The sequence below is a fragment of the Opisthorchis viverrini genome, assembly GCF_000715545.1.
Source record: "Opisthorchis viverrini unplaced genomic scaffold opera_v5_40, whole genome shotgun sequence".
Classification (NCBI taxonomy): Eukaryota; Metazoa; Platyhelminthes; class Trematoda; order Opisthorchiida; family Opisthorchiidae; genus Opisthorchis; species Opisthorchis viverrini.
This window is the reverse complement of record NW_008751694.1, coordinates 1,535,709-1,652,094: the sequence shown is the minus strand read 5'-3', so window position 1 is coordinate 1,652,094 and position 116,386 is coordinate 1,535,709. Positions and strand designations below refer to the sequence as shown.

The following is a 116,386-nucleotide window of genomic DNA, read 5'->3' as shown; positions in this document are numbered from 1 at the left end:
ATATATATATATATAGATATATATATATATATATATGCGTATATATCACGCTGTGAATTCATTGTGATATGAAATGGTGGTTGGCACGACGGATGTTTCGGCCTGCCTGGCGTATCAACAAATATCCGCAAGGTTCTAACCAGCCCTTATTCATGCTAATCGAATTTGAACACGGTTGATTTTTTCAGCTCATTTCTGTTTGGTTAAGTTGTTATTCGGAGGGTCACGTCGCTTTGAATCCCTGCAATTTTCACTGATGATTTCAACTGGATTCTCGTTTTTCTCGTCATTGCCTCGAACGACGACTAATGTGTTTAGTTCGGAACCACCGGTGTGCGTGTACTGCAGTGTTCACACCTTTTTACTCCTTCACTACTACCAGGTTGTTCCTTACCTTTTCTAATCCTTTTTCTTCTAGAACCTTCCCGGACACTTTTGAACCGGAAGCACTTATTCTGCGTTGTCGTCAGTTGTCAGCCAAGTTATCAGAGGATCTGAAAGAAGAACATGTCAAGGTAATTCCATGCTTCCACTCGCGATATGTGAGGTTCCCCATGCTTTTGAGGCAAACTAAAATTGATGAATGATTGTCCGCATTTTGTTCCCTCGTGGTCTTTGTAGATCTCATTTGTGGGCTGTGCATTTCATCACGACTTATGAATGTCAGAGTTCAAGTATCAATAGCGTTTTCTTACAGCGTGTGACTGAAGCTCCCAGTTATTTCCAGATCCAGCCATCATTGCGCTGATTTCGGATGTTTTAACTTGTTCAATAACCAGTTCTCCGTAGTACGTGTCTCAGGTAGTTCAGTTCATGCGCCCGCTACACCTTCCGGACCTTAAGGTGACATGCGTCCTCTCAACTCTTCCAAAACATGCCTTGACTCTGCTACTGGTCGTCAACTGACTCTATATAAACGTCTTTGTCATCTTAGTAGGCCAACATAACCTTGAACACATTCAAATCTGGATCCATGGTTTCTTTAGGAATACTAGGAAGCAGATGCCTGTCGAACAGCAAGAAGTTATATTCGCCGTTGTCAATGTTTTTGATTCCTTCCCGAGTGGAACTTATGCATGAGCACTTAGAAAGTCGTTCAAAGTCCCCATGGAATCTTCTGATTCCATCACTGTGGCTATTTTCTGCTTGGGACCCCAGGTAGTCCACAAAGATATGCGGAAACTTTCACGCAAATTCACCGTGGTTGTTATTAGTGATGATGCGACCTATATTAATCCCCTCTGTCGCTTTTGAGTTACTTTCTATTGACCGTTTTAGGAATACTGAACCTCCTATTATCTCTATCCGATCATATTCACATTCAAATGCACGAGTGAGGTCGTGCAGCTCAACCTGAATTCATTTAGTTATGGCATCAGTAGAGCTGATTGACAATGTGACTCATGCCATCCACTCGCTAGATACCTGTATTTCTTGCGAGAGAGCTCCCCTCTGTTTCAGCTGTCTGTCATTGGGTTGGACCCTCGAGATCCGCACTAGCTGGCCTGCTCTAAACTACCTCGCACTTATTTCACCTTCTCAACACACAGGGTCGTTCGCTCACTTTGAAGTTAAAACTTGATACGTTCGAAAATCGTTCACGTTCTCAAATGCTCCCAGACTATACAAACGATGCGGAAATTATTGCAACATTCGCGACGGAAATTTTGCGTGAGGAGATGGCCAACGAGAGAATGGCGGTACCCGCAAACAAGCAGGTAGCATCCACAAGCAAGCGGCAACAACCTACTGCTCGAGCAGAACCAAAAGCTCTCACCTTGCGACTCATGGGTAAGTTATCTATTTAACTTGTACGTCATTCCCATGTCAAACTGACCACTAAAACGTTTAGGCTTTTTGCCCTAGACCGCACCTACTTGTCTGATGTACTGGACTCACTACAGTCACCCTGTGAGGGGAGACCGCTGAGAAGAACAGTAAAACACTGTTCCTTTCTGGATGGATTTTTATTTGATGAAATGGATTTGTTTGATCGTAACAGGTCGCGCAGAACCACACAAGGAATTGGTAGGCTTCCTACAGTGATTTGATGGGTAATACATGGTCGGTGATCCCCCCAGCTCTAAATTTCGTGCTGATTTCTCCAATCTTCACCTTAGAATTTCGGTATTCTCGAAAACAAACTCAACGAATTTCTCAGTTGTTTGCATAGCACATTTCAATGTCTTCCTGGTTCCACTTCGTAATCCGCCTCCATTCTCTTAGTATTCAATCAACTCCATACTCAGGTACACAATGTCGTCCAACAAAGTATTGTGGCTGGCCACGAAAAACAGTCTTGCGATATCCGTTGGTTATTTTAACGTTCCGTTTGCAGTTTTTAGTAGATAACACTGCAACATGTTTGGCACAACAAGCTTTCGTAAAATCTTAACAATATTGTAGCCGTTTTTAGGTGCCCAGCACAACCCGCATTGCAATATCTTCAGTTCGTTTACTTGCTGGTTTTGTTGCCTTCCCTTTTCATTGTTCATCTACATTCATACCTAGAATAATTCGTGAGGATAATTGATTTCTTAAATGAAGGGCTGAGGAAGATCCGTGTAGCGTTCTGTGATGCAATGTGAGCATGAGCATCGAGTTTATCCAGGGCTTTGAGTTAGGGGCCGGTGTTCACTTTGAACTCCTGCTGCTCCCAATAACATGTTGGTAATATTCTCTCCAAACTCAATTGGTTGGAATTCGTCAGTAATGATTGTTTTCCCTGATTCGCGCCAGCCCGGCAGTCCGAAGTTGTCCAAATTAAAGCAAAAGAACATCTGAGCACAACATGGTCATCATACCTGAAACCAGTGTGATCGCTGGCTACGGGAAGGCATTTGACTGTGTGCTACTTTCGAAGCAGTTGTGAGCAGGATTTAGGTAGCATCAACAATGAATTGAGGACAAACTGAGTCCATTATGTCGATATTATCGGTAGTATCTTTCGCGTTCCACCCATATTGTTGTCCGTGCTAACTGATGGGAATGGACACTTGGTCCGCACATTCCTTCAAAAGTGGTAGGAGCCGTGTAGAGCTCAATAGTCTCATATAGCTCGCGTTTTCAATCAACTGTGCCATATGAATTCGGGTACCTTGAACCACCTATCCAAGGATGTACGTCTGGTATTTTTCATGGATTGTGGCCATTTTCACTGTTTTAAGTGTTTTGAACACTTTTATCCTTTGGTAAAATGGTTAAAACATTGTTAGCTTCATTCTTCCGTACGATGTTTGTATTTTTTTCACGTCAAGATATCGTGAATGGATAGTGACTTTGTTGCGTCGTTTCGAAAAACGCACACACACACTAAATGTTCTTCACCTTCGTAAATGTTATTTATCTAGCTCGGATACTGGGTAGAGGTGGCCCGGACTGAGGTGTTCACCACGCGCCCATGTTTGTCTCCACTGTCTTTCCAAACTATGCTATCAGTCTTCACCTTTCTCTTTTGATCTCTTAGGATGGAACTGAAACAGTATATGATCTGGTGAAAGATCCCTTCCTGGAATTTTCTAACCAGTGAGATGATCTTCTAACTAAGTGAATTCTTGAAGTTTTGTTTTTTCAGGAAGAAGTAACTTAGTCTTGCGAAAACAGGCATTTTTAACCAACGGAGCTACAATTAAACAGTATACTTCTGCGTTGCGTTTCTTGAGGACTGGTGTGCTGTTTAATGAGCTCTCCGCACCGTACCACTTTTTCATTCCCAATTAGGTCTTCGAATGTCCAGCTTGCTTCCAGCCGAAATGTGTCCACAGATCCGACAGCGTAGCCTGGAAGAGGCGCTCGCACATGTTGTGGCTACGAAAAAGTTGAATTTCGAACCAGTTGATAATCAGCCTGATGAGTTTGATCGCACGGCTTGTCCTCAAACGACGGCGAAGCAAAGTGGGAACACTGGATCGGCTGGGTTGACAACAAGGAAGATGAAACCCACAACTTCGCGCACACGGAAATCTGACAAGTCAGTAGGCGCTTCGGTTAGTCATTTAAGCCGTTTTTATGTACATATCAAACAGATTTCATTTTCTTTCTCGGCAACAGAATTTGTGGGCATTTTATAACGTGCCATAACGTGCTATTCATAAATTTGCTGAAAACTATTCAACAGCCCCAAGCGGGCTTCGACCTTCCTGGAGCTCACCAGATATGCGCTGTCCTCGAGTTTCCGTCAACCTTGTCTTCCACCTGAACACAACTTGCACGAAATTAGTCATATACACTCATTTACATGCCGACTTGGTTTTCAAGGGAATCGCAGATGAATTTATCGTTTACGATGTTCCTCAACTGAATGTGCCGCCGAATGGACGAAGCTGATCGTTGGCTGTCAAAGGGTTTTCAGCAACCTTTTGAGTAGTGCGTTACGCCTATACGATGTTTTGTATATACAATGCATTATCCCAAATGACCTACCAAGTGGAACATGAGGCAGCCTTGCGAAGCACACTCAGTTGAGGAGGGACATCACAAACCAGAGATTTAGCTGCGATTCAGACTCGTCCACTGTGAAAGCCGCATTGGCATGCTAATGAGTGCATTTATGAACGTTTTTTTAGAGGGGCATACTGAAATTGGTCTATGCGAATGTCTCAAAAACCGAACGATTGTAGTAGCAGCCTTTCAGTTTGGCCGGCGGTTGGAGTAGATGAGTCTTTTGATCGGCGATGTTCACACAAATCATCACAAGGCGCGTCAAGATTTAACCTCCCACATCATGGCACTGGTGAGCCTATCTCAGTGCTAACACCTACTTTTGAGGGAATGCAGCCCAATAACAACTGTAAAAAAGTATTTTCCAAACTAAGTGGTCATGTGTGAAAATGTCCGATATGATTAGAGAATTTTCCCGGTGCACGTGATCTATTGTCGGACTATAGAGGAAAATGTCGGTAGCTCAGATAGCTTACATGGTGGTCGTTGGCTTGTTCGCTGAGCTGGGCAATTTGATTGCAGACGTTTCATCACCAATCGAGATGACATCATCAGTGCGTTATTGGGAAGCGTAGGGGTGCGTAGCGGTGGGTTGTGGTGGTGGCACAACCACACAAACACATGATCACTTAGTTTGGAAAATACTTTTTTACAGTTTTTATTGGGCTGCATTCCCTCAAAAGTAGGTGTTAGCACTGGGATAGGCTCTCCAGTGCCATGACTTGGGACGTTAAATCTTGACGCGTCTTGTGGTGATTTGTGTGAATGTCATCGATCAGCGAACAAGCCAACGGCCACCATCTATTGTCGGACTCCACAGAATATTCACTGAATGCCTTCAGCTTTTCAGGTCGAAAGCTAATATCGTATTCGTTGTTTCGGCATTTGACACTTGGAACTGATCCCGCGTTCGATTTATACTGAGCACGATACTGACGGAGCTCAAAGTGCATGTACAGAAAGTCACCTAAAATGGAGTGCAGGCGGTCAAAATTTCTGGACCTTACTTTATTTTGTCAGATTGTGGGGCACTGTCAATTTTAACTGATATACTATACCAGTAAGAATGATCTTAAAACATCAGTCACATATAACAGTTAGGAATTTCACCGCAGTTCATATTTTGGGCGGTCCAAACTATCCCCGTCAAGTTGCTCGAAATGGTGACGTTACACATGGAAAAAAGTTGAAAAACTGGCTCTCAGCTTACTGGTTTCAGCTTCACATCATCTACAGAATGCAGCAACGGCGGAGTGAAAACAGAATCTCATTGTGGAGATTTCGTCCTGCAAGTGAAGCCAATCTATGCTGAAAAGCCGAGAAGCACTGTACAGCTGTTTCATCCTTATTGGGAATCATCAGCAGTGCGCATCTCACGAAACTCAGAAGAGTCTCGAACCCGCGACCTCCCTGCTAGTAGTTTGAACACTTAACACTTACTGACAATCGCTTTTGATGGTCCGAATAGCCTTGAGACGTTCTTGATTTTGACTGGCAGTTGCTACATTGTGAAAAGTGGAGTGACATAAAGTACGGTGTTGACAGCTTATCGTGGGGAGTTAAATTTTCTCAAGGAGTTTCCGAGCACTTTTTATCTTAAATCTGGAACACGCCAACTGCGAACTGTGGTTTCCTTAAAAAGGGGTTTTATGCCCCTGAATGACGTCGGAATTGTTGTTTTTAACATCCACATAGACGCTTTTGGAATTACTCATCGACTCTATCTCTGCGTTATATACGGGTTTTTCACTAATTCAGACTAATTTGGTCTTTTTACAAAGCCTCAGTTGATTGTACTGCGGCAGGATCACCGAACTTCGTCCACAACATCGCAGCTCATTGTGTTCGGTTTTATTTTGCTTCAGGTCTAAGTCACCGACCCGTGTGAAATGGTCTGTTTGTTCTGGCATGCTAAGTTCTTTGTTTTCTTGCTCCCGCGTTGTGCGGTGGATTGGAGAGCTGAGCCACTCTGTTTGAAACTACGGTTTTATGGAATAATTTCTAAATACCATCATTGTTCCTATGCCACGGCACACTTCAAAACCTGGAGTCACTTGATTGGTCAATGTCACAAACGGATTGCGTTTTCATCTGCAGGTTTTCTTGCAAGAAACTACCATTCGACTCACAAACTGACGCATCTTCCACGATCGCTAGCCAGTAATCTTAATCTCCATCGCACGCACAATTTACCAATGAGAGCGCCTTGCATCATTGTCCAGACGCTGTATCCAAATAGACGATTTCGTTCGTATCATCTCCTGATCACCAGTCAACCTATATCTGGTCGTATCTGGCGCGGATTAGTATCAGCTAGGTCCACTCGCCTCCCTTCTTGAAAAGGGCAGTTAGACGCCTGTAACTGAAAACACCACTTGCAGTTATTTAGTTGCCGCAAGACAGTTCGCCACATTCGGATGCCCCTGAATCCCAACACTGATCGTCAATAGTCCTGTTTCATGGTTGAACAAATGCACTTATTTGTGATCGGTCCATTTTCGGACATGCGTACGTCGCTGCTTCAACACTTGAATGCTGAGCACTTCTGACAGCGGTTCCTCTGTGAGGTCAGATACGTGCCACAAAAACGGTTTCCGCAACCTGTCTCCAAAGGGCTCTGACCTTAACTCGTAGCATCGACACTTGGTACGTGCTTTTATGATGGTTTACGAACGATAGTTCAGTGGTATTTTATTTAGGTTGGCCTGGTTTCGCACTCCAGAGTCTTCATTCACATAGTCCGTCAGTTCACGGAAGACGTTCGCAAGTTTCGAATGTAACACGTTCATGTGTACACTAGTTTGGTGTGTGCGATCCGCATTCCATGCAACGTCACCTCGTCATCTCTTACTAAAAAAAGCTTTCTTCTTAAAGTCTTGCTCACCCGAAACGGCTAAGTGGTGCAACCTCTTATGGCCTAGCTCAACCAGCGGACCAGCTAAACAAATAGAAAATCAAAGAGAAATGTGTTCCATTTAGACAAATGAAAGGGCTAAAAACGTTAAAATGTACTTGTAGGATCTCACCGATGTTGACTCACTCACCACTTACTTGCTCATCACAAGAATTAGTTGTCTGGTGATGCGAACAGTTGCATGTGAACATTTTCACTGCGACGTGTGGCCTAGAACAGTTACAATTTATTCAGCAACACACAAATGATCTAATCAGATGAGATAATGTCTCCGACACACATTATACAGATGGTAGATAGAGTATATTTTCGTGTGCGGAAGAAAAATTCACTGCAAACGGATGCGTCGTGGAAGAAGGATCGGAAAAAACTGCTCGTAGTCAGGGTAGTTCGTAGTCCAACTAGGGCAAAATACATGCTACGGTATACTTAGATACAGAATGAGTAAATTAGTCATGTGGTAATGGTCAATTTGTTTTGGGTTCGATAGAGGTGGACGACGAAGTTGTCATCTGTGTTGGGGCTGATAGATCTCAGTGGCTTTTGCTTCTCCGGATTTGGACAAAATTCGGAGCGCAGTTACAGGACCTACCACGTAGTCGGTTTGTTTGAGGGGCTGGTTACTGTAATCTGTGCTTTTCTCACCGAATGGTTGAATGCCCAGAAAGGAACACATCCAAACAAATATCTGTCCAGTGCCTCATTATCCAACTCACGAAGGTTGCACCTACAGATTTAATGGAACTGCTATAGTATGTCGGAGTTGGTGAGGCGATGCACCGGACCGTTTTCTGTCGTCGTCGAACTCGCATTGTTACAAGACGATGTTTACTAGAGCAGAAGTAGTATCACCGATTATCTTCGCTGTCGAGCATCTTTCGGTACCCCGGGTGTTCAGCACCTGTCAGTGAACCGTGCCGGGTAACTGATGATCTCTAGTACATCGCGCATAGCATTCAGATTTACCTCTGAGGACTGTCGAACTTACTGTGCCGTGCTTCATAAGTGCGAAATTACCTCAAAAAAAGTTTTATGCTCCATTTACTACTGGACATCGTGTATCTCGCTAGTGTACTCTTACAATGCCTTTAGAACACTAAGCCCAGGAATTGATACAGCTTTCCTGGTCAGACTCAGAGGGGAATTTTATATTTGGATGAGCCTGAATAATGTACCATCTAGCTGCTTTCGTCACGCCACATACAGATGTACCTTCTGTAAACAGACAGCCGGCGATCATGTCGTGTAGTCTTGGATCCAGGTGCACTGAAGATCCTTCGTCAACTGGAGCTACAAAGTTTCGTGTTGCTGAGTGAACTATAGCGATTTGGCCACATCGCCATCGAAATCATTGGGCGCAGTTTTTTGCGTTGATTTCCCCTAATCTGCCAAACGTATCTGTCCCACGTCCTAAAGGTGACTGATGAGTTACGAATTGAGGGTCACCGACGTTAAAATCTCACATGGTTACTGTAGTCTTTTCACATCCGTTCAGTAAGGTTTTCGGGTCATTGCATTTACGACTGCGCCCTCAATGGCGCTCGTGCATCCAAGCTATTGCCTTCAATGCATAGCTCCTTTTCCAACCCCTCCCCCACTTGACAGCCCACTGACAGTGCTGGATTTATGCACCAATTTATCAGCTCCCGCCTGCAATGCGCAGCTACCTCCCCCTCCCTCCAAATCATCGGTGAACGAAACTGCGGCAGCTACAACCACTGTACGACGAGTAAGCGGTTATTACAGCTGACGATGATGATGATAATGCATTTACGACTGACAACCTCGGTGTAAAAAATGCCCGATGAAAGGTGAATACGATATTTCTTAGACAGTGCGTCAAGAATGACGGAGTTCCGAGACATCATTTCACTGATGACGACTGCGACTGTGTCCATAAAACTCGGAACACGTGACAGAGTCAAATCGCAGAGGTGAATTAAGACGTGTTTACTCTGTTTCTTCCATATCATTTTTATATGGCCCGAAACAATCTGTCCTCTATCACTTCAAATTATGTTTCTGTGTGAATTTTACGTCCAAAGCATGAGTGAAACGGATGAAGTTGGATGAGTCATAACTATCCAGTGAAGCTAAGTTTTTCACTGGTGAGGCCCATCGACATATCCTCTACCTACCAGAGCTTAGTCCTACCCGAAAGCAGAACGAATTCATTTCCATTGGTCAGATATTCGACATCGATCCTACCATCGATCCTATCTTCAGTCAACCCAAATCGCTAAAGCCTAATTGGAATGGTGCAGTCGGTCAGTTGAAAATCAGACTAAATGTGAATCTGGAAAACTGGTTGGACAAGATAGTTCATTTACAAAACAACGTATCAATCTTCTCGAAGCCTTGCGAAACAACCATGATCTCTTCCCAACCAATCCTGCACTGATGGCATGGAACGAAACGTTTACAGTCCAGCTGCTAAGCTCGGAAAAAAGTTGAATTCATTCGGCTGCGAACAGTTTCCCCACATCTCTGTCACAACGCATCCGTCCGTTGTTTTTTCTGCGCTTCAAAATGTACTATATTCGTCATTCTCCTGCTGTGTATCGTGGGCGTGATCTTATCTGACTAGACCACATCAGTATGCGTTTCTGAATAAATTGCAACCAATCTTTACCATGCACCGCTGTGGAAGTGTTTACAGACAATTGTTCGCGTTACTACGCAACCATCCAGTATGATGTTTATGGAGACTACTTTGTAAAGTTCAAGTGTGTTTCAAGTGCATCCTATTGCAATATCAGTTTCGACTTACCGATCTCGATCACTGTCGCCAACAAACTCACTATTTTGCCCTGTTGCCTCGGACCTCATTTCATATTTATAAAATTTTTCTCGCTTTTTTTCGGACATCAGTGGATTTTGAGAAAGGACCTTTTCGTTTGTTTATGTCACTATACGTGGGGGCGATCCTCTTCAAGTAACGCACACCCTGAGGAAAACTATCGTGCTAAAAGCCTTTTCTATCAGATTGATACAGATTTTTCTGTTCTTGGAGGCGCAGTCACCAAAGTGGTCGCGATTTTTTGCAGTGGGGTTATCGGACTCCACCTCGCAAGTTCGAGCTAGGGGAGATTTATTGTTAGGTCGTTCTTTGCCGTACAGAACAAGTTGCCCTTAGCTGGACGGCATGATTGAGCTTGGGTCTACCAACAATCATGAGCAGTGATGTATGACTTTAAAGTGCTTCGAACAAATCAGTCGTTCCAAGCCGTTCTCGTCCTTCGATGGCAATTTTCTGGCTGAAATCAAACAACACTCGTCTGACTTACCCATTTTTACACACTGCATGACCGATTGTTACGCGATTCGGGTCTGTCTCACAACTGTGTTGTTTTGTTCCACTGTTCAGCGATTGTTACGCGATTCGGGTCTGTCTCACTGTTCAATGCCAAAGGCTGTTGGGTTGGCTAAATATCCGGTCATTCGGTATTCCAACACAACTTCGCCACATATTAACTCTACTCTTCTCAGCCGCGAAACACAAAGCATGCAGGTTACAAAGGATATGAGAATAGCTCGACATACCTCTAACATGACTGGTCCTTCTTGGCTAGTTTAGATGCAGTGTAGCCTCTGTATTTAGGTTGAGGGGAACTGCTACCCGGATCTGGGTTTTAAAATCTGTGCGAAATCACGCTCGCATTCGATGACATTATTCCGGTACAATGACCAAACGTGCATGCAACTATTTTGGTGACTGTGAAATAAAATAAGCGTATGAATTCGTGAGAGAGAACTCCGTAAACCTTTTTGTTACGGGTTTGCTGTCCAGTACGACTTTCGTCTTCCTAAGATATATCCTACAGTGTCGACTGTGACGAAAATACACCCCGTCTTCTTTTGGCAAGACGCTGTTGGTTTTCTGTGTTTTGTCTACCGACTTGTTATTAGTGTCTATGAAAAGCTACACAAGTCTGGTGCTTTTTGCCGTTCTGACAACAGAGTTACTATCTGTCCGCTCTACGAAGCTTCTCCACGCGATGCGTCTTTTTGGAAACAGCTTTTTGTGGACGTATGGTTTCCCTTAGGCACTAACAATACAATAGACTGAAGATACTCTCGCCTTCTGTTTAGGTCGGTTAACTACGATGGATTTTTCTCGTTTTTGTGTGTTTCAGATCCTGTCTTGGACACAAGTGTCAAATGTGAAGGACCTTGCTACATCCTCCACGCAAGATGACAACATTTTGGATTCACGAGCCATTATCCTCACTTGTCCAGTGTGCAACGTAGTACTGAAGCTTCCGTCTGAAGAAGAGGTTAGTGTTTAATAAATTCCAATGAATTAGATTGGAAATCCAGCACGGAATTCAGCAGTAGTAGACATTGATTTGACACACTTGTTCACTTCATTATATCATTTGTGTCACGCTTTGACCACGATACTTTCTGGCCGAGACGTCAGCTGACCGATACAACAATGTGGCTACCTTAAATCGGAAAGCAGACTTGCGATTCCACAATTTCGAGTGGTTGGGATGAACGTAAGTTGTTAGCCTTTTTCCAAGGTATTGATAAGGTTTCAATGTTCCTATTTTCAAACCCAGCGTAAAGCTACCTTCCTTTGTCGTCTAATCTTCTGCGTATCCATGTTTTGTGTACATCCACCAGTGTGGTAATTCTCTCAGCAAAAACCAACCTGTTGGATGGGACAGTCGGATCCCCCCTGCGGTGTGTGTTGTAGCTTGCTGGACGGTAGTGCAACTCTGTGTCGGTCCCTTGGCTTCCTGCTCCGCCCACTACGGTATATCAAAAGGTACGGTAGCTCTACACAGCCCTGTATGGAGTCAAAGGAAAATTATTACAGCTGTATTTATAGGGTAGTCACAGAATGTTCCACAAGGTCGTGCCAGAATCTCCGTGAGGGGGCGAGAAGCGTCGAGTCACGGGTGCTTGACTCGGATTGGCTAGCAATCTGACCAATCAGGGCATGCCTTCGTTTGGCCCGTGTCCTGCACGTGACACATCCGTCCAAATGATGTGATGTTCGGTTATTACGGACGGCTGGCCCCCGAACAGTATGGATGGTCCTGACATGTGTTGTGTTGGAGACTCTGATTGGTGCTACTGTTGCACACCCATGGCAGTAGTCTTTAGTCAAAGAGCTTCATCATAAGAGGATTCTTCCATTGTTTGGGTGTTCTTTGTGTACACTCACTCATAAATACGCGATAAGTATGTGCATTAGCACATATGGCTCTTTGGCCGACGCGGTGTGTGGTGGGATCGTTGCACTCCCCACCTAAGGGCGAAAAAATAATCGGCCTTCTGCTGTCGCGTTTTATCTTTACTGCTCAGATGCAGTGAAGAGTATTCTTATATAGTTAGGGAAGTAATTTAGGTTTTTTCTTTGAATTTCATTCTTCAAATGAAAGTGAACTCCTCCGAAATACCGAGGGACTTCGCAAAACCAATTCATTTTTCCCCAGGGGTTACTAGGGCTTTGTATCTCCCAATTCTTCTGGTTAGGCGCTCCATCGTCATTCGGTTCTGCCTTGTATACTGCCCGACCGGATAATTTGTCCTCAGATAGGCTGTTGCGCCACTTGTCATTCTTCCATACATTGTCCCACCTAATCTTTACAACTCTTTGTCGAACGTCCACGCATTTCTCATTTTCACGTACAGTTGAGACAAAATGCTGAGTACGAGCCCAACTTGGTGCGTTCCGTGACATGTTTGCCAGCGAACCAGATATCGAAGGTCCTATAATTTTCGCAACACAGTGGTGTACTTTCTAACCTATGAATATCTTCAGTGACAGAAAGGAAGCCTTTAATAAAGGACCTGATGGTCTGACGCTCTATTGGGATGATTTGAGTACAGTCTAATGTACGCTTGGTATTAGGGGTGTTCCGAGGAAATGGAGTAACATGCACTTTCGCATTTTAACTTTGCACGCTGACAGTTTACTGGAGTTTCTGCAAACTATATTTTCAGCACATTCCGCTAGCGCTGCAAAATTTGTTGTATAAGTAGATTGATTAGATAAGTTTATCTGCGTAGCCTGCAGCTCTGGACCACCTTAATTAAGAGAGAAGCCGTTGCTCAGGCGAGCATACGAGTACGGTTACGCCTGCGTTTCAAATTTACGAAAAGTTAGGGGTAGCAGAGGAACGCTACATTGTCATAATCCGACGTTGACCTGTAGTATTTTTACAGTGTTGAAATCATAATACTATAAGCTATGCGGGCCGTTGAAATAGGCCCATTTCCGAATGAATTTGGTGGACTCAGCCGAATCCGAACTGAATCTCTTGTTTCATGATATTCTCCAAGTGGCTCTACTGCACGTAGACCGCCTTAGGTATTCGAGATATCGGAATATGTTTTCTTGACTGAATTCACTACTCCTAGGTTTGCTGAAAAGCCTTTGAGATCCCACGATCGCTTTTGCTGTCCTTGGAGTTCATCAGGCAATTGGACTGCAACTGCCGTCAACCTTGTGTACCACGTAAACATCCATTTGGATGGACTTGGTCTCGATAGGGCAGAAAACGGCCCTGGGCTGTCGAAGAATCTTCAGTAACCTGATGAGTAATCTGTTTAGGCTAGGAAATATATTTGTTGTTCTTAGTTCTTACTGAATGGTAGTGTGTAGCCTTGCCTGAAAACGTCTGCGTCCACCTGTATCAGTGTGGCCCGAATGGAGCGTTCTTATCCTTATGCACCGCCGTGTTGATCATGGGTTAGCTTTCGTTTGGGAAACTTGGTCGTTCGGAATTCCTTGTTTTCATTCAAAGAACGCATTGTGGTTTGGAGAACTGTCAGCATCATCGCTAGTCCGTCTTCAACTTGATGACTCCATGTCGCCAATCAGGTCATCCTAACTTTGGAGAACTGTCAGCATCATCGCTAGTCCATCCTCAACTTGATGACTCAATGTCGCCAATCAGGTCATCCTAACCGATTTTGTCCGGCAGTGGATTGATGGCTACTTCATACAACGTAGTCATAAACATAAAATCCGGTGTGATTTTCCAGGTGTATGAACTTACTCTGGCATTAGAGTGACGTGTGAAAATGTTTTTGTTCTTGTCCTGATTATGGGATAAACTCGTTTAGGTAGAACAGTGCACTATTGCCACAAAATGGTCCATGTAGGTCCCTCAGTAGGAATTGCATGCGCTCAATGGCTTGTACATTCTGGGGAACAGTTCGTGGGTGTGCAGTAGGGGTGCATTTTTCATGTTGAAGAAAGGATTTTGCTTGTAGCTCATGCACGGTTGTTTGACGAATTCAGCGGATTGTCGCAACTACTTGTTTGGCGGATCACTTTTTGAGTGCAATCGGCGAATCATGATGACACGTTTCGATTGGATTGTTTAAGCACGAATTCGTAGGTGAGGTCTTTCATACAACAGATCTATAACTATACATCTGAACTTCTGGATGGTAGAACGCATGAATGGACAAGTGAATAAATAAATGAATGTATAATCACATGACTCGTTTAAACAGTCTTCTCTCTGTCCTGGAGCGGTCATTCTGATGAGTCCATACCAGAAGGAGGGTAAAGCACTGAACTCGAGTTTCGCTCCTATTAGAACTCATCAGCAGTGCATATCCATTGGCCATGTCAGGGTTTGAATTCCGCATACATGACTTGCGAGGCGAGTGTGTGCGCACCAGCGTACCGGATGTGAGTGGAACTCCCGACGCCTGGAACAACGACCCGCAGATGCTTTAAACCTGCTGGAGCGAATAGATAACTAGATAAATAAACATGTGAATAACTACAAAAGTGAACGAACGGGCAACTTGAACGAATGGATCGTTACTCACATGGATTCAGAAGTGGAGCACAGTTGCTCCGACTTCAAACAAGCAGTCATCGGCATATTAAAAAATTCTGACGAATTGGACAGCTGGAAACTCATCGGTGCGACGTGATAATAGAATCACAGAATCACAAATTACGCACCGGTTTTGCCGGAGTGGGACAAAGTACACTCGTCCAGTCTTGTTTGCTGTGAGCTGGGGGGAAACAAGCGGCCGGTAAACAAAGTGAAGGTAGAGGATTCAGACAGTATAACGGCTGTGGGAAACACCGAGCAACATAAAACTTTCCATTATCCCAAATTGACTTTGTACAAACTAACTGAAGGTGACTTTGCTTGAAGGCTACTCTTAAAATCAGAGCATTTTTTGTTCAAACGATGCTCGTCTGTCTGAGATGGCTTGACGCGTTGCATTGAAAATTTTGCTTTAGTCGATTCATGCTCAGTAATGTTTTGGCGTCCGCTAAGCTGTCTGATTTGTTACTTTGGAGTAAGTCGTCCCGAGGATTATCTACTTGTACCACTCAGCAACGTTTTCCTGGTGGTCCTGCTCATCATGTTTTCAAGCGAACTAATGTCCGCTGTTTCGGCAACTTGTACGGTCGTATGTAACCTTTGGAGACGCAAGTTAAAAAAAGTGACGGACCACTTTCCATTGTGTCTAATCGAGTGTCCATAACGACAGAATCATTGAGTATGTGGAAGCAACATTTCTTAATGCATTTAGAAGGCAGCTTTTGTCCACAGACTGCGTCCGGGTGTCAATATCTGATGTGGACATCACTCTGCGTAGTGGAAAGTCCCGATGAAAATATTTGAGAAGCTACCAATGAAATTCGATAGCAGTTCACTCCTAACTGCCTCACAAGTGTAGATTTTGCAACATCTTTACTTCAAATGACATGCTGTGCTCTTACGAACTGACAGTCTCAAATAACCGAGTCTTATGCATCCCGCAGTGTTAACTCTACTATAACCAAATATGAACACAGTACACAGAATAAAACTCATCGCAGCACTTGAAGTGATGTTTCCGGTTTTTCCAGTGTTACGCTTTTTCTGATGCTGTCTATTACTTTGACCACAATACTACAGCTGTGCCTTACACTCACTGCTAATCCTGAATAATGGTGTTCTGTTCACGGATAAATACCTGTGGATATCAAGAGTTGGTCCTTCCCTGAGGGACTGACTAACATGGACCATCTCCGACCTGCTATGCAGTTTTCAGGTTTGAAATTTCGGTTAATTGCAAATATTTCCAACATCTGAAATTTCTCACGCTTGAGTGAATGTCTAAGATTCTCATCGTCTCTGAACAAATTGATTTGTAGCGTGTGGTAATGCGCGAACTTGATTAGCCTCGACAGTTTTTATAAATTGATAATTAAAAACGAGCACTGCATGTGCTGTCTCGTTTACTTGAATGGAAACGTGAAAACGTCTACTTCGAGAGACCATCCGGAGAGGACATCGCAGAAGAAAAATTCCTCGGCAGTTTCCGATTATTTTGCAATGCGGATGCATTATTCTATATTACTGTCAGTAGTAATATTATACTATAAGCGCAGGACTTGCATTTGCATACGTTTTATTTGTAACATCTCATTTCGCTATGCGCCTTTCATATTTTCCGGTTTGCGAATATTGTACTCACTCCACCTTAATTAACACCTAGTGTACTGAGGATCAGCATTCGGGTGGAGAAGGCTTTTCCGTACTTGCCTTGAGGTACTTTTCATGCCGGATTCACTAATGTGCCTAATAGCTTGAAAACAATCATAGTAAACAAACCGCAGTAATCTATCATTGGCATAGTTGAAATGATTACGAAACCTTTTTATCTAACCGTACCATTTATTAGCCTAATGCATGGTCAAATGGATGAGCATCTGAATATCACGCCCTTATGCGTGTCACTTTTCCGCTGTTAAGTGAATGGTACATTTGACAGAGTCCATATATATATATATATATATATATATATATATATATAATATTCATATTGTCTATTGAACGNAATTGTGGACGTGTAGAAAAAGATATATGTAAGACACATGAAGGTGGAGATAAGGCTCGTTTGATACAAACGGCATAAATATGGAAACTATCGTTTTTCTCGCTTTTCAGTACAATATCGACTCAAGCGCTTGTAAAAAGGGATAACGATTCAGCTGGCATCACACTACGATTCTCGAGCCACCTCCACACAAATATTGCGTGGAAACGTTCCTTGCAAATCGAACTGTAAATCGCCACTTCTGGTTAACATTGATCTGTTATTGGTGGAACCAGTAAACAGTAGAAATCTTCGATGCATATTCGCTCAGTGACCTATAATGGCAACCACTTCAAGTATTTCTACGACTCACAACTCATGGGGTCAGCCAGGAAATGAGATTTGAGGGAAGGGACTGTTCAGGCGAAACGTTGTTCCTTTCGTTACCGTCAGTCCAAATAGGAACTGGAGACAAAACAATCCAGAAAAGATACCAAAATTTCACTTTTGGGGGCGATAATTCAGCGCCGATACTGCGCTGTCTGCACCTCTGTGGCGGAAAAACAATAGAATACCAACGGTGAAAACAACCAACATGCATCTCCACCTTTTGCTTTATGACAAAACGCGAAAGCGTGACTAGTAAATTAATTGGAAAAGCAGATTACCCACGAATATGGCAACGTCGTCAAGATTCTTTACTCGTGATACCTCTGAACTGAGTAGTATAATGTAGTAGGAGTGTAGTAAGTAGTGAACGGGTTGATTCAAAGTGATGCACTTAATGTTTTGCGATTTACGAGTAAGTTAAAGCCTTTGTTTCTCATTCTTGACCCGTCTTTCTGTTGGCACTTATTTCTCTGTACTCTGGTCGAATTCCATCCATTCCTTTCAACAGTTTAACACTCATCTGGACGATTGCCTCAACCGAAACACAATTGCCGAAGCAATCCGGGAAACCCTTCCATCCCAAGACAGAAGTAGTGCGTCTCCCATGACTCAGCAAACATCCCGTAAGACAAAGCGATCGCTTCCGTTAGCTTCTTCGCCAGCCTGGTGAGTCCATACAATTTATAGGAATGTGCTCAAAAAACACCACGCTCGCTACTCCCTGATAGGTCTCTAGATGCGAGTTTGCTTCCAAAAAGGGCGTGAAGTGGATCGCCTTTTGGTTCATTTGTATCGCAAGGTATATACTGTGTGTAGATACAGGTGCTTCCGAGAAGCGAACGTACCGATCACTCATGTGGAACATTGTTCTTTGTGCACATACTAAACTATGGAACCAGTGCTCATTGCTGTGAATCTATTGCAAAGGTGAAATCGATGTGAGTATTTTTAGCCCACGGAATCCGTGCACCAAAGACATCGTGGGACACTGTTACATACCAGGGTACAGCCTAGTTCATTGTCAAAGCCGGTAAATGTGCTGCGCTAGATGTAATTTCTAGCTCAATCCCTAGGTCGCCTTCCCAGTTGGTACTCTGTGGGACCGGTTCGAAGCACACGACTTCCTTCAAAGGAAGGTGACAATTAGATAAAGCCCTTCCAGGTTCACTGCTGGACGTCCGTACCAACTGTGTAAAAAGTACAGTAAAGTTGTGAGAAAAGACTTGCGATATGGAAAGCACAAAAAAAGTAATAACATATGCTAAAGGCCTTCCATATTTTTCATTTGCGAAATCAAAGGCGGATATTGTAGGAAAAAGTTTGTTGGTCTGCTTAACCTCCCACATAGTGGAATTATCTGTTTGTTCTCATTTTCGATAGATCCGCATTACTACTGATGAATGATTCTTCCACCATGCCACCTAAGTTTTGCGGAACAATTTTGAGAATATTATGATTCTGATCACTTCTGTTTGCCGCGGTGTTCGGAATCTGCATTCTGTTGTTTCAGAGGGCAGTCGGAACTAGGGCTAGACAATGTAACCCAAGGTACAAATAAACCGGACACGCTGTACGGTTTTGCACGCAGTTTTCAATCAGTCGCTAGATATCATGTGACCAGCTGACAACTTAATCTGTCATAGAGCTAACAGTACATCTCCTTCATTCGTACTGTCTTAGGTCGTCTCGCCTACTCGTTTATGTTAGCCTTTGGAACCACTGTCTTCATAGGTCCGCAAAAACCAACTTCGTTGACGTGATCGATCAATCAGAATTGTATATAACTTATCACTAGCAGTTATTATGTAGAAGCTGATCCTAATCTCTATTCTACCATCTGTACGTTCCCTCCAGCTCTAAACGAACCAAGGTTGTCCAGATGAACAGAGAAAAACGGCACCGAGGGGGTCCGCTCGATCGATTCGTGCTCCCGTGATCAGCCACGTTTTTTTAGATGGAACCCTATTCTTATATTACCATATTATGCATCAAAATGCATTTACTTTCTACACCGGCTTTTTACCTCCTCCCATCAGATAAGGGTTTTGTACTGTGCCATTCATCATAAAGAGGGTGTTTTCTCGTTGCCAGTGTTTTTGAAGGCCATATGGATAAGGATGCTGATGAAACAGGGGAACCGGATTCATTTCTCACATAGCTCATTTTCACTGGTAGCGCCATCACGCGGTACATAGAAAACCTGCTCTGTCACGATAGGTCATGTGGCCCCCGTAAGTTCGATTTTTAGGTGGTTCCTGATGAGTCCGAAAATAACGACAGATTTACACGATTAGCAGATGAGGCGCCCTATTTTCAATGCTGTGTACAGATGAACTAACTAAATGCATACAAACCAATCAGTCAAACTCTGAAAATACACTGTGAAGCAACACCCAGCCATAAATCCTTCGATTGTCTACTAAACCTCTCTGAAACACCATGAGGCATTTGCTTCTTTCCTCTAACACTCGATTCATTATTCCATTTCGAATCGTGAGAATCGTCTTTCCTTCTCATCGGATTTTGAATGGTTCCACATATCACGACTCAGTCGTTTGTGAACTTCCACTTAGGTAGTTGTTTGTAAAAAATCTCGCGAATATCCACTGTGATTCTTTCACGTATTTATTACCACTAATTCACCCATTGTATACGCGTAACATGACACCAGTGTATCGATCGCAGTACATTTTATCGAGCGCCCATCGCATTCCATCTTTTAAGGAGACATACTACACAGTATACAGGTTTTTTCTAGGATTTTTTCTCAAAGATGTCAAACCAAAATGCTTGTGGAACCTGTTGAAAAGGGTTAGTCGTCTAACGTCCCAAATTCATAGTCCCTCGCAATTCATGGCAGATATTGGAACAAGCAGTCCAGGACGCAGCTTCACACTGTGGTTAAGGAATGTCTGCATTTTCGGATAAACATAGTCGGCCGTTGTCCAGTTGTAGTATGTTAAGTATTATGCTTAAACTAACTTCGGACCATCAGAGTTTGAGGAGATTTGGAAAGTTTATTAAATATTCCATCATGTGAGTGATGTCAATCTATGCTGTTTCAATCAAAATGGTGAACTGCCCCTAAATTGGTTTCCGATACCCAGTTTTTTCGTTCTTACAGTCTCATTTCATAGCGTTAGATGGCATCGGAGGTGGGCGAAATTCTAAAATTCCATTGAGAAATCGCATCCTAATAAAATTGCTCTCAATATGCACTTTCATTTTATTGACTCTTTGAAGTCCCCCCCTTCAACGGTATACCTGTAGGACACAATATGAAGATTTCGCGGACCAAATATAATCGTATAAGTCCTGCCCTGATTCGTCTTTTATGCTGAGAAATATCGAATGCACCTCGGAACATTTCTTCTGAAAGCGAAGGCACCTTGAACAGTTTTTCGTTTCAGCTGAAACCATCCAGTCTACGGAGGATATTCTGGGTGTTATTCCGTCGGTCCTATCTTGTTTTCATATGATATCACTTGTAGCGGAATGACGGCTAATAGTTCCTCCAAAATACACAGTTACGGTGACCTCGATGATGGCATTTGTGTGACCTATAGTTTGGGTATTCACCGATACGAGAAGATGGAATGCTAAAGAATCGAATAAGCGACTCAATATTAGGAATTCCATAAGTTGTCTGCTGCGACGAAATTTCAGCTTGCGTCCGGCATCCGTACCTGCTGATGTTTGATAAGCTAGGACTAAACAATAGGCTAAATTTGCGTAATGCTTGGCCGTTGAAGTCGCGATAAACCCAGACAAAGTTTTAAAGTAATGAACACATGTCTTATGACTGACCTGTTTAGGTCCTTCCGCTGCATTACGCGGTTACGTATTGACTAGCACTATCCTGTCTAAGTGCCAGTCAATCACACTGCTGCTAAGCCGCTCATAGTCTACGGTTAAGTCTTCAAACTACCAAGTGGGAGGTCGCGGATTTAAAACTCCCTGAAAATGCATGAAGTGCGCATGTTGATGATACTCAACAGGTACGAAACAGCTGTACAGTGCTTCTTGGTTTTTCAGCGTAGATTGCCTTCACTTACACTACCATTAAATTATTTGTGCATGGTTGTATAAGGGTTTCTCATTTCTTGGCATTGTATGCAGCTACCTAGATGGTCTATTTCGGATATCCTCATGGAAGAAACCGGTATTTATAACCACTGCGTATGCAATTAGTGTTAATAGGAGTGTCGACTGGTTTTCTTGAATAAACATTACTCATTAGGTTGCTGGCAGACCACGACCAGTTTCACCCTTGTTTGGTCCATTAGGTAGTTGCAGTTCGAAAGGTTCCGTTCAGTTTACGTTCTATTTAAACCCAAATTGTACGCACTTCGCGAACTACAATTATTTCCTGGGATTTGTTCCCCCAGTACAACCAAATAACTTCGCGGAGTATCGAGCGATCTTTGAATGCATCTCTCATCTACCGTGTCTTTTCACCAAATGTACAAGAATGAAACTTTCAGTGGGCTTTCGATGAGTTTTATTGTGCCTTATGAAATGTGGTTCGTTACCTCTTTTGGAGAATTAGCTCACATTCGTGTTAGGCGGTCGGCATCTTCAGTTACATCCTTAGTGCGCATGATATCATAGCTGAAGCTGGAAAAGTCTCACCCATTACTCATGTCCAACAGGTACATCTGATAACATCGATCAAAGTCGTATACATCCAGGATGCACACTTCCCCCGAAAGTGCGGTCATACCACTGTCATATACTGCCATTCCTTTACTAAATTTTTCGACCTCCATAGTTAATTAGGTTTTACTGGGTGTTCTCAAAGTTTTTCGCAGTTCATTTTCCATATAATTAATCCAAATTTGTTTCCCTTTAGAGGGTGATGTATGTGAAGTAGGGAAAACAGTATGGAATAAAGGCTTTCTCGCAGCTGCAGTGTAAGGTCCCACTGTTTGCTTGGCTGACACCACGCTAGGATCTAACTCTTGAACGACAGCCGTCCACGGCATCGTGAATTTTACTCGGGAGAATTGTATGGATCCATACTGTCTAGGGAAATTTGATAGTACTTTTCGTGTAGAGAAAGCAAGGGTAGATTTCGGGGACTTTTAGTTCCTATGACGTGACATCACATTATCTGTCGGCATCATACATCCACTTGCCTACTATGAATATGAGCAGAAGATAGTGGAATGCTTGTATGTTATTGTTGTTGAATAACTAATGCGTAGGTGTGTCAGATGTTTTGTAGAAACAACTTGCCTTGGAAAGACGAGCAAGTCACCCCTCGTAAGCACGCTATGCGGATTGCATCTACATTACCGGATCGTCATGTACCTCGTCCAATCTTTTGTGTCTACCTACGTTCTGGTTGGAAACGTTCCAAAGGTGCTAAGCCATCGACATTATAATGAAGTGTGAAACAACGAACGAATTTTTGCTCCCCGGGATGGGAAACAAATAACAGGCACAAAAAAAGATGTGTTTATGAGATAAACCCTTTTTGCCCACCTATCTACTCAACCTAATAAATCTATCGCCTTCTTGTAAACTGTTGCAGGCGTTTATCCTCAGAGTGCACCGATGTCTTCTTACTGTAATATCTGTGAATGAAAAACTAGAGGCATAAGCCACCTCACCTTAGTGCATGGAGTAAATATAATAATATGCTATTTACCCTTGGGATAATTTTGCACAAAGCGTAGCCTGACCACAATCATTATAGCAGCATCCACAACACACCAAACGCTTTCCTGGCAGCGTGCCAAAACTCTTCTTGTCAACAAGCACACGATTTAGCCCATGAACTTAGGCAGTTGTTTCGAACAAAGTCTCCTATAAATAACTCTTCAGTTCTGATTTTCCATTCTAGCGACTACACAGTTTAACTTTTGAAATCCAGAAATTCGATCAAAGTTTATCTTAAATTGAAAATGTGGTCGAATGAACTTGGAAACACAAGCATCACTGTCGACTTTGTTCAAAATATTCTCGTACCAGATAAAACACTGTACAGCTGTTTCGTTTTTGTTGGGAATCATCAAGGATGCGCATCTCACAGACCCCCAGGGAGATGTGAACTCGCAAACTTCCGGCTATTATTTAACTAAGCAACCGTTCGGCCACTAGCGCCAGCTCACTAATGCCATTAAGTCGCGTTTAGGCAAAATATGACATCATCAACGCTTTGGTCACGAGATTCCATCATGTGGTTGCATTTTGTTCACTTCCTTGGAAGCGATCTTTTGGAAGAAAGATTAATGCGTCTTGTTACTTATGCTCTCCAGTTAGTGACTTATAAATTCTTCTTTTTGATAAATGATGGTCATCCGAAAGAAGCGTTCCTGAAGAGAAAACCACTCTTCTGAAAACTCTAGAAAATACTTCACTGGCGGTGTCCCTCAATCAGTCGAATTACAGCATCAAGATTTCACGCCGAATGCATTCGAATTAAATCAAAATTATTGCGAGTTATCATTTGGTTTGATCTATGAAGGGGACATCTTACAGTTTGAAAAAAACCCCTTCTATTTTTTCAACAGACTGATGAGCTTTGAATCTTTTTACCATTTGACAGCATGTGTGAAGTACATCTGCGTGGTTGCAAAACGGACCCAGTTAGGTACAGTGATAATTTATGCCTCCGATTCCAAGTAGAGCTAAAACGCTATAAAAGGTAACCTGTTTTGTGAATCATCAAAGAGCCAATGCAGCGGATCAACACTTGTGTCAGGAAACCCACTATTGAATAGAATGTACTATCTGTGACCCTTATTTCGATACGAGTTTTGAACATCGACTAACTTTGTATCCAACCTACGCAACGCCGATGCGGTCCGGCAGTGGGAGTTGAGTCAAGACGCAGCAAACAATGTCCGAAATTCAGTAGTTCTTTGGCTATTGTGCTGGTCCTAGTCACATCGGACACCAACGTTGCCTCATCTCACCAAATTCCAACAGGTGCATTTACATGGCGAATGCTATGAATTCAAACAACTAGGCCTGGAACCGATATGATCACTGTACGGCACCACAGTAAACAATAACGGACGAAATAGTGATTTTCAAAGGAATTCCGCTGACCAGGCGGAGAAAGTCCTCCTTTGGACCACAAAGATGTATTGATACTTCACGGCTTTGGACGTTTTCGTAGCCTGTCATGAATGATTGTCAGCAGGACTTACTCTGTTCTCCTCAGATCCTATGTATCACTTCGTCGCCTCCACCTCGAATTTCAGGGCCTTAGAAATCCCTTTTAGCAATTTCATGTCTTTCTAAATGTTAATTTAATTCTGAGTGGCTTTTTCTTGACTGTCTATTCGGGGCAAAATATTCATAGGTATCAAAATCCATCATTCACTCAAAGGACGGCATGATTCATATCAAACTGGTTTTCATCGGTATTCACAGAATAGTTATGAATGTGGTTACAGTACTGTGTAGAAAAGATAGTCATAAATAACTTAAATTAAAATCGAGTAGGGTAGCGTTGTCCCACATGTGCTGTATTTTTCCTTAGACGAACAAGAAACACTCTCGACTGTTGTTTTAACCGTTTGCACGCAACTTAGTTATGTGTTCCCAGAACGGTAAGGACGCATCTTTGAAAAAATGGGAGTAGTTAAATTTGGTCACCATTATGCCTTTTAGAAAGTTAGATCTTCGAAAAAATTTTCGGTTTTATGTATATGGGTTAGTTCAGAAATCGGTGTTCCCCATAATTTCATGACTTTAACGTGCAACTTATTCGGCTTGCTTACCTTCAACCCATACTGCTTTTTAATCAGCAACGTCAGAATTGCCTCTTCTTTAGCTGCCCAATTCGCTTAGAAGCGAGGCGAATTCATCCATTCTGTAGCTGACATAGAAATCCCGTGTAATATGTGCTCAGAGAAGTTAGAACATGTACCGGTGGATTATATTTTGCCGGGTAATACTATACGTTCTGAGGGTCAGGGGAACAAACGGATATCCAAGACGGGTAATTCCAACAGTCGGTCGAGTGGATTTCACTCGGACTCACCCAATCATCTGACTTCTATACGTTCTGAGGGTCAGGGGAACAAACAGATATCCAAGACGGGTAATTCCAACAGCCGATCGAGTGGATTTCACCCGGACTCACCCAATCACCTGACTGTATGCTGGTACGTAATAGGTAGTGGGCTAATCCGATCGCTGTCTTACTGCCTTTGACAATGAATCTAGTTGTGTATGTCAAGCCAAAACAAGTTGTCAGAATAGGTTTTTCGATCGTTTCATACTTGGGTCAATTTTGAGTGAACGTATTGATCGTTCGGTTCACCCAGAAGCCTCAAAGAATTGAAGTACGGATGCACTGCAAACTTCGAGTTCATGAGAACTGCGGATTGTGGTTTTGTTTTAACCAAATTTTTTATGACCATTCAGGCAAACCGGACATGCTCGAATAAATAAATAAATAAAACACGGATCCTAGCATATCGACCAGTAAGACACAATGAATTTAAGTCGGCTAATCTCATAATCCGAATTCACGCAACGAACCATGTAAGATTCTTCAGGTAAGGCGAGTGATTCAGCAAGACGTTGGTTCAGACCATACCTAAGTGACCAACCTCACTCAGATGCCACAAAATACACCATTTATGGATTCGAGGAAATTTCGCGATTTAAAGTCGGCGCTGTTTGGGAGAAACACAGATTACTCGTCTGAATCAGCGTAATTCGACACACTATAGTGATATTGTTACGGCGGCGAATTCTACATAAAAAGAATGCTATACCTTTGAAGCTGATTGATTCACTTTACCGATTAAAGCATTACCTCCATATGAGATACTCAAGAAGAGAAAAGGGCATTGTAAGGATTCCCCGTACTGCTTTGCAGTGTTTTACGGTAAGCATTTCACTAAGTGACCGTGTCTTGAAACAGTACGTGCTCTAATATACAGTCCACTCATCTACCATACCGCAGTTTGCAGTGGGCAAAAGAATTTATCACTGAACGTCTTACTGACTAGTTTCAGTGATGTGTACTCTCTTGAAGCACCGTATAATTAACGCGATTACTCGATGTATCTGTGTTGTTGATTGTATTTTTTAAAATTCTAACCGAATGCTAATGACTGAATTACTTGCGCGTTATGCCCTATCGCGAGGAACGAACCGCCAACAAACGCTGGCAGTTTCAAAGGGAAATTTTTGAACTGTTATTCTCTTGCATTCCAGATTATTAAAACCAACAAATGGTGGGAGAACCAATTAAATCTTCGCAGCTTTCAAGGAGGTTCACATTTAAGTTCACTTGTTTGACTCTTATATAAATTTTGGGGTAAAGTTACTCTAGATTGGGTGAACGATCAGTGAACCATCATATTGTTACACTGCGCACATATGTTAAGCAGCGGCGACCATCTGGAAAATTAGGCTCCAATGTTTGAGACACACATGGTCGCTTTGTAACGCCTCCACTTCATCAGAACTCTTGCCGTCCTGATTGCTCAACAGGTGTCGTTGATTTCTGTTGTTTTTCTGGTCCACAATTTTGAGATGAACAATGACCTTCCTAGATTTTTTATTTCTGGTATTTTTGGTTCCCCTCCAAGGTTGCACATCCTAGTTTTGTCAAAACCGCTCGTGAGACCGTTGATACCTGTGATGTGTTATTTAATGCGATGACGAAGAATATTCCGGGAGAGGATAGAATGATCCCGATTTAAATTAGTCGTTGTAGTCACACGGTCTGGATCGGAAGCAAGGCTGACTCAGTACTACTTTCAATCACTCCAGTATGTGTCCGTGTGCGCAGTTGCAACTGGTATTATCCTGCTTCCCACAGTTAAATTCCATGAAAGACTAACAAGTTAAGAATTCAATAAAGTGCATGCACTGGCCAATGTTTTAACCACTAACTGACCCTTAAAATGTCCCCGCCTATGTAAGCTGAGCAGTTATTGTGAATGGTGCACGCAACATGGTACTATCTTTCCCATTTGCATCAGAGTAGATAGATGGTTGGCAGTCTATGACGACGGTTCCATCCAAGAGAAGCCCTCCAAAAATGCCTCTCTTGTGAAAGTATCATCTCCCATAATGACGAATTGTGCCAACTTCTAAGCGAGGTTTGTCCAAAACTCAACCAGCTATGTCGCTGTTATTATGTCAAACTTCTTCCCATTTTGTTGTGGGTCTTCTCACTCCGATTATTCAAAACCTCCAAATAGCAAATTACCTGATATGTCGCTTACCTCATAACACAAATGACATCATAACAAATATTGTAAAAACTACGAGCGAAAATTCCAATTAGGTTGTCACGTAAAATTTATTTATCCGAATGCATCTGTACAAGGATAACGCCGTGCAGAATCTCACTTGAGACCTCCTTCCTCTGAATGGGTGTGGCTTCTTGCAGCTTGGATATGTCAATCAAAGTTATATCGATTGGATTCGGTCACTTCCAGTAGCAACAATTGAATCACATGTAGGGGTTTCATGAAAGTTGTGAGGACTGCAAAAGACAGCTCATGCCGTTTTTTTATTGCGTGACACACTTTCGATTCCGGGAAGTGTTCACATTAACCACCCATTCACTGTGATTAGTAACATCCTGTTTGCTGTCAGCGTGTCTCCTTGAAGAAGAATAGATGCCCACTTTTTCTCATTGGAACTATGCAATCTCCGAAGACGTGGTATGCTCTTGACGTGTGAACTACGTGGCCAAGTTCACCCAGCGAACATAAACTATGCGGTTTCCCATTGCTTACACTTTAAATTAATAAAATCGGTAGGAATTTATGTTAGCCTCATGGACGAAGTAAGTCGTTCTGTTCAAGTATTACTCACTTGTGACATGTGGTGCAATTTTTATGGAAGCAAGGGCATGTTTTGCATACTCGATAATTACTGAAAGCGTCGTGCGTATTCATCAAAACGTTTACCATGGACTTTTTCAGCCAGGGTAGTTTTTCAAGTTTGCCTCCAATTATTAGGAGTAAATGCAGGAGAGAGAACGTAAGCTAACCTATATTGTCACTTGCTCCGCCACAGCTATTCCCGTATTTTGTCGTCCCTCAATTTTGAACTGGCCAGTTTTTTTGCTTTATTTTGTGCATCTTACCGTTAGTTTCCTTGTTCAGCGCAAGATTGTCTCATCGATATTTTTGATCTCAAATATATGAATTTATATCAAGCTAAATGCAGGATTCGTCACTTGGTTATACAAAGGGTCAAACAACTTATAACGGTTTGTCGGCTTCGACGTGATTCTATATCCTATCGCAGACAAAAATAGAGCACTTGTGCGGCGGTTATCTCAACCACATATTTCTAGTGATATATACGTATATCAATGCCACCTGAAGTGATTACAAATTGCTTCTACGAAATAGGCTCTTAAGAAGCTGGACGTTTTCCTTCCTGGGCAATTTGATTGCAAACAAACCAACGACCATCTACGCTACCTGACCTACCAACACTTTGCTCTACAGAAAATCAAGGTGTGTTCCTGCTACTGGCTATAAGAGGAGTTAAAGATTTTATAGCATGCATTTTCACAGAGCGGATATCTTGAATTGTTCAATTCAAAAATATGTAATCCATAGTGTAGAAAATTAAGAAACGTTCTGTTGCGAAAAAGCATTTTCTGTACATCTTACATCCATAAGTAACTCTGCTCTGAGACTAATTACCAGAAAGATTAGAAATTTCATGATTGATTCAACGTATATTACTGCCAATCTGTGCTTGAGTTTAATTTCAGTCCAAATTTCACACAAAATGATAGCCAATACGCCGACTTCCTTGTGCACTTATTCGTGTGCTTGCACCATGCCTTATATTTTTGTTCCACGATATGATTGAAAATCACACTCTCGTATACCTAAGTGTTGCTTTTTTACAGCAGGGGAGCTCGAGCGACGCTGTATCACATTCGACCCATCCAAAAATGTTATGGAAAAACAACAATTCATTGAAGTCATATATCGGTTTACGACCACTCCGATCCTGACTATTATGGTCCTTGGAAGCGATCGGTATCTAAGTGAATGGCGTAAACTCTGCATCCAAAATCTTGTGCGAATTCTGAGCTTGATTTGGCCCATGGAAAATTCAGTTCCACAGACTTGTTTGACAGTGATGTAGCCTACCTAAATGCACAGCCGACTGCTTTATGGACCCTCTTTTCTAAATGCTATGTATCTGCAAATTCACACAGAATTTCCAAGTGACCGATGGTTAACACACCCAGGAGCTTTGTCCACCACATTCGTTCACCTCATGAGTTTCATGGGTATTTTCAACCGCGTTAGAAGATGTCATACTCACAATCAGGACCTCCCGGAAGGATTTCTGAGTGAAAAGGAGAGGGATACAACCACACATTTATCACTGGTTACTCCAGATAAGCCACGTATCCGCGGGCTTTCAAACGCGCACGAGATTAATAGGTATTTCTGCCCACTATAACGAACGAGTTAGCCTCCGTTTCATGAGCTTTTTTTAGTGGCGTGTGGTAAAACTTGAAACTATGGGATCCCAGTTGGTCATTCTTAGCCTCAGAGACAAAATTGAACTCATGGAAATGACACTAAGTTTTAACACGAAACACAGGTAATGATGACGTTTGACGTCGAACCGTTGTTCACTTACATTTCGGTCGAATAACTAGTTGACACTACTTACGTTTCCATTATGGAAAATACTTTATATTTGGGAATCCAATCTGCCAAATCATCTAAGCTACTCTAAAATTGTCGGGACATTCTACAGATGCCCTTATGGAGTTGCGCTGGGGATTCCTCTCCAACCGTCTTGAACGACTAAATTACGGGCTACGAAAGCAGAAGTTATCCTAAATACCCAGGATTCCGCGATCTATACGCGCGATGTCGATGATATATTTGCTCCATACACAGAAAATGGTTGACTACATGAATTCTACTGACTCCCGAAGTGCTCACCGTCATTTAAAGGTCACAGCGAGGTGGTGCAAAGTGATGGGATTTGGATTCTTGAACGTGATGCCCCACAGAGAAAGCCGTGGGCCCTTATTCAGAATCAGCTTAAGTTGGCCCATATAAACTGCGTAGTATCTATATCCTAAAAGGTTTTCACAGTCTAGACAAAACCGCGCTCTATTCGAGACCCACCTTGCTAGACTATGCAGTACTGTTACTCCAGACCGTGAGGTTTTTGCATACCTAGTTTACACTGGATGGTGTTATTGTTTTGTAGGAAGTCCATCATCTAAGACCGTGGAGCCCAGACTTTCCTAGTCCCAGTTTATACATTTGCTTACGTTAATTTTCAGTATGTCTCTCCACACAAGGGTGAAACTTGTTTAGGTTGGTTTGATTTGACTAAATGGTATGAGGGATCCATGAGGAAGAATTTCCTTGAGAAGACATTCAGGCCCAGACCTTGTTATTTTTATTCTGCTTTCTTTAAAAGCAACAGTTCCCGGTTTTGGCTGGTTGGGTAGCAGCTCGGTATGCTCGACAGTCATGTGACTAATAATTCTGAACAGCTGAATAATATCCATAGAAAACCGTTTCGGGCTCTTAAAGATATACAGTTATCATTTAAAACTTATTCCTGCAACTATCCCACGCTTTTTCTAGTTTTCAGTATGGGGATGGTTTGATTTTTTTTCACTGCTTTCAGACGGCATTGTGGGGCCCATAGATTTATGGAACTTTTGGCAAAAGTTGGAAATCCCCCAAATTCTAGCGTAAAGGCATATTTTAATCATTCGTATTTAATCGCGTCCATTTCTATTCGATGAAGAGTTCAGCGTGTTCAGTAAAGCCTTCATCACATTTCAGAAACAGTCCGTCTGAATCGTCAGCTAAATACACATATATAATTCGCACAGGCGAATAAAATTTGTACATGTTTTCCAACACCTCTCCTTGCTCACGTCTTAAGCCTTGTGCTCCGCAATTCTTCAGTTCCACCTACTCTGATAAAAATCTTAAAAAAACATCACTGTTATATGCAATACTCGTTATGCGCTCGTAATTACGGATACCAATGGTCTAGGAAGTGATAAAAGTCCTAGATATAGTTGTCTAGACGGAACTTCATGAACTTCTTGACGTCGTGCATCGAGTACACGGAATAAAAATTGGGCTGTTAATAGAACATGTTTATCGTTCAAGAATGTGTTCAAACATCCTTTCAGTGTGGTTATACTTGCAACTATGGGATCCCAGTTGGTCATTCTTAGCCTCAGAGACGAATGTGAACTCGTGGAAACGGCACTAAGTTTTGAAACGGAACACACGTAATGATGGCGTTTACGTAGAACCGTTGTTCACTCACATTTCGGACATTACTTGTGTTTCTATTATGAAAATTCCTTTATAGTTGGGAATCCCATCTGACAAATCATCTAACCTCCTCCCTCTGCGATGGGGATTCCTCTCCAACCGTCTTGAATGATTAACTTACGGGCTACGGAAACCATAATTCATCATAAATACCCAAGATCCCGTGATCTATAGACGTTACGTGGATGATATATTTGCACCACACTCGGAATATCGTTGACCAGGTGAAATCCACTAACTAGTGAGGCGCCCACCGTCATTTAAAGGCCACAGTAAGATAGTGCAAAGTGATTGGATTAGCATTCCTGAATGTGATGCTCTGCAGAAATCAGAATCAGCTTACGTTGACCCAAATTAACTGCGTAGTACCTATATCCTAAAAGGTTCGCACCATCTAGAGAAAACCGCGCTCTATTTGAGTCCCGCTTTGCTGGACTATACTGCACTGTTACTCCAGACCGTGAGGTCTTTGCGTAACTGGTTGACACTGGATAGAATTATCGTTTGGTAGGACGCCAATCAGCTAAAACCGTGGAAGCCTAGACTTTTCCAGTCCCAGTTTATACATTTGTTCACGTTAATTTTCAGCACTCAGGAGTGAAACTGGTTCAGATTGGTTTGAGTTAACCAAATGGTATGAGGTGCCTATGAAGGAGGATTTTCCTGAGAGGTCATTCGGGCCCAGATCTTGTTACTTTCAAAAGCAAGAGTTCCTGGTTTTGGCTGGTTAGGTAGCGACTCGGTATGCTCGATGCTCCTGCGACTAATAATTCTGAACATCCGAATAACATCCATAGGAAGGCTCTTTAGGCTCTTGAAGATCTACAGTTATAATTTAAAAATTATTCCTTCAACTATTCCACGCTTTTTCTAGTTTTCAGTATGGGGATGGTTTGATTTTTTTTCACTGCCTTCAGATAGCATTTTGAGGCTCATAGGTTTATGAAACTTTTGGTAAAGGTTAGAAATCCCCTAAATGCCAGCGTAACCGCATATTTTAGCTACTCACATTTAATCGCAATCCATTTCCATTTGTTGAAACGTTCAACATGTTCGGTAAAGCCAGTCATCGCATTTCAGAAACAGTCCGTCTGAATCGTCAGCTAAATACAGATATACAACTCACACAGGCAAATACATAGTTTCCAACACTTCTCCTTGCTCACGCCCCAAGCCTTATACTCCGTAATCCTCCATTCCCACCGACTTTGATAAAAATCTTAAAATAGCATCATTGTTATATGCAGTACTCATCGTGTGCTCGTAAGCACATATACCAATGACCTGGGCAGTGACAAAAGTCCTACGTCTAGTTGTCTTGATGGAACTTCGTGAACTTCATGGCGTCCCGTATCGAGCATACAGAGTAAAAAGTGGACTGTTGATGGCACATTTTTATCGTTCAAGAATCTGTTCAAACATTTTTCGAATAGTTGCCTAATTGTTCGCTAAATTGATGAACAAGCTTAGAGATGGTCTGAAAAGGAGGCTTGTCCTCCATGTGTTGCCCGACGAATACACGGGCATTGAACTTAGTTAAAAACCTTCGCCCTGAAAAGTCGCAAACTATTTCTTCCCAAAATACAGGAGTAATTTTTAGGGCTACTTTTTTTGATGGCCACATATCACAACATCTGTAACCTATTTGACTAGCTTGCTTGTTAGTATAACCCTTCAGTGGGTTTTGTTTGTCTGGTAAGACGCTGTTGAACCTTCACCCTTGTGAGCACATAAGGCTGGTGTACAGATGTCTTTGTGAGATTCATTCACTTATACATAGTAATGAAATTCATTAAGCGCTGCTAAAATCTAGGCCACAGGAAAACATTTCCGAAAAGAATGGTGATTTAACAAATGCTGCTCGTCGCCTCTGTCTTCGCCAAACGGTTCAAGTGCGTCTCATTTAGTAAACACCTTTTAATACATGTTCATCGAAATCTAGTATTGTAATCCGAAAACAAGTTATTTTTGCGGTATAAAGCACTGTAGAGTAATGCACTGCACTTCTGTGACTCACCATATTCAGTCTCTGTACAAATTACTCTTTAGTGCCATCTATCACATTTACGTAGAATACTTAGTCTTTAAAGGTAACTCATTTAAGATTATCTCATTGACCCACATTCTCGATAAGATGAGAAACGGATTCTCCTATATTTTAAAAGCACCGGTACTCTCAAATCCCGTCATTTAAAGGCTTAAGCTGTCAGCCTTGTTGGTGAGACAGCTGTAGTTAGATAACTGGTCGGTTAACTCACTGAGCTCAGGTATCAAATTATATTTCAAATGAGGAAACTAGTAGGGTATCTTTAAGCTTTATGGCACTGGTGGGATCTGCCGCATGACAGTGTGTAGAATATATTTACTGTAAACACCAAGTAGCTGTATGCTTCTATTTAGTACAGCTTGCCCATCCCGTTTGAATCGATTTCTTATATAGGACGGAAAAAGCCCAACTGGTTTTTGAAGTTCTGTCTCATTGTTTCATGACTTTATGAACTATTCAAACACTGTATTCAACGTTCCCTCTTGCCTGACTTAGCCATCAAATGTATATCTTTAGACTAAGTCTGGCTTGGCGTACATCGGTAGCGTATTATAGTTATTATTGATGAAACTCAGGAGATGGCGTTCAACCCGCTGCTTGTAGCCCTCATCCAAATAGATGGCTTTCAACTTTTTCATGTCTTCTGGTGTAATCTGGAACGGAAAGTAATAAATAACTCACATTATTGCACGTTTTGATATGGTCAATTGACAAAAGTAAAGTCTTGAGGTTTTTTATCAAGACTTTGTTTTCAGCGGCCTCGACTGTTGGGCTGCGGCTCATGTGTTTGAAGGTAAATTTCCCTGTGCCAATCAAATTCAACAGATCACTGGGTCTTAATGACTGTGCGTGCTCGAGTAAGACGCACGCTACCTTTTTTGTTTATTCACGTCTCTAGGTGTAATGGATTAATTACTCACTACGGTTGTCTCAAAGACGCTTCACACGTTTGCAGGCGCACATTTGGCAGGAAGGTATGTTAAGTAATGCGAGTTTTTTGAACTGCAGTGTTTGGGATATGAGTCACAAAACCCGGGGTTTCATCTACCTCGCATATCGTTGTATTCATTTCCTAATTTGGTAGAAGACGAAATATAGTGCAGCAAATACAGCCCAAGGGGTGCCGCTGTAACGATTCCATCGTTCTGTAACAAAATACACAGTTAAATGTTAGCTTTTCACTTGGCGACGGGGAAAGTGAACCAAGTAAAGTGTCTGGCTGTCTATTCCATTACAAGCTAAACCGTCGGTGTGGGTTTGATTTAACTCAAAGTATTTTATGAATTATCCTTTCGTAAACATCCGTACGATGATGCATCGGCTATGAATGAAACTCTTGATGGTAGTGCATTTTCTTCCACCAAGCAGTGACTACCTGTTGATAGAAAATTCCTCGGCGAGTCATCAATTTTTGTGGTTTGCCAAACTGAAGCCAGATAGTTAACAAAACGAACAACTCTGCAATGAATTTTATGATGGAAACGGATACTTGTCAATTTGGAGTTCATCCATTATTTCTTGGAATTATGTTAGCCTCAAGTCGTCTCAGCACTACTTCTTAGTCAAACGACACACTGAGTAAGCTCGAATTTGTAATTATTCATGCGGACTTCGCATAGCGCATAGCATGCGTTACCCTAACATATATTCAATACCTCCAAAGCCATCATAAGGTGATGGCGTAATAAGGAAGAGATTCATTTATTTGAGACTATCGTTTAATTTGCCAGCCGCTTGACCAAAGTTAGGAGACTGGACATTAAGCTGTGAAACCCATACTTCACAGTTTCCTAGCATCTGCACAATTCTTATATATATATATATATATACTTATCACTTGCTGAGTAGTTTTATTTTTTAGTCGATGACCTGGCAAAACGCCGGCTATACTTGTCAACGGTTACTGGTCAGCAGGCACCTAAATGGTGACACTGAGCAAACTGAGTAACAGGTGGCTGGTGCATTCCTTGGAAGAATCCATACTATTTCCACACTAACCAAGCACAAGACAAAATGTACGACAATATGAGGACTTCTTTCCCTTAAACTTTGTGTTCACTAATGTTGAATAAACTTGTGTTCAGGGCCTCTAGACGAAGAAAATTCGTCAACAGTTACACCAAGTACTCTCATTTGCATACGAGTTTCGTTTTGAAGGGGTACTTAAGTGAATCCGTCTAACCTGTTGCCTATTCTGTTCTTCATATACACTGGTCTTTATGTGCGCAAACATTTGCCTGAAACTCTTTCATGGCTCACGACCTTTTCCATCTCCGTTGTTAATTTTCAAAACTTCTGCTTGCCTACAAAGGCTATAATACGCAATGTAAATTTTTCAGCTAAGTTGTGCTTCAGATCAGCTGTTTGTCAGCTGTTTTGTCCTATGAAAATCTTTCATTTTCTGGAGTAACCGCAGCCAAGGTTAATATTTTTTTCGCTCCGAAAATATAGCAAATGTTGGAACTCAAAAAAATCTTCCCTTCCCAAGTCCACACGGTGGCAATTTCTGGTAAAACAACTTTGATCGCAATGTTCAGCATCTTTAGACGTCCTGAGTAGCCACAGGCTAATAGCTGACAGAACTATAATCCATTCGTTGAAAGATCACAGTAGACAGCCAGATGATTCGTTTCTCTGGAAAAAAAGGAACTAATTTCTTTCAAGATGTCTTTTTAGCTGTGATGCGGAAGATATATTTTAGGCTGATTGGACGGAAATAATGCCGGAAAATTAACCACCGTTTCACTTCCAATGACAACAGTATTGAGAAAATTATCAATTCCTAACCAGATTTTCGCTTCACACAAAACATAATCAAAAACGTTTCCTTCTATATAGAAATGGGCTAGTGATGCACACCTCAGGAAACTAGCTAACGCTAATAAATATCTAGGAGCCTCCTCTCGAGAGCGGTATGTCTGTGTGTGCGGAAAAAGCGTCCCAGGTTACTGCAAATAACTAATGGGTACTTGCGGAAAAGTTCTGATATACCAAATATCGACATAAACTAAATGTTCGACGACTCACCTCCCCATTATCTGCGAGCATTTTTCTAACCAGACTTCCAAGGCATGTCTCGTCACGCTGCTGTTTAAAATCAAATAAAAATAGTGTTCCAAGACATTACTGACCGCTATTTGTTTGGCCGGTCGTTTTATAATTCAGCAAACTCAATACAGAGGAAAACTTTGGAAAAACATCTAACCAAAATGGGATTATTCGTTTACATTTGCCGAACGGATTCACTGTGTGACTGCAGTATGGAACACATACATCGAGCCCTCCAAATCAACGAAGTTTTACTGTGCCTTCACTGTTATTTGCGACCATCACAAGTTCCATACTGGATTTACTGTGCACTAATCTTCAAAAGAAGTCACATAGTGTGTCAACTGTTTGTACGAGGTATGTATTCTCACAATGAGATGAACATACATTTGGTGATTCGCCTCGCCTGACTGCTTCAACGAGCCATCGGCATTCTCCTATACAGAGAACATCGCCTGATTATACACACTCAAGGACAAAGAAACGAGTTAGTCTAAGAGGAATTCTTTTTAATGAATACTTGATTGCTCAATAAATAAGAGCAGGTGCTGTTCATCGTGTTTGACTGAGTAGCTGCTGGGACAACAATCACATAACAGATACTAGAGAGATTTACCTATTACCATCCGCGTTTGAGTTCCGGAAACCGGTCTAATTGTGACGCCTTTTAAGAGACTAGTGAACGCAAATGGCCACAGACATACTACTGCTATCAGTGAGAGAGCATAAGAAACTAGGCGATATGAAATCCAGAGCTTTCTGCAAACTGAACGGATACTATTTTAGATGGGCTACCAAGAGTCAGTAACAGATCGCATGCATATGAGTGTGAGCTTCGAACATGATTAGGCACATACCTGACTAGTGGACAAAAAACTAGACATTTTTACTGTCATATGGGTCTTGCTTATGTGTTTTTCAGGGTGTGCCGCATTGAACGAAATTCCCCACTGGCGCCATGCCTTTACCTTAAGTTCAATTCCACATAAGTGCAGGAAATCCAGTGTTTCTTGTCATGAACCGGGAGAATACTGTTAAGTATTTCAGGATCATGATAATGTACTGTATTTCCGATTTCTTAAAGTCACGTATAAACCAACTAGGTTCTGGTATTCGGCTGCAGTTGTGTTATTCCTGAACGCTATGGAAATAAAATAAAACAACATACTGACTGGATGGTATCCAGCTAACATGAAATTTTCAACGGATTGCAAATTCTGTCAGTGGTCGTCCCGATTGATAGGTTGGCTGTGCTTCTACCCCTTAAAAATACCAACACTTGGGTAGTATTTCTACGTGAAAGCCGCTTACACTTCAATATATAAGACATTCATTCCAAAGCATTTTGTGCAGTTCGATTATGATGATGGTTGGGTGTATTCATAGGTGGCTATCATGCCAGTTACCGTGGAAGATTGCGGAATTTTTACTGTCAGAAAACTGTTGTTGACGGAACATGTAAGCTTATGTAAGCCTATATTATTTATCAACGATTTGCATAGGCAACACAACGCCGAGACCCACACATGCAAGTAGAATTTTCATAGTGATCCGTTTGAACTCTACTCAAACCATCAACCCGTCTTCATGCGTAAACTAGTGGTCCGAGGGTCGAGCACATTTCATCATGCACTTGTTATAATGAAGCATCTTTCCACTGGAACTATTTGTGCACTGAATTTGAACCCGTGCTTGTTTTAGCCTCTGGATGACCTTCCAGTGAGTTTGACGAGTCTCGCTTCTTTTTGTTTGGCCTTTTGTTACTATAAACGTCTTCAAAATATATTGTGCAGTGAACAACTGCGTTATTTTTATCACTATGCGCTCTTCTAGATTCTTGTGACGGCCGCGTTCTTTTGCTCCGTTGGAAAGCACATTCTAGGAGTAAATACAGGTGTTTTATGAGGAATATTGCCAGGATGCCTAAATTAAAGCTGATTGCAGTGGGATGTCAGTCAGCTGGAGGATATCAGTCACTGATTTTCCATCAGCTACACTTGTGCACTTTATAAGTATTAGACCAGCAAATCAGTTTGCTTTTACTTCCGTTTCCGTGTGGAGACAGCTTAGTATAGGACCTGAAGGATTTCGTCTTCTCTACTCAAGTACATCTTGAAGGAAGGGGTACGATCTGTAGGTTCGGTGAACTGATGGCACTAAGCGAAATAAGGATTGAAGGCCTAATTTGAATCCAAATCCAAAAGCTTCTTGGTGGTACGAACTTTTCCATAGTGTGGGATAATATTGAGCAGCTAGGTGGTAAGTTTTTTGAGCCTTTGTCCCAATTCCCTAATCTTAATAGACTCTGTTATGAATTTGGCAATGCAGCAAGTAATGCATTTAATAAAGTTTACAGGTGACTTGAACAACTTCGGGTTAAAAATCCGGTAACCACAAACTTCATTCATCTACAATAAACATAAAATGTGCTGACTTCGACAATGAGTCATTAACTACTCTGTTTAACCGATATCTCGGCAGCAGGGATTGCCGATAGCTAGAGGGTAGTAGGAGTAATACCGTATTTGAAAGGAAAATGCTAATTTTCCACCCGTCGCATAACCTGCGAACCCATCTGAAACAGGCTCTCAATTAGGATGAGACGGATAAGCTGACGCCAGTTCACACATCAAAAACCATAGTGTGCGCTGGAAGACACTCTGTTGCCTTTACCATTAGCGACAACATTGAGGATCCTACAAGTGTAAATGACAACAAAGATTCAGATGTAAGGTTTCAGTTGTGTGTAGACTGTTGAGTTAAACGGAGTTCGTTTTCTCAGGTCCCAAACTGTTTCACCAGCCGATTTTTTTTCAAGTTGTCATGCCTCTCATTATATTCTTTATTTCGAATGCAGGCTTATCGTTGGTTCTTTCATCCAGTGTGATTTTCGGATACTTCGTCCCGGAATCACTCCTGAAGGACCTACCAACAGTATTCATGAATTGACCTGATGAGCATTATCCGACGCTTACAGTCCTTAAATATATACCCGATTACTGGCAGGCGAAGTCATAAACTTGTGTGACTTCAAAGACCTTTCTATCCCACAACAACGAAATATCTGGTAGAGAACACTTGAGCACATCTGAGTTGACCCCCTCAGTCTGAGTCAGGCTGCTATCCGTGGGGTTTCTGACATAATAAATGCACTTAAATGCACTTAACTTGATCAGCTTTCCTCATCTCTTTTCCCAAGTTGCTTAAGAAGGACTCCTCCGTTATGACATGGCCACAAAATTTCTATCACCCAGAAAATGCTGCTCATTAAAACACTTGTTTCACTTCAATTGGGCATAAAATACCTTCGCTTCAGTTTATCTTAATCCTTTTCCGCTTTCAGAATAGAAACAACCTGATGTCCCTTCACACCAGAAACCGTCGTGATTGTTTTCTCCTTAGTATATCTCGATACCTTTTTGATCGAAAAGTACATGCGTCTACAGCTTCTTGCTACAGTCTGCCTGTCTGCTTCTCGCAAACTTCCTCGCTTGCTTAAAATTCACTCTCAGATGCCTGCGTTTTGTTGGGAGGACGTGAAATATAGACACTGAGAAAGGGCCTTGTACATTCTTGATACTCACGCTTTTGTTGAAAAGTTTTACTTCAAACTGACTAAACAGAAGTGATGTGTAATTATCTCATTCTTGTCTCGTTGTTAGTGTTCATTTTGGTTAGTAAAGTGCACATGGAGTTGGTAAGCCTTTTGAAATCATAAGAGGTTGGAAACTCTGAATTGATTCTTTGTGTAGAACAACGCATTGTGAGGTTATTCCAAGTGGTCTTTGACTGATTAATATTATTGAATCTCGGGAAAATTTAAGCCAAGACATTTCGTCTGCTAGATATTTTGGGCAGCAAAAGAAAGCTGTAATTCACGGAATAAACGACATTTAGATGAAAGGATTTCAATCTGTGTGGTGAACTCACAGATGGTTCATAGAGCATATCGTGTGCTTCTGCTTCGGCTTCAGGAAAACGATCATGATAGATGACCAGTGGCCAAACATCATTCAAGAAACTGATGCAATGGAATGAAAACCAGGAAAAGAAAAATGTTGTTTGCGTCCGTAACATTTTATTTACTAGAGGTTCCACGTAAATTTACTGATGGGCAAAACTAGTAAGAACTGGTTAATTAAATCGAACCATTTTGCTACATGGCACGTAGTCAAACAAATGTCCTCAAGCAACCATCAAGTCCAGTTTCCGAGGTCCATATCGACCCGTCAAGATACCCTCATTAAGTGAACAAAACCATCAAGGGAATACTTATCCCCGGTCCTAAAAACAGTACACGTGGTCTAGACAGAACCTAACTCAAAGCTATTTCATCACCGCCTTAACTCTTCTTGGAATTCATGAGTTTTGTGCAGTACATGAGCTTCCGTCAACCTCATGTTCCAAGCGTAACCAATGTATACAAGCCAATCTAATATCAAGCAAGTACTGATGCACCCACCAGAGTACAGTGTTATTTTAGCGAAAAACCACAATTTTAATGTTATAATCATTTACAGCTGTACGATGTGTAGCGAGAAGCCGTCCTCCATTTAGGTCCCCTTCACCGGCTTAAGGGTAGGCAATTACAAATAGAAAAGAATTTCTCAAGGCCGATAGCTGCATCATCATCATCATCATCATCATCATCATCACATGAGTTACACGGCCCTAGAGCCGTGTAAATTTATTTCTATAAAGTTTATGATGGAAAGAACGAAAATGGAGCACGGAACCTAGGGCCTGCCTACCACAAGTCCTCGAGGTGCATACATCGAAAACAGTCAGACAATTTGGGTAAAAAAACGACAGCATAAATTTCGCTGACATTGATTAGCCGCCATGTTTCCACTAAAGCACAGAAAAGGTCACATGGAACTGTTTTCGAGTTTCAGGAAGGCATGCGAAATTTCGTTTTCGATTTCCATATTGGAAACGGCACAGTTGCGCTGGAAAACGTCTCAAACCTTTTTCCAGCAGGTGAATCGAATTCCTAGAACCATCGTCTTATAAGAGATTTGGGCCACCACAATTTACACTTTGCTTATTTATACACATAAGAAGTGCAAGAATTGCGAAACTGACATAAAAAATGGTCTCTCTGCAAGTGATATCCTTCCACATTCTTTAAGTAGTGCAGGCAAGACAAAATAAGTTGAAAATCAGCAAGGAACAAATCAGTGAAGTAGTTCTACAGAAAGATAAAGGAATTCAAAGTTCGTACCTGTGTCAAGTATGTAGTTGAATTTTAAACACTCTAGAGATCCCCTAAAGGTCTATGATGTAATTCCCATGGAAGTTTTACATGACGTTTCCGTCATGTTTTTATTGCAACAAAAATTTCCTTGTAGACTTTATTCAGCTAGAAAATCAGGTGCCAACAACGATCCTACTGATCTGCACTCATGGTGAGCTGAAAACTTTGATGCAACCGGTAAACTTATAAATACGCACAACTTTGTTTGTGATCCTTTCGGATTTTCTGTTGAGTAAAGTTTCCCGTTACCTTTCGTCATGAGACCCAACTAAGTGATTACGGACCAGCTGATTAGTAGATCTTTTATACTGGTTTCATTCCCCTTTCAGTGGCATACAGTTCATCGGGCAATAACAAAGCGATTCGTCTTAGGTATTTCGGCAGAGACAGGTCCCATCTGTTGCATATCAATTCAGGTACAAAAACCACCACAATCAGGAGTCTAAGTCTCAAGCGACAACCTGGGTTGATAAACCAGTGACTGAATTTCATCTCCCCAGTACTTTCAATATTGCTTTCCTGGAAAAGCAGAATTATGTAAAGTTTTGATGTACAAATCATGGAATGCATTTTTACAACACTTCGTTGGTAGACGTCGCAATTTTACTCATTGGGGAATTACAATTCACTTCCAACAGACCTAGGCCGGACCATCAACATTGCGCAGAGTTAACTTCCGCTGGTGACCAAGATTTTTCTAACTGTCCAGTAATGTGTTCTCCAGGCCGTTGGAGAGCATGTATAGAGGCCAATATTTTTTCCACGACATCCGTTTCAATGAATTTTGTTCATTTTGATGCTTTGTAGTTTACATCTCTAAACTAATGCAGTCTGCCTACTTTTGACAAGAAAGCGAACAATCTCATCTGCATAACTCCAGAAGTCTTCGTTAGACTGAAATTGACAGTGACCTTTGCGCAACCCGGAGTTACACAAGAGAAACAGCTATCGTTTGAGGTCAAATGACTGGTCGATAAGGCCCGAGTAAAGTCAGAGGATGAAAGTTTGAATCGCTGATATCTGCGAGAGTTGCTTAATTTTTCCAAGATGTAATGGCCCGTCAAGCAGTAATTATACTCCGCAGAATTAGGAAACTTTAATGTGATCCACGCATTCCGCTCACAGCTCTGTGGAGGCACGGAGTAGTGAAGTCGCTATAACTTGATCATGGATATTGACTGAGTAGCCCAAACAAAACTCGGACCCACCGAGTTTCCTGTGCACCTCGATGAGAATCAAAGCAGTAGATATCCATCAGTTTGCAAAATGAAGTGATTCAGAAAAAAATACAAGTTTTGATTAGCTGAGTAGGGCAAAATCAAACTTGATTCGCCTGAAACGCAGCAACTCAAAACATTTGATCTTAACGTCAGTATTTTTTTCTAAAAGTCAAACTTTGTTATAGGACCTTCATTGATTTCCAACTTGATTCGCCTGAAACGCAGCAACTCAAAACATTTGATCTTAACGTCAGTATTTTTTTTCTAAAAGTCAAACTTTGTTATAGGACCTTCATTGATTTCCAACGAAACTTAAAGGTTTTATGTCTTCCGGATTATCACAAGTGAGTGTACGAAAAACAGTGGGCGTAAATCGCATTATAGTCTTGGTATATTTTTAAAATCCTGCGGGCGCACTCTTGCCTGACACTGCACCGCAAAGAAACAGCGAATATCGTGGACGAAAACGCACCCTAAGGTAACATTTTGTGCCCATTTGTAGTAACCTGAATATTTATCTGGACTGGAAGTATAGCGTTACTCCAGCACTTAGTTCAAGCACCTACATCCACTCGAAATGTGCTTCAAATGTCGGAGAACTAGCTATGCAAATGATACCTCACTGATGATAGTGTGATGATTTTCCCCCATATACTCTTCGCAACAAGTACATAATGTTGTATTTACTTAATACTATTACCAAGCGTCACTCCAGTACAATCACAGTGAGCAGCACATTATAGAGATGCATTCTTGTGACATTATGCTATAGAATGGTGCTTCAACATCACTGTTACAATTAATATTCCTTAGTTATAAACGGGAATTTGTTGGCTGAAATAACGAAATACGAATGCTGCAGAACCCCGTAGAATCTCATGCACGGAGGATGAAATCCAATAAGCAAACCAGTGACTGGGCTACCTTGGTGCCAGATGTCTAACTTGCGTCTATGTTAATCTGAAGTATTCCTCAGTTCGCTTGGAGTATACACATAAGTTCTGCATATGCCGACGATCCCAGGCTGAAAGAAAAGACACTTACTCGTAGAGATCCGTGATCAGACCTTCTTGATAACGGTTGACTAATTTGTTCAAGAGTTTCGCGTGCACACTGTACAGTTGAATGTAGTTGCTAGTTGGAATTTCCTAAAAGGGAAGACAGACAAAGATTCGAAACGCTACTGATTAGAGGAACCTATTGCATCAGCGTCATTGCAACATAATAGCCTGTGCGTCAAAACCAACTAGTACGGTTATAATTGTAAGTACTTTCATGAAAGCATAGTGAAGGGACTGACAAGCGCTTTGTGTAGTGAATATGAGCTCAAGATAGTTCAGTGGTTATGGCGAGAACTGACTTACCGGAAAACGAGTGATTCGAACCAAATCCCGACATCCGGACCACTCCTGTTTAGACTTGGGCGATCGTTACGCTTCTGTCGGATGGCGTGGCCGCCGTGCATCGAAATGCCGGTACAACTGAATGATTGTCTTTATTATTACAACGTATATGAGAAGCTCAACCTAAATCTTGGCCACACGAAATGTTAGAGCATCTGGTCTGTATATACAAGCTGAGCATTTCTCAATAGAAGCATATGTGACGTTAAATTTGGTGGAATTTTTGCAAGCATTACAATCATGCAGCTTCGATGGCCATCATTTAAAATGTTATGTGGAAATAAGTCTAAATCAGTCTTAAATCGCAAAACTAACTTGTTCCTTTGTTTGACTGAGATTCAACGTTTGCTTAAATTCAGACATGTAGCTCCCACGAAATCTAAGTCGTTAACAATATTGCACTGGATATGACCAGGCAAAGTATGAGAATTTATCAGGTTGAATTGAAAGGAATACCGCACGAAATTGAGATCTTTTCAGAATGACAGTTGGAGAGAAAATCAGATTTCTAGCAAGCACAGGGTAGTAAGTTGACAGTTCGGATCCCATTGGACGCAGTTTCGTGATATTTCGCTAGAAATGTTGGATTTCATCTCTGTCAGTTCTCGAAATCTGTTTTTTACCTCCTATGGTTCCATACCCACAGTTGTTCAGTTACAAGTAGATTCACAATTCTACATCCAGTATGCTTTTGTGCATCCAACATGGTCACGTTCGATATTTCACTATGTATAAATATCACATTTGTTTCACTTTTGGAAGTACTGATTACAGTTTTACGGGCCAAACCTGGTTGAAATCTTTTTAAGAATGATGATATCGCAAGAATTGCACTCTGCGCAACAAGTAAGCTGCATTCTACTTATCAGTGATACTCAATATTTCAAAACTATTGCTGGCCATCTGAACTCTTTCATTCATGAATTTCTGTTCGTCATGTAAGTGATAATCGTCGTCTGCCGTTTATGGATATCCTGCTCAGAAAGATGAATTAACCACCGTGTGATTTGCAGATTTATTCACACAGGAAAGCAAAACCACTTTATGTTCAAATCGTGACCTATAAAAGGGTTGGTTGGTAAGAAATCTAGCTTACTGTGCAAGTGTAATCTACACTTTCTGTCAACTGGAAACTAGGTATCAGCTCACCGGAAAAACCCTCGTTGCCATCAGATATCCAAAACTATTTACCAGGATGTGTAGTCGGCGGAATTCCGATACATCTGTAATCACCCTGCAATGTGAATGGTATTCACTTCGCGAACTAATTTCATCAGCATTTAGGGAACTTAGTTGGACATGGATGTCTGGGAGCGCTAGTGTGCCTAGTATAGAATTCTATGAATATTAACTTTAAAGCCTTTTTCGAAATGCATTGTATAAATGTCTGACATTATCTATCAGCCCGCTTTTAAATGTGGTTAAATCTATTTTGACCAAACCGTTTCGATACGGTCAGCAGAGCACATCTTTGAGTATGTATTATGTAGAACGGTGGAATGTCGCACTACAGCAAACACATACTTAAATACCAGCGTCGTCGATCACGAAGCACCTCTGCATAATAGTTCATAACGCTGATCTAAAAAGACATCCGCTGTGTTATGAATGTACCGTAACCCAGCTTTTTCGCTTCCTATGTAAGAGGACAATATATTCACCGATTTGATGGGCGTAGAAATAGTTGGCACCGAAAGCGACCCTACCTTGGAAACGACCCAGCTCTAAAGATTATATACCGTTTGGTAGATTTTGAGATGAGCTTTTTGATGAGAAGATTGACTGATCAGATCCTTTCACAAGTTTGAGTAATCAACGAGCGACATTTCACTGGATTTAGTGGATCACAAATCAAGTGAAACGCAACATTCAACTTCACTTGAAGACGTTCTGTCATGCAATGGTGTCGTATTTAATTTTTCTGAGTTTGTAAATCCGTGACTACCGGCCGTTTACGGCTGAGCCCCAAGGCGATTTTGGGACATTGTGTAATTAAATAGATTTCAGTTTGCCACCTGAGGGACAGACTTTTTGAGTAGCTACAAAATGTGACAGTTGTCCCAAATGAAATAGATAAGATGAAGAAAATCTGATTTGTTGCATTTGAAAAGCATGCTTCGGGGATTCCAAAAAACCGCAGCCTCGAAATTCAGATCAGTGAAATTCAGTGTCACTTTTGATTGCAGTTTGTGGATTTTAGCTAAATATGTATATTCTTTGACAACAGTGTTTTTGCATTGACTGGTTAATTCGAGTTGCTCATACTGTCCACAACGAGCAAGTGTCATTGCCGTAAGCGGAATATCCAATCATTTCATTGGTGATCCTGTTGTTTCAAGTTCAGCTACTCACATTTTGACCAACAGTACAATTTATAGAGGAATTCGCAACAACACGAGAGACGACAAAACTCACTTTCTTGGACAGGCATGTGATTGTTTGCACGGTGCCAAATTTGTTAATATGGAGACTGAAGTACCCGTTTCCCTCTTCGGCGGTTCCTGTGGTAATGAGACATCCCTGAAACAGTGAGGAATAAAGCTGTTTTACACTTCATTTTGGTTGGTTTTATTCCGTTAACCTTGCTCAAACAAAGCAAGAGTGAACTTGCCGCTACATTAGAGAGCCACAGGCCCCAAGCCCGTCCGGTAAAGATTTGAGAGTGAATGTGGAACCAAATTGTACCAAAATGGAAATTTCGGCTTCTGACTTTGGGTACAGGTTCATGTTTTATATATTTGCGGGATTTGTATAATTCACATTCACACCACTCCTATTCGGGCCCTCTTTTTGTTCTGATCAGCCCACACCAAGAAGAGGAAGAGTAATGTGAATATGCATTCCACAAATTAAGTGGCCTCATACCCCAAATGGTTGAATGGGCTTGATTGAACTGATAATTATTCTTTTTTGTAGTGTCTGCTGCCAGTTGACGCCTCACTTCGTTCATGTGCCTATGGATCTGATTGGTTCTTCTCTTCAAACCGTGTACTCAGCCTAACTAAATCACAGGAGAACTGTACTCCTGAGCCTTCAACCACATAAACGTCCGCCGCCGGCAATCCGAATGAAATGAGTCTGCGTCCTGTGAATTTGACAATATGGATGCTCCAGTCAACTTCATGAATAATTTTTAAATCCTGACAGTGCTTCGCGGCACCGACTATGTCAATGCTGTCGTGGTGGTAATACGTGTGACAATTTATTTAACTAGCTACTTCTTTCATGGAAGGATAAAGAAGTTTTGTGAACCCTGAGAGCACGTAGTAGCCGACCGAGTTAAATAGATGCTTTACACTATCGTATTCGGAGAGGTTTAGAAAAACAACAGATCAATGAAGTCTAACTCGTGAACGTCACATGGTTTAAGTTAAGTCGATTAGGAAACACACTCCAGAATTACTGACGGACAAGTCTTTTCCTCAGGGAAAATTGATTACAAAGAACAAAACAATTATACATATGAGGGACACCATGAAAACATGCAAGTTATGGTAAATTAATGTGGATAGATCATTTTCTTCAGCGACAGCACTGGCCGACAGCATCACGCGGGGCAGTAGATGCCAGATGATTGATTGGGAAAATACTAATTAGAGTGTTGTCGGGCACTCGAATCTTCTTACGAACTGGGTCCTGAGAAAAACCGACCGGAACTCATTTCCTAGCCATAGGTGAACTCAGTCCCATGAACAGTAGTGCACCAGCAGCAGTTGCTGGTGGTTTTCAAATTGCCGCACAGTTACAGTGTCCGACTTAGACGTGTAGGATGCTGTGTTCTTTGGAGCCCTTCATCATCATCATCATCAAAGACAGCAACATCACTGTTGGCACTGATGCTTCACTGCCGTACAACCATAAGGTTCATCTAGTTATATATATATATATATATATACATTAAAAAGAAGAGGAAAAGAGTGGGTGGGGCGAAGGACCTAGTGCTGGCCTATGTCAAGCATTCTGAGGTGCCAACACTTCCAACCGCTCAATCAGACAATCCGGGGAGAAACTGACAGTAAGAACACCACTGACATCGATTGACTGCCCTATGAATACCTTATAGACGCCATCTAGTACGATTCAAGAGGTTAATGGGACCATCAAAAACGCTTTAAAATCACATTATCCGTCAATTCTCGAATGTTGTGTTTAGTGCAGTGCAATTTACCGTTAGATAATGGAGGCCTGGATAGGAAACACATCATTTATGGCTATTTTGGAATTCCGTCGGGTCTATCGCCGAAACATCTGAGAAAATTAGGAATATTCCAGTACACTAGATAAATACGTTCAAAACAGTCACGTTAGTCAGAGAGATACCGTGCTTTCAAGTATCTCCCGATATTCATTCCTCCTTCTAAATCTGCAGACGTATAAAATGATGTTACTGACGCATTAGTGTAACGTTGTACCTCGACAGCAATTTGTAAACATGCACTGCTGACTTCAGCCAGATCCACCTTTTCACGGGCCACTGGTGCCGGACCGTCACAGTGAGGCTTGTTTTAATCACTCATCGTCAGCTCTAATAAAATGGGATATCTAATTTTGCGTCTATGCTAATGTTCAGGAGTCAAAATTAAAGAGAGATGTTTCGCTTGTGATACATTTGAGCAAAGATCTATTAACTTACTACCCGAGACCTGAACCATCCTAGTGAACTTTTTATACCTGTTCACTGAGTTATTGGCAATGCGACCAAACCGGTCTATCGGTAGTCATTCCAAATTCACAAAATGATACACCACTATTCTGAACTCCGTCGGTGAGCACGTATGGGGAGAATTGTAAAGGACGATATCTCGAAACAGACCTTCATCTCAACTAGATGGAAATCCATTTTAATAAATGCAGGATATTTCAAAGCACCCACATCAAAATTTACCATAAGACATTTCTGCAATAAACCAACGAACTCATCTGTGTTATACATAATCCTAAATTTTCTCGAGCTGTATTAAAACAACTCTTCAAGTGTTCGACCGTCTGTAGCTTTCGCTTCCATATACCAAAATTTACTCAAAGTTTTCACTTTTTTCACAGCACTGTCAGAAAGACGACAAAACTATAAGTGTACCATAGCGAATACAACAATGGAAGAACATAAAGTATGTTACTTTGTGTTCCTACATTGAGTCAGCAGCTAAACTGTTGTAGTGCCAGAAGGCTCTGAAAATGGGCCGAACAGTAACTCTGATCATTAACTCCAGAGAAGATGTATGGTGTTGACAGAAGTTAGATACGTATCTGTTGCGACCATAACAGTTGCACACAGATTCCCATTCACACCCTCACAGTCAATTTAACTTAAATTTTAAAAACAGTTACATGCAACAGCAATGATACTCCTGTGCGTAATTGAGCTATGGTAACAAGGAAAAGAGATAAAAAGGATACCGCCAATTCTGGTTGCTAATGCGCAGCGAATGATTAGAAAGATAGAATTATCCTGCACTTATTACAAGCCCCGTTCAAAGTAACAGGTAGTATGTGTACATTCGTATGCCGTATTTTGTATGCCTGCAGTCTCACTTTAGAAGGCTTGACTCTCATGAATATGTGTGAATTAGAACCGGACAACAGTCAACCACACTCGCACAACAGACTACGCGCAGCACATCATATTTTTCGTATGAAACGACAGCATCCACTCATCTCTGTAACAGTGTCCCTTCTGTAATCATCATCTTCGACCTTGCCCAGTTACTTGTGGTGTCACAATATGTCCCGGTTACTAAGGAAACACTTGGTGTTTGAAAGTGGAAAACCTTTATTCTGCGATCAGTATGAATGACAGCAGCTGATTCTTCGCAAATAAATCTATTGACTGAGGGTGGCATATGGAACTAGCTGTCGGTCGAATCTCGGCAGCGTTGAATTCTTCACACTTTACTCGATTCAACAGTTTCATTTCCAAAAGTCATCTCCGTTACCCGTTGAAATGTAACTTAATAAATTCTGTCTTAAATATCATTACCCAAGATCAGAGTTAACCACATGTGATAATGATAATTCAGTGAACAAATTCTATGAGATGCTTTTAAGCCGCATTAATTTGCACACTAGTTTGAGCATTACTGGGGACTCAACTAAATCCTAGCTAAATTTCCCGTATACAACATTTATCAACTGACTATGCTGCATGAAGACCACCTCAAGTCTCGCTTGGCAAAATGTTTGAGATATCGCAGTATTTTTTCTTGGATGAAACTACTCAGATGATTGACGAAAACTTTCCGATAGCCCACTGAGGGCATAAAAGTGACCTCTTTGTGCTAAAGCCGCAGGCGTCAACTTCTTGGTCAAGACGTAAAGTGGGGTCCATCGGCTTCACTGATCTAAAGATTAAAATACAAAGCTTTGAACAACGTGATTGCGCCTGCATTTAACTGCCACTCATTAAAGCAAATGGAAAACTTTCCAGCACGTTGAGTGGCATGAAAGGAAGACTGTAGTTCTTTGGCTCGGTCTGTTTTCTGGTGAATGTGAACGAAACCAGCCTACTTTCCCTAATGTGTGAGGGAAATTCCTAAGAGGTTATTGCCCATCAGTTAGACCTATCGAGTTTTCGAAGGGAATCAAGCACCAGACAATAATCTCTCTGTACATACTTCAAATGTAACATGGGTCTGGATATCAGCTATTCAAAATTCCTTTCAAAAATCAAATTCCACAGATCGATCACCTGAAAACTTATTAAATCCATTTCGCATGTCTATGAGTTCCGGTAGGATGCGAAAAAATGTATCCACCGGTTTTGGGCATTTAAGCCAATCGGTTCAAAATCTTAAAAAAGGGAATTCTATGCATAAGGATATTTTGGTATTCCCCGTGGGTATATCTCGTTGACAGTTCATATTTTATACGAAAGGGAGTTTTGCACCGACGAAAACAGTAAATACAAAAATACCGGGCGAAAAGACTTCTCCTCGATAGACATTTTCATTGAAGTACCAGCCTATTTTGCCTGACGGAAGATGTGCTCACAACCATCAAAACACATCTACAATCCTGAAAACTTTGCTCTATTCAATCTTCTCAGTTTTTCAATGGGCCAATAACCTATTCTCTGTCTGGGACAGAGAAGATATAGGTATCCAGGTCGATTGTGCATCCCATCACCGCAATTACAGGTTAATTCTCCATAGTCGCAAGAGCATAATCCAGGTATTGTCTTAATATGTGTTACATATAATACACGGTACACCAGACCACTGTCATCTAAAATAGGTACTTCGGATAAGAATGAATATGGCTCGCCAAAACAACACGCGGCTGTCTACTGATGAGGTAGATGTTGATCAGTTTACCGAGCTTGGTGAATAATCAGTAGACATTCCGTCACCAGCCAGGGATAGCGTCTGGTCGGCTAACGGATCGAGAACCATTTGACAGTCAGTAAATGGACCACAGCTACCGTTATTTCGAAGTATCACCAAAAGCACGTGACCGACTCAGCCACGTCTAAGTAACTCGTGCTAACTAAGATAAAACACCCGAACAATTCCTTTTCTGACTGACTAAATGCGCCCAAGTTGAGAGTTAAATAACTGAAAACCGTCATTTTTGTGTTAGAAATCGTCAGCAAAACATGTTGCCTGGATGCTGAAGAGCATTGGAACTTTGAATAAGAGGTCAGAGCTGAAACCTCTGATAGCTGCGTATCGTGCAATTTTCAACAATGCAAACTTGCATCAGATAACTTGAGTTGAATAAATCCCTGAAAGAAGTGTTCTAGGGAACAGTCTGATTTTCGTGATAAATGCATTCATTTTTTGCATCGGGCCTGTAGCTTGTTTGATTATCAAACCCAAAATCTATAAAACTTCAACGAAAATAACTTGGCAAAGTGATAGAAGAGTAAACGTACCATCCCAGTTCAAGGATTTTGTAACATTTTCTTGTGTTACTGAAACCAAACAGTCTCATTAACCCTCCAAGCAAACACTCATCTTTGGTGAGAGAAGAGAGGGAATTTCCTGTTATATTTTCGTTGTCTGTGATATTACTGTCGTTACACTGTCTAGATTAGACGACCTCTTGTATGGAAAATCTGATCCTTCTCCGATTTCAAATTCAGTGATCACCTAAACAAACCAAACGAGAAATTCATTCGACGTCAAAGCACGCAACTCAGGTAAATTATGTATATCATTTGGGACTTCGGGAAGATTGCTTCATTTTATAGTTACAGTGTACTTGAGCCTTTCAGACATTACCATACGAAGGAATTCAAGATGTGAACCAGCTGGACACCTTGATCCACTCTGCTTGATAAAACAGACGGAATGCCTCTTCCTGATTTAAGTCACATAATTAATCCATCGATCCCCAAGAGGCATTAAGAGATGGCCTTTGCGAACACCAATCCTAGATCGGTTCAAATTCGTAATCATTCTGCCAGACGGAAGCAAACCGTAAACTTGTTGATCAGACCTGACATAGTGGTTATGATTTCCAGGGTGCACAGGAATGTTCATTGCTGAAAGCAATTTGGCATTGACAGACGTACTCACAAGGTTGTCAAGAAATCTTCGACAACCCACGGCCGGTTTCATCCTCCTTGTGGCTCATCAGGTAGGCGTAGTCCCCTACTTTTTGGCTAACTTATGTTTTACTTGAACCCAAATGGCAAGCAATTAGTGAAACACTCGTTTGCACACCTATTTGGTTTTGAGAGAACATCCACATAGAAACCAGTTGCATCGCATGTTTATGAAAATGAGTGTATTGCGCTAACTCAGAATTTACTTGAGTACATGTGCGCCGATACAAACGTTTTTTATATGAATTGAATCTGCTATGAGGAAAATTTTCGGCACTACATTAGATGATTATGGCTGAATACACTCACAGCAGGCTAGAAAATCTGGGTGTGATGGTTCAATATGTCCACATTCGTCAAGAGAATCACTTTCAGTTCAGTGAATAATAGGAACAACATCACGTTGGGTGTAATATGGCCTCAGAATTTACGCTGGTCCAGGCAAAATAATCAGTGAATAATGTGCAACCACATTTTAGTGCAAATAACAGGTTTTCTGGTCTCTATTTTTCTAGACAAAACATAACGGGCATCAACTCACACCAGCGTGATCTTCAGAAAGTTCTGTAGACAAATCATTCGGTGTTGGTGCATTGATGTAGAGGTAATTAAAGCCTCCGGGAAGCCTGCCTCCAACAACCTTGGGTTCGTCGAACCGAGGTAGTAAACGGTTATCATCTTTCTGTGGCTTTTCAGGGGTAGCCACAGCTGGATTGAATAGATTCAATAATTCTTGACCAAGCTGAAAGAAAAAGCATGCAAATGTAGGTAAGAATACACTCGGGTGAAAGCCAACTGGATGGCACGTGTAGCTGGGACAATACATTCTGGACGATGTTGTTGGTCTTCCTACTGCTTCCTCAGATATATTACGTGAAGGCAGTTTTCAATTCGCGGTTAATAACATGAGTTAACTTGAACTGTCTTGACTCATTATTGTGAGGAAATCAAAAGCAGTTATTTTGACTGACCTAAGCTGTGGATTGTACGCCACTCACAGTTTAGAATTCAATGAAGCACTAAGGGGACTTCCAGATGGATGAAAGCAAAAAAAAGGTTATTAAATGTAGGCCGATTTCAAGACTACAATAACAGATTGGGACTTGTGCAGGATGAAAGATGTTTACACAATAAAGAAAAGTCTTTTTCTGTTGCTTGGCTGCACCAGGATATAGCCCCCAGTCGGTGCCATTCGCACTCGATCTACTTGCTGCTATCCGAATACAGTTGAACGGCAGCCGGTTTCATATTTGTACTTCTGCCTACGACGACAATGGAGTCCGCACTAATTTTCTAGTGCACTCTAGCGCTCGGAAGTTGACGCACACTTTCCACATGCATTGTAAATAGTACGGAAGAAACAACCAAGTAATTTTTACTCTTCACTAGTGGTTTGAAGTAATTGCGTCGTAGAGTCAGGATTGAGGCTAAAAACGGTTTTTTACGGTTAGTCGACGACAATCAGAAGACTGTGCTCCGAGGGAGGTAAAATTCACTCACAATGTCATGTCTTCTAATATCGCTTAGTGGTTTGGTGTTATTAAAACTACAGGTATCAAGATTTGTGTTGGATCGTAATAACTGCATTCAGTCTTCTATTGTCGAGTATCTAATGTGTAAATGTGACAACCACTGGAATGAGCAGTATACAATACATGCATTCACTATATGGAAGAACCCTGATCAGTCTAAAGCATGCTCAAAATCTGGTTCCAACGTCGAATATCTAAAATCCATTCTTCTAAAGTACAAAAGACTAGCTTGTTCACTTAGCCGGTTTTGCCGAAAAAATTCTGGTAACCTGGGTAAATATGATTTCATTTATCAGCTCTTACTTGAATACCACAAATAAATAAGCATGGAAAATTTCCCAGCATTTTGTAGTCATTGCAATTCGTCGAAAATACACACGACATCACACTAACCATCATATACAACGAGACATCGGAGAACGCTTCACGTGAAACGAAACGACAGACAGTTAGGCACAAGCAGCGGTCTCTGTGGTTCACGATACTTAGGTATGATGTGCATTGTGTGACAAAGCGCATGCACAGTGTGACTGATATTTGGAGGCCAAGAACATCCGATATGACTTCTGAGTGTTTTAAACACAGATGCAATTCCTATAAGCCGAAAGTCATGTAGATGTTGGCTACTGATTACGGAAGTATGATTCAAAAAAAAAGTATTTTTTAATCACACATGTGACCCAAATTTTCGTATCGGCTAATTGGCTGTCGTCTAAAAACCACTACTGAACGCGTAAGTAATTCTGCGCATGATGCATTCTCGCAAGTGACAGTGATTCACCACTTTGCATGCTCATCCTACGTAATACTCATGAATAAATAATGAAAAGGCGTCAGCATATTACAGTAGGTGATTTTTGGTTCAATGAAAGCTGAGATGTTGTTTAGCCTATCGAGATTCACGACTGTTGGACCTGATAGATTGTTAGACACCGAGTTCCGCATTATTTACATAAATTTACCACTGAGAAATGACTGAGATGTAGGCAGCAGAGAAACCCAAGGCTTCGCTTGGATTCGCTTCATTCCTTTACCCTGTACTTTGTGTCAGAGTGGACTCGTGGGGTCGGGATAATCATGCATCCTGTGGAGGAAACTAATAAGCTACCCAACTCATCAGCAAATTGTGTATTGCTGTTCACCGCCCTTGCTGCATTTTATTGTTACGTTGATGAGCTTCTTCTACGTACACAACAGTAGGCCAAATAAAACACTAAATTGACATTTTGGAAGCAAAGAGTAGGATCCATTCAAGAGTCGTTTATCACATATGTGATGGATTTCATCATCACTATTAGCCATCTTGCATCCGCTTATGGCCAAACAGAATGGAGAAATACGATATTTTGCAGCTGTTTTTGTCGCTACACATATTCAATTTGATGTTCAAGTAGGAAACAATACTGATGGAACTCCGGGGCCTAAGCAAGCCTGATGAATAGCAAGAATGAAAAAAACCGTATTGGAATTTTATCGCCTGATGGGTGGCGTCATGTAGGCAGAAATGCATTCATACCTTGCATTCATATCTTGCGTAAAACATCAAACTGCCTGTGTTCACCACAGTATTTTGAAAACTCTAGTAAGCGAAAGGCATACTTAGATTTACCTAGACTCTCTTGTCACGAAAACTTAACTTTCGATTAAATAAGAGGGTATAAAATGTAATTTCGATACTGGCATCAGTAGTCTTATTGATTATACTGTTTCACCAACAACATTCATCGTTGTACCACTAACAGATGCTGCGTTAGCATCAGTTTGAACTCTTGTATGGATCAAATCGGTGTTCTGTTTTGTTCATTCTGGTGAACAAGAAGCCTTTTTATATATTTTTTCCATCTTTCGAGGTTCTACTATCAGAATCAGCATGTCAGAACAACATCCTAACTTTCCGTATTCTAACGTACTAGAAAAGTTGTTTCTAGTGACCTAGTATTATGAGAAGCTTCCTGTCTCTTACGGTATTATCAGTTAGGGAGGTTTCAAGTTGTAACATGAATCGCCACCAAGGAGAGATTTTCGGTAGGATAATATCGTGGTCATTAACTTTCCTATGCCAGTTGTCAACGTCGTCACACAAATTTGATGAAATGTGGGTATCCTGCCACGATTTCATCATCGAGGAGAATGTGTACCTGTTTGATTCCTGGAATCCTAATTCAACTACGTATATGGACTTCGGGATAATAATGAGGTTACTCCTATTCATAAGCTTTTCCTCATGAAGTGTCGCTGCCAAACCTGTGCATTCATTAAAACTGAGATTAGGCATTGTGAAAATTTTGTCACCATATGTAATTCCAGTAGATTTTAAAATAGGAATTCCGTCAACAGCTTCGTAGGTGGTATTCCAGAAGGCTACGATTCCATTCATTACAAACAGAAAATAAACAAAAACGCACCAATCTTCCAACCTCCTGACTATTCGCCAGTTCATGACGCCACTGATCATTGTAGTAAATTCGCTGTAGTTTTGTTACTGGACCAGCTGCTCGGACTGCGCGGTCGTTTGTGTAGAAGTTTATGTCTACAGCCAGTCGTGCATCAAAAACGAAGCATGCATTGTTCACCGCTGTATGAAGGATAAAATAAAAGTTTGATGGTACACTTGGATCGATTGTAAAATGAGATATTCATGGCTGGGTTTTTAGCTCCAACTGCTGGTTCAGAAAGCATTCTTGATTTCCGATGAGCACAGGCCCAATGCACCCGAGAGACATATATATTACTCAACTAGAGGGCATTAGATCTACTTGGTCGTGTGCCAACGACAAAGTGACAAGCACTGGCTGAGAAATGACTTATTCGAACAACCGCATATTTCGACACTACGGCTCAGGGATTGGACTAAAGGTCTTTTCGATGCTCGGCTTCTTTTCGTCGGAACAGCTAACCATCGAAAAAACTCTCCCTCCCAAAGATTATTTAAAGAAAGAAATTAGATTACATTAAGGCTATGCTATTTTCTAGGAATAACATGGAATTTTGGCGTGGGCTGCTTAAGATAGTCACCGACAAAGTGACAAGCACTGGCTGAGAAATCATTTATTCGAACAACCGCACATTTCGACACTACGGCTCAGGGATTGGATTAAAGGTCTTTTCTATACTCGGCTTCTTTTCGTCCGAACAGCTAAACATCGAAAATACTCTCCCTCCCAAAGATTATTTAGAGAAAGAAATTAGATTACATTTAGGCTAAGCTATTTTCTAGGAATAACATGAAATTTTGGCGTGGGCTGTTTAAGATAGTCATCTTCGTACTTCCTAGTTTTTACGGCGGAGGCAGCAGAATTTAATCAATACCTCGTTGCCCTCTCCCATGCCCATTAATTACATGCGTTGTTCACTGAACGCAAGTCGGTCGCTAGTTAGCCAGTCGGTGTGTCTGTGATTGAAAGAATTTGGCAAGCAGATGAGTCAGCAAATTGGGTTATCGCCAAAATCTGGGAAGTGGCGACCCACAACCTGCTGCATCATTTCGGTTAGACAAGGGCCAGAAAACAAATTTGATGTGGCAAACAGAAGTGCATGAGTGCCACTGTATGTGCACAATTTCATCATCAAATGGAAGGAAATATTTTTCGCAAAGTAAAAAGCATTCACGAGGTTGTCAGCTATGAGTTCTGGTGAATATGCATTGATGGTCCTAGGGTCCCGAGAGAAGACGTGTCGCCATGTTTTAAAATTTATTTTGCTTTCCTCACTCAAGGACGTAAGATACGTAAATTCCGTCAGGATAATTGTAGTGGTACTTGCCGTCTACCATGGAACGCGCACATTTGACGATGAAGAATTCGTTTTTTAGCTTGTAAATCAAATTAACGATGGTCGTCTCCATGCGCAACGCACAATAATGACGGAGCCAACTCATTTGAGTACTGTACTTAGGCTGCACAAGGTCACATGAGCAGAAAGCCACATCTGATACGCGGGACCACGAAGGTAGGATGTGCTTGTTATTTGAGAGAAGTTCTATCTTGTTGCTCCATCCAGTCTGGTTTTATTTTACCAAAATAAGCTTTTACTATGTCCAAATTTATGATGGACAACCGCCAATGAACACGTTACTTCTGTGGGAGAAAAATGCTGTTTGGTAAAACCCAGTTTTAGAATATTCCTAACTCGTGTCTCTGAAAATTTCTCTGTCAATTTGGAGCAAAGGAGGCCAAAAAAGATGGCCTGATTTCCAAAGTGCTTGTTGTGGCTAATCCAATATATTTGGCTGACAACCTCACGCATACAGCCCTCTGAAAATGTGTGTAACATAAAGACAAGGCACGATTATAGCCGGAACAGTCTGTTCAACGATGTCAGTCAACTAAAGACAGCAGTTGCAAATGGAAACCCAGCAGGATTGAATGAAAAACAAAGAAAAATTTATGTATTGGTGCAAAATGACGTGAGTTTTTCAATGCCTTTATGGTGTTCCACACTCTTTAGACATACAACATGACGTTCTGGGTGTTCTGATGATATCAAACCGAAATGGATGCAAAAATCAGCGAAATTCAGTGAGTACCTTGTCCAGGGTTATCACGTCTTTGGAAGTTGAGGCATCCAGAAAATGTCTCTGTAGCATTTTTCATACTGCCTGGCTTCCTAAATCATCATGTTTTGTGCTCAACAACCAAGTGGTAAACTCCCGCTTTGACAAAGTTTGATGTCTTTTATTGTTCATTGCTAGCTTTTGCACCGAATTCAATCATGTGCATGGTCTTCCTGCCAATTAGACGATTTAACGACGCTTCATCCATTCAGTCCATCCCCACTGTCGGTACAATTTATGCGGAACTAGTCATTACGATACCTTTCTTTGAATATACTTGCTTCTGCAGTTGCATGCTAAAATCCGAAGGAGAAACGACTTTCTCGTTGGGTAGGCAGTACTAATTGAGGCTTCACTACTTCAGCACATATGCAGCACATTCCAATGCAGGCATTTATGGGAACGTTCATTGTTGAGGGAAACTATGGCAGAATTTATCATTCTGGTACGAAGCCATGTCGTTTCCTTCTTAAAAACATTTCACGTACAAGTGACTATAAACCGTCAAGAGTTAGTTATGTGCCTCACAAGGCACTGAAGAACAAGTTTATGTCGAATCAACTCAAGAAAACGATAGGATTAATTATATTTTATAATCGATTTATTGATGAACCTATCTCGAAAACTGATTGGACGTTGTTGGTGCCTAAAAAAATTACACATTCATGTGCAATAGAAAGCCGTTATGAAGGTGGAACTCACCCATGAATAAATCATAGTCCACAGTTTTCTCATAGAAGCAAAACAGCGCCTAAAATGCAAATATGTGAAGAAATTGAAATATGAAGTCTGATGTTCACTACACCAAAAGACTTGGAACGGTTGTAAACCCGATAGTTTTTATATATCAGTGTTGGCAGTCTTTAAAACTGGATGTGGGAACAGTAATGGAAGAAAGATGAGGCATAGTAAAATAAGGATCAAGTTCTTCGTGTTTTTTTCGCTTAGAAATGGAAGCGAAGCGCCGTAATAACTCGTTAGGTTTACACATATATATGAGCTGCACATTTGGGCACTTAATTTGTCTTCAAGAATAAACACCCTACCCTCGCTGGTTTACAGTAACTGTTTCTAGTTGCTTTATCTTAAGTAAGGAGCTCTTTGTCATTGTGCTTCTACAAGCTGCCTCCAAGGGAAGAACTGGATCCCGAAGAGCTAAGTCGCACATTTCAAGCTATGTTGTGCTCTGTTTTTCAACACCTTTTCATGTGCTTCATTCAGTGTTCTGGGTCCTTGGTTATTTTGCCCATTGGATTTAGCTTTGCTTATCTGCTGACTCCAGTTTGAATTTCGTCAGGCGAAACCGATGGTGTCATGTTGTGGTTATTAGTAGAGAACAAATCACCACTAAAAAATAACACGCATACAGCCCATGCATTCGTTTTAACCATTCAACTTCTTCAGTTTTGAGCCTCCATGATGGATCGACAATCTGAGTGTAATTCCTTCCAAGCCATTTTTTCCGGAAGAATAAGGAGATTTAGAAATTTCAATCCAGATTTCACCTTAGGAATGAAATCTGTTTGTCCGAAAGGCTATGAATTACCACGGGAATGTTTCATCCATATTGGATGTTATTAGCAGTGCTCATTTCAGTTCTCATACTATCATCAACATAAAAAGAAATTCAGACGGAATAATATCGCACCACGAGGAGCGTTTCTTTCATCTAAGAAGTTGTCATTGGAGGAACAAGTCAACATATGACAACATGAGGCGAATTCCGTGACTGAAGAATGAACGTCGCTCTATGCCGTCTAACCGATAGCGTTTCTTTCATCTAAGAAGTTGTCATTCGAGGAACAAGTCAACATATGACCACATGAGGCGAATTCTGCGACTGAAGAATGAATGTCGCTATATGCCGTCCAACCGAAATCACACTGGTAATCAGCCGGTAATCTTCAAACCGTTCATCCTTCAACTACTATCCGGAAGACTGTGAGTTAAACTCATCCTGGACGAAATCTCGACACCTATCCAGTTACTCGACTTTAACAGGGGCTAGGACCAACCAGAAATTATCGTCCCTTCCGAATAGTTGAGTCCTTAATCCACGCCCAAACTGATGTCTTCAACGTGTTCTTGATCAGAGTGGATGGCTTTGAAGCAGCCAGTCAAATGATCTTTCTTCAATGGTTTATAAACAGATATATTTGCGGTGAAACATTAGTGCGAATGATTGCCTGTTGATCAGTGCAACTGAACCGTACGCAGTCACCAGTATACAGTTTTAACCCTGGGGTTGATCGTGTCACCATTCCGACAGCAGTTTGCAAGAGTATTTGGATTAGTCATTTGAACAATTACTCTTATACCGGTCTTAGTAGAAGTGAACGATCAAAATAATCTCGCTGACTTTTCGTAAATACATTACGCGGTCATTTCCTCTATCTATCCGAAAAAAATAACAAAACTTTTTCTCTTTAAACTCCCTTTTTTCCTTCACCTACACACAATGAGCTTGATTTGCCTACGATGCTAGTGTTCTGTTATTCTTTCCTCCTGATCTGTTGTAGAGCAGGATTCTGATCAATTCTGGAACCGGGAAACCTGGGCACATAAGCAACATATGGTGAAAACGAGCAAAAAGGGTTTCTGGAATTTATCGGTTTGGAAAGTACACAAAAATTTCCGAGACGAAATTTTTGGCATAAAAGTTTCAACGTATTTGTAAGAAAAGAGTGGAAATGCTGACGAATGTGTATAACGCGGTATTTTATCCGTCTCACTGGAAACTCCATTTTGGCACCACAAACCCATTTTAGCCGGACAAAGAGGTACGTGCCATCTTATATACAACAATGGAAACAACTAATACTCAGTTCCGTGTAGGATCAACTTAAGCCATGTTAAGCGCAATGAATCGACAGGGCACGCGCAAGGAAACGAAGATTGCGTGATCAACAGCTTCAACGTCATCCACGATGATAACGAACACACAAATACGCAAAGTGATGAGGTGATAATTTGATGTTTACGTAAGCTGTGACAGTGAGTTTTAAGCAGTAGATGTTATATATTTCCAGCCAGTTGTAATGATTTACCGATCGGTCGTGCGACTTGCGGATTGTTCCTTTCAACCCATAGACTGCACACAGAGATGGATTCTTGGGTCAATTCTGACCTGAGACAAAAAGCCAGCATCTTCGTTTCAGCTTGTATAGTTAACTTAGGAAGATGTATTTTCCCCGTGTCTAATGCCAGTTGCTTTTGAGGATCTTTTTTTAACCGTCTCGCTTTAAGTAAAACTGGTCCCCAGTTCGCTCAATTAACGCCCGAGCAAATATTGGGGCGTATTTTACCGCCCTGATAAAAAACTTGTGCAAACTTTGTGGCTGCTGGAAGCTCTCTGTTTGCTTACCTTTTGTCTATTATCGCAGAGCGCAAAGCAACAAAGTGCAATGAATAATCGAAGGGCAAAAGACCAGCACTAGAAGGTTGCGTAACAGCGTGACTTGAGGATGACCGTTTCGAAAATGCTGAATTCTACTACTGGTTTTGTCCTCTCTTTTGAAAAAAGAAACATTATGGCACCCTTATTACTTGCTTCATTTCTCTACTTCCTCATACAATAATCGTTGTTTGTACCATGTCATCGGTTTTAATTTTTATCTGTGGCTTCGAAATTAAGTCATCGTTAGTCACGGCGTCGATATTTCAATTCCATTTCGTTGTCTCATTTTACAGATTGTACGATCATGTTTATGAGTTGTATGGTCAAGCAGTTGTTCAAGGTCAGGCGGTGGTTGTACTTGTTTCAAATGCACAATTTATCATGTACTTGTTTATTTTTGTCCGAAAACAAGGGATTCTGTGCCTATTTGGGATTACTGTTGTCGCCGCAGTAACTAGTGTAGAGTCCAACGGGTACAAAAAACAAATGACCACAGAACAGCGGGTTGGTATTACAAAGTATACAACTGATAAAACATCACCATGTGTGGCAGGACACCACAACATCGATGGGTAAATCGAACTATTTGTGTGATGGGCCTCTGGTACTCCAACCTCTCAGACGACATGCACCAGTACCAATAAAATTCTGATAAGTTTCCACGACCCCCAGGATTCCATATGCCTACAGCTGTCGCAGTTATAAGAATGTTAGAAATGTGATAAAAACTTTCGGCAGATCATTGAAGCAAAAATGTTGTCAACCAAACCAAAAGCTGAACCTATATCTAAGGTAATAGATGTTGACCTTCTATACGTATGGCGGTACTTGGAAAGGCTTCATCAGGTAACTATGTGGCCGATGCATTCACTGCACGGATGGAACCCCGCTAAATTCTCACGCTTCTGTTTCTTGCAAGTGCAGGTGAGCTTGTGTCGGATCATAACTGTGGGAAATTTTGAAGCAACAGACACTGAAACGACATCAATAACCTTCACCTCCGAAGAGGGGAAAAGCAGCAGATTCTTATCACTTCTGTCACTTTATTTGCCTTCGAAATGCACTTCAAGAATGCCCTTGGGCACCGAACAGGCACTGTTCCAGCCTTAGACAAGCAGAAAGCAATTCAAGACCGACTGTTTTTTCCTTCCAAGCTTTCGTTAGGACTAAGTAATGGCTAAGTGGGTGTTGCGTTGGGCGCCTCAGACAAAGTGAAATATTCTTCCAAAACTTCGGCCAACCAAAGCAAACGATAGGAACATTGATGAATGGCCTATTTAGCCGTGTTTCTCACAATTTCAAAATGTACCGACTCTTACAAATCTCGGGTCTTTGTGTCCAGTGCTTTTTCGTCAGTCTTTAGACTGTGGATCAGACTTAACAGATTCCGCTATCCTTTTGGGGATAAACAACAAAGTTCCACGCGAAAATGTTTGGACGGGGAATCACCACTCGGCCACTTAGAACACGTAAAAACGGCGTGGAAAGCAGCTAAGATTTAGGTGATTAAAAAAGAGTAGGAAAACATTACATTTTCACATCACTCTCGGTGACTGAGATTCACTATAGGGAAAGTCTTCCTTACTGCAGAAGTTCCACTTAGGCATTTTCTTATACTCTTTACTCCGCGCGATGCAAAGTGTTAGATGTGCCGCACTGGGTCATGCATTAATTATGTTGGTTTTCTTATCGGACCTGGTGGACATTCCACTAAAACTTTTCTGCAACAGCCGGGAAAGTAAGCGCATCGCTTTGGGTTTTTTAAAGTAGAATTCTCTTTGGGCTGTTTTACACTTTCAAAGTGACAAATTTCCTATTAAAATGCTATTCTTTATCATAATCATTGACATAGGAAGAACGAAGTCAGAAGCCTTTCGATTCTCGATGTGACTGACCGGGAGCTGTGGTCCAAATACGTGAGTTAGATTTCCTCCTAACAAAAAGATTGCTGGAGGTAACAGGCATGAGATAAATTTTCTACGTACACACATCTTTTCATTCTCATCGGCTGGCTACAACAAAAATCAGTCTAAGTAAATACAAGCATCGGCTGGGCCACGAATTACTGCGAGGTTGTGAACCGACTATTTCTGTATCAATGTCGTTAAGATGAGTAACGATGGGACCCGGGCTGGAAAAATGGCCATTGAAGATATCCACTACCCTTTCCACATTCCGTGTATGAATGTTCGCCTTCCTTATAAATGAGGTGCAGTTGACATTCTCCTCATTCGGTCCAGGCCAACTGCGTAGTGTGTTAAGCCTGCTTATAGTTTGGGAGAAAGTCAACACTTCTCAAAACTTTATAATTTGAAGAACAAGTTTGGAAATTCTGGTCAACATCTTGTTGCGCGAGCAAGGTTAATCTACAGTAAAATACCAAAAAGCAGTCTATGGTTGCCTTATCATTCTTTGAAGTCGTTGTCAATGCGCACCTCACGAACCTCACTCGCCATCAGCTACCATCACACCAAGTTGCTTCTGTCGTGTAAATCTACTGGAGCATGATCACCTGAAGAGAAATAGATAGTAAGTTATTAAAAACGGACACCATTATAGTCAGTTGATCTGGTGATATCAATCGTCCTCTCAAGGACCCAAAAATTTGGATTGCGCTGCAACGATATTTGCCCTTCATTGTAAATCAGGTGTGACTAGTTCTCTAAAACACAAACCACCTGGTATTTCCAGACAAGTAGAGTTCATCAGATCTTGTCTTCCAAGACAGCCACTTCTGCCTTCCCTCACACGGCACAAGAGCGGCATTCCCTAGGTCATCTGAAGAACCAGATCAAGGTCTGTGTTGGAAGATTAACTGAGGATTTGTCGGTAATCTGCAAATGAAAAGTTGTGCACACAGAATTATTACTTCATTTTTCAACCCACTTTGCACTTTATAGTCAAAGTCTCCTTGTTCGAGACAAAGGTCACTTCACTGAGTTCTTCTATATCAGGAGGGTCATTTTTATCCCATTCAAGGAGAGTGCAGCCACGAAGCACACGAACTTCCGCCCTGCCAAGTTCCATTTCGACCGCGGACGACACCTTTCTGTCTTCAAAAGGCAGTTTCTGTTAGCCGGAATAATGGACATATGAAAAGCATGCTGTTAGGAAGATCGATTGTCAATCAGCAGGGACAGATCACGGCAAGCCATCTTCTGCCTGCCCGCAATCGACGGAAACGTGCGATGTGAAACATATTGATCAAAGTAACAAACGTACACCGTATCGATTACGCAACACATGGTCAGCGATACTCGAAAATACTAGTGTCCTATTGTTTGATGACAGTGAATCAAATGAACCTGTTAGGGAGCCTGATAAACATTTTTAACACTAAGTAAAAGGAGGCTGACAATTGTACAACCGTAAAATTTGCGAAATGCACGGATATCAGTGGTGGCCTGTTTGGTGTCAAGGATGTGATCAGGAAACTGAACATAAGTTTTTTTTGTTCGTGGGCTCTTTTTATTGTTTCTAACCTGGAGGATTAAAATTTTCATCTTCTCAATAACTTAGCTGCAAAGGAATCCGCGTATTTCTGTACTTTTGGAAATGTGTTACTTGTACGACTGCAGGACTATTTTATGCGAAAACCTACGTACTTCGTTTTACTTGCCGTCAGATTGGTATGCAAACCTCATCGCACTTTACTTGATTACTCGAACCTTCACAGATATCCGCTACATTGCTGTTCTCTTGAACGAATTAGGTTATTCTACTTGTCACACGCTATGTTTGGAGGTGACAAAAGCTTTTGTGTGGCCCTTTGATTTGCATACTGTAGTTTACGTTACACACCGGAAGAAGCTCAACTTACTTCGCCCTCGAGCCTTGGAGGCTGCACCATCAGGATAAGTCCGCCGGGTACACCACACTCCAATAAAGCTTCAACACAAGTATAACAGTCCAGATTGTATCCGTAAACAATAATTTTGTTCTCTTCATTTAAGCATTCCTCCAGGTCTTCTGTACTGGCTCTCAGGCTGTCCTCATTATCGGAATAAGTGGGCTTTAAGTATTCTACTCTTTTCTTTTTCCATTCAGGCACATTGAGTTCATCCGTACTCAGGTTGGTTAGGTATTTTGTGCGGACCCAATCCACCACGTTGGAGGCATCCACCCAATCGTTGATCAGAAACAGGTTTTTTGGTCTTAAAGCCGTCGGGTAGTTGACTGTTTTGAGGTAAATTAAACCGGATAGAACTAGTAATCAAAGGACTTTGGTGGAACATTCGAAGTGATGTACAAACAAATTTGAACTTGATGAACTGAAACTCCTGCATAAACTCGAAAAATGACAAGGTCAGCATGTGTAATATTATTTTTTTTTTCATTTTATTCGTGATCCCTTGGTAATATCCAATTCGTGCAATCTCAATGCATGTTAAGGCGAAAGGACGTGTGTAAACATTCCAATAACAGCCTGGGGAAGGAACTAGTCAGAGTTCACTTACAAACAAAAAGGGAGTTCTTTCTAGCCTGGTGAGAAACTGAATTTAGCGCGTAATAAGGAGATAACAAACCGCTTTGGTTGGGTTGGCAAGCACGATTTCTTCAAATACAAACCCAAACAAACACGAAAGAGGGAGTGTGACCAATTTCAAGTCTGTCGGAGTCCATTACCAATAAGAGTTTTGTGTGTACAGTGGGTGAAAATGTAACGGTTGGAATCGCCAACAAAGAGTGAGATATTGAATCATGCAGGTTACCATTTTGACCCAAGTTACTCACAGCATTTTCACACGCTCCATTTTTGTTAATAATACATGCGGATGGATTGATGTTATGGATGGAATACCAATGCAGTTATCAGTTCACAGACTGACACTGACCCGTTCTGAACGATAAATAATTACTTGAGGTTGATCTGCACTGGGTCAGTACTTGGTAGAGCTTTATCACTTTGGGTGGTAACAAATTAGCATCACATTTGCTCAACAATGGCATTTTTCGTTATAGGAGAATTAAGTGGTAATCTTCTACTTTGAAGTTGGTTAGGTGCTTCTATCTAAGAAACCTTCGTCCAGGAGAACTCTTGGTGGAACAAAATGGTTTACGGCTTATCTTCTCACCACCTGAGTCATCTATGCCAACAAAACCCGCTAGTAGTTGAGCAGGAATTACGGAACAACTTTGCAGGCTGGACCTCATCCTATTAAATTGTAGGAGTGAAACAGGCAGAGTTCGGCCCATCCAAAAACAACGATTCGTCGCGGAGTACCCGTAGTCACGTGTCTTTACACGGTCAGTAATCTGCTGTCGTGCAAATTAGTCAAATATCACTTCTGCCGCAGGCTCACTCAAGACCTTAGATTGTTAGGAAATCAATAGTTACTGATAAAGCATGTCGAATTTTAAAAGAATTTAAAAGAAACGCTGTTGGCGCCCGCAATCATAGTTCACACTCAGTTCGACCGACGTCTTACCCAGGCGTAATCACCGAGCCGGTGAACAGCTGTTTTACTCTAGCTCAGATCACAACTACTGCGCTGTTTGCAAAATAATGTATATAGACAGCTAACCAGTCATGAACACTGAGATGGGCTGAGGTAAAGATGTGAAACACTACCCTTCCATTCAAGTCGGGCAACGTGCACTTCCGAATTGTCATACCAGGGCGCCTCCAACCAACCGCTCACTGTAAACTAGACTGCTGCATTGGATCGAATCGAAATTCTCATTCAAGGTTACTTCATACCAACACGCTAACAAACACGTAAAAGTGAATATAGCCATGCACGTTCAGCTCGTATTGTTTCTATTCCGTGATACACGCAACACTGATACCAAGTAAGGAGGATATTTAGAAACACCGATGTGCAATAAATCTTTGTGCGCATGTCAAGGAAGCATACCTACTCAGCCCACCCAAGTGTGTTCACTTAAAACTATGTACAACCTGTTCTGCCCAAAACGACCACCTTCGCTATCAGACCGATGTGCTGATAGCATGAGAACAGTTGCGAATCAGGATACTGTTTGGAAATTTTTCGGTTTCATCCGGAATATTTCCGTTGAGTTGCTTGCACGGGGTGCAGCACTGATGTCAGCCCCGATTTTCACTGGTGGCCCTTTGGCGGCAGGACAGTTTGGTCAGTTTCTTAGTCGTCCTTTGGATAGTTTACCAAATTTCACGTTTATAAACCTGATGACCGAACGACGTCAATCGTACTGAGTCGACAAGTAAAAGCTTATGGAGATCTCCGGAAAAGGGACACTATTCTAAAGTTGCAAAGCGGCAATTCGAAATCCTCACGATTATCCCCTCGGTTCAGTTAAGAAAACTTGGGCGTTTTACTCCTAAGTTCTTAAAAATAATGACAATTTGACATGGGATAACTATTGGAATCTCAGCCCATTCAGATGAACAGTAAATATTTTTGGCGAATATTTTGAATTCACCAAATCACAATTTAAGTTTATAAAACTCATCCTACACAGTCCTCAGTATACTCAAAAGTAAGTCCTCTTCAAACTAGATCAGTGTTGAGTGTCAATTAACGGCTCTTTTCGGCTAGTATGGGTGCCAAAATCTTGAATTGATGGGTTGGAGGAGTTCCAAATTAGTTCCGATCGCTTTTCGTTCCTTAATCATCCACTTCATGGTGCTTCACTTGATGATTCACCTCGGATGCCGCTGTTAGATTTTCCCTGGTCTTTGTGGGGTTGTGAGTGCTCCGACAATTTAGTTTGAGGGGGGTTGAGGTCAAGTGGATTTCAGATGATGACCACTCTTACTTCTGATGGCCGCATACGAACACGTGTACGTCCGAGTGACCCAAGACCGTTCTCCACACGCTAGCCAGTTCCCACCTTCAGTGGAATCCAGATGATGACCACTCTTCCTTCTGATGACCGCACACCAACACGTGTGAGCTCGACTAATCCAGAACCGTTCTCCACACGCTTGCGAGTTCCACGCCTTCCATTCTGTTAACACTGGGATGCTTGGCGATTTCCACCGCCTCGGCCATCAGCCTCTGTGACGTGAACCGTAGTCCCCGCTTAAACATTTTCCAAATCTACTTTGTGTCCCGTGCCGAGTTTTTCAGTAGCGCTTGATATTCAGCTGCGTTCCTTGGCAGCCTGTTTATTTTTCTACTATGTTCTCCGACTCTGATGTGTAGTTCCTTGGTGTAGTTCCCTTGGTGCAGTCATCACACTTAATTTTGTAGACACAGTCCCTGGTTCTGTTCGCCGGGAGGCGATCCTTCAATTGCGCCGTTGATCGACACTCAACACTGATCTAGTTTGAAGAGGACTTACTGATTGGTTCCCCGTCTGTCTTATAACCTGCCCAATTCGATGACCTATTCACTTGGCCTGATGAAGCTTTTGTGTCAAAAGCGAAACGTTGCCCAAATAATAACTACCGATTGTTTACCAAGCTCTTCTGAAACGTAATCTTTTTTCTCGTCTCTTACTTCGTCTCTTAATTTGGCAAATTTTTCATTCCTATTCGTTAGCTGTGAAACCAGTTGCAAAACAAGGGCAGTGCAGGATTTCTGAAATTAGGTCACTATCACAAACCATTTACAGTCGATACATTATCGTACTATGCACCCCAGTCGCAGTCTTAGAGAGGAGGAATTAAGCTGTTTATAAACATATGATCACAAAACTTGGGTATGCAGTGTCCGATTAGAAACCCCATGAGACTAGAGGTACGGCTACTAGAGTTCGTATTATTCCCCGATATCAAAATGGATTTAGTGAAGTTTATAAGGTGTGTAACCACATTCAAATAAAGCAGACAAAATGCTTACGTAGATGAACTTTCTCACTCTGCTCAAAAAAGATTAGATCGAAATTCCCTTTGAAAGGCTAAAACAAGGGAACTTTAAATTCGGCATAAAGTGCAGCCTGCATGCTAACATTTTCAGATTCGAATCAATGTTCTACTGGTAGCCATTTGAGGCAAACCATACACAGTCCGAATAAGGTTCGTCAAAATGACAATCTGCCGTCTTAGCTGGTCAGATATGTCTCACTGGATGCATTATGCTATTTTGCACTGTCGTCTTCAGTAAAGCCCGGTAAAATCGAATGAATCCAAACAGTCAGCCAGGTTGGATGTATAGCGCTCATTCTCCATTAAAATTGTGAATAAACGGACGAAGTTTGCAGTATTACGGTGTCTTTGTACAGTACAGGCAAGATCAGTCTTTCCCTCCCGATTCAATGCACCTCCACACAGATGTATAAGAAAATTGTTAGGTGTGGAAAGGCTATTGAATGCCGGGATACTGTAGGTGACTCGTCGTGTAAAGTATGTCCTTTGGAGGTCGAATAATGGTATCTGGACACAAGTGGGGGATTATCCTTACTATTTTGCAGAAACCATAAAAGTAACGCACTTTATCTGCTACACAAATCAAAATGATATGACCAGCAAGTACCTTAGAATCATACTAAATGAACGAAACAACACAATCAGCCGAGAAACCGATTAATTAAGTACTGTTCCGATTTCCTCTACATTGCACTTTAATAGGGAGTTAAGACTGGTTGTTCATGAAAACCTTTTAACCTACATAGTGAATACGAGTTTGGGATACAAACCTACTGGCTATTCCTAACTGTTTTCTCAAGATTCTTATACCTCATATGCACGAAGCCGTTAAAAAGACCTGCATTAGAACAGGTTATTATCGAAGCGGGCAAGTATTTCACTTTCCTGACACCACTGTCATTAATTCTGAACTAATTATCCCAGTAACGTTCCAGTGTAATATTTTAATGGTCAAAAAGTCTTTCAGTTATCATGAGCATGAACTCGCCAAACACGGATACATAAGTCCTTACTCAAGGTTTGAGACTGTCAAAAGGCATTTACTTCGGTATCCTAGGTATGGGATTTCGTACTGTCCTGGATTCTGTTTTAGTCACAAGTGGGATAGTGGAGATAACTAGAATACTCAGTATTCCTTTATTTGGTTTTTTCTCGTGAGAAAAAGATACATTACCATGTCCTCGGGTGCCTTTACCATACAAACACAGTGGCATGTAATTTCATACATTAGGCAATTACATAACAAGGTACTTGCATGCTTCTGAAAGGATCTTTCCGGTCACTTGTAACTTACAATAAACCCTCCGTCAAATTGCCAACTGGCCCTCGTTTCCCATTTTCATACAGGAAATTCGTAGATGTGTTCTTCTCAGGGATCATGTCTGTCGAGACCTACTGATAATTACGGCTCACAAACTGGCACGGGACAAACATTGGCATGCATTCCATCCACTAGTAGATAACCCATGGAATTTTTTATTTACCAAAAGCGAGGTCTCTTAATGGTGCACCTTCACTTCAAACGACATTTTTGGTGCACGATGGTTTATTTGATTTCTTACGGAGTGGCATTACATCCTCAGAAACAGCGACCCGAGCACTGTGATGTGCTTTTAAAGAACCTGAAGAAAAGACCGTCTGCAGTTGTCTTAATGATAATAATATGTCAGAAGTGGGTCTTATTTATCCACACTTTCGCGCCTGTTTGCATATCAGGTCCATCCTCCAACTAGTTTGGCGTTGTTTTACTACAATAAAGTGGAAAAGTTCAGCTGTGATTTTCTCTTCACCACTAAACATAAGAAGCAGATGGATGAACATGACACATTAATACATGGCAAGTCACTCACGCGAGAATCGACGGGTTCTTCTGAAGGGAGTTTCGTAGGGAATGGGCTCTTTTATCTTGTCATCCGTCCCCGGAGAGCAAATATGGTACTGTAATCCGGTTGTTATCACCACATGGTCGAAACTTAGACGTTGTTTGTGGTCAATAGTGATGAATTTGAATTTTCTTGACGATATTGAGAATTGCAAGAGATAGAATGAATAGAATACCAAAATGACTTTCAAAGACGCATTTAAAATAATCGGAACAGTCAAAAAATTCAATGAAATCCTCATTCCATGCTCGAGTGAAATGGCAGGTCACCAATAAAAACTAGCGAATGGTCTCCGCTTGTAAGATATTTCCAATCGTGATAGCCATCTTCGAACATTCTTCTGCAAAACCTAGAAAGTGTGACCAAAATAAGGTTTTGGACGCTCCCCTATTGTGAAAAATGAGTCATAAGTAAAAGACCACAGAAACCTAGAATTTGATTCTACACATTTAACCATGAGACATCATAAGACCAGCAACAGACCGCAATGATGCTATTTGGAGTAGCATAAAATAAACAGAACTGGAGACCGCAGTTGGATGAGTTGTACTAAGCCCTGTGATACCTACGGTGCTTATCTTTTAACGGTAACTATTTTAAAACCGAATATTATTTAAAATTGTTTCCTGAAAGAATTAATTATGCATGTTTTAAAAAACTGCTCTTAAATCGCGAAATATCAGCTGGTTTCAAGCAATCCTCATTTAACTGAAATATTGCTATGCTTCCCCTAGCCCGTAAAGCAGGAAGACACTGCATCACATGTGGAAACAGAAGAAAACAGACGTCCAACATCCCCACATGTATTCACCTGTCCTAAGGGGTGGTGTGTTTCGGTTGTTGATAATTTGTGGTGAAAATGTATAGCGTAGCTGGTAAGCTCTTCATTCGGTAATCGAAAGTGGCTTAAGCCTGGATGATTACCCTAAAGTGATCAGGTTGATGAACTCCACAAAAAACCGACCATGGACAGTGGATCGATTCTGGAACGATCGTTATTGTCTTGTCGGAAGTACAATGTATATTGTTCTAGCTTGGTCAGCAACCTCGTTTGATGTTACTATTCCGCTTATCTGAAAAGAAACCTTGGAAATATGCACAAACTCCATTTTTGTTGCTCCAAAGGGTAATACGCTGGAAGAAACTAAATTAAAAGCATAAATTTAAAAAGAAAACAATATAGAAGTACTGTAATCAATAAAAATGCAGAGCACAGTACGGAAATGCAAAGATGTGTTAAGGCAAAAACACAGAAAGGACACTCTCAGCTGAGTTGCTTTCATTCACATGCAGCCTTTCTTCTTTGTGACTATCTGCGAGGTCGCGTGGGAGAACCATTGAATCAAAGGACGTTGGACCTACAGTTGCGCTTGTACCCATCTTCCTGCTATATGCTCTTTACAGCAAAAGACTGTAGAGCATTTTTTCCTAATAGAAACTAGCATTATCTTCTTGCACCAGTTCCTTGTTTTCTTTGACTTCAGTGCGCGCGTGCATCTGTCGCCAAACTGAAAGAACCCTATTGGTGAATATCAAGTATTCTACTTCAAATATTCCTTCAGCCTTGCTCAATAGGCGAAGGCAAAACACTACACCTCATATACTCGTTAGCCTTGAGGATCCAGCTGCGTCCAGCGTGAGCTGGTGGAATGACGTTAATAGGCGGTGTGTATTTACACACAGAAACATTAGTACAAAAATTTTTTATAGAATACTACCTACATGGTTACTGAGATGTCTTTGATAGCCTACGGTCGGTGTCGCCCTTCCTGAGGATCATCAGATGGGCACAGTCCCCACAGTTCCGCCTATCTGATGTTCGACTTGAGCCCAAACTGGACCCACTTAGTAAAATTCACTCATTTTTAGACTAACTTGGCTCCCACAGAAGACTAACTTGAATTCTAGGTGAATCTGTCGTTTATGGTATTCTTTAACATGATGTGTCCTGAGAAGGCCTCACAATCATGACAACGCGGTATGCTCTCTTTGTGTAACACACTACGCTTGAAGGTATCATGAGAAAACCTAAAAGTGAAACGCAGCCGAGGGTTTATTAACAACAATTAACTTTGCAAATGAATTTATTTCACAAACTGTCTACAGTATGTTGTCCAAGCAGAGCATACTGTATACTGGTTGATTTTGCCAAGCTGATTAGCCCCAATGGTGGGCTTTCGAAGGGCTTTCACAAATTCGAGTCAAGGAGACGACGGTTTTATTCACGCTGTATCGCTCCATTCCTTGAGAAGTATCACCAAAGTTCCTCAACCTTGAAACGCTAGAAGTCAAGTCATTGGTTGCCATTATAATGCAGGTTCAACTAAAGTAAATCCATTGGATGACTTACCTATCTATGCCGGTCAGCTTTCCACGAATAACATGTACGCAGTGTCGCAATCCATACTGCCCAAGAACTTCAGTTGGATAACAGTGACTGTAATGATAAAAAATATGCAAGATTATCAGCTGTCAAAATGCAGTCGGGATTTTATAAACGCGAATTTGTCCTAGAAAGAAGTATACCAGCAGTTATTCTCCAGGACCAGAATAAAATTGCTAATTTTGGAGTTGCATGGCTTTACCGATGAGCTTATGAATGCAAAACTCATCTGCAGATAAAAGCAAATAATACGAAAGTTAAGATTTGGATTTGTTTGCACTGACAATGTATTCATCGGGGCAACCGGTCTTCGTTCGTCAAAAACGCCCAACCTCATTTAAATCTGTGGCTTTTGGATTAGACTTCAAACCGTTGTCGATCATGGAGACCACAACGGGCTTTACCAATCATTCTGATCATTTGCGGGCAATAGCCCTAGCCTGTAAGGTAGAAATAAACATAGGCTGAACATTATTTCAGTAATTCACAAGATGATACTTTCGAATAGCCTTTTCTATGGATCGATCTTTTCAGTTTTTCTTAAAACTCTAAGTTGTCGGATAGACTGATATGTCACTCTGCCGCAAGGCTCAATCAGTAAGTCACACACCAACATTCTAATTTGGGAGTTTCTCAGCATCAAGATGATCTTGAAGAAACTTTTCTCTGTTAAAGCACAAACGCAAATTGAGTATGTTTCAGCGATGGTGGTACATGCCTTAGACACGGGACATAGAATAGATCTGGAGAATGTGGAAGTCTTAAGACGGGGACTGCGATTCACACCACAACGGCTGATAGCCGAGACGGTGGAAATTACTAAGCATCACAGTGTGAATAGAACCGCGGGTGTGGAACTGGCGAGCGTATGGAAAGCGGTCTTAGATAAGCCGAGCTGACACATAACGGTGCGGTTGTCACTCCACGTAGAACCATTAGCAAAAACTGGGGGGGAGGTGGAAATCCCAACCCGACCAAAGCTCACAACATATCTATTACACAACCACCTTACCACTAGCTCATCCGCACAAACGAACAGAGGGTTCAAACGACGTTCGACAGGGACCATCAAATGAACCGAACCCTTGGCTGGACCCAAGCACATGTAGGTTTCCCCACCGAGCCAACACTTGTTCAACCGCTCTAACACACTAAAATCCCTCGGCCGACACCCAACAGAGATTTACATTGACTTAGCTGATTGGTTTACCTTCCGCCTTAAATCTCGACCAACCCCGGAACCTAGTCACTTGGCCTGACGAAGCTTTTGTGTCAAAAGCAAAACGTAGTTCGGCAATAAATCTACCGATTGGCACTAAACTTTTTCGAAAACTTTGATTATGTCTTGTTTTCAGCCATTTCGAAAATCCGAGCTTTCTAGTTCTGTACTAGCAACATTTTTTCCCGACCGAAAACAAACAGGTATTCTTTATTATTCATATATCCTTTTGGGTGCAACACAAAGAACCTACTTGGTTCAATAAAAAACTCATTACGAAAGAGCTAGCACTTAGCAGTTTGTCACGCTAAATGATCAGAACAGAGGGGGCAAAGATTCGTACTTATTGTCGAATTTTCCCGTCCTACAATGCCCTGCAATCAAATAAATAAATAAAAATAAATCAAATAAATATAATAGCTTGCTTTGAAGCCACACATTCTGAGTAATGGCAGTCTAAAGGAACTTCGTATTGTTGAAACTATCAACTTGGCTTCACAACCCCAACCAATGTTAAAATCCGTAGATCGCATCTACTCTCTTGTTCGCCACTGTTTCTGTTTTTAATAAGTTCTTTCTCGCTTTCATAAGTATGTGCTAGTACTCGTACAAGAAACTTAGGGTGATAAATTCACCGCAATGGTAAAGATTTTCTCTAGTGTTGATCACGCCCGCAACCAAACCATCTGAGTGCCAATAGTCTAGGAAATGAGCACGGTCGCGCGCCAATAAATGGGAAATGTAAAAAGCGGTAGACCTACTCAGTATGCAGAAAACGAAATAACAGTGGATCGGGCTTCTCAAGCGCATCCCCAGGAAGACCGTTGGTAGACAGCAGAACGAGATTGTTAAAACGGAGGTGAGAACTGGAAATGAGGTGGCAGGCCGTGAGGACACTTGTGTGGGAAAAATAATGCACATTGACATCACACAACAACTTCAAAAAACGGAGAAAAATCGGCTTAATATCGAGGTCACAGTTTTTGGAAGGCTGATTTATCAGCATACCTTTACGATGCCCTATGTACACCTGTTTGGCTTCATTTTTTACTATAGCACCTAAGCGAAACAGCCAAGTTTCACGAGCAATTCTGTTTTCGGTGGATTCAACCTGGTTGTGATATCTATATGATGATGTATCTATGAGATAGAAAAGCTACCATCAAACCTCGACGTTGAAACCCATGTGATTCCTCTTGTTATTTCATCACCATTTGCTCAAAACTTGGGTCATTTTACCACCCACAGAATGCACGCTGTCTTTCTCAGAAGTGACCTTGAGCCTCTGCAACCTTGAGCGCTTCCACTCAACTGCTCCAATCGCATGTCGTAAATTGAACACCATTTTTACCCACATACTTTACTGCTTTTGTGCCTGAGGTTGACAAGCGGTGACTGCCAGCCATTAATCAACCCTAACCATGGTGAAATAATGCTATCCTGCTCCGAGCGTTGCAAGAAGTTTAGGTCTTTCTTGAAAACTTGTCTGACTGGGTTGGTTGGTTACCGAAATATAACCCACATGGTTGCCTTTGACTGATTAGGTAAATGAATCCAATACCACCGACAAGGAGACATCAGCTGCGCCTGTAGTTTGTGGCAAGTGCTTCGTGGGTCGGTTGTTTGTGTACCTTATTCATAGCCAATGTGAATCCGACTGGGATATTTTGAAAGCCCACCATAATATGCATCAAAAGTGGGATCATAATGTGCGGTCATTTTAAAAGCGTCATACTGCAAGCACAAATACAGACTTGGACAAATACAGTTTTGTGCACACTAATTTGGTTTTGACAAGGGCGTTAATTGAATCCAGCTGAATCTCTCGTTCATGAGAATCCGCTTCAACTAAATGTGCTTTACCATATTGCCTAATGTTTCAGTTGGTACGATATTCGAGATCTCGCAAAACATTGAAAAAATTCCGAGTTCATATATTTTCTCATCACATAGTAAAGGTCCGTCTCATACAAATATTTTCCACAAAAATTGTTTTTCGAATCCAATAACGACGCTCTATTNTTGCCACAAAAATTGTTTTTAGACTCCAATAACCACGCTCTATTCTCTTGACGGTCAATGAGTTTTGTTCGCGGCAAATGAAAAGCAGTTCATTAATCAGCAGGCTTATATATATTCTTAAGTCAGACATATTTTTTAATGATTAGATTAAAACCTTGGATTTATTTCTTGATAATTTCGATGCTTACCATGTAGCCAAGGTTGCCAAGACGGCCAGTCCAGTTGTAGACGCCCCTACAACAATGATGCGTGCATTGATATCATGCCTTGGTTTGCTTAACAGTTTTACCGTGCTCATCATTAACGCTGGAGGATCATCTACTTGATGCATAACTCGTTCCTCTGGTGCCTTTTCTCCCAGGATTTCTTTTGGAGGATAAAGGATTTGCCGACGGGGTCGTACCAAGACCAGGTCACTTAAGCAAGTAACCAAAGTTGACTTTGTGTACTTCTGAGTTTGGGAGATAAAAAATACGGTACAAAATAGCTATTGAGGAATCATCGGTAAGAAGTCACCTCATGAGAATTTCTTCTGAACGTAAACACCATTTAATTAAGGTTTAATTCAACAGTTTCGACCCGAAACCACCTCACGAAAGGCTAACCTTAAGTGAAAATATTATTTATCTTTTCTAATAATCGCTGCGAAGCCCATGTGTGGTGATTTTAGGTCTGTGTATACCTGATTCGCTTACCATTGCACAAGGAATTCAGAGAGGTGTTTAGAAGAAATGCTAGACATCGATGAAAAAATCCCAACGGTTGCACGATGTTTTTCGTTTGATAAGTCGTTCTTTCAGTAATCTTGGTAAATCTGCAACACCTTATTGTTGTTTACGAAGACAAACGACAACCAGATTTGTTTTTGCCTGGCGATTACACTTGGCATATTTGGAGTGAACTGATAATCCTTCAACTCTCTAGTCTGCTTCTTTTGTACTTTCTTTCGGATAACACTTTATTTCCCTCATTCTGCAAGTTCTAACTAAACTTTATTCACTGACATCCATGTAGACAAATCCCTTCAAAGAAATAGGACCGCAAATCGGGAACCTAGTGTATCTTTCCGAGGTTCTCGTCACTGCAAATCAAAGGTGATTCCTACTGTCGGGTATGTTAGTTTACAAATGGCAGGTTGACAGTCACCTGGAAAAAGTTCGAAAATGTAGAGTCTGCTTTGACATTCAGGATAAAGTTTCTTGACGTTAGTTGAAATCTTCACCGTTAAGTGTGCCGAACGCAATTACAAAACGTCTGACCACCAACAAAGTGTTCATATCTGTCTCTTTACCGCCAAAATGTCCGGATAAGAATTTACCAAAGATGCGTCATACCGCAATGCCAGTTTTGATACTAATAGATTCTCAAATCGACAGAAACTTAGTCGTTCTTGGCAACCATCATGAGGTCCAAAGTAGCAGATTTTTGATGCAATACATATTTGCTATCAGTAAATAGTCTAAAGCCGTCCGAATTGGTTTATACACAGAAAAACTACGAACAAGTGATCCGTTGCAGTAGGCTAGGATGCCAGTGGGTGGCTTCTGATGCCGGAAGGAATTGATGGTTATTTGGATGTTTAGCGGACAGTAGGCCGCATCGACGTTTCCATAAACGGAACAGTCGTGCTAGCGGATGGCACCTACAAACGATAGTAAACTAATTCCTGTCCGTATCCACCGCCTAACGCCACCCGTCCCCTAGTCTTCTCCCACACCCTTAGGAAAAGTATAAAGCTTATGGCGGAAGGGTTAGAAATCAACCTCAGAATCTCGACTTCTCCCCTCTAAGCCTGAGCATCTGGAGTATTTCAACCTCCGCGTTTTCTTTCAGTTGACCTAAAACCTATGCACCGAAAAGGTATTGCAGTAAAACGGTTAGTACAGTGCACATCTTTGCTTATTTACATTGTCAGTACACCCAAGTCCAGTGGAAACCGCATGCAGGATCAGAGGATGGAAAAAGCATGCAAAAGCAATGTGGCTAGCCGGCACCGCACCCATTATCACTGTCCCCCTCAATAAACCCATTTGCAATCTAGATGCATAGGATGGAAAAAGCATGCAAAAGCAATGTGGCTAGCCGGCACCGCACCCATTATCACTGTCCCCCTCAATAAACCCATTTGCCATCTGACTAGATGCATTAGCATGCTAATCCCATAAATCCGTTTAAAGGCGATAGTTTTGGTAAATGCATGACCTGTCGATTTTCAATCGATTTGGGATCTCTTGTACATTGGTTCTTTGTTAACTCCACTGAACGATGAAATTGCTACCGAAAAACGTTTCCATTGCTATCAGCATAACGCATTTCTGCACCTACATCTGGCTAAGGCATTCGCATCAGGAGAGCATACCCTAATAAAAGAATAGAAATCCCATCAGTGATCCACATTTCTTTCAGGTTAGTTGGGAATATACTCCTGCTATTGCATGCAAACTTAAGGTTGAAACAGATAAAAGGTGGCTATCAATCATGCGTCAAACTGTTTGATCTAAAACTTTCTAGGGAAAAGTCAGTTTAGAGGGATGAGGTGCAATGCTGAGTAAATAGCTGCGTGAGAATTTTGTCGTTAAGTATGTCTATTTTTACGTTGCTGACCAGCAGAGTCTGGGGTCCGAAGTGGCCACTGAAGAGCATTTGTTTGCGTAGCATTTACACGGTTGAACGGTGAGATAAATGCACGAAGATTCTACGGCTATTAAACATGGAAACTTGAAATTTCTCATAGATTTATGGTACGTTTGTATTCAATTATGATGATATCCGATTATGTGTTGAGGTCGAAAGTGAACACTTGGTTGTTCTGATATCAAATTACGACACTGTATTGTTATTCGAACTATGCGAGGAGTTTTAGAACACCTCTGTATTTTTCAGTCTACTTGATGGATTTCCTAACCAGATTCTCGTATTAGGCTAAAGTATACTAGCAGGATAGGTCAAATATCCCGCCTAATAGTCTTAGTTGCACACCAAGTTAGTTTTATTGGGGACTCAGCTGAGTCTAGCTGGATCTCTTCCTAAGACCGAATTACAGTATTTGACGGACTCCATCCACTTTCGAGTTACAAGCAGCTCGTAGCTACAATGAAATTTTTTCTTCAAGTTCTCCGAGAACTAATACGTATCGGTTACAAGATTGTACCTCAGCCACAATATCTTACTGCGCAGAATATCTGCACATATCGGATAAAAGTCGATTGTGATAATTATCACACCATTGCTGTGGATAAGTCTGCAGTGAGCCAACTTCATATTCGACTTACATGCGTGTCGCACGAAAACCTGTCATCATGGTCTGTTTCGTTACCTTGCCACTTCCGAAAAACGGGTCGGCTACAAAAAACGCCAGTCTAGTGGAGAACACGCACAGAAAACAGCCGCCAGTCGACTGTTCAATCTGGTGGGACGTACAAAATGTGGCATCAGCTCCGCAAAGTATAATTTGACTGAAGTGAATTCTGTCCGACCGTTATTTGATAGTCCTCATTTGTTGCGTAAATCCATAAGGGTCAGGCTCTACCTTCCGATCCCATGTACTATTAAGAAGTGTCGTGGGAGTAACCAGTACAAATCCACCTTGGAAACCATTAAAAGCATGGGCATCAAACAAGACTCACCGCATCCTTTGCATATGGTGGCAAGATCCGATAATAAATACACGTTTTGTTTGCGAGCCTCAGCACCTCGCGAAGAAACAATGTACGTCGGCAGTGGTAGTTCGCAGCTAGTGCAAAATGATACACTGTGGCATGCTCGTTACGAGCATGGTGCCCGTAGTGAATAAATTCCTCAATATCATAGTGTGCTCTTATCCATTCGATTTCCTGTGAAAAGGTCAACAAAACAATCCAAAACAAATAACGATTATGAGTATTATTTGAAACAGTCAAAGGTGCTTATGCTTCTTAAAGAAAGAAGGCTACCTCTAAACAGGATTACCAAAACATTATTTACTTCACAAGAATTGCGTGAGGGGGGGACTGAAAATAAGTGCACCTACTGTGTCAATTGTAGGACATTGTCACATTCTTAAAAATGTGGGTTCCTTCAGACAAAGGAAATGTGGCAGGGAAATAGTTTACCTCACCCTTCCAGACTCCTGATTTCTTAATTTATTTAACTTTATTGCACGTCACGCGCTCTATTTAGGAACTATCCAAAAAGGTGTTCGATGCTCGAAGTAACGGCACAATCATCAGCTTAATGAATGTGCATCCGCCGAGCAACTTCCACAGTTTTTACGCTCAAAAGTGCGGCCCGGAAAGAACATGTTTGTCCCAGATATGTTTCCAACTTTATTGTGGGTATGCACGAATAATGGCACTGAATGTTTGAGTCTGATCGTCTTCGGATGTAAGTTCAATAGTATCAAACATAATCCAAATATCGCCTTCCTAAGTTAACGTGGCTTGTAGATCCGTGGGCAGTAAAACGTAGGCCACTAACAAAAACTAGTGTGATTAAAGTTTCTCAAGCCTGACATAAACAAACGCGATATACTTAACCATGCGTATTGTAGGACAAAGTTTACGCTTGTGAAAATGCTGCAGACATTACAGAATGAGAACTGACTAACACCAGTAGAATCGGAGTGGAATGATAGTACCTCAAAAAATCTTCACAATGCAGGCTGGTTCGATGGAAACAGATTCCTGGATATTTCAGTCATATCGTACTTTTATCACCTCTGAGATTATGTTTATTCTTTTAGCTGCAAATAAGTAAATACTGTATTCTATCTGCGTATCAATCATTCAGCTCGAATTGGCCCTCCATCAGGTTTCATTAGGTATGGCGGCCTTCCGAAGTGCACCAGCTTCATTAAGTTTGACGAATTTTATTTTTGAAGTGCTTGACAAATCAATGCTTATTTCTTGCCCGATTTCCCAAACCAGCAAGCCTTGATGCTGCATATCGAAAATTTCGGTTGCTCACAGGGATAGTATTACTGAAGTGTTGGGTCTATTCAGTCTAGTGGTAAGCCATCAAACCTTTTCGTATTTTCATATTAACTGTTTCCGATTTCTTCTCGTCCGTCGCAAGTAAACGTGCATTACTAATCAATGTGGGAGATTTAAAGGCTCGCAGCCTGCGTAACTCCCAATTTTCACGCCCGCTTCTGCAAAGATAGAACAGGTGCGAACGTGGATCAAAAGCAGATGGTTAGAGAAAGTCCACTACGCTATCCGCACGATCATAAGTTCACTTAGCATATGATTTTTTACATTTTGCACCTTCTATTCGCCCGTAGCAGTCCAAACATATTTCGCATTGTGGCAGTAGGCAGGGTTATCTCCATTTTATTTTGTGGCGCCGCTCGAAATGTGGCGCGCCTGCCGACCAAACTGTGCTTTGAATCCCCTCCGTATGGCCAATCTATTTCTGATCATTTTTGACTACATTGTCGATAATTTGAAATCTTACCGGATCTCCGAGTCCAAGTTTAACTTTTATATCATTTTCACAGTTCCGTACTTTCTGTTATACGTACTGGCCTATCAACTTGCGTAGGACGAGGTGACTGCTACCATATCTATTTGATAACGTTTTTCACAACTCTTAGGGCATATAAAATTCGCTATTGTTAGCAGCACATTCCATGTAAGTTGTTCTCGAGCAAGCCCCTTTCTTGTTATCCTGTTTACTACTTACTACTACCAGCCGCCCATTCGGATGGCTGCAACTGCCCAGTACACAAAGACAGATGCCACTACACATAACCCCTCTAAGTTTTGATAGGATTAAAGCCAAAAAGTAGTAAAAGCCAGATAGTTAATGTCCACAATAATACTGTCATTTCTACAAGGAACTATTTCCGGTCAAACTAAGTGTCTGCTACATCCGCTGACCAGAGGAAACTGACAAAAGCAGATCAAAAAGATATGTTTAAGATAACTTCCCAAATCCTCCTGACCTTTAAGCAGATCGAAATCGACTGCAGAAATTTCGCTTGGTGCGTCAATAAAAGCCGACTGCCCACTGCCGACTGCATCACTAAGCTCAAGATTTATTCTTGGTCACCTGGTGACCAAAATACTCCAAGAGATCAAATGCAAGTTTTTCCGGTATTTCGATCCTTACCTGATGCAGGAAAGACCACTATAGTGACTGCACTACTTGCTAAAAAGTAAGTAGTTTAGCTTCGTTTACGACACTGACTGCACTTGTGGTGGTCGGATATCCAGATGGCACACCTGTGAGCATGTTAATCAGAAAGCGACCATTCGATTGGGTTCCCTGGGTTAAGCGTTGCCAGAATTGCTGCTGAATTACAACATCCCATCCTCTTCATCTTTCTTTTCCACTGCCTGAACTGCTCGCTGATTATGTTGATGATGCTGCTGGTGAGGATCATCTAACCAGAAATACTGATGGCCCTGAATACGACAACCACAAGAACTCTTGTGTGAAGTTTGACGGGGATACACTTGTTCCCAGGTTTTAAACAAGGATTTCTAATGATCACGACAGATTTTAGCCGGGAGTATAATGTCTCAGCAAGTATTACCTGTTTGCCACTTTGACATAGAGTATGGGCGTTAAAAAGATCTCGTGGATTTAGAAGGGTGCTATTTTGTTCATTTTTAGTAAGGAGCGAGAAGAAATTGCAGCCATAGCTAATATGCTGTTCTGATGTATTTGAATCACTAATTAAGAATGCCGTAAAGGAAAAAAGCACTCCATGTTAGACTTCTGGGTTCCAGTGACAGAAATCTCCGGAGTCTTGTTAGGCAATTTCATAACACCATTTCACTTGAAAACAGAATAGCATGACGAATTCACGAATGTCGCTAGAAGTGCCACGCCATGTGACATCTCGTATAGTGTTCAAAGTGGATGGCACACTATCAGTAAACGTTTGGCGCTCTAGTGCAACGCTTCCTTCCGGTCGGTCAGAATGATTTCGAAGATGTTTCAGTCATGACCCACAAGCGTTGCGCACATCCGCGTTATTATACCTTAAGAACTGCTTCACAAAAATTGTAGACCTTGTGAGTCATTTAAACTTGCTGCTTACTTATGAGCCCATGACTTATCATAAAGGACGATCATCAACTTCAAATCAACATATTACTCATGAGCCTACTGAAAACTCCTCGACAGCCCACGAACTTCGTCCCTCTTGGAGCTCATCTAATAGGCCACTGCGAAACCGATCGAAGTGTCACGATGCGTTACGGTCCGTAGTTGTTGGTCTTGATTAATTAATACACTTTTAAATAAAATGTTGTAGACGAAAAAAATACTGACAGCATTAGTCATGTAGATTCGGGCGCATTCAACTGCAACTTTCAGGAGGCCGCCTAATTTCTCAAACGGATATATTGGTGCAAGATGAGAGGAGACTAATGTGGCACCAACGAGATGAAGTCTCCACAAGACGCATCCCTTTGTAGTAGTTCTGTTAGTGGTTCTGTTTTCTAACGACCCTTGAGTTGTGGGCTCTTTCAGATACCCCGAAATAACGCTAAGCACTTTTACTTGATATCACCTCATTCAGCTTTAGCTGACATTGTTCGAAAGGGAGTACATAAGCCTACATCAGCAAGCATGGGGTAGATGAAATGTTCATTGAAAAGTGAAGTGAAGAGAGCCTAAACGTACACCCTACCGAAGGTTACCGAAGGCTGCAGTACAAACAGTTGAAGGGGAAGCTGTTGGGTAGAACACAACATTCAGCGTATTATAAAGAAAAATTCACTCAAAAACGGCTTCCTTGTAAATTCGTTGGAGAGATTAAAGACAACCTAAGATTTGCTTTGCTCTGTTTGGACACCAAATTCTTTTTTTGCCGCTTCATGTATACTTATTTTTATACCCACAATAGCAAGGACCATTGTTGACGGAAAACTGGAGCCCTTAGATGTAAAACGCTGAAATACATACGTAGTATAATGCCGTGTGTGAAAGCTTCGAAAATGATATGTTCCTACACCTGGAAGGACACTCGTTTACGTCCGCGAATTTATCTGCAGTCATAGTATACGCAGCATACCAAAGAGTTCCTCAACGTCAAAGTGGGTAAACAAGAACACATGCTAGCACAACTAAAGCTTGCTCTGTTTTCATGTGAGATAGCTACTTTCATCAACAGCAAGGCGTTTCGTCCATGGATGAAAGTAGGTTTTACATCCCTTCAGCACGTTCGCCACTGGTTTACCGTCGTGTCGCTCAATCTTTGTCAGACGTGGTCAGCGATGGTCTGTGCTTGTCATGGTCTGTCCGTTTTTGACCATAACTAGGCTAGCAGTGGTTCACTGTTTGATAAAAAACAGTTAATTCGTTTCCCTAAATGAGCTTACACTGGATGGTTAGCGTCGTGGAACACTCGTGACGATAGACAGGTGCAATCCAGCAACAAAACTCGCACACCCTTTACTCTATAAAAAAAGCAACCTGTCTTGTCTTCCAGAGTATTTTCTGTTGTCCATCTGATAGCTTAAATGTTGAAATGTGTACGGCCTTCTATATGATGCAAATCAAAAGTAGTGCTGACCCAACATCAACATGGTATTGGGTTAAACAATTACAATACATTTGCTGATACTACAATGTGAGTCACCGTATCACTACAAACGGTTAAACTTGTTCGAATCCGCATATGGCCTGTAAACAGTATTTTTGTGGTCCCCGTCGAAGAGGAAACCGTCATCGTTCCTATTTGTATTTATGAAGCTGAGTCGTTGTTCGATACGAACTTTCCTAAATTTTTCAGGCGAATAACTCCTCTGCTTGGGACACTTATGTTGAAGGAGTAACTGCGGCAAATTTTCTACTCACTCATGCTCCATTCATTTTCACCGGTAATGGAATAAATGTCTAGCTCGAAGTCAACAGTGGAAAACAAAAATCGTGATCGAAACAACTGTCACATACATGTGAACTTACTCTTTCATCTCTGAGAATAATGACACCGACCACACGACCCATACTCACTGCGACGAAACTTGTGATGACCGCGCCATCCTGGAATGGATTAAGATTGCACGTATTCCAATCAGTCCAGAAAATTATGTAGCAATTTCCATTCAACCATGGAAACTGCTGATTTCAGTTAATCTTGCCGCACACATACTAGAACAGAATACGTTGCCAATATTTTAATATAAATTGATTAAATTAGCTCATAAACTCAACATTTCTCAACTCCAACTCGAAAAACCCTTGATTTATCCTTCCTGTGCTGTAATTAGGATATTATTGGCTGCTACTTATGGTCGACCTTCTCACAGTCAATCGCATTTTTCTCTGAATTTGTGCACTCGACCGCACAATGTGATCCCACAGCGTAAGTCCAAGAAGCTATCAATCAACTAATCTCTGTAAATATGCTCCTTAATCATGTTGCTAGCATGTGTGTGAAATTTGGTATGAGGTGTGGCTTTAGGTTTTCACTACCGTATTTCTCACGTTGAAATTTACTCAGCAGACCGACAGGAATCCAGACAGTGATAACTACGAAGCAAGAATATTCCAGGCGATACGACCTCGCTGAATTTTGTTTGTGGTGTAACCCAACTAACTTGGGTTAACACATTTAAAGTTATGTGCATTGTAACCTGTGCTTTGTAATCGGTGTTACAACCTACTTGGTGACTGCAAAAACAAAGTAACAATACGGACCTAGTGAAAACCAAAATTTCAAGTACAAACGCACCGTGTCACGTCCATGGCTTATGTAAGCGCTCAGATCACCAAGCAATAGCTTCTGATCTTCGACATCCATTCGACAAATCAGCCGTTCGATCTGTTCTTTGTCCTCATGTTTCGTCCGCCTTACAACAAAATCGCTGGAAAACAAGTTAAAGGTTATATGGGACTTCAGAAACGAGAGATTTAGCTGGTTTCCAAGTGAATCTTCCGTAAAAACCAAATTGGTGTACAACCGAATGTAGTTCGCCAAAGTTGATCCTCTTATACGTTTTCCTCTGCCTAGTTCCTCAATCTGCAATTTGTTCAATTTCATGAAATGTCTCACCAAGGAACCTTAACCTTGTTATGCGTTTTCAGTTAAATTCGGTTTACGCGGGTTTGAACCGATTCAAATGGAAAATTATTCCAAGCTAATTTGCCCATTTCGGATGGGCCTATTGAGGATGAGGAGGCGCACAGCTTACAGCTTACAGAGTGAATAAAAAAGATGTCGTGGAACAACATTCTGGGGAGACCAAGCTTTGTTTTCTTGTTGGCTCCCGAATCCAAAAACTTATATTAGTTTGTTTCCCTCACAAGATATCTGGATACTGTTGTATTTGGTATTCAGTATGCATGTAGATCCCAGGTTTTGATCATTTTCTGATGCTAATGTTGTCTATAGCATAACTTCATCTTTGATAAGATATGATTCAGAGCACACACAAAGTTAACTTCCTTCGTTATCTAAATGGACTTATAATTTGAATTTCGGTCACTTTGAATTTCGGGCACTGCCTCAGGCCTAGTGACCCAGTGTACATAGGTTCGACAGCTACCAATAAGAATGGAATGGCTACATGGTGGTTCTTATATTGGAATGAATTTAACAATAAAACTGTTAAGGTTCACTCCTTCATTTCGATCTTCCACCACAAAAAAGGAGCGGGAAACAGGAATATCAATAGTGAAACCTCCTGTTCTTAACTGCTATCAACGTAATCGGAGATGAAGTCTGACCGGAAGCTTAAAATGTTCAACCAATAGTTAGCAAAATCTGGTTAACATCAGTAGTTCAGCCATAACGCAGTTAGAAACTCCCCAAACATGAATCATCATCATCATAGACAACAACATCAATGTTGATGCCCATGTTTCACTGCCATCTAGTCATAAAATTCATCTGATGCTTTTGAAAGCCTTACAGTATAGAAAAAGAATGGCTGAAGGATGGGACCTGATACAGGCCTTTGCCAATCATCCTAAGGTGCCTACACCTGCAAGTTCTTAATCAAGGAATCTAGAAAGCAACTGGCAACGCGAACGCCACTGATGCCGATAAGCCTCCATTTCTTGAAATGTCTCCAGCCAAGCGCTAGCGGGATCACCGGGATGCCATTCTTGAAGGCACATAACACCAACAGCATTCAAACTCTTCGTACTCTCACACCCTTCCGCTAAATTATACGTTGTCCATGAATTCAGATAACCTGTACATAATTGCCATGGGTGATAGCATCCTCAAAATGAAATGTGATAGTTTTGACGACTTGGCCATTCAGAGAACTGCTTCTCTGGGGTTTTTCACAGCTGTCATAAGACTTATTTGGAGTTTACACTGTCACTGATAGTGACATAAACGTTATTTTCAACATCGCCATGTACGAATTAAACTTTTGGTGGACAAAAAGTACTGAAACTGACTGGTCACTTCTCTCTAAATTTACGAAGAACCATTTATCGCTTGTGTACTCTCTTCCCTGGTCATTTCACAAAAGTATACCTACAGTGCCAAGTTGATTAGACACAATGAACGGCATCCTGAATGTATCTTTTTCTTAGCATATTTATGTTGCTTTTTCTTCATGTTTGGTTAAAGAGGGCTGCAACAAATGCAGCTACATACTTATTTGTCCAAAAACTCCGTCAATACAAAGAAGCCGTTTGAAGACGAATGCCAAGAATACCATACATTCATACAAAAAGATTCCAACCTGTTGCTGACGTATTGCTAACTCCTGCTGCGAGTAACTCACGTGTTGCATTTGTTTTGTTGGTTTAAGAGAGCATGAAAACTGTGATATCGTTAAAATTATTTGGTGGATGGGAATGAGCTCTAATATTTCAAGAAAAATTGCATTCTGAAGTCCAAATTTTGCTAAAGTGTAGAACTATCTCTTTGGTTTGTCATTTATTCATTAGTAAATGTTCCGGTACTGGTGGTGCAATCTCCCCTCTAGGACGCGCTCCTACGCTGTGCTTTGCTGAAGACTGCAAATCGAAACCACTAAAAACTGACTGGTGACCTTGATGTCCTTTCTCACCCATGCTGTTTGAGTGAGTATTAGAATGTGAAGGTGCCTCCGGTGTTTATTGTGTAATGGAGTTGAAGCCCTTTCGATCCCTTATGCCTTTTTAAAGCAATGTTTTATTCAAATAAACTGATATCTTTTTCTGTAACAATTAGGTATTACTGTTTCCTCATTGATTGTGCCATCCATAATGTATAGCTGAACTGATAATCTGCTGTTTTTTTTTGTAAATAATCTGTACACCGCATTACTTGTGTGACCAGGAACAAGCGATTTAGCATTCCACAAAATCATTTTTGCGCAGATCAGTGAGACAGTAATGAAACAGGTTATACCAATGATATTAGAAAAACTAATCAAAGGTATGCAGACCATCCAAGTGTCATCAAACGTATAAGTCGAAATCTGTATACATCTAAGCCCAGTTGCCCCGTTCTAAATTGCAGCTAATTTCTCAGTCAAACTATTGGAATTCTATTTCCCATTTAGCAACTCTGTCTGTCACTTTTGGTTGAAATTCGATTGGGAACAGAATGCACGCAGAAATGGCACTACAAATTCAACATATATACTCTCACAACTATGCCAAAGATCTGAATAATACTCACTGGGAAGAAAAACCGCACCACGCACTATACATACTATACGTAGGAACAGCTGGAGCAAACTCACCTCAACAACCCAGATCTATGAAATACGTAAAGCTCATCTGCCGGATCGTGTCCCTTCCGCACTCGACAGCGCTAAAGTGGAGAGAGATTAGTACCCAAATTTTGGGGGGAGAGTGTTTTAAAAGAGTGACTCACCGCAAAGTATCGCAACATGGAAAATGTCGGCGTGGGACGGGGCACACCAATAATTGCGTAGTCCAATCCTGGGAACTGATCAAACAGCAACGGCAGCATATCCACGAACCTCGAAATTAAATAGATGCAGTCACTAGTATTTCATCACCCGTGTTTGATGTTAACTGATATGTAAAGTCTATTTTATGAGGCTAGCAGTGGTTTATCCAATTTAGCGCTGCTTACTGTACTTCTCAATAGCTGATGGAATTTTCGTTCTCATATTCACCAAACAGACAGGTCAAATTAACTTCAGAAATCCAAGTGACCCCAGTGAACTCGATCATGAACAACAAACATTTAACGGCTATGAAGTGAGTGCGTGTGCATAATGTCGGAGTAACACACCACCAGTGGGACTGACCGAGCATCCTTCCCTTACTAAAAGTGAGCCCCATACGCAACGCCAGGGGTTGACAGCACTTCGACCTCTGAAAAAGTCGGTTAGATGCAACGTCCCATGTAGTTTTAATCCACGCATAGGAAGAATCGTACTGATCCTAGCAAGGTGGACAGGAAGACCTCACAGGACTCCGTTCGGTTGTAATCTCCGACGTTTTCGATTGAAATAACATATGCCGTTTTGCACGGAAGTTTTGTCAACCAGTATTTAGATTGCAAAAAATCTCTTTGAAAGAAGTTGTTTGCTAAGTTGATGAACTTATTTGTACATACCCAAACGTCTTGCCCTATTAGGCCTGAAATTCCCTCCGCGATTCTGTTTTGTTGCCAACTACTGACCACTTTAATGAAAGCATGGCGCAGTCCTCTAGCATGTGCTACTCCACAGATACATTAGCAACCAAACTTTTGAGAGTGTGAGTAAGAAATCTTTTGTGGCATAATGGATTTCAAGTGCAACTCTTTTATGTCATTGTTTTATCAAAGTCTACTCATAATACAGCTCCTGGAAGGGCTAAAGAAATAATGTTGCAGGGTGATCTTAGAACGCCGCAAGTCTACGGCGAAAACCTATTTTTGTGTGAAAGCGTCTTCAATGTGTAAATTTCTTAAGGTTTTTTCCTGTGAATCAGACCAACTTAGGTTGAAAACCAACAAATCAGGAGAAAGGAGCATAATTCGCACAACGAATGAACCTCTCATCCACGAAGTCCTCACTCAAAAATGCCGCAATCATTTAGCCACTTGATGTGGATCCCCTGATTTAGGAACCAGGGTTGCTATATCCCATCTATGTTATATTTGATCACACTGCTTATCACTGGCTGGTGGCCAAAAAGTTAAATGTTTAAGACACTAGCCGGGAGGTCACAGGTGCGGAATTCGTGGGATAGGTATTGCTGATGGTCCCATTGAGAATGAAACAGCTGAGAAGTGTTTCTCGACTTTTCCACATAGACTGGCTTTGCTGACGGGATAAAATCTCTATTGGAATATATGTTGACTTTTCTGAAAATGCAGAATAGAATACTGTTGTGCTTTAACTGCCATGCCAAGATGTTTTGAGTAAATAACCCCGCGATGTATATGTTTACGTCACGGTTCACTTTTTTAATTCAGCGGTACAACTACGAATCGCAGCTTGTTGGTGAAATGTGTAGACGCTGTGTTAATTCTGTAATCTGACCGTGAAACAAATATTAAACACAATTTTGCCTTCACAAATGAATCTAACATTGAAGGAACTCGTGAAACTATTATAAACAGTACGTATCCTATTCAGGTTACTTGTTCTATCCCTTTCCACCTATGGAGTTACCCAGTAAATGACGGAAAAAATCGTTTCATATAATGAATATAACTAAACCCTTTGCTCCAAAGGAAAACTTGCAAGCCATTTGTTATATACCTTGATTCAAATCCCGGCTTAAACGCATAGAGCTGTATTGCAAAGGCATTTGGTGCGCCAGCGTACGTCGGAATAAACTCCGAACAGCGAGTTGATTCCCCTAGAAACGACCGACATATCCAAGTTTCTGGTGTCTCTTCGCCGATGGATTTTGTTTCACACCGCGTTATTGGGTCTTGCAGTTCTATCTGCTCTTCCTTCGAAATGTAACTTTCTGGTGCAGAATGAGAAGGAAGGCGGAAATCGGACATTGATGAACTCATAACATTGTGTCAGATTTTAAAAAATTTTACCCGGGAGATATAATATTCAATACCTGTCATGGGATAACTGGCGCAAATGCATCTCGATTTCGATTACTGTTAAGCTTTTGGTATCTTTGACTATTCTTTTTATCGTTGAGGCTCTCAGTCACTGTGGTGACATTGCTTATAGCGGGTGATCTATGACGAGGTGCACTAGACCACTGAAACTCCAGTGAATCTGCTGTCATAAGCTATCACTTTGGCCACAGTTTCAAAGCATCAAACTCCATAAATATTGTGGTTCCAGCTTAAGCGATCCGTTCTCTCAGCGCTTTCATAGTTTATTAGGCAGGTTAAGTAATTTTGCTGTTTATTTATTATGGCATATTGGTGCGTTAACAGCCGTTTGAACACAACTAGACCGAGGCAATTTGGTGGAAAATTCCACCCGACGGTATCTTTTTGTTCTTGGTTGACAAGTCCTTACCAAGTTCCTTTGCTGGCTAACTGAATACTACTGCAGCTTTACTGTTCAAACCGCTGCCATTGTTACAATAAAATTGCCAAACAAATGTACTGATCTTCACAAGGGCACTATGGTCAAATACCAAACCATACTTGGCGTTTATCTCAAAACTCTCCAGGACGGGGAAAATCTGCTAATGCTTAATCAGTATCAGAGAGCAATTTCGCCCGGCTACAAGTAAGCGAAAAGCGCTTGGAACAGTTGTGATCAGTTGTGATCAGTAGTGAAATATGGCGCCAACAGATTTCGGTTATTCTGTCCACGTTAAGCAACCCAAGACAAAACCTCTCAGTACACCAGTTTACAAGGAGAAAACACAAACAATTTTGAACAACCTTTCCTTTCTGGGTAATCCGGGAGATCAAGAAGAGATTTCCTGTTGTGGGTGATGCTCAAAATACAATAACAGTTCTCAGCTCTTCTACCTCCATTAGAAATTATTAGCACTGCCCACCTAATTTTGGTTTACGTACAAAAATGGCTGTGGCTTGAAGCTAGAGTGGACGCTCTCTGTTGAACTAACGAGTACTTTGCCGAAGAGGGGTGGAAATGCAAAGGCAGGAATACAAAGCATAAATATGAAAAAATAAAGAATCTGACTGTTTCAGCAGTTTAAAAGGTAACATTTGGAAGTGTGATACTATCAACTCATGATTATGCTAATGGTGTTAATTTAGTTTGAAGGCTAAGTTGTTTGTGACAGAAGAGTTGGCTGAAATCCGGGTGAATCTTCGATTTATTATGTTTCCCAACTAAATGTACTACAAGAGGGCCGCCTCATGTTTCAGTCGATACGATATTCGGGATGCCGGAGTATATTTTTGACGAAATACTATTCATAAGGCTGCTGAAATCTACTAGATGGCACCCGAGCGGTTTTGTCTGTCATGTAGCTCATCATGTAGGCGCAGTTCCCAAGTTTCTGTCAACCTTGTATCCAGATGAAAAGTGTCACTAATGAGATATTAGGCCGAAATTTATTTGACAAAACCTATGCAAACGAGTGTATTTCGTAAAGTTCCATTAGTTTGGGTTCAGGTAGCACATAAGATTGACGGAAACCCCTGAAATACACCTATTGAATGAGTCTCAAGAAGAGTGATACCAACCGTGAACTGTCAAAGTAGTTGTGTTAACCCCACCATTAGTGTCCCATCAGCGATTTACTTTATCTCCAACTGCTACAGTAAATTATTCTGGCATAAAACCCTTATAATCTGCCATACTCAAACAGGATCTGTGGCCACATTGTAAAACGGACGGTGTTTCTATCATTGTTTTGGTATGGAATTGATTTTACGATAGATAGAGGCTTTTAAGGTAAAAAAAAGTAGAGTATGGTCTTAAAAGACTGCTGATAAACAGAATCGATATAACCAACTTCAATCGCATTATTAGTAGCAGCTGATTTCCCGGACGAAAAATTGTCGGCGAATTCTAATTCATTTAAGATGGTGGCTCTATTCTGATCTTTGATGGCTTCGGTCATAGGGATTTTTCTGAAGACATGTTGCAGTGATCAACTGAAATAATCTTCAAACATTTCCGAGTTTCTAAGCCTCTTCCGTTTCTTTGCCATTTCGTGTTCTCTAGACTTGATGGATGGCCTACCTGCTTATATTTACCTGACCTCTGATGATTCGCCGGGTTAAGTTACGTTCGTGACAGGCGGAGATATTTCTCCGAGCTCTATGCACTAGCACTGTTCGGCCTGATATCGAATGCTTGAGTGAGCAGGACTCCAAACACTTTACAAAGAAGTGCCGACCTCGTCCTAGTATGAGTTCGCATCTGATGGTAGAATATTTGGAAGGGACTCCAGAAGATAGTTCTGGTTAATTTGGCTAACATCTGGAAATGCCAGCCCCCCAAATGATAAGCAATTTCCCGCACCTTAAGCGGTCCTGGAGAATTATGAGACAAACTACTTCAGGTAGGCACGAGTGTGTTCAGAAATCAGGATAATCAGCTATTAATCCGCGTTGAGTTAATCAGTTCACGATAAAGGAAATATCAGCCCGAGTGCTTGTCATGTTTGGAAGTATACGACCCCAGAAACACCACACAGATGTGTTCTTTGGAAAACAGATGGTGTGCATCTACATATTGCATTATTTTTTGAAAAAATGGTTCATTAACGATACCAACTCGTAGTAACATTATCCATATTTTGAACAGAATCTCTTGTAACAAAAGACATAATTTATCTAACATTTGCCTGTAAGCCCAAAGAAACCAGTGCATTACCAGGTGATGAAAACGTTTGTGGCACAATGGGAATCAAACTAGCTGGCTGAAGCGGGTAAGATTTGAAGGTGTGAACTTTAAATGAAAGTCATGTTAGTGGCTAATACATGAAAAAATAGGATTGGTTGATACAAAACATCATTTCTTGCTCAACTAGCATTCCAAGTGAGTACTGGATAATTATAGCCTCTTTGGGACGGCCTATTATCCTGTGCGTGGATTAAGAAGATTACAGTTTGGTTGTTAACATAACACAAACTTCGGAAACCACGTTGAGTCCACTTTCAGTCTTACAAACGTGACACTGATTACAAGACTCATATGAGTCTTCATAAACTTACCTTTTATATGATCATGGGGGTTTTCTTGTTTTGGAGCATCATCTTGGTTCAGGATATCGTCTTTGTGTGGCTTTTTAAGACCATGGAGAATGCTTAAGTCGTACTGCTCATTCAGTGAATTGAAATCCACTCTTCTCGTTCCACTTACGAACCCTACGGCCCTTCTTTCACACTGGAAAATTCAGATTATGCTGTAACTTACCTCTACAACGATACACTTAAGCTCTTCACTTTGAGCTTCAACGAGCTCCGCGATGTAGTAGTTTCCATATGTTTTACGCAGCGTGTCAGTTTGACTGTTAAAAAGCGGGACGATGTCATCATTATCCTCTACGCTAAAGAAAGAAAGGTTAACGTGAATCCGAATCTAACATTGCCATTCTGGAGAACAATACCGGGAAGACCTCATGTCTGTGTGCAACTGATACAGTGACATTTCCCAAATTTTTACTTTCTGCACATATTCTGAATGGTTTTGTTTCCGAAAGGACTGTGATAAATGAACTGAAAAATAAAACAAACATCTTACCATATTTTGACGTTGATTCGGTTACCATGAAGATGTTTTGGATTTCTATTAATTCGGTGAACACTGTCTTGCATAATTCTTTCAGTGGGACTTCTGCGTGCTTCACTTTAACCGTAATGAATTGTACGAAAACGGAATTTTTCGACGAAACATCAGGCAATCCAACAGCTCCTTCGAACCACGGTCGCCAGTTCTCAGGTTCACAATATTTTTGGCTTGGTGCGTCAGAGAAGCATGCGCACCCAATGACTTCTTCGCTTTTATTTAACACCGCTAAAGATATTAGAGCTCGTTCACTGCATTGTAAGCCAATTTTAAAACTCTTACAAGATATTGAGCAAATTGATCTTCCCAAATGCATCAAGTGCACATTGGTCTATCAAGCTAAGTGTTTTGGTAATGTGTGACTCATCTGCACGACAGATCGTAAATTCTTCGCCCATTGTGTTATTATCTAAATTCACGCAAATTTATTGTTATGAGATTGCGCACGTTTTATTAATTCAAACAAGAGGTAAAGGTTCAAGTAGATTTTTACTTCGCATTTTGGATTTCCAATTGGTTTCATTGGTTTTCGTCCCCATAAGGGAACAAACAGATCTTTGTGTGTCGCTTTTAAGTAATACTGACGGAACTTTATTCTGTGGGCCTAACAATAGAAATGAAAGTAGGCGTGTGATAAGATGGGGACCATAAGCAACCAAAACTCTTCACTGTCTCTGAAGTGTAATATTTAGATCAGCAATAAAATGGTTCAAGCCATCCTGCAGTTCTCTCTGGAGTTGATGACTGTCTATGGGATAGAGTTTGAGGGACTCTAGAACTATTTACAGCCAGCGCGTTTCAGTTTGAAAGCCTTACTTCCCGTGCAGACAACTTTTTCGACGTATTCAAGAGGCAGCCTGAGATGGAATCCAAAAGTATCTCGAAATCCGTGCAAGCAGTAAAGGGGAATTCGCGCCGACTGATCTGGAACGTAACGAATCTCTTTTGGGTCCATTTTTGAATAATAGTGGGAAAAAACATCTGAAAAGTGTGAGTCACCTGGGTTCTTTATGAAACCTGGCTTCATAATATTTGCCTGTCCGTAATTACCATGTACGCGGAACATGTTCACTGAGTCCATTCCAACGACGGCTAGGCACACCCTCAGTGAATTGCAGGCAGATGCTATTCTGGTGACCATTGCTTTGCGTCATCGATGCCTACTGAGTTAAAATGGCCGGAAACAGGGACCCTAAACTTGGTGGCATATAAAGCGGATCATTGATAGATCAGAAAATGAACGGTCCTAGGATAAAGAATTAGTTTGAGCCCACATAATAAGTTCTCTTGAAATGGAATTCGCTGATCACCAGGGCGATTCTCGCTGGAATTCCCAGCGTTGCTTCTGAAGAGGTGGTATACAAAGGCCTAATTCGGGAGGCATCACATCGCCTTCAACAGAATGTCAGTTGGCCCTTTGGGCCCCCAGCTACCGAGCGCTAAGTGGATGTAAATATCGTGGCTTGGTAGGACAATGTCCTTCTACCACGTGGAAGAATGGTTGTCTATGTTAAACATCTGAGAAACCAATAACAATATGTACCCCCAGATCGAGAGAGCCACTCAACATTCTTGGACCTATATAATTTTTTACAATCTGTTTTTCTAACGCGTGGAAGGTTGCGGACTGTGGATTCGCTCAGAAGCTATTACTGAAGTGAGCACTTGAACCATTCTGACGTAGTTATGCGCATACAAAGCTTTTATCGCTTAACAGCAACACTTTGCTTACCCGTCTACCGAAAAACCAAGATTCGGTCTTTTACTAAAATCTATTGGCGATACAATTTGTCGTCATGTTCATGGCTACTTTGAACTTCTCAAGTTTTCTTCTCCACCGTCAAATTACTGCCTAACCCATAAATCTACGGACTGGAAAACGTATATTTCCGCTGAGTCACCGCGAAAGACGTGCTCAAACCAAGAGAAATTGCATCATATTACATTCTATTGTCTTTGGCGTCATTTGGGCTGTCCTGTAACAGCGGTACTTTGTTAAATTCGTGCCAGGTCTACGAAATCGAACTGTTTCGGGACAAAAATTAGAGAACAGCTTTTCTGAGGGTGCGCTCAAATTGTTTCTCTGTCTAGTTTGCCTATGTCTAATAGTTGGCAGTTAACTCCCCAAAATTTGGGGCGTATCACGGGAGTTGTCAGGGTTTTGACAAGACTACACAGCAGCTGTAATGCTGAACAGTTCCATGAATTTTTGCTAGCGTTATTCGATTGCCATCATCCTGCAAACAAATTAGAAAAACCTTTGCAGGTTTCGAGGCTTTTTCATGGGATCAGGTGCCTATATTTTCGTGGGTTGTGGAGCCTCTGTGCTGGCACGCCTCCGCGAAACAGCCTCGAACAGCCTGCAAAGAGGATCGCGTATATTATTCCGCTGCACGTGAATTTTGTGCGGTGTAAACTGGCCCTGACACGAAGGAGCTTTGGCGCGTTTTCCGTGATCTGGTAGCTTTAGATCCCCTAATAAGATCCAAGTGCTTGGCTGTCACATTACACAAAGTGGTACGACATCAGGTTCTCAAGAGTGCAATCGCATGGGCGGCTATCTGACGACTGGCATCTGTGAATTACGGAACTGACATGCAAATATTGCCACAATATTCAAAAACTATTCCTACTGGTCTCGGCTGAATGTCGTGTGTATCGTCCAGCACGTTGACATTTGAATTTCCCCGCGTCGTAACATTCGCCCCACTTTTGTGTTTAGTGCGTTTAAATGAACCGGTGTTTTTGCCCCTACCACTTCACCCATTTGTCCAACCATTTTTGGCCGATTTTATGCACGTGCGACTGTCTTACATGGAAGTCTGTTTGCTCGTTTGTTTCGTACTTTTGTAGTCCAAGAGGACCATTTGTTTTGGGCGAGTATCTACTGTCGTGGTTTGTATGATTTGTGAATTTGATCTACATGATTGGTACCGCCTAGAAAATCAGCGACGTTATGGCATTACGCGTCACTCGAAGACACCATTTTCTCCTTACACCCTTCATTCAAAGTGATGACGGTGTTTGTCGTTAGATCGTTCGACTTTGCACTATACTATGCACCAAAAACACCTGGTTCCCTTCTATTTACCGACTTTCGCATTTGCTGGCAGAACCGAGGTATACCACAGTTATGCTCGCCCCATTGAACTCCATACATTTAGGGACCAGCTTTTATTTATTTCATGCAGCGAATAATGATCTTAAGATATAAGCATTACTCATCAGACCAAACTAGAGCTTGGCCCATGTAAAACAATTAGGAGTACAGTGGAATTCTGAACTAACTCACTCCAAAATACGTAAACTTCCACTGTCTATTCTATATCTTTTGAGCCCATTGAACTCCATACATTTAGGGACCTACCAGCTTTTATTTCATGCAGCGAATAATGATCTTAAGATATAAGCATTACTCATCAGACCAAACTAGAGCTTGGCCCATGTAAAACAATTAGGAGTACAGTGGAATTCTGAACTAACTCACTCCAAAATACGTAAACTTCCACTGTCTATTCTATATCTTTTGAGCGGCTTGTCCTGGTGATCTCTACTTTTCTCAGCACGGAAAACTTGGGGCCCGAGCATCTCTCCGCCTAAACTTCCACGATACTCCCTGGTACTGCGTGACCAGAGCTAACAGAGTTTGTGCTCGCACGGCATTCATATTGCACAGCAAACCATTTCCAGGGATCATCCTAAATTTGTGGTACTCATCTTTGAAATCAGCCCTGGAATCACTTCACGGTGATTACAGGCCTGCTGTGGAGAACGCAATGTGTGTTTACTATTTTTCTTTCGGCGTCTATTGCACCACCACACGGTCTCCATCGGCTGTCAGTTGGGCAAGACCCCTTGTAAACTGGGTGTCCTAGGTCCGGCGTAGGTCGTCACCAACACAGACGAGTTGCCCTTCAGTACCTTAAACATATCCACCTGGAGGAGCTTTCGAAGCAACCTTGCCGCCTACTGTTTTTTTGGGGATGGAAACTATTCCGCATCAAAACACCAAACACCTCTTTCTGAGAGCGCTCCAAGCCCTTCTGAACTAATCTTTTCGTTTCACCATAACATTTGTGCGCCTACACCCGTGGGTTATTCAATTTTATTTTGCTTTGAAACAGTCGTATTTCGCCTGATCTTCGGGGGTAACTGCTGTATGCGCTTCATGATCCAATTCCGATGAACGCATTTACATTTCTTTTCGTAGTACAAACGTGTTATGCCTGAGCATTTTTTCTATGCGCGTTTACGCTGATCTTATTTTTTGTCTTCGTTTGAATAACTGATTGCCCTTTTATATATCCCGGTTTGTATCCTGGCTTACTCTCTCAATTCAGTCCAAATTCTAGATCTATGTTTTGACATCATCAAACTGAGGTAATTTGACATACATGCGTTTTTTCATGGTCCATTGCCACCTTATATCCTCTGCTCATGCGGCGCTACACTAAAATAGGCGTTTAGATGAAACACAGCGGCTGAATTTTGTATTTGGCTTGGTACCTTACTTAGCCACACCCAAAAATAATGGGCTAATTTCTCAACAGGCACGGATTATGCCAATATGGGCTTGATTAGATCGTTGTAACTTCAGTTTGATAGGAACTGCTGAAAGAAGGAGAATGCAAAACCAAGGAGACAATTCTATCATGCTGTCCGCGTCTGACTCAACTGGTGAATCACAATGAAGCTTCGTCAACGTGCACGCTCTAAACATCCACATCACATTTATATTATTGCAGTAGTGGCCGCTGTTTCGCTTTCCGTCTCTTAACCTACGCCACTGCCGGAGCTGTTGATTATTTGCCTGTTCAGGTCGAGCGGGCTGCTTCATTTACCTAGCTCGCCTCCTGCTGGATAAAATATCTGGTAGCAGGCGATCCTCGTTAACCCGTGAGCTACTTTCATGAAAACTTTGTGGCTTGAAATCTTGCATACCTGGTAAGGTGCATAAATGATAAGGGTCTCGTATGGCAGTCAAGTACGCCAAGCACAAAGGCCTCCATGTTGCACTGCCCAATGGGGCTTTCGCGAACTCGCCATTCCTCTAATGGCACGACTGCTTCATCAGCTCCGTTTCTGGGGCTGGCCTTAATTTCGGGGATTCCGTATAATGGCGCTGCCATTATCTGCCAACTGCTGTTGGTCTTCTTTCGGCGGCGTTGTCATACATCTGGTAACCCTCCAGAATGGATGCGGGGAATAATAATAATAATAATGTATATTCCCAATTTGTGGGTGGCATACCCTCTGGCACGATCATGCGTTTACAGTCAGGCTGGGGTACAATAGGGGGATTTGCGGGTAGTGGGGTTGTGCGAAAATGGGACAATGTCATAAACAGTGGGAGGCACTCGATTAAATAATAATGATAAGTTTCCTTCGCAATTTGTAGGGAACAATAGGCATGAGGTACGAATAATTCAGAGACTCAGTCGGCTGACGTGAACTAAAACTGGAAAACCATTACTGGTCATGAGTGACCTTGGGCTTTTGGGTAAATGGCCGGAGTCATAACGAGCAAAAGTGGAGGTGGAGATGGGATAATTCGAATTGGGAGAACACGGTAAGTTTAGTCTAAAAATATGGCGCAATCTGAGAACAAGCAGACTCCCTGGTTGCACTGTTGCTGGGACATCAGGTGGAGGGGTTCGGTTGGATGGGGACACAGAGGTGGTTGAATTCGATCGAGTAGTCCAATAGGTTGCAATGAATGCCATGGTGGTCGTTGGGGTCAATGAAACGAGTAGGCAAGGGGGCACGGTTGATAGGAGGAATGGAACATTTGCGGATGTGCTATCAAACTGAGTATGGCAGTACCCTGCCATCATTGGCCTGACACGCTTCGGTTTTTGGACAGCCCCGTGACGGACGTCACATTTGAGACGATTCTACTTGGGCATGTAGTTCATTGAGCAGCGGTATTCGTTTCAGCCTGGTAGAGGGAACAAGCTGGAACAAAACCGACATGAAGTCGTAGGTTTTCTTGATCCGTTTGGTGATCCCGGATTTGTAGATCATAGGCCAGGTGGAGTGGAGATCAGCTAACCAGGTCGTCCGAAGCGAGCACTTCCGAAGCTCAAAGCTTGGGAAGGTGAGGGGATGGGGGAGATTCGCAAAACATAATAATAATTGTTTCTTCCTACTCGTGGGTGGCATAACGTCAGGCATGATTATACGTTTATAATTAGAACAAAATATGAGTGAGGGGTTTGTGGGTAATGGAAGGTGTGCGAAAAGGAGGACCATGTCATAAACAGTGGTCAGTATCTGCTGGAAAAATAATGGCAGGAATTTTTCCCAGCTTGCGGGGAACATGCTAAATGAGGCATGGTCGGGTCGTTACAACCTCAACGCAGAAGGCAGCAACACAACCGGGAGGAAGGTACAACCTAAGAGGCATGCTTATTACGTGAACAGTCACCGGAGTTGCAGGAACCAGTAAAAAGTCCGACTTGTTCAAAGATGAACCGGCTGACGGCAAATAAAAGTGAGCCATTTCTGGCAATGAGTGACCTTGGGCTGTTGAGTAAATGTCCAGAGTCACAACAAGCAAATATGGAAATGGAGATGAAGCAATTCGAGGTAGAAGCAAATGGCAAGTTTTGTCTGGAAAACATGCTTTAACCTGGAGCTAAGTAGACTTACTGGTGCCTCTGTGGTAGGGAAGTCAGTGCGGTGGATAGTTCTGAGGGGAGGTCAGCGTTAATTCAAGGGCCAAACGAACACAGCGTGCATTGAACTGAACTTGTAGAAGAGGCAAGCCGAAACTGCGGTAGGAAATCATGCTTGCCAAATCCGAACGAGTTTCATCGGGTAAGAATGTACTCTTACCAGAGGCGGTTGAAGCCAGGCGAAAACTTTGCTCATAGCTGAAATTACAGGCTCGAGTTGGCGAGAGGCTGAGTCGAAATTCTGGAGAGATTATTCGCGGGAATACCACCATACTAGGTATGGCAGTGCCACGCCATCATTGCACCAACATACCTCGGTTTATAGATAGCCCCGTAACGGTCGTAAAGGATCCCGCAATCGGAGAAGGGATACGCATTTCCGCAACAGATTGATCTGGGTTAGACGAGGAGACTGACCAGATGTAGTTGGTCCAATGCAGGGTCCCATATACTTTTCCTTCATTTCGACGGAAGGTAAGAGGAAGGGTCTCCATTCACAGAGCCACTGCTGTCAGCTTCAGGAAACGAAGGGTGCATGGCGAAAACATCCATCAGGCGCAAGCTGTGGCTGCTGGTATACAGGAACTAATAAGGAACATACATTTTATATGTACATGAAACAAGAAATAAGGGGAAAGAACGTGCGCTTTATGTCCGGATGATGAAGAGGTCTTGAGGTGGTGCAACCTAAATAAGACGAAGGTGAAAACACCTCGCATATCGAAGTTAGCTGTAAGCCTCGCACAACACCTTCAGGCTATCCCACGCATATATATATATATAATTGAAATCAAACGAAAGGGCGGCAGACAGGTGACGTGGAAAGGGAAACAAATCGTGCAGGAAAATGGTGGGGGTGGAACTCCCGAGATAATGGACTAGAATACCTGAAGTTTATCAGTGAGGTGTACAGTACTAGGACGACCTAGGAGGGAATTTAATTTTAGAGGGATAATCACTAGTCGCCGAAGCACTACTAGCAGCTTTAATCTATAAATAGTGCATGGCACTGAAGACTTTAGACGGTGGCCTAGCATGCTCGTAGTGGGGGGTTTGCAGCCTCACTGTACATGTATATATATTGTATGCGACGACTCCTGGGGGAAACAGGCAGGTGTCTCCTTTGTTTGGTTGACGAAGTGGGTTTTCTGGCAGTGTAGCCTCTATCCTGACGAAAGCAGAAGCAGCTATGCCCACTGATGTAGGCCATTTGCATCGCAGAGTATCTTCAGTCTATCTCACGTTTATTGTTGTCTTATGACAGATAACAGTTTGAAATAGACGGAGTGCCATGACGATAAAATTATTGTACTCATTGCGTATACCGACACGCAAAGCGGTCATCAACTTTGTTTTGTTTGAAATTGCTCCACAACAAACCCACAGGATAAATCAGCGTTGAAACAAACAGCCTTGATTTAGTCCCCGGAGATCGCTAAACGCGAACGAAAGGTAACGATCTCCCAGGCTTTTTAACAATAGTATTCAGGGCTGGCGCCTACGAAAAACAGTAGCTCGGTGATTTTCAGCCGCTTTTTTGTGGGCTCTGTCCATTACTTCAGGAGTTCCACCTTCATTATCCCCTTTCCGTCTCTACGCCTATCGCCCTCCTGAGCAACGGACCTCCTCTGTTAAAAGTATGTGCCAGAATCACCCTGGAAGGATCCAAGTAGTCGCAGAAGCTGAGCAACACTGTCCAACACAGCTTCAATTTAGCTTCCCCAAGCCACACAACTACTTGCTTGCTTTGGCTTCAGATTTTTGTCGAGTGACGCTCGGCAAAAAGGCAACGTACCCATTTACCACTACCGCCGACTTCCATCATCGCAATCTGAGCACGCACAATACCTGTGGAGCAGAATGCTATTACTTGTGATTTGTTCTACGCCTACTTGCAATACCCTGGTATTATTTTTGTTGTGCAAACCTGTCTGTGTCCATGATAATGATATGGCTTGGTAGCTACCAAGAAGGCCAATAAGTTTCACTATATTTAGATGGGCAAGCAAGCAGCTTTAAAAGGATGGATAGCAGGAAGTCAGAGTCTATCGACAACTAAGAGGACAATAGCAGGAATAGTTGGATAATGACAGTGTTGAATGATATTTGATCCACGGCAGTGAGATAATAAGCCTTGAGACCTTCTGATACATCACCACCAGCATCAGATACGGTTAGACTACACCAGGTGTGACTGAATGTAGAAACCTGATGGACAACGGTCAGTTATACGCGGAACTCCGAAAGCCAAATCGCCGAAGTGGATGTTTATCTACAAATGCCGTAAAATACACAAACCTAAAATCTTAGGACTTCGTCGGCTTCCATATACCAGCTTAGGAACGGCTTATTCCTTACGGACCCCAAAGTCCATACCGACCAAAAGCGGCGGGTTTGTGATAAAGTTAAACCACGTGTTGACGTAAACAAAACGTCCGATGACAAGACTAGAGAACGGTTTATGCTCATGTCAAAAACATGAAACGTGGCATACCTGCAAAAATAAAATAGCAAAATGGAGAATCGCGTTGTTTAATATAAGAATAGAAGAAATCGATTAACACTGGATTATTATCCCATCTATTTAGATACTGCATACATGATTGTGGAAGTGAAAGTGGATTGAAATACTTTGGCATAAACGATGGGTTGGATAAGGCCCAAACCTTGATGACAGATGGGGAATAGATCCGCGCAAAAGCATAAAATACCCAGCAGCCCCAAAATGTTGTGTGTTTGAAATACTGAGGCTTTTTCATATAAGATCGGACGCCAAATAGCACGAAAGTATCGGTTAACTAAATCGGGTATGTTAGCTGATCGGTCTCTGATCTTCTCTGATCTCTGGTCGGCTCTCCCATTATCGCCAGTGGGCCTAATTGAGCAAGTAGTAAGTTTACCTTTACGACAGTAAGACTCTAGCTTCAATGCGGACATCGATCGAGAATTGCAGGATACGGGATATATTAGACACTCAGTGAGTTAGCCACTAGCACTTTAGATGATTGTATGTTTTTAATCAGATTGCGGAAGATGTGCACGAAATGTAACCAATTTCCCATTTTCCCATTCGAGAACCCTGATAAGTGAACGCGGTTTCTTGGAAACGAGAATTGGACTGACCGCACGCTGCGTCTGTAATGATGCAAACATTAAATACAGACACCCTTTGCCAAGGGCGGTTCTGTAATTTCCAGGCATCAGCTTGGCATACATACGAGATGTATGGATATGAAGGACCGTCATTGGTCACGTGACTGTGTACCGCTTAGGCATTAGTGCAGTAGTACGGGCCTCGCAGTTACTGTATGTTGCTAAGATGAACGGCAACACGAACACGTATGAGTATGGAAGACGGTCACCAATCGTTGTCACTCACCTCGACTACTAATCTTGACTGTTAGGCCCGTCTACGTACAACACCGACTATGAGGCATCGCCTATGCACGGTAACCTGATTCAGTGGTCCACGACAATCCTTCATACACGGAGCTGTCAGCGTTCTCACTGACCCCGACTACCAATCGTAACTGCTGGGCCCGTGTTTATGTGCTCCCCTGATTAGAACGCCTCAACAATACACAATGGACTAATTCGACGACTAGCGACGGTCCTTCATATCCATGCATGTCGTCCTCCTGACAAGCCCTTGCCTGAATGGTACATGACCACCCTTGATAATTATGTATCCAATTATTGTTTCCATTTGCACAAACGTGATGTGGCCGGTTCTCAGTTTCAGAAAACCGCTTTAACTTGACAGGGTTTCTAGAAGCAAAAATGTAAAATAAATTGAAACTTGTGTATATCTTTTTCAAAATCATTGGGAACATAGTTGGAGAAATATATCGTGGCCCACTCTAGGCTGACGTCTTACGGCTTCAGAGGTAAGCTCACTGCCTGCTTGATCGGCCCCATTGGCCATAAAGAGTGTACATCGATGACTCGATGCCAGCATTCGGCAAACGTATGCATCATCAGACGCAGCGAATTTAAAGACAAGGAGGGGTGTATTTTATAAGACCAACTAATATATGCTTCAGTGATTGGATCCAAGGGTCGTATGCGTCACCAAACGTCCACCCTTGGATGCAGTCGGAGAAAAACTAATGAGTGATCGGGTACTTGTCGTCAAATCCGTTCAATCGTGGCAATAAATCCTTACCTAATTCCACTCTGCTTCCACATCCCAATGCCAGGTAGCCTAATATAGTCGACACCTGCATTGTCCCTATTATGTCTTGTAACCAGCCCATGCTCAACCACAATAGCAGTCTCAGAAAATAAGGGCTCTTTAATGGAAAACCGATCAGCAACGTGCTCGCGTTAGTAAGTTTCAGTGCCCGATTCTATATAGAAATATTTTACATATCAGACGCTCATAATATGTTGAAGGCCGTGCGCCATCACCAGCTAGAACGAGTCTCTTTCCAGTATAGTTTTGAGCGTGATACTACTCATCGTGCATGCTGAAGTATTACAACCAGTCTTCACGTCCTTAATCATGTCCACAAAATCCGAATAGATGGAATACCAATGCATCCACACCAAAGGATCACAGGGTTTGTTGTTTTTCGTTGCCAAAGGACAAATATCCTTTGCCCCACATCCAGGTAACCTATACCGCTTCAACGCCACTACTTTAGCCCTTGTCCTCTGGAAGGTCGATTGACCCTGATTTCCTAATCAATCCCCTTAATGCACCTCTCCTGTAAAACCATATACGTCTTAAATGACCGGCCTTTTCGGTCTAACTCATGCAATCGCTGGCGCTGGACACATTCTTCAATGGAAGTACTCGTCGCACAACCAAAATCTCGCTTTCTTACAACCTCGTCAGAGATTCGCCGGCACCAACCTCCATGAGCTATGATCCCGGGACAACATCTGTCCGGGCCCCGGGCACTTCCTAGTTCCTATCATCAAACTGGCTGAGTCTCGCCTCCATCACACTATAATGCGAAATAATACAATCTCGGTGAAATCTGTGGTGTGAGTCTAGCGGTCGGCAGCTGGTATAAGATTAGGTCGTTGTGATTTGAAATTGGCGGGTTAAAACAAAACGCGGCGGAATAGAACAGGTGGCATTCTGGCTTGCAAAAAAATATGGAAAACAAGGGCCATAAAACAGATCTGTGGAGACAGCAGAAATGTTCGATATGTCCGGTCCATTTGAACTATGGCACGAAACCACCGCGAAAGCTCTGCGGCCTTGAACTGTTGTGCATATGGCTTGGGTCACCGAAAGCGTAAGTGACAGTGATGAAGAGGGAAAATTAGCACTAAGAATAAATGATAGCGTGAGTCTCAGAAACAGCCTTCGGTGGGACTGTAGAGAGTCTCTGGTGTCGCTGTTTGGGTGGACTCGGTGAAAAATGTTCATTGGGAGTGTAAGTTGGTGCCAACGCAAAAGACCGGACGCGGACTGCACAGGAAATGACTGACTTTGTGAGGATCGCAGAATAAAAGTCACAGGGATGTTTAGGTGCGAACGGAAGGTTATGTTTATTAGAATGCACGTGTCCCGGAAGTGGCTGGGGCCAGGTGAGCAGTTTATTCGTAGTTGCAGATAAGAGGACAAGTGAGTGTAAGTGAAAGGGCACAGCGAGAAGTAGGAGGCTAATAGTTTCAAACTGCTTATGACATCGCCGTTCTGTCATTGCACTGACATACTTATGTTTCTATACAGCTCCAGAAAGGATATCACTGAGACCCCAAACTCCTGAGGAAGCTGGCACGCATTCAGGATAGTCCAGCATCCGGCCGATTAAGCAACAGCCTGGAGCAGCAAAAATGCCATTCAAAAACTGTCCCGGACACTTGTAGCAGTTGCACTAGCTTGTTAGGAATACAGACCTCGTGGCGGATCCTCTTCTGGCGACAATGCTCTGAGGGGAGAAGAGTAGTTAGCTGCAACAAGAGGCCACCAAGGATTTTAATCATTTGCGGGAACTTAGAGCAATCTAAAACATAGATCCCAGAAGTGCTTGCTAAGCGTACGATGCTGTTAGGTATAGATGGGCTCAAACACACTTCACTTTTCCTGGAGGGTAATTTTATCAACTTTTGCACAGGACGAAACCAATCTGTGGGATGGGACAAGACCAAGTCCATTTAATTATCCCGGAAAACGTCGCTTACGTCGGCAAAGCATTTCTGCATGGCGTTTCGTCAGTTGCTGAACGAATACGATCTTCCCTCTGCTATGAATTAAGGGATTGTCGCGCTAAAACTGCTAACCGACTATCGCCAGGTGGCCACAGGCCTATTGGCCTCACCAGCGTATCGTGCAAGGTGTTAAAAGGCATTCTAAAGCGATTCATTCTGATCACCTTAATGCCAATAGCTTGATATCACCGGTGTAGCACGGATTCTTCCCAAACTATCCCTGCTTGATGAACATGCTCGTACTTGTGGGCATGCGAACTCAAGCTAAGGACGAGCATGCCATAATTTTTCGACTACTCAAAAGCATTTGATCGAGTTTAAGCCGTCCTGCCACTCCACAAATTCAAGCCTTATGGAATTCAAAAGAAAATTTTATGCTTGTTTAGTGCGCTCCCACCTTACAGAACATTGCAGGTGAAAGGAAGCTTGGCTTACTCTTATTCGGCACCGGTTTACATTGAAGTTCCCCAAGGTTCTGCCTTGGGACCACTTCTGTTTTTTATCTACGATCTTTCGGATGTTTTTTCAAGTTCTTGCGTACGTTTTATGGAGTTCAAATGTCAGTACCATCCATGCGGGTGTAAACTCTGTAAAGCAATGTCTCTTGGCTCACCAGCTTCCTTTGAATAATGAAAAATGCGCCCGTTTGTCATTCAAAGGAGACTCGGCGAATGCGGGGTCGTGCATGGTGACTAGATGACATCGAGAGAGTCGATGACAAAGGGCTTTTGGCATCTGGCTTTCTTTAAACATGCCCTTCTCACTGCAACATGAGAAATCGGCTCTAATGTTATTTGCCGTTCTTTGGATTATTCGAATCGCCTTCTCGGAAATTACTCACATGAACGTATGAATACTCTATGTTCCTACGTCGGACCACGTCATAATTATGTAAACCGAGTCGTCTACTCAGGACGCATGAAAAACGTAAACATCTTTGAGCGCGTCCAACGAACTGCTATGAAAATCGTTTCGGCCTTAAATCCGTTGAACATGAAATGCACTTCTCGCTGCTTGACCTTTCCCCCCGCAGTATTGTCACCTGCGAGGAGATCTGGTTCTTACGTTTGAACAAGATTCGGCCCACACATTTCGGACGGTTGGTCCAGCTAACATGACGGAAAATTGATGAGACAATCTTCAGGCTTGGAGCTTACAGTTTTATTGGGGAAAATTCTTCTTTCTTCGGGAGGCCGTTGCATGGAATAATTTCGCCCGGACGGTTGTCCACGCTCTAGCATCCAGTTTAAAGTACCATTTGATGTTCTGAACATAAACAGCACGGCTTGCCGACCCTCAGGTTATCACATTAATATTTAATTCCCGGCCCAGAAAAGTTTGTGAGTGACCTTACGCTGAGCTACGTCTCTCCAGCATCCTGCATACCGGTGGCGCAGTGTTTGGATCGCACTCGAAAGCGCACTGACATCAAGGCTTCCCAAAACTCCTTATCACGTCGGGAGATGTGATGACGTGTTGCTGCAATCTGTTGACATGTCTTAGCAGTGGCTGGCCGCTGGTGTAAACCGTAGCAAAAGACGATGCAGAGAGATTTGTTTGAGCGGATCTCGTTCAGTGAAGCGGTTTCTGCTACAGGCCAAGCCGTATTTTAAAACTGATGTAGTCAACCCGAATTTTGTTGAGTTCAACAACTCCAGGGTAGTTTAGCAGTCTCTGTGGCGGATGAGATATCTTCAGGTCTTCAAAGCAAAGCTGAGTTAAGTGTGTCAGCTGGAGCTCATAAAAACTGTTTTGTTTCATTCGTGGATTTTCAAGAAAAAGTGGACTGGTAGACATTCATAGGTGTATAATTTCCATGAATAACCTCAAGTCATAGTTAGCCCATGTATATGAGAAGGCTAATGCAAGGTAAGCCAATAGGACAGGTGCGAAAATTTCACACTAGTTGAAGGTATGTCTGAAACTAGGAGAGACTTTTGAACATTTTAGGCATACATGATTGCGCCTAAGCGCCAGCATCGCATTTCCTTGGTGGCATACCACCTCTATGGACGGTGTACCCATGAAAGTTGTGGCCTTCCAATCTGCTTTGTGATTTAAGGGAAGCGCTGCATGATTATTTATTCTAGAATAGGCCACAGGGTCCATTTACGTAACGGCAAAATTCTAAGGGAGAGAAATCCGCCCCTGGTTAACCGTCAAACTAGAAGGCAAAAGAGGAATCATACGCTGTATTATACGCTTCTAGTCCAGAGGCTTTAACGTCAGCACCGTAATCGAGACCTGATGCACAATTACAGATATTAAGATATGTTCACTATTGCACGTTATCAAGTTCCGTGCGCCAAATTCTGGAGGACATTCCTCCGACGATATAAGCCCGGTATTCGCTGGGCCAGCCTCACCAGCTTTTGATCCTAGACTCTTGTTAAGCAGAGCTTTGCCTGCCCGCTTCCACCACCTAAAAGATCTAGCGTTATTCAGCTTATCGTCACTTCCATAGATTTATCTTGTCATTGATTATTCCTTTTTTAAAGAATTTGTGGACGCTGTATTTACGGCAGAAAAGCATCAGTGTTAAACGTTGATGTGCTAACGATGATAATGCTGAAACTCCGTTTACTGATGTCACCGTCTTTATAAATTTGTTTAAAGCTGCTGCACAGCATGAGGCGAATTCTAAAGGTTGGCTGCCTTCTGTTTGCAATTTTTTTAAATTCGCTCTTTAAAATGAAGTTTTGAAAACTTTTAAGTAATGAAGTTTGATGGTTAATCCTTTTTTGATGTTTGGCTCTTAACTGTCGAACGCGGCAAATATAATCTACTGACTTAGCATTACAAGCTACCGTTTTACCGGACGGTGCAGAGAAATTACCGTTGGTGGCATGCAAGGCTGCGCCAGATAAAACACGGCTGCGGAGCGCCTTAACAAAGGATTTCTCGGCAATGCAGCAAATATCCGGTTAAGACTACCCAATGGAAACATATCTGACTTCGGCAAAGAATAATGACAAATAAATCTTTAAGGCACGCAATGATGGCTGCAGTTAAAACACGGCTGCGGAGCGCCTTAACAAAGGATTTCTCGGCAATGCAGCAAATATCCGGTTAAGACTACCCAATGGAAACATATCTGACTTCGGCAAAGAATAATGACAAATAAATCTTTAAGGCACGCAATGATGGCTGCAGTCTCATCCGCGTCCGTCACCTTTTAAAAAACAAAAAATACCTCCCTTCTCGAGTCCCCGTACAACCTTAGTCGTCCAGTCCAGTCCGCAATCCCATTCAGTACCCACGTCAAGACCATTACCAAGCACCCGAATATGACAAACGAGCCCCGGGGCCTCGGGACGGATGCAGTCCAGGGCCATTAACGAAAATATTTTTTTCCTCCGGTCAGAGTACAGAAGCCGTAGAAACTCCATGCAAATGATGTCAATCTGTTTTGAATTTACGAAATTCATGCCGCATGACTGGTTACAAAATACACCTTCCAAAACTACTCAAACTATCAGGTATCGAAACTGATGCAGCACAGGTCCCTTCGACGACTAACATTCACCCGGAACGAGCTGGCTCGTCCCCGCAGAAACCCAAAACCGGTGGAATGTACTGGAATTTATTGATACGAAGGACTCAGACAAGAGACAAAGATGGGGTGAGTATTTCACGCTACACAGCAGCTGGACCTATATCGGGGAGGAAACTCGTTGTTCAGTTACTATATTTTTCGCCAATAAGAATGACGAAGCCTTGACAAAACAGGACCCCAATTGTCTAAATATACCTGGGGGCTTCCAGAAGCATAGCCCTCCGGATCGATTCAGTCAAGCAGGTGTACAATCAACTGAAGGATAGGTAACACCGCGTACCGCATCTCTTGGTTCGTACAGTACTAGAAATAACCCTTGTAAGCTCCGGGCGTATTAGGATCTCACAGGAGGATCGCAGCAACCGGACTATGCGTAGTTTGTATTCAGTTGGCAGTAGGAAGAGACGGAAGAAGGTAGTAAATGTTTTATTAAGAACTGAGATGAACTGCATCTGTGGATAAACGGCTCCATACATATTGCGATTTAGGTAAGACGTACAATCAACAGTAGCGCAATCAGTAGGAGCAGATAAGTGTTCAGTGTAGCAGTGGATAAGCAAGCCAGTATCAACCGGTGTACAGAAATACATATACTGACAATCAGACAGCGTAAATAACCCGTACACCGTCAAAACGGTGCAAAAACCGGTCAGTATGCTTAGAAGTAAGGAACCGGTGACTGACGGTGCGACGCAGGAACTCGTGCTACGTTTCAAATCAGACTTTGCTCTCGGGTCAGTTTTAAACAAATATCAACAAAAAACATTTGGCAGATGCCCTAAGTTAGAACAAAAAAGGTATCCTGAAGCGTCGAGTTTGTGTGATAGATGACACGCACCCATAACGTCCAAGGAGCTTGATCCTTGGTCAGTCTGTTATTTTAATTAAAGCGGACATTGGAAAACGAACTTGCAAGCGAAAACGGACAGACAACAAAATCTCGATATCAGTTTGGGAGAACAAGGGGATACTGGACAAAAGCAAAAAATCGGAGAGTGAGCAGAAGGGAAACGGAAAGGCGTTACAACAAAACGGTGCACGTCACGCTACTCATGGGTAGTCAGAAAAAATAAGAACAGTGACCACTGATCACCTTCGATTCACAGAAGTAATCATCACCTCCCAAACTCTGAGTAACAGAGCCATGCCGCATTGTCGTCCACCCCCCCATAATAAACTGAAGACCTAGTGTACGTTTAGAGGCCCTTATATTTATGATCCCCTGCGCCATGGAAAGCATAATTTCCTGCCGGCGCATATGTGAACATCAAATCTGTTCTAACTAACCTTAATCCTCGCCCCAGTACGTAAGCGTCGGAGAATGAGCATCTTTAGTGCAATATCGCATTTTGAAGTGGCATCTAAGACCCGAACCGCACGTTAGTCATACGCATGAGCTGTGTACCATTGATGGTGCAGAATAAGTACCGATAGTCTCCTTAAGCGAATTAAACAAACGGCTTGAGGTTTTTTCTTGATTTGCGGTAGGTTTAAGTGATTGACATGCTGGGCAGCTCACGGCGTCCATTCGTGACGTCAAATAGTGACAGAGTTCCCGATTACCGCCTGCAGAACTCTCGCCTAATGATGCCTTTTGTAATGGAACGCTTTACTGTGCACGGAGATAGCTAGAGCAATGTCAAGCAGTTTAGCAGGGAAACCTCAACGTCCGTATATAGCCAACGTGCTCTTAATGGCCAACATCGTATCTTTTGACCCTTTGGTGAAAAGTGACGGGTGAAATTTGCGTTACGAACGTGTCGCTTCCTTCCAAACTCGCATGAACTTGTCGGAAGTTAGTATGAAGAGGTGCAGCTCCGCTCAATTAATTTGCTGACCACCTTGCCCAGTTTGGTTGGCAAAATTACACTTAGTGTTTTTCACGTATTTTGTTTACTTTGCCACCACTCACAACGTGTGCCTACGTAAGGTCAAGTTGCTTTTGTGTGACTATCAAGTGGAGGCGGCCCATATATCTAATGACCACACCCGCAAGTCAATGCGGCCGACACATTCGTGGGCACATACGCAACAGGAATCAATGGGTCCACGGACCCCACTCTGCTAACAGAGTGCATGCATATACCGCAATAATACACACCGCTTTTCCCATGCTAGTTTGAGTAGACAACTTTGATTTGTGTTTAACAGCCATCGTGGCCTTTGGGTTGCCACATCTACTTCTAGCTTGATAAATTCCGTAAATAGCTTTTCTCTAGGTAGGAGGGCCGAAAATCTAACACCCATCCACCCAGGTGGGGAATAACAGGTACAGATTTAGACACACTAGCGATCATCTGATATGCCTGATATCACAGTCATTGTTGCGGGCCATAGCCACTTTGGCAACCTATTATAGCCACAACAATGCGTAAGACATTCTTCAGTCTTGGGCGAAGCACATTTGACGTAAAGTTGAGGTAGGGTGTTTTATTAGGCAGTTTCCTAGTTCCAAGTATTTGTTTACCTTGAAAATTCTCCCAACTGAGCATAACACAAACATAGCGATTAATAACCATGAAATTGCACGTCGGTGGGTTCCCAGAAATCACTTTCCCTCAGTGGCTACCGATCGATCTATATATGATTATTGTCCTCCTTCCTTCGCAACATTAGATCTAAGTAGTATTTGGAAGATTCGATACTGGTACCTGCATTTCACTTGCTTAAAACAACTCGTACCATTTGGGGTCTACGTTAGATCGCGTCGCCTACCAAGCCGTCTATGCAGAACTCAAAAATAACGGGCGTGTCCAATAAGAAGCTACACAGACTGTTGCTGATTCAAAATCCGGTGATCATAAGCAATGACAAGACACTCTAGGTTATCGACCTTTCCGAACCTAACCAATGGGTGTTTGAGGATGCTTTGATCGATACGCGTTTTAACGTCGACCTAATGGATACACGGCGCCCACACGACAGACACACTTCTATTAGACGCTTCTTAAAATAGGAACCCCCGGTTTCTACGCTTCCTGCATCTCGAGCCCAGTTCTAACCACTTTCAGGTGATTAAAAGTCTGCTGTCTAACTTGAAAGCATTCTGACCAACGTTTGGAACCTAAAGAGCGACTCTGAACCACCTCCCTCATTTGGGCTTTTCAGCTGAGCTGAAGCCACCAAGGGGTGAGAACAAACCCAATCTAGGAAGCTTAGGTAAAATCTTCGACCCTGCATACAAAAGAGTCAGTAAGGCCGGCGGCTAGACGCACAATGTATTTTTCTGCAAAACGCCTGCGGACGAAATAAAAACTTTAACGTCAAAATGTTGCACTTCTTTGCATATATGCGTAGACTGAAAACC

At 41.9% G+C, this 116,386-nt stretch overlaps 2 protein-coding genes across 2 annotated transcripts in view; one reads left to right on the top strand and one right to left on the bottom strand.

The window, feature by feature from the left end:
- The window catches only part of T265_02897 (hypothetical protein), a gene marked incomplete at both ends in the record, with an annotated part of 49,325 nt that extends 29,712 nt beyond the window's left edge, over positions 1-19,613 (top strand). Inside the window, 6 exons of the mRNA XM_009167250.1 lie at positions 419-515; positions 1,551-1,791; positions 3,721-3,986; positions 11,491-11,631; positions 18,051-18,208; positions 19,397-19,613. Of these exons, the coding sequence (XP_009165514.1) occupies positions 419-515; positions 1,551-1,791; positions 3,721-3,986; positions 11,491-11,631; positions 18,051-18,208; positions 19,397-19,478 (985 nt within the window). The remainder of the gene's footprint in view (positions 1-418; positions 516-1,550; positions 1,792-3,720; positions 3,987-11,490; positions 11,632-18,050; positions 18,209-19,396) is intronic.
- A 14,678-nt stretch (positions 19,614-34,291) lies between these two features.
- T265_02896 (hypothetical protein) lies at positions 34,292-97,076 on the bottom strand (the record flags this gene model as incomplete). The annotated part of the gene is made up of 24 exons (XM_009167249.1): positions 34,292-34,533; positions 36,908-36,967; positions 40,859-40,949; positions 44,450-44,553; positions 47,224-47,328; positions 53,895-54,095; positions 57,291-57,460; positions 60,140-60,188; positions 65,721-65,903; positions 66,655-67,010; positions 72,480-72,643; positions 74,863-74,949; positions 76,876-76,980; positions 78,325-78,587; positions 81,763-81,969; positions 87,035-87,112; positions 87,804-87,936; positions 90,763-90,833; positions 90,897-91,005; positions 92,746-92,959; positions 96,105-96,276; positions 96,307-96,439; positions 96,477-96,929; positions 96,961-97,076. 24 exons carry the CDS (start codon positions 97,074-97,076, stop codon positions 34,393-34,395), a joined length of 3,765 nt encoding a protein of 1,254 aa, XP_009165513.1.
- Between the last annotated feature and the right edge of the window lie 19,310 nt (positions 97,077-116,386).